The following is a 144179-nucleotide window of genomic DNA, read 5'->3' as shown; positions in this document are numbered from 1 at the left end:
AGCCCTGTTTTTAGCAAATTCTCAGGGTAAATTTCCTATGTTGCTGGCATAGCTTCAAGTGGGCAGATGGTGGGAATGGGCAGATCTCTGGATCAGTAAATTATATTTGTGACTCAGTATTTCAAGTGTTAGTAGGTTTCCAAGAGCCATACTTGAATTCTACATGGCACTACAGAACGTTCCTACATAGTTTCCAAAGGGGCAATTGTTTGCTCAATTAAAATAATTACAATAGTCTCTTTGGACTGAAGATGAGTCAGTTAAAGTAATTTTAGGAGAGAAGAGAAAAAAAAACTATTTACCAAACCTCTAAAATACAGCTTCCCTTAATAATAAAAGGACTGCAAGAGGCATCTCAAACAGGAATTCAGCCTGTCATGGGATGTTCCACTCACCACTGGTCTGGCACCTCCTCCTGCTGCTCACCCTAGGGAGTAGTTCTCAAGGCAGACCCCTGATCACGGTTTGCACGCCATTGTTCGGTCTCTCACAGGTCTGCAACTCCCCTGTCTTCAGGACCCACAGCAGCGCCTTCATGACTTAACCTTCCAGCTAGGTCACTCAGCCTTCCCCCTTCCAGGGTACAGTCCATCAGCAGTCTGCCCAGTGATTGCCTCATTTCTATGCCACAAAGCTGGTAGGGGAACTCAGGCTTGCCCTCTATGCTGGGTTCCAGTCCAGAGACCTCCACTCAGCAGTTCTGGGCTTCCTCTCTCTACTCCTTCCCTAGACTGTCTCTCTCAAGTGAATCAGCTCCAAGAACCCTTCTCCCTCTTCTCAGAGGATGATTACCACCTATCTTCCTATAACCTTTCCCAGCAGCCCCCAGGCCTTCCTACCACTCCCTGAGGAAATTCCTGGCCTTTCCCAGCAACTAACCACTCTCTAACCTGCAACTTAGTTTTATAGGCCCTGCTTGTTTCTGCACAGGTGAGTCTGTTCCTAATCAATCTCCTACACCCCGGCTCCTGCTCCAGGTGCAGCCTGTGGAGTTAACTGGCTAACCCAGCCACCTTAACTCCACTTAGTTCTGTGTAGGGTCAGAATATGTTTATAAGCAGTAGCTTGTACATAAGATCATACAGTGAGGTACAAGTATATGACCACAAATAAGCATTGGAGGGTGAGATCTCTTAAGAAGAAGATGGCTTCTTTTGTTTTTATTTAGCTGTCCTTTGTTTCCTTAAAATGTATGTGGTTATCCTAATCCATAAATGGCTCTCAAACAACTCCATTCTGTTCTGCTGCCTGGCTTCAATTCTAAGAGGCATACTACGTCCAAACCAAGACAGCTGGAAATTATTAAAATGTCATGTTTCAAGCTGACTAACTGCCTACTTGTCTACTTATTAGAAACTAGATGATAGAGCAAAATTATTGGCATTTCAATACTCAGGCTTCTGTCAAGAGGTTTCTAAAACAGACTGGAAGAAACTACTGCATGGGTTAGAGTGTGTAATTTTCATTCAATAAAAATAATTTCCTTTCTAAAGTGAGGAATTCCTAGTTCTCAGATTAGCATCTGAGTGCTTCTTTGGAAGATCTGTTCATTATGCCTTAGAACCAGGTCACCAAGACTTCAACGGTGACACAATTCGTTAAGAAGGATTCTTTGCCTGCTCAAGTTTCAGCATATGCTGAAAGGAAATACATTTTACTTAATATGTATTTGCCAAGCCCTGAGGAAGGTCAAATAGTGAGTGTCCAGATGAACTGAAAATGCAACCTGCTTTACTCTGTATGTCAAAAAGTATTCATTAACTATTTATGGAGAGTTATACATAGTATATCTTGGCAAGATGGTGCAGCATTTTGGTGTGGTGTTCCTTCTCCTTCTATAGGAAGGAAAGATGGGTGCTGAAATTACAGTTTATAAAGTTGAACCAGCTGCAAGGAATTCTGGGTTCTAAGATCACTGAACAATGTCTTATTACACCAAGGATAATTGGGAAAATGTGAACTTTCAATCTGGTTTGTACAAACTGTTTTATGGTCTGTGACAGCTAGCTAATGTGCAGGACAAGTGTGAGCAGAATGCCCTGATGCAGCAGACCCTGTTCTGGAAGCTCTTAAAACACACGCTTAAACCCTGCTTAATTTTATGCATGTGCTTTGCTGAATAGGGATGGACTTAAACATGTGCTTAAATGCTTTGTTGAATTGGAGCCTATAAGAAACAGAATAAGAGAGAATTGCAGTTTATTATCAGTCTTGCCCTAAATTTATGTACCATATACATAAAGAAGTGGTAAAAAGAAAAGGAGTACTTGTGGCACCTTAGAGACTAACCAATTTATTTGAGCATGAGCTTTCGTGAGCTACAGAAGTGAGCTGTAGCTCACGAAAGCTCATGCTCAAATAAATTGGTTAGTCTCTAAGGTGCCACAAGTACTCCTTCTCTTTTTGCGAATACAGACTAACACGGCTGTTACTCTGAAACCTGTCATAAAGAAGTGGTAATGTGTTTTGGACAAGGGGTGGACACTTTAACAATGAGATGATTCTGATCAGCATGATCACTGTCCCAATCCCTCCTTTTTTACTGGTCTGGATTTGGAGCTTCCTGACTGTAGTCCTGCCAACCCCATGTGTTCAGCAAGTGAGGCTCCCAAAAAGCATGCAATTGGCTAAAGAGTGAGTTTTAAAAAATGGGTTCTTTTTATTTGCCTTCTGCCTTTTAAGTTTTATGGGTGCACTTAGATCACGCCTTCTAACTTTTCTCTACAACCATGAAGGATAGAATTTTCTTAAATGAAAGCTGAGTTTGTATTCCTAATCACCTGGCTGTAGGAGCTGCAGCTTTCAGAGAAACACCATCTATTGAGTTAGAATAAAATCTCAAGGGCTGGTAACAATGCTCCTCAAACTGGAATGGAGTAGGCTTGAAAGGAAGATGGTAAAGCCCCGCTCTTCCTCTTCAGGAACTCTCCCCTTTGCCTTCCATTGCCTCCTCTTTATATTTCAGTTCTCATGAGCCTCTACTTACCCCCTGTCAAGGTTAATTCTCCACTCTGGCACTTCGAGTGCAGAAGGTGCAGGCCCGCAAGGATTCTAAAAATTAATACTTGCCACTCCAGGCTTGTCTTAAACTCCCACGGTTACAGCTTTTCTCTGACCTTGGATTGGTAGATGCTGCCACTACCCAAGTGCAGAACCCCTTTGAGAGCCCAGAAAGGCACACTTGAGAATGCCTTCCTGTGGGGTACCCTCAAGCCTTTTCACACCCCACTCCAGGGAAGAGCTGAGAAAAAAAGAAAAAGGAAATCAGCTGTTGCCACCAGCTAATTAAACAACATGTGCACAAACCTCTTAAGACACAAATTCTGTTCTTTAAAAAAGGTAAATTTTATTAATAAAATGTAAGAAAGAAAATACATCTGGGAACTCACGCTATTGCTAGATTTTAAAAGAGCAACTACAAGAATTAAGCACCAAGAATAGCTTTCTTGAGGTACAGCTTGAAGGTTACAAGCAAAACAAAAGCACCTGGGGTTAGTACAGAGGAATCCACAAGCCATAACGAAATAAAAGGGATAAATCTAATCGCATCTTCCTAGACATTTCCTGATCTACTTACATATCTGGGGTTTTAAACGAGAAGTTTCTAGGTATGATACTGATGATTTTTTCATACCTGGCCCAAGCTTCTTACAGCATAGCTCTGCCCTGTCCACCTCTCCCCAGGAGAACAACAGTCAGACAAAAGGGGATCTTGTTTTAATTTTAAAAAGTTCGAGCCTTCCCATTGGCTCTTTTGGCCAGGTGCCCACTCACTTCCTTTTACCTATGCATAGCAGTGAGACTTTTTAACCCTTTACAGGTAGAGCAATTAGAGAACAGCTACTAAGACGGATTTTATAGCTACTGGCTGGCTGGGTGTCCATAAAAGGGAGCTATCCCCCCGCTTTCATTTATCACTCCCCCACAGAGAAGGGTTTATATGTACATCCTATCACAAGCTTTATAGTGTATATCTTTTTAATCCCTCAACTAAATCATCCCAAAACACTAAAAGGCATCTCTCCTCAGTCAGGCAAAAAAATCAGGGCTTATCCTTAAACACCAAATGTTATGGCTACACTGCACTTGAATAGCTGTGGCTGACCTGTGGCAGCTGACTCAGGCTTCAGGGCTGAAAATCTGTGGTGTACACATTCAGGTTCGGGCTGGAACCCAGACTCCAGCTCAAGCCTGAATGTCTGAACTGCAGTTTAACAGCCCTGGAGCCCAAGCCAGAGTCAGTTGATACAGGCCATCCCTAGGTGTTTAACTGCAGTATAGACATACCCTAACTGTATAATCTTAAATTGTTACAGTGCTAATGCATCGTTGCTTTGCTGGAATGCGTTCAATGGTGGTGGAATAGGTTCTTCACTCTGTATATGTCTCAGCTGTAAGTCTTTGATTCTAGCACAAAACCAAATGATTAGCTGGGATGAACGTCTATCCTTCTCCCGGGCTTGTGCTGCAGAGGAGGTGCATGGCCTGGAAAGAGTATGAAGGGGAATTCAAGTCTCCCATGTTCCTCAGAACCAAGTTTTGACACAGTCCACTCCCTAAGAGTTTCAAAATAGGGCTTAAATGGTGCATACGGCTGCTGCTGGCCTTCTGAACAGGGATGAATTCCTCCCCCCATCCAAAGCATAATATCTGTGTGTTGGGGAGGAGGGAAGACCAAGGATATGGACAGAAGTTCCACAACATGTTATTCCTTCTATACCCTGCAGTAGGAAGCCACCTACAGCTTGCTCTTTAGAGTTGGGTGGGCATTATTTACTCAAGTCAGTCTTAGCTGCTTCGGCCGACAATGGTAAAAATCTAAGTGCCAAAGAATGCCTAATACTGCTATCAAAGGCTTCAGGTTTTGACTAACCTCCGCCTAGCCCTATTGATGTGATGACAGTTATAGAAGCAGTGAAGCCAAGCAAATCCATAAACTGTCCACCTGCTTAGCACTCTGCTCAGTACTGGACTGCGAGTGGCAGCCTGGTGCGGGGGGAGCGGGAATACGGGGTAGAAAGATGGAAGTAGTATTAGAAAACAGTTTTTGGAGCCGCAAGTTTGACTTTGAACAGAGACTGCAGGTGAAATCCAGGCCTCATTGAAGTCACTGGGAATTTTGCCATTGACTTTAATAGGGCCAGAAATTCATTCTGCAAGTTGGATCATGAACATTAAAGCAGCATGAGATTTGTATCCAAATGCAAAAAGGACTCCATTTTTTCTTTTTTTCATGAACCTGAAAATGGACCCATTCTCACTTAAATGTAGCTAATCTTCAATTGCTATTTGAGGGGAAAAGCCATTTCCCATGGGAAATAAGCTACTTTCCAACAAATATTGGCTTCTTGTTTTTGGAATGAAGAGAGTTTTGAATCTGAAAACATTTGAAAATCCTTGTGCATGTTTTAGAATGACAGCCACCTTGCTGAAATTACAAACTGAGTCCATTATGAGGCACTGTGGCATGACACAAAAGGCAGTCACAATTTCTTAATGTGACCAAAAATTGTAAGCTTTCACCGGGGTCATTAAACCTCAAAAGTTTGAGGAAGCTAGGGTGCTTGGGTTCTATCAAATTAAGGAACTTAGAGGCCCAGATCGCCAGAGTATCTAAGATCCTCACAACACCTCTGAGGTAGGGAAGTGCTATTATCCTATTTTACAAATGGGGAATGGAGGCACAGAGAGATTAAGTGACTTGGCCAGAGTCGCACAGGAAATATGAGGCAGAGCGGGAACTGGACCCAGGTCTCCCATGGGCCAGACTGGGACCAGAACCATTAGCTCTACCTCTCGAGGATGTGATGATCAGTTCAAGTGTCTCCAAGGCCTTGTAGCAATAAGGTCTTGGTAGGATGTAAGCACAATTCGGTAACTAGTGACAGTGCCATGCAAGATGATTAGGAGGGTCCAAAGGGAATCTCATCAAATGCTTCCCAGCTGGAAGGATGGTAGCTGGGACAGTATGTTGGAAAGCAGAGGCAATTTAGGGATCTCTCTGTCATCTGTCTTAGAAAATGAAAAGGTCATCCCAATTATCATGGTATCCAGAACCCAAATAGCCTTTGAGCTCCATTCAGAAACATATAGAACCCAGCCCCTATGCAAAAAAAAACAAAACAAAATGAAAAATACTCCCTAGAATTTGGGAAGATTCTGATGCCACAAGACAAGTTGGCCACACACAAGTGACTACAAATATATACATTTTCAATTTTTTCACCTAATAAGTGAAATTGTTGAGGATTCCTTTTCATTCAGGCTCACACAGGTTAACTTACTGCATAATCATAACTGGTGGTAGGAGATGTGGTGGCTCGTGGTCAAAATTTGAGATGGGCACTCTGTAACCTCTTCTCTGACTATACATTCATTCAGGGTCCAATTCAGGAAAACATTCCTGTTCAGGACAGCACTTAAGCATATGCTTAACTTTAGGGATATGTGGTCTGAAATAGGGGTGGACTGAAGCACATGTTTAAAAACTTTCTTGAAAAGAGCAAGTCACAAGCACTTTTCAGGGGTCCCTTTGTCCTCTGCTGTGGCTTCGGGGTGTTAAATGGACTAGGGGCACTGCCTCCTGTTTTAAAGATCTTTGATGGAATGTAGGCTACGCATCTGGGCTAGTGCAGCCACGGGTCCCTGCATGGATCCTGCACGAAATATCAGAGCCCATGGCCTTTCAGGTAACACCCATGAACGAAGTATATATTGGGAGCAAAAGTACATTTATTTTACTTGGACTTGTGTTTGAACACCAGCACAGCCCTGATAGCAAGCCCAAACTGGGAAATGACAGAACCACCTCAAGATGTGAGAGGTTGTCAGTTCTTTGCTATTACAAGTTTAGGGCCAGATTCTGCCACCCTTACTCTCATGCTAATCCACTGATTGCAGTGGGACTATTTTTGGAGTACGACACAACCCAACTAAAGGTAACATCTGACCCTAAGAATGCACAGCCTTCAGGAGAGGAACCTTGTCTTTGCATCACATACAGCACACTATTGGCATTTAGGGCATAATAATGACAGCAACATTTAGTCTTTTGTGGGATATTTCAGCTGAAACCAGAAAATTGCAGAGGATCAACAATGAACAAGAATACATTTTTAAAAGTTAACCAAATGTTAATGAACCTCAGGGGGAAACAAAATGTGTTTGGGGATTAGTTCAAAGGATTGGAAAATTGTCAGGACAGTTTACTTTATTTAAACTACTTATTGTCTTTGTCTCCCCCTGTGAGAAAGAGTGGACTCACAGCTGGTGTGCCACTTTATGGTTAGATGTGGCATAGGAGGCTTTCCCCATCTGACAGCCACTCCAGTTCTAACGTGGTCACTCTTCCTGTAACTTACTTGGCCCTCTGGCCACCCCTTTTGGGGTAACAAAGCCCAACACATAGAAGGCCAAGTGTCCTCACAAAAGGTCTTCAGTCCTAATTTTGGGATTCATTGTCTTTACATCCTTCTCTCGGGGCTCTGTCATCCCTATTCCCTTCTCAGGGGCTTCATGTCACCATGCCAGTGGCTTGTAGGGAACCCAGGCCCTCCCACTACTCTGGGTTCCAGCCCAAGAACCCTATAACTGACAGCCAAAGCCTGCTCTGTCAGACTCCTTGCTGCTCCCTCCCTGGACTTCTTCCTATCATGGCTTCTTTTTGTGGCCTTTGCCCCATCACCTCTCCAGGTTCACCCTTCTCTCAGGTCCAGGACTCACAGGCCCGCCACTGGAATCTGTCACAAAACAACACACTAAAAAGTACAAACATAAACTCAACTTCCACTCTCCTCAGGCTGCACTTTTCATTCCTCTTAAATTTTCCCTGTTCTATTCCGTGGTTGAATGCCTCCCAGGACTTTCTTCCAAGAAGTCCAATCCCTGCCTTTCTTTCAGGGTATATTACCAGAGCTTATTCCAGCCCAGCAGCTGCTCTATGTCTCTCCTGACTACTTACCAGCCTTCTCTAACAAGAATCCCAAGGTTTACGCTCCTCCTAGGCTTCCTACTTCACCTGTCTAGTCTCCCTACTCTGTAATCCCAGACTCTTTCTGCTTCAGACTTTCTTTCTTTATACTAACCACACACAGGGACTCATCTTTAATTGGGCCAAGTGTAACCAGCTGGATTGATTGGACTTGCAGGCACACATTAACCCTTTCAGAGCCTGTGTGGGAGAAATACCCCATCACAGCACAATTTCTGATTTGGAAGCCAGATTCAGCCAGGCTTTTATTCAGAAGTATTTGATTTCAAAATATTTCTCATTTAGTCCTAGGTATTGTATGTTACTGAAATAAAAGGCATGTTTCTCTCCCAGATGTATCTAAAGGTGGAGCAAGTGATTTCATACGACTATGTTTTGTGGGCAAGAGGGACTGGAGAAATTCATGACAGCGCCAGATTATTATATTATTTCTTATGAATGGTATTTTTTTAAAAGGCTCTCCTGACACTTCACACACGAATGGCTGGCTAGCAACTGGCATCTGGTGACTCAGACTTGTCCTTCTAGGTCACTAGGTCAAATGTAGCTTCACTCAGTCTGAGGGATCTCAGGAGCTAATGTAAAATGTGCTGGCAGTCTTAATGTGATTCGTAGCACACAGCTATCCACTTCATAGTTAATCCTAATACCCGTCTTTTACTGGCAGCCTCAACAAAGAGGCCCAGAGCATAGCGCCTTAACTGTCTTCTCTGCCCTTAAAGTGAGCCCTACTGATCAGGGAAGATGTGTGTGGGTGGCAACATATGGAACATCTTTCAGTGGTGCTGCAGTTGCTTTACCTTCCTGGGAATAAATGAGGGATATCAGCTTCTCTCACTGTCTGTTCGGCACCATCATAAATTCACGCTTGTCTTGACCCTTATGACTGTGTTCTTTCTGGAGGCACAGCACATTCATTATATTTGCTCCACTTACTTACCTCTCTGCTGTGCCACTCATCTGTGATCTAATTCCACTACCCATGAAGTCAATGGGAATTTCACCATTGGCTTCAAGGGAAACACTATCGGGCTATGGGAGTATAGAGTTACTGTCTTGGAAATTGTAACTGTAGAGTTCTGTTGCTTTTAATTCACACAAGATGAATATCTTTAAAGGAACAGGCTTGAATGAATGAGGTAACTTAACACAAGTCAGTGATATGATCCAAACCCTCAGCAAGATTAATTCAGTGACATTCAAGCGATAACTCTTGACTGTCCTTTAGTATTCAAAGGAAGAGAACAATGCCATAAACATTAATGGACCTCTTTTTCATAAAATGGATGGTGTTTCAGCATATTCCAAAAGGTTTTATAATGTTTCCTTCGAAGATAAGGGAGGAAAACAGCTTCAAAATGTTTCATTTAAACACAATTAAAATCAAACCCCATTGTACAGTCAGGGTTCCCAAAATCTTTACATAAGTTTGCCAGCCATTCAATCCAAAGATCCCTTTTGTATTAGATTGTGTTTTGGTTGGTTCCGAGGGGATGCACCAGAATAAAAAGGCCGGTGATGATATGGATTTGAAAGCATCATAAGTAACTTTTGACTATACATCAGTGCCACTTTACTGATAATGCGGGATTTGCTATTTACCACTGGTATTTGGGAAAGCAGTTATGTGATGTGAAATGATCTACCTCTGTAGAGCATTCATTCTGTTAAGCTACAATCCCAGGATAAAAAAGTAGGTGTACTGCACAACATGACATTTTGATATATTCTTAAGAGTTAGTAAAGGATTTAGCATCAAAAGCAGCACTTCTGCCAGGGCAGATTAAAAAATATGGATGACATTTGTAATAGTGACTGGTCACTCTCAGAAAGTTGCAGAGTTCAGATATGAACACAACAGTTCAAATATTTATCTGAAGCTTACTCAAAAACTAAATGCTCTTGGGTCTAGCAAAATTACTCTGGAGATCTTATAAAAAACGGTTTCTTCTGAGACTTCTAGTACTTCACATTTCCTGTTGTATTAGAAATAGCATGAGAAAAGTCGTTAGGGCACAATCCAAAACCCAGTGAAATTAACAGGGGTCTTTCCATTGACTTTAATTATCTTTGGATCCAGGCCTTTTATTACAGTATTTCCGTACTTCCAGTTCAGGATTTAGTGAGAACCAGGAACTGAAATGACATAAAATGGGAAGCTGGGCGAGTGGCTAACCAATAATCTTCAAACGTCAGAAGGGTTCTGGGTTGACAAACTGAACTGAACCTCCATTTACTGGTCATCTGGCCAGGTTTCTTCTTACCTCCTTTTTATAACTAACTTCTTTATCTGGTCACTTTTCCCCTAGCTTTAACATGACAAACACATTTAAACCATTTTGTACCAAACTAAAAACATCTTTTAATGTCATTGACTGAATTTTCAAACCTGTGTACCTACAGTTAGGCTCCAACAGCTGCATTTAGGCACCTAAATGAAAGGGGTTGTTTTTTTTTTTTTAAAGTGCCAAGCACCTTCAGTTCGAGTTAATTTCTATGGGATATGTAGAAATCAGGCCACTTTCATTAGGTGCCTAAATATGGATTTAGGAGCCTAACTTTAGGCACACCAGTTTGAATTTTTAACATAACCCAATGTGAGAGAAAGTGTATACCCCTAAGGAATAAGTAAGAACAGTCGTTTTACGTCAGAAGTTCATTGACTCTGAAAAGAATGATATCCATCAAGAAAACTAATAGAACTGCTCTGCTGGTCTTCCTGAGAAAAGTCATCATTCAGATGCTAATATAAATTCATTGAGTTGAAGGATATAGATGTGTTATCTGTAACAATATTTATTCATTTTCTTCCTGTCAATAATGACTGATCATTTCCTTTGCATGCTGTAACTAGAATTGGACTGCATCATTTTTTCTTATATACTTCCCAGAAGTTCAGGCATAGTTTTTCAGTTATACCAGCAGAGCTGTTACAGAATTCATAGTACTAATGCTTCTATAAGACATTATAAGCAGCAGCAGTCATATGAGGTTTTCTTTTTCTTTTTTTAAAGCCAGCAATAGGATTCATATCCAAGGGACTCTCCTGGACCAAAATTAAACATCTAGCAAATCATCTGGCACCATGAAATAGTTCAAAGGAAAGGCTCCATAGCTTTTACATATACATATTAAGTAGTTTAATACTGTAGAAAGGAGAAGACAGACAAGTTTCCCCCATTGGCCTTTCTGAAATTGCACTTTGGGGCCACTTTAAGCAGAACCTTTACCTATACTCATACATTTCAAGTTCCAGCATTCTCTGTTGCCTATGCAATGATGCTAGAGTCTCAGTAAAGTGTTTTGAGCACAACAAAAACTTTATTGACAGATGAACAGTCCCACAGCCCCTGGGAGAAGCAGAAACTTTTATGACAGGTTTCAGAGTAGCAGCCGTGTTAGTCTGTAGGCGCAAAAAGAACAGGAGTACTTGTGGCACCTTAGAGACTAACAAATTTATTAGAGTATAACCTTTCATGGGCTACAGCCCACTTCATCAGATGCATAGAATGGAACATATAGCAAGAAGAGAGAGAGAGAGAGATACACACATACAGAGAACATGAAAAGGTAGAAGTAGCCATACCAACTTTTATGTAGCGGGGGGAAGGGCAGGCCTGCTAGTTGGTTTGACCTCTCTTTCCAGGTCCTGAGCAGTTTTCCCTGTGACTCGGAAGGAGGAGCATCTTATCGGTGGGTGCAATCCTGTCTGCACCCAGTGGACAGTCAGATTAGTGAGTCCAGGCTGGTTGGAAAACAGCTGTCAGTACGGATGCAGCCCTGATCTCAGCTTGCTGGACAGGGGTTCCTGTACCGAGAATGGGCTCCCCCAGGGGAAGTAGTGTCTTGGGGGATCAGGAGGCAGATGGTGGTCCCCCAGAAGTATCGCCACAAGCTACGGTACCTGGCCCATGACATCCCCCTCTCAGGGCACCAGGGAATCCGGCGCACCAGGCAGAGGTTGCTACAGAACTTTTACTGGTCTGAGGTCTTTACCACTGTCCTGCAGTATTGCTGATCCTGCAACCCCTGTCGGAGGGTGGGGAAGGCCCGGGACAAGGAGAAAGTGGCTTTGAAACCTTTGCCCATCATAGAGGAACCTTTCCAGAAGGTGGCCATGGACATAGTGGGACCTCTCAGCAAGACGACCCGGTCAGGGAAGAAATACATTCTGGTGGTGGTAGATTTCGCCACCCGCTACCCCGAGACAGTGCCCTTAGCTTCCATTGAAGCAGACACCGTGGCAGATGTGCTCCTGACCATTTTCAGCTGAGTGGGGTTCCCCAAGGAAGTCTTGACAGACCAAGGATCCAACTTCATGTCGGCCTTGCTCCGGTGCTTTTGGGAGAAATGTGGGTTCCGGCACAACTGGGCCTCAGTTTATCACCCCCAATCCAATGGGCTGGTGGAGAGGTTCAATGGGACGCTAAAGATGATGCTGAAAACCTTTATGAACCAGCACCCACAGGACTGGGATAAGTACTTACCTCACCTGCTGTTCGCGTACAGGGAGGTACCCCAGGAGTCTACTGGATTTTCGCCTTTCGAACTGTTATATGGAAGGAGGGTAAGGGGCCCCCTGGACCTGATGAGAGACGAACGGGAGGGAAAGGCAACTCCCGATGGAGAGTCAGTGGTGGAGTATGTCCTGATCTTCCAAGAGAGACTTGCTGAACTCATGTGCCTGGCCAGGGAGAATCTGGCTAGAGCCCAGAAGAAGCAGAAGGTCTGGTCTGACCGCACAGCGCGGGCCCGTGCCTATGCCACTGGGGATCAGGTGATGGTTCTCATCCCCGTGAGAAAGAACAAACTACAGGCCACCTGGGAAGGCCCTTTCAAGGTTGTCAAGCAGCTAAATGAGATAAACTATGTGGTGAAGCTGTCGAACCAGGCGCACCACCGCCGGGTGTACCATGTGAATATGATGAAGCCATATTATGCCAGGGGGAATATGGTGTTGGCCGTGTGTGGACATTGGGAGGAGCAGGGAAATGACCCTTTAGTATATCTATTCCCTGGGACCAGAGCTGGTTCCCCCCCTGGAAACAATTCCCCTCTTGGATCAGCTAACCCCTGCCCAGCAAGCTGAGATCAGAGGGGTGCTGCATCCATACCGACAGCTGTTTTCCAACCAGCCTGGACGCATTAATCTGACTGTCCACCGGGTGCAGACAGGATCGCACCCGCCGATAAGATGCTCCCCGTTCCGAGTCACAGGGAAAACTGCTCAGGACCTGGAAAGAGAGGTCAGGGACATGCTGGCTTTGGGGGTGATCTAGCCATCTGCCAGCCCTTGGGCCTCGCTGGTGGTGCTGGTCGCCAAAAAGGACAGGTTGATCCGGTTCTGTGTGGACTATCGGAAACTCAATGCCATCACTGTATCTGATGCCTACCCTATGCCCAGACCTGATGAGCTCCTAGACAAATTGAGAGGAGCTCGATACCTTACCACCATGGATCTTACAAAGGGATACTGGCAAGTGCTGCTGGATGCAGATGCCCAGCTGAAATCGGCCTTTATCACCCCTCTGGGGCTCTATGAGTTCCTGACCCTGCCTTTCGGCCTCAAGAGAGCACCAGCCACCTTCCAGCGCCTGGTGGATCAGCTACTGAGGGGGATGGAGAGTTTTGCCATGGCGTATATTGATGACATCTGTGTCTTTAGCCAGACCTGGGAGGACCATGTGTCCCAGGTTAGACAAGTGCTGGACTGACTCCAGGAGGCTGGGCTGACCATAAAAGCTGAGAAGTGCAAGGTGGGGATGGCTGAAGTATCTTGCCTGGGCCATCGGGTGGGGAGTGGCCGCCTAAAGCCGGAACCAGCTAAGGTGGAGGTGATCAGAGACTGGCCCGCTCCCCACACCAGAAAGCAGGTCCAAGCCTTTATTGGGTTGGCAGGATACTATTGAAGGTTTGTGCCCCGCTTTAGCGCCATAGCCGCCCCCATCACTGAGCTATACAAGAAGGGGAAGCCAGACAAGGTGGTCTGGACCGAGCAGTGCCAGGAGGCTTTCCAGGTGCTGAAGGAGGCTCTGGTCAGTGGCCCAGTTCTGGCAAACCCAGACTTTGACAAGCCCTTTATGGTGTTCACCGGCGCCTCAGACTGGGACTGGGGGCGGTGTTAATGCAGGAGGATGAAAAGGGGGAGAGACACCCCATCGTGGACCTGAGCAGGAAGTTGCTACACCGGGAGCAGAACTACGCGGCCATTGAGAAGGAATGCCTGGCCATAGTGCGGGCCCTTAAGAAACTAGAGCCATATCTCTTTGGGTGACACTTCACCGTGTACACCGACCACTCTCCCCTGACCTGGCTACACCAGATGAAAGGAGCCAACGCCAAACTCCTGAGGTGGAGCCTACTCCTGCAGGATTATGACATGGATGTGGTCCATGTGAAGGGAAGTGCCAACATGATAGTGGATGCGTTGTCCTGGAGAGGGGGCCCTGAACTTCCCCAGGTCACTGGTCAGAGTGACCCCGCTCAGTTCAGTCTCGAAGGGGGGAGAGATGTGATGCAGCAGGGAGGGGGAGTGTTGACCTGGGAATGTGGCAGGGGAGTTTCATTGGGGATGAGATACCTGAGAGCCTGTAAACTGAGCCAGGAAGGGAAGGGGGAAGGTAACACCTCTTCCCAGGAAACTGGACAAAGGCTGCAGGAGAGAGCCTGCTGGGGGGTTTTTGGTTTCAGTTTTGTGCTGGGTGGTGGAACGCAGGGAACCCCAGAGCTGGAGTCTAAGTTCCCTGCCCCCCAGAAGGACTTAACTGAGGGGTCCTGGTTGTACCCACAAGCTCTGTTTTAAACTGTGTTCCTATTGTCCAATAAACCTTCCATTTTACTGGCTGGCTGAGAGTCACGGTGAATCCCAGGAAGAGGGGTGCAGGGCCCGAACTCCCCCACACTCCGTGACAACTGGTGGGAGCTGTGGGATATCGTGACCTTCCTTCCCACTGGCTGTGCTGTTATTCACCATTCAACAGCCTATTAAAATAACTGAATGTCAAGCTTGACTGCTATGTTTAACAGTAATGCATCCGATGAAGTGAGCTGTATACTCAAATACATTGGTTAGTAGCTAAGGTGCCACAAGTACTCCTTTTCTTTTTGCGAATACAGACTAACACGGCGGCTACTCAGAAACCAGTAAAATTATCATTATCAGTAGATCTGTTGCAGAAATAACCAGGAATCCCAGTAATTACTATTGCTGTCAGCCGTACAGGTCCCAATTATTTAAGCTGGTCAGGAATTTTTCCGTGAATTCCCCCCCACTCCTTTGGAAAATACTTATTCATCAAACCCAAAACTATTTGCAGGGAAGGATTGGTTTCAACAAATCTAACAATTAAAAAAAAATACAAAGAATGACTTTTTCAATACAAAGTTTCACTTTTCAGCTTAAAATAATTTATAGTTATTTAGATTGAAAGTAAAAATAAGAGTCAAAATCAGGATTTAGGCACTCATTCCCGCAGTCCTGACTCAGGATGAGAAAAATTTTGATATCTTGAAAATTCTTATGGGACAGGTAAACCCATGAAGGGGGAACAGACATGTGTCATGTTCTGTCCTCAGTGGTTTCTTCTATAGATTTTCCCCCGTAGTTTGAAAGTTTTATTTCTGATTAAGGGAAAGCAAAAAGAAGAAAGAAGTAAAATCTCCATGTGAGATCACAGTGTGAGCCTCCTCTGTAAAATGTTGCATCACATCTGCCTCTCAAAATGGCAGCTGATCCTCTGCAGCCAGATGGACTCCTTACAAATGTTAAGATATGCTTAATGGTTGTATTTGCTTCCCATTCCACATTGGCAATCCCACTATTTGAAGAGGTCAGAGGCACTGGGGGCTACTGAGGACATAAAGCCAGTGCAGAACCTGGTCTCTCATAATTCCTAGGGAATGCACAGTGCCGGAGGACTGGCCTTACAGCCTCTTCCATGGGGGAAGCCAACAACCTCTGCCCTCCTCCCATGCAAAGATCAGATATAAAACTACACTAGGAAAACCTTATGGAGATTTCCTACTCCTGAGCCACTGCCTACATGAAAATTGGGCCCATTGTTATCTACCTAAGAAAGTCATTACAAGACTATCGTGCCTATTGAAATCCTAAAATGATTAATACTGCAGGTCACATTGTAGGAAATATCTATACATGGCTAAATACCGTTCAATAGCCATTAAATCTAGTCTATAATGAAAGATGGGGAAGGAGAATTAAACATCAGTTTCTCTCTCAAGAGAAATGGGAAACGTTATAGTAAAATATTAGAGATATGTGTCGGTCTCTTTTCTTACCTTTCTTTCAGAACAAGATTATGAACAGGTTTTATTAGACCCCTGAATGTTTCTTCAAGGCTGGGCTAATGAATCAAAGCAAATGCTGGAGAGGTCAGCAGCAGCATGTCAACCTCTCTCCCATTCTGTTCTCCTGTCATAAATTAGAAAGTGATTGGAATATAGTATGCAAATTTCAAAGGCTGTATGTCTTGGGTCAGCGTGGTCCTGAAATGATAAAATATAATTCTATCTGGGGCTATCTGAAAGAAATACATGACACCTACATTTTGCTCATGTTGAAATCAATGGAAGATTTGCTACTGTCTTTAATGGGAGTGTTTTCACTTTAAATCTCACTGTTGACCACATTAGTTATACTCCCAGATAGAATATTAGTGTGTGGAGAGTTCTCTGGGTCTTTCTCATGCCAGCAATGCCATGCATGTAAGTTTCTGTATGCTAGATGAGGTATTGTGATTTGTTAATATTTTTATTAACTACTACGTACAGTGTATTTTTAAATTTTAGCATGTGCTCAAGTCTATCCTTATTCACCTAAGTGTCTAAGCCGGTGTCTAAAATTAAGCACATGCTTAAATCCCATGGAAGTCAATGGAAGCTAATGAGGGGTTTGCAGGTAGTAGGGCCCTGATTCAGTTAGGGCTGTCGGATAAAACGTTGGCCTTATTGCAGACAAAACTACCATTCAAATTAATGGGAGGGTTGTCTTCAATCAGGCTGCAGTACCTCAGGGCCCTCAGGCTCTGTATCTTCATTTAATGCTGAAGAAAGAGTACAAGCAGATAAAATATATTCGAGTTATGTTTTTCCCCACAAAACATGGTTAAGATATATGGTTAAGTGCTCTTAACAAGCAGGGGCAGCAGGTTTGTATAATTTTTGGTGGTGCCCAGAACGGGTCCAAGTCCCGCTGCCCCGCCCCCACCCCGGTCTTTCATTATAGACTAGATCTAATGACTATTGAATGGTATTTAGTCACGTATAGCTATTTCCTACAATGTGACCTGCAGTATTAATCATTTTAGGATTTCAATTATCAGACACTTTGGGGGTGGGAGGGGCTCAGGGCTAGAGCAGAGGGTTGGGGTGTGGGGGTGAGGGCTCTGTGGCTGGACAGGGATGGGGATGAGGAGTTTGGGGTGCAGACAAGGTGGGGCCAGAAAGGCGGACTCCCCCCCATCCCTCTCCCCACCAGCAGCAACGAGCTCCGGGGGAGGGGACCCCTCTCCTCCACAGCAGCACACTCACCTCGCACCATGGTCACTGCACATGATCCTACGGTGCCTCTGAGGTCCACGAAGCTCCCTCGCCTCCCCTGTGGTGGGTGTGGGGCAGGGGGTACCATCACGTGTGTGCCTCCTCCCTTGCTGCTGCCCCTCACTGTAGCCTCACTGGAGGTCGAGGATGGGGCTGCCCATTTCCCAGCATCAGGCAGGAGCGGTGACAGCGGGCGGGGGGCCCCCTGTGCTGGTGGAGGTTCCTGCCGGAAAAGGAAGGGTCTGTCCGTCTGAGGCATAAGGGCATGGTCAGGGTCAGCCTGGCTCAGCCTGCCCTGGCACTAGTGGTTGGGGGGCGCTAGGACCTTGTGGTGGCAGTTGATGCTGGGAGCTGGCAGAGCGGAATGCAGCGCGGAGGTGCAGGGGACAGCCGCCAGCTGCCCAGGGCGCAGGCAGGGATGCTCGGGGCTGGCATGCGGGGGTGGCAAGCAGGGATGGGTGAAAGACCTGGCCCTCAATATTGCTGGAGCATGGGCACCACAGGCCCATATAACTTGCTGCCCCTGTTAACGAGGGCTTTTCTGGCTGCTCTTATTCCATCCATAGACTTCCCACTGAGAAGGGGGGCGGGGGAGAGAGAGAGAAAGAAAGAGACTTTCTATGTGGATATTTGCATTCTATTGAACCATTCATCCAGCTATCAGCCTCAACTCCCATTTCTTTATATTGTACTGGAAAAGACAATGCCACTGTTTAAACCAATTTCATTAACACAGGTAATTTTACTACAGCTGATCACAACAATGCTACCATTGTGTGGAGACAAATGGGATGGTTCTAAAGGCAAAAAATCTGAAGACTATTACTCTTGACTTTGAAAACTTCACTTGATATTGAAATAGATAAAGCAACATTAATTCAGTTTGAAGTTAAGCACTCTGTTCCATTAAAATGGCACTGATTTGCTTCTGATATAAAATGAACCACCAAAGACATTGATAAAAAAAAAAAAAAAGCTTTACAAAGGGATATACAACTGATCATCAATTACAGCAAAAGGATTAAGGTGTAACTTGAAAGGAATTTTAGAACCATTGGCAGTTGACAGTATTACATTAACAAACACAATATTAGCTAGCAGTCAGGTTTCTCCTTGATTATTGTGAATAGGTCTGGGGGCAAGGGGAGGAGAGATAGATATCTTCATTTATCTGCAGACCGTGGCCCAAAGAAAGTGCAACCAAGCCTTTCCAGCTCACCTTGACTGTCTCCTTGGCAGAGAGAATGTTTTTAGTCCATTGGATTTTGAACAACTTCAGAGACCAAATGGGTAACACTTTAGAACTGTATTTAAAGTTCAGGAGAAACTTTAGAACTGTATGTAGAGTTCAGGAGAACTGAGTGAAAATTCAAGGCCCAGACTGTAAAATCCTTATTCCCAAAATTAGTTCCATTGCCTTCAATAAGTCTACATGTGTAACTACTCACCAAAGGGAGTAAAGTGGCTGCAGTGATGTCCCAAATGTTGCCTTGATATCTGTGAATAGTCTCCTAGCAAGACAATATTTTTAAAATTTATTTGTATATAGAATTCTTGAAATATTTTTGGCTTATAATTATAGGTCAGAGGTCTCATTTGCAACAGTTTATTGCAAATATTTTCTATTTAGTATTGGAAAATTGAACTGTAACTAAATACCTTGGTTACGTGGTATGTCTCTGTTCCCTGACTGGACAATCTTAGCTCAGAATCAGGTTTTCATCACGATTACAAGTTTGAAATTTAGACCCTGATCCTGCAAATGCTTATGCCCCTGCTTACCGTTCCTCATGAGACCAATCCTATTGAAATCAATTATTTTGCAGGGAAATTGAAATTGAGGCCTTAATCTCCCTGTATATTTTGCAACACTTGTTTTAACTTAAAAAGAAAAGGAGGACTTGTGGCACCTTAGAGACTAACAAATGTATCTGAGCGTAAGCTTTCGTGAGCTACGGTTCACTTCATTGGATGCATTCAGTTTTGTTAGTCTCTATGGTGCCACAAGTCCTCCTTTTCTTTTTGCGGATACAGACTAACACGGCTACTACTCTGAAACCTGTTTTAACTTAGTTGTTTCTGTGAACACTTCTGCCACAAAACTTGTTTACTAGAATATTTATGGAAATCAAACACAGACACTCAAAGCAAATTCATAACAAAATTGTAACGAATATTCACTGAATTTTTTTTTCCAGAATTTGCCCATCTTTATAGTTTGATTTTTGCTGAAAACACTATCTAGGGGATTATTTAAATTTTCTTTATTTTATTTCAGTTACCAATCCAGATATTTATAGGTTTTGACATTTTGAATAATTATCCCACCAGGTATCTACCTTTTCCCTGAAACAGCAAACTAGTGTTAAGGGAGAGAGCGTATACCAAATGAAATAATTATATTCAGAATGTTAAAATGATTGAACATCTGAACTGTCTTGAGAGTTTAGAGAAAAGGGTGGTACACTTTAACAAATAGTTTCTTTTAGAGCTGATCAAAAAGCAGCAATTGTTTTTGTGGGAATTTTTTTTTTTTAAATTGTTTTTAGTTTCCTGCAAAAACAAATTCGTTTTTCAGTTAATATTTTTCAGTTTTCTATTTCTAAAATCTGTGGTGGAAATCATTTTTAATTTAAAAAATGGAAGATCTCAAATGGAACAATTTTTCAGCAAAACTTTAAATTTTTTAAATACAGGGCATTTTCCATTTGAAAAAAAATGTTTATGGAAGATATTTTTACTAGCTCTCTCTCTCTCTCTCTCTCTTCTTCTTGAAGAATGGAAAAGTGATCTGTTAATCACACTGGTACAGGGTAGAAATGGAGCATTGCTTATATAGATTTCCTAGACTCGTAAACTAAGGATTAATTTAGATTTCAGCGGGAGCTTTGGGAGCTCAAGGCATCTCGGGATCAGTCCCTAAAAGAGGAACCAAATTGGCAGGTACCCACGTAGTGGTTCACTCACATGGGTAGCTATCAACTAGCAGTTTGTGAGGCAGTTCCACACAGTCATGACCAGGCAAATCTCCACTGCAGTACAGTACATAATGTGCTTGAGTTTGTAACTATTGAATCTTTAGAAGGCTGGGAGTGTCATCTACAAATCAAACACTTTATTTGTCCAGTCAGCCCAGTTAGATACTTTTATCATTTCAGGGAATCCCTGGGAGAAAGGAATATTTATGTACGGTGAAAGTACATTAGTAGATACAACACCACCTTTTCCAGCTCATACAGTATTGATGGCCTCAGTGATCTGAGTACCCAGCATGAGAATTTACAGTGGCTTGTGATATGCAAGAGCCAATAAGAAACAATGGCTTGCAGTCCCAGTGAAGCATGCAAACACACTCTAAGGGCAATGGGGGTGTTTTGTGTTCACAGTATCATCAATGGGTGTCCAGGAGATACAGCTTTTAATTAATTTGGTTTAGCTTTAGAGTTCTTTATTAAGCTTGGGCTTTTATATGACTTCCAAAAGAAGTTCAGGAATTTTCCTTGCAAGCCTCATTGGTACACCTGCTGAAAGAGCAGACTACACTCATGTCTTTATATATATATATATATATATATATATATATATATATATATATATATATATATATATATATATATATATATATATATATATATATATATAAGAGCTCTGTTGCAAGTTTGAATCATGGTTTGTGTGGTCACCAAGGATCACTTCTTTTATTTATATCGTGCTTCTGGTGTGCATGATTCTTTACACATGATAAGTTTTCTGACCCAAATAACTTTTACAATCTTAATTATCTCTCTTTTTTTAAATGTGAAAGTTGTTTAAAGAAAACCTTTTTCAGATGGGTTTGTAACAGAGGAAACACTGGTGGAAGAATTAATCAATAAGGCAATTTTTCTTAAAAATGCAAGAAGCATACTGGGTTTCCAAAATACCAGCTGGCTAGAGTTACCGAAAATGCACTGAAGCAAAGTCTTCATACAACTAGAATAAGGAAACAGCACGTGCACCATTGCTGGGATCAGAAAAATGGAGATTTAAAAAGTACCTCCATGCGTTTTCCAGAAAACATACTACCCTCAGGGTGTATGAAAATATGCTTCTAAATTCTTACATGTGGCACTTGAGTATTCAAAATATATGTCCATATACTACTCAGGACCAAATCCTTCATGCTGATAAGTGTGGCTACTCCTGAGGTATTCTTTGTAGAAGGCCACTTTTGTGCCATTCCTGAGGCTCCCCAGTCATCTCCACAGGACTACTCATGTCCTGCTCACACTTAGTCATCCCAATGCACAGGGTCGGGCCACACCATTTTGGCACCTGAGGTGGGGAGCTCAAATGACTGATGCCCCTCGCTTGGGCCAAAACTTTAAAAGGTCTCAATTCTGCCTTTTTCCTGTTCTACTCTTCCCGTGGTACTGCTCTGCTACCTACCCCAATAAAGGAGAACTAACAACTTAAAATTTTTGAACAAGGCATTTTAAGTAGCACTTAACTTTCAAACGCCTGAACAGCAAATGTAACTTTTCTTGTCTGCATAGTAAACACTGGCATTTTTATCTGTTTGAATAATCAAAGTGGTGCTTTCCGTGCCTTCTTGGTTGAAAAGATTTGAACTGCTTCCTGCTGAAGGTCAACAGTCTGGGCCAGCTCATGCTCTACTGAGATGGTTGCAAGGCCGACCAGCCTCTCCTGTATCGTTGTGGAGTGTAGATGTGCTTTTATTAACTTCAGCTTAAAGAAGCTGCGTTCTCCACTGGCAACTGTTACAGGAAGTGTTAGAAGTATGCACAGAACAACAAAAGCATTTGGAAAGAGGGTGGTCATCTTCTTTGTGCATATATATTCCAGAACAGTCTTTGGAGTTGATCCTGCTGAAATGTATCTTGAAAGGGCTTTCAGGTCATCACCTAAATCACTCGCATCAATATCGCGCATGTCATCATGGATCAACACTGTCTCTAGTGCCCTTCATTGCTGGTGTAGGTCTTCTTCAAGTATTGTGAGAAGTTTTGGAATATCATACAGCATCCCAAGTATACTGCTGTGTTCCTTGAGCTTCATGAAACATTCTTCAGCTGACTGTATTGCACGATCTAGCACCTGGTTAAAGAATTCAACTTTGAATTGTTGTTTGGGGTCTCTTATGGGATTATCCTGTGCCTCGTAATCAAAATGTCATCTTCTCTGGTGACTCTTGTATTCTTGAATGGGTGGGAAAATAGCTTCAGTGTGAAGTTCCTCGCCAATTTCTGTGCACTCTTCAGAACATTTTAAAATCCCTCATCTGACCGGTAAGACTGTAGGTATGACTTTGCTTTGTCCAGTTGTTCCATTGCTCCAGATATATCAAGGTCAACACCTTGGAGTCTCTTGCTTACAACATTTATTTCAAACAGTATGTCATGCCACAACACTAAGCCACACAGAAATTTGAAGTTATGTATGTTTCTGGTGATTCCATTTCCCTCTGCCACTGTTCTCCCATGAACAGTTCCTGTCATAGCATTATCCTCCATAATGGCAACTATGGCATCATCTATCTTCCCAATTTGGTGTTTTATAGGCTTTATCGCCTCCACTCAACTTTCCCATCATGTGGCACTCAGTGGTTTCATTGTCAGAGAGAATGTTCCCAGATGTTGCTTCAAAATTTGCATCGATAAGTCGATGCAGAGAAAAATACATAGATGCTTCGAATTACATTAAAAAAAATTCAGCAGCCTCACTAGAAGCTGATGCTGCATCACTGACCACCAAGTTCAATGAATGAGAACTGCATGGGACAAAAAAAGCTCGAGAGTTTAACTCTTGGATCCATGTCTGCACTCCTCTGTTCTTTTCTCTCATGTTGGCACCATTATCATAGCCCTGACCTCTCATGTCAGCTATCACAATTCCTGTATCTTCCAGCTTTTTAAGAAGCACATTTGTCATGCCAACTCCTGTAGTATCATCAATGTCAATAAATTCTACAGAATGTTCTCTGACAGTCACCATTGCAGGGACATTTTCACTAGGCTCTGTTGTTACAAAACGCACCATTAAAGTCATTCGTTCCATATGGCTGATGTCAGGTATGCAATCCAGAATAACAGAGTAATATCTTCCTGACTTCAAATCTGCCACAATCTTCTGTTTGACTTTTGTTGCCAGTAACTGTATGATCTCATTTTGAATGTTTTTTTCAAGGTAGTGGTGTGTTTACATTTCTTGGGTGGTGACTCTTCTTAGATGCTCCTGGAGTACAGCATCAAACTCAGCCATCAGCTCCACAATTTTAAGGATGTTTCCATTGTTTGGCACATACAGCTGATCTGAAGTGCCACGCAGTGCTAGGTTTTGGGTAGCAAGCATTCTCACAATGGCAATGAGCCTTGTCAGAACATTTTGCCAATAAAGAGACCCTAATGCAATCTTCTCTTAATGCTGATCATTTATGGTGGCCTTCAACCTTAGTCTCATCTTGAGCTCTTTCCACCTATGGAATGCTCTCTGGTGATTTGCTGCCTTCTCATGACATGCCAGGTTTCTAGCCAGATTTTTCCAGTCCTTTGTTCCTGTAGAACCCAATGTGGCTGGAAGAGTTTGCAACAAAAACAGTATGCAGAATTCTGGGGTTTTGAGTACATAAGCCATGGCCTCGCCACTTTGTCAGCATTGGGGATTTCACACCAGTAATGTGTTGGATTGAAATGTCTATTTTCATTGTCTTTGGAGAACATGAACCTTTTCACTTGCTGTGTCCTATGCAGTACAAGGAAGTCCCTCAGGCTCCTGCTCAAGTGGGTCCAGAACCCCGGATCATCTAGACTTAAGAAACTAAACTCAGCAGCAGCTCTTTCTTGTTCCTCCACCACACTCTTCTCTGATCTACACTTTTCTTCAGGAATGTGCATGGGTACATCCATTTGAGATGAAGATATGGATGCTGCAGTAGCTGCCTGGTCACCTGCACTCTGACTAACTGGAAGATCAGGCATCTCCTCACCACTCACATCCACACTCGGGCCGGAAGACTCACTGTGAACATTTGTGTCTGTATCTCAGGAGAGCTCCTTCCTGCTTAGATAGAAAAGCTTCCTTTGCTTGCTTTCTTTTCTTAATGCTGCCCCAGAAGGTTGTTTTCTTCTTTCACTCATGACTGCTGTTCTGGGCCAGCTAGAGTGGCTCTCAACACTCAATTGAAGGGGACAAATAAGCAGGCTGGTAGCAGGGCCTGAGTGAGGGAAGATATCAGTGTCTTAAGGGCCTAACTGGCTCCTACTACTTCAGTTGACTGCCTGTTCTCCTCAGGTGGGTTCAGGGAAGCAGCAGGAAACAGGAAGCTCCCTGAAAAGCTGGTGTTAATCGTCCAGGCTCCTGGGGGCACTAGAGAGGTAAATAAGAGGCTCCTCCTCCTCTCTCTCCCTGCAGCTCCTGCTGCTTTCTGTTATTCCCTCTCAGCTTTTATCCTGCCTGCCTGTTATGTCTCTTGTGCCATCCTTCCTCCAGCACAGCACTCCACCATCTCTGTGCATCTAGAGCAGAGAGAATACATATGCACCAGCAGCAGACACAATTTTCTACACTCTGGGTCCTAGTGGTGCCCCCTCACAGTCTGGCACCTGAGGCGGCCACCTCAGTTCACCTCATGGTAAGGCCAGCCCTGCCAATGCACCCACTGCCTGCTACTGGTATAATGAACAATGCAGCGAGTATGTTAGTGCTCAGCCCCAAACACTTTGCTCCCTGGATGGGCAACTCCACAGGACCAGATGTGTCCGTTCACCCTCCCCCTCTGCCCTCAATGCCACTGAATGTTCCTTTCTCACATGCAGATCTGTGAAGTCTGGGAACAGTAGGGGTAAATGCTGCCACAGAGGCACCTAAGACCCTTGCATTCAGTAAGGACAAGAGATCTGCAAATGGAGAGCTTCCACCATTTGCACAGATCAAGGGAACACAATCTGAGCCAAACGAGTACAACAGAGCCATTTCTTATGAAGCTGTTTTTCCACCATAGAAAAATTGCTTGTAATCCATATTTAATATATAATAACTAAACCTATAATTCAAGGATGTAACCTTAACTTAAAACTACTGGAAGAAATTCCAAGAGAGCAAAACACCACCAGCAACTAGTTCCAGCCTAGCAGAAAATTTGCATTGGCACACACCAAAAGGTAAATACACACACTGCAGGGGTAATCACTAGCACTAAACAAATATTGGTAGAGGCGGTTTCAGAGTACTTGCACTGCAATAAATTAGCTACAGAAATCAATTATGCATCATTATCATCAAGAAATCTAAAATATACCCAAGGAACAAGGATCAGTCCAGGAAATACAAGCCACTGCTCAAATGGAAATACCTCCTGCAATTGACAGCACAGCCAGGGGCACGTTAGTACTTCAGTTCACTAACATGAGCCTGTGGGAATCTTAAAGAAGAGACATAACAAAAACAAAACGTAAATCTTCAGAAACCTGTGAAAAAATAGGCTACAGCTTGTAAATGATGCAGATTAATTTTATATATATCTATATCTTATATAAAAGAGAAAGAAAATTGCTCCCAGGATGAGAGATAACACTTTTCACCCTAGAGCAAATCTGTGCTGTGGCTTTATAAACACTGGAAGACAAGAATTTATGAGTTAGACTTCAAACCACTGTGGTGCACACAGGCACCACTATAAGATAACAATATAAATAGCCTTGTGTGTGTTTAAAGCAAATTGTGTATCCGTGTCTTCTGAAAGACAAGGGGGATTGTGCATACTCAAGGGGGTGGATCCTTAGCTAGTATAAATCTGGATAGCTTCAGTATAGTCAATGGAGCTATCATGATTCACACCTGTGGAGGTTCTGGTTCATGGAGCTCAACAAAGTCTGTTGAAATTAATGCAGAGTCTCACATGGTCTCAATGGACTCTGGGTCCAGCCCAGATTCAGTAAATATGAACACCATATATAGTCCATCTGTTTTACCAAAAATATTTAAATAGACATCTCTCTGAGGCAGGGATAGTCTTTTACTCAGTGTTTGTTCAGTACGATGCTGCCCTGATACTAAATGGGGTTTTGAGGTGCTTCTTTGATGCAAAGATTCAATAATTTTTAAATACTCTTAAACTGTATATTAATTCCATTGTAATACCTAAAGCAGAGATGATACACTGGAAGTGAGCATCCAAATACCTTAGGTGGGTTTCAAAATCTTATCCCTGTAGTAGGTTTGTTTGGGGTGTTTTTGCTTTCCCATACAAAAGCCAATTCCATTAAGCTGGCAAAATCTGTACACAGCCTTAGTATTGAGACAAAAATCAAAAATTCCAGATGTAACAGGCATTCCAGAAAGCAAAGGTAATGAATGCATTGGAGATTCTTTCTAAAGAATATGCATAAATACTTGTGAACCTATATAGTGCATTTTTATTGCTATGATAGGGATATAAAGGAAAGTCAGATTCATTGAAGAATGAAAATGTTTTCCTTATTACTGAACTTTGTGTCCCTCTCAAAGTGGACTTACCATAATACGTCTTGCATTCAATTCCAGAGGCCATATTAACAGGAAGCCTTATAATGGAATTCCGCAACATGCAGCTCCCTTGACTCAACACTAGCTACCCCAGAAAAAATAAATCACAACTAAGATTTGCAGGTCACTGCTATAATATCATAAACCTGGACAAACAGGAAATTGAAACCATCACCACCTCAAAAGACTGTAGAGAAATGGACAGAACCAAACAACACTGAATGTAGAGGAAGCAAGGCGGGGCTTGGAATCTGAATGCAGATCCTGGCAAGAATCTGGTTTCAGAGTAGCAGCCATGTTAGTCTGTATCCGCAAAAAGAACAGGAGTACTTGTGGCACCTTAGAGACTAACAAATTTATTAGAGCATAAGCTTTCGTGGGCTACAGCCCACTTCATCGGATGCATAGAATGGAACATATAGTAAGATATGTATATATATATTTATATATATACACACATGTAGATAAATTGGAAGTTACCATACAAACTATGAGAGGCTAATTAGTTAAGATGAGCTATTATCAGCAGGAGAAAAAAAAAACTTTTGTAGTGATAATCAAGATGGCCTATTTAGACAGTTGACAAGAAGGTGTGAGGACACTTAACTTAGGGAAATAGATTCAATATGTGTAATGACCCAGCCACTCCCACTCTCTATTCAAACCCAAGTTAATGGTATCTAGTGTGCATATTAATTCAAGCTGAGCAGTTTCTCATTGGAGTCTGTTTTTGAAGCTTTTCTGTTGCAAAATTGCCACCCTTAAATCTTTTACTGAGTGGCCAGAGAGATTGAAGTGTTCTCCTACCGGTTTTTGAATGTTATGATTCCTGATGTCAGATTTGTGTCCATTTATTCTTTTGCGTAGAGACTGTCCAGTTTGGCCAATATACATGGCAGAGGGGCATTGCTGGCACATTATGGCATATATCACATTTGTAGATGTGCAGGTGAACGGGCCCCTGATGGCATGGCTAATGTGATTAGGTCCTATGATGGTGTCACTTGAATAAATATGTGGATAGAGTTGGCATTGGACTTTGTGCAGCTTGGAATCTCTGTTGGGCTAAGCCAACGTCCCTGGACTTCGGGAGTTTGAAATGCAGTTCTGAATGTTGTGGCTCAGGCTCCACTTGCATTTTAAGCATTGTGATTTGGGGAAGACAGCAATCTTCTGAGTTTCCTCCAAGGACTTCAAAAATATAGTAATTAAAAAAAAAACAATGGGATAAACACATTGTCTCATTGTTTTAATTCTCCCTTTTCTAAATTACTTTCCCCCATTCTGTACCTCCCACTCACTAGTTACCTTTTCATAGTCCATTTGTTTTCTGGAAGGCAGCAACAAGCATTTGTTAGCTCAGAAAATGTCTCTACTCTTGTATTTCCCCCACTACCCTCCAGTGTATTAGCAGCAGCTGCACATCTTTACCTAGGAAAGCTTCTGTTCTTTTTAATTTCTGTCTACTATGATGTCCTTTTGTTTTCTTTGAAATTTATCTTCAGTTAAGTTGCACTGTATTTTATTTCCAATACTTTTGGTTATATATTGTCAAGTTTTACTCTGCAGTTCTCTATGAGTTGGCTGGATGTTTTTCATTTCTTCTGTGGGGCTGTGGAAAAAAAGCAATTCCTTTATTTGAGAATCCTGACATTTATTAACATAATAAAACTCTCAAGATGAAATTGCGGTTTTCCAGCTAGTAATTTCATTTGCAGGAGAACTTACAAGGAATTTATTTTAAAGCCAGGTAAAACCTAAAATATGAGACATGCATGGAATGCAGACCCAAAAAAGTAGGAAATATATCATGAATTGAAAACTGTTTGGTTTTCTCATACATATTAATTAGGACAGGACAGGTAGGCTAAAGATCCAAACTTTCAAGTTTTCTTGTCCTATATCCAAAAATGTAGACAGTTCCTGGGAAATGTATAATTTAGAAAAGAATAATTTTGTTATTGCCAACATCTTATGAATATGAATTCTTTATACAGAACAAGGCAGCTTCAACTTTATGTACACAAATATTCTCATAATTGTAGATGCTGAATACTACAGGGAGGTAAACCTGAAAAGAATTGGAAAACAATGTGTCCTACTTTCAGCATACATAATAACATTTTATCTGAGGATCTGAAAACAGTTTACAAAAGTGGAGGAGTCTGTATTATTATCCCCTTTTTCCAGGATGGTAAATTGAAGCACAAAGACTCAGTGACTTGCAAGAGTTCCACTGTTGAGCCAATGGCCAAGTTCTGAAGACAACCCAGACCTCTTGACTCCCAGTCACCCATTCAAACTGCTAGGTCACACTGCTTCCCAAGATATCAGCTGCTTAAAAGACTATCCTAATTTTCCAAACATATTTGGTGAAGAAATCTTAGTTGCATTCACATCAGAGTACCCTATGATGAGAATGGCTGATCCAGAAAGTGAACAATACACTCAGTGAGCCCTGATTATAATTTAGACTGAACCCTAACTTCTTAGACAACCTTTTGAGGTAATACAGAAACCTGAGCCAATGTGACCAATGCAAATCACATAGAAACGGTCCAACTAAATTTCCCTCTGTGGAAAGCTAACTGAAATTCTTCCTCATAAATCACAAACACAGATAGATGTAATCTCACAAAAAGCTAACGTTAACAAATGGAAAATATCCTATATGATATTGCAAGACATGTCTGAATTTTCTGATTTCAACAAGGATGGGAAGAGGCAATAATGAGGAAAGCTGCTGTCATTATGAAGAGCATTTATTATTTGTGTAACACCATAAGTGTTGGTGGTGCTTAACAAACATGTAAAGACAAGGTCCCTTCCCCTGAAGATCAGCTTACAGTCTAATTCTGAAAGATACAATACACAGGATACCCATTCAAGGGCACAAACAAATGGAGTCACCCTCTCAGGAGGAAGGGATTCAACAATAAGAAAAAGGTTCTAAGGGGATGTGGGAGAGTGGCACATATGAATTGTGAGGCTGTTCCAAGCATGAGAATATCATGAATTTAGGCACAAAGCTGAAAGTGAGAGAGAGGTACAAAGGTTGGAGTTAAGAGGGAAGAATTTCAAGGAACAGGCAAAGGAAATGAGATGTGAGATGTAGCTGCGGGCAAAGTCCCTCATTATTCAAAATGGGCCCTAAGTATCTGAAAAGGATGGAGAAACTACTCACTTAAGGAGTCACAAGGCCATTTCAATTACATCCCTCCACTGAGAATGACTCATATCAAATACATTATGCTATATGTTGTAAACAAACCTTCAGCATGGCCAGACAATTCTGAAATGATGCCATCCCGGGGAAGGGAGGAATAGGATCTGAGGAACTGAAAGGGGAAACATCTGTATACCCCAACTGAGTCCAACTGCCAGCTCCTTGCAAAGGGACCTGAAAGCAAACCAGGAGGCCAGTGAGAGTTCTTTAAAACTCTTCTTCTTTATACTTCATAACTTGTCTAATGGAATGATCTCCAACTTATCAATCTACTAAGTCTAAGCAGCTACCCTAAGTTACTCACTTCGGTATACCTGTTCCTTTATATGTGTTCTGATATTTAGTATGTTGCTGTAACAAATGCTTTAAAGCTCTCTGCCTCATATGTAAAAGTGAACAGGCATGATATCTAATAAATACTTCATGCCTTATACATGGATCTATCTAACTCCTCGGCTAGCAGAACTGGTAAGGGAGTGTCTGGAACTATAAAAAAGCGAAGCCAGGAAACTGCAAGATGTGGCTTGGGCATCATTGAAAGTAGAGAAATGTCAGGGATTGGCTAAAGTTTTGGGTGAAGATTCAGGTCACTTCATATTTTATCCAGAGTGATTTCCCCATCCTTAATTCATTCATTACTTCAAGTTTCAAAATTACATTCCCAACATAAAATGATTTGTGAAAGTTTTAAATCTTGTAGGTGTTTTTTTTTCCCTGTTGGAAACAGTGATTAGCTACATGGTGCCGAATAATTGACCATCTTCTATAAAATAGGTGAAAGGCTTTCCATTGCCACTGGACCCATAAAGTCTTTAATAGTGCACAGGGTCTTGTGGGGACTGTCTGCTCTGAGGGAAACTTCACTTTATAGGCCTGAATTTGAAAGTAAACAATAAGATATCACAAATTACACAAGTTTTTAAAGTCCATTTGCAAAACTGCAAGACTGACTGATGAGATTGTCATTGGAAACTAGCAAACTCGATGTCAGAGGAAAGAACCTAATTCAACATATTAGTATTTCATACAATGTCTTATGAATGCATAGAGTAGTTCACCTTCCTTCTTAAAGTCATGTCAGTTAGCATTTTCAACCCTGGACAATAGTTGAAAAATTAAAATAACCTTGAGTGTCAATGCCAGTTGACCACATCTCTTAGAAGGACCACTGGGGATTGTCTTCACCTGTAGTCAGTCAGTATTCTCCCATCTTTAAACTCTTGGTGACATAAATAATTACCACAAATCAGGTATCAAACGGTTGCTTCTAGGACCTTTTAGTGGTGGTAGTTTGCTGTTCAAACAGCTAGTGACTGAAGATTTGATAACTAACATACTATTTTAACTATCCATAGGATTTTCATTCTAGTCCTAAAGACTGAAAACAGTCATTCAAATAAAGAACTGTAGTCAGGTGGGTTCTTCCTCTGTCCACATGGTTCCAGTAGTAACTCTCCACCTGAGGATGTGATAATTTCTTCCTGAAAAGATAAAAGGACATTTACAGTATCATTCAAAAGTACTTCAGCCTTCTCCTGTCCCCTCGAGAAACAAAACCACGGCAAAAAAGAAGATCCCCACCCAATTCAAGTAAGGACCAACCCTTTGGTGAGATGAGAAACTGGCTGCTGTTGTCCAACTACACATCTTAAAAAATGATTATCTGCAATTCTAAGTCGACACACAAATGTGCACCTGATAAAACGTACACTGGGATACCAGCAGCTCCTCCTCTCTCTTCAAGGTGTGGAGCTGCCCATACAAAAACCAGCTATTTCTTTACCTCTCCTTTATACAGGGACTGATATTCCCTATTCCACACAGTCAGGGGAAAGGATCATGCTAGTTCCACATCCTTCTTAGTGCTCCGCATAATCTGTGCCACCCTCTGATAACTGTATGCCAATATAAAAAGAATGGAATAAAAAACTAAACCATTTTCCATTGTTAGCGTAGAGACTGTTATTCATTATATAAACTGGCACTTTAGAATACAGTAAAAATTGAGTGGGAAAATAAGAGTTGCATAAATCAAGGGAATTCCGTTTTGTTACTCATTAAAAATGACTGAAACAATTTAATTAGTCTATTAAAATGATTTAGGGATTAGATATGGGGCAAAACCATAGATCAGAACATCCCAAAGTTAGGAATGCAGCTGAATCCAAATTTAGATCCAAGTTATTGGGCTGGGATTTTCAAAGGTGCCCAATTCTCAATTAAACTCAATGGGAATTTGAGTGCCTAACTCCTTTAGGCCCCATTGAAAATCCCAGTCTTGGTCCATACCCAATCACTATGTTGGGTTGAAAACAAGTATGGAAATTTCCTATCCAAATGGAAACATTGTGGGAAAGTTATGGGCAAGCAGAGACAGGGGTTTAGTAGGGAAAGCCACTCTCAACTTAATTATAATGTTTGCTGCTTTCAACACTATATTTCTATGCAAAAATAAACCCTACTGGTTGTAAAAACTCATATAAACATTAGACTGACTGGTGCCACGTGATCTTTTGTGGCTGTAAAGTTGGGTAGTAGTTACCTGACCTGACAATCTCCCAACATCCACATTAACCAGTGTCTCCAAATAAAGACCAGAATGAGGCAAAGAAGAGGAAAGAGGGTCAAGCTCTGTACTACTGTCATTTCCTAGCCCCTTTAGTGCTGGTGGCTGGCTCTGAATTCTTACAGCTTTTGCTGCGGTCTTTGGGATCACAGTAAACTTTGGGCTCTGAAGATAAATGAATCCACCTGCAGTTCATCTTAACCATGACAAAAGACCAGGAACCTTCCTGAAGGAGTTTCATCTAAAACAGAACTGGGGCAGGATCTGGAAGAGATTATGGTAATTTTCATTGTGCTGCTTTCACATCCTCTGGCATTGTGTCGCTGGCCATTAAAAGGCTGTGGAGGAATTGAGAGTGCACTTCAGAGGTAAGGGCAGACAGAAAAGTTTCAGAGACGATGATATGGAAGACAGGAACTGACACTCAGGAGCAAACTGACCAGTTTTACATATGTCCACTAAGCCAGGCAATTAAAAGAGAACTGGGTGGTCACTTTAGAGGAAGAGCAGCTTCTCTAATCAGCCTGTCATAACCACACCTGTCAATTTTATCATCGGGGATGCCCCCCAGGAATATTTTTTCCTTAATGTCTGGCCTTAATAGACATTTTGCTTCTGACAGGTGCCCTTGTTCTCTTTGCTGACGGATGGGCTGTCTTGTGTGGTTATTGCCTATGATGGGCAAGGAGAAAATAAGGGAAATACAGGAACTTTTGTCAGACTTGAGTGCCCCCAAAAAGAGGAGGAGACATCACGGCTGCCAGAACTCCTGCCTGAGGGACTGAGTTCCTTGTTTTAGTGCCAGCTGTGCAACTGTAGATGCACTCTTCTATCCCTGGCCAGGAGTCTCCTGAGAGTCCCTCTCCAATATACCGATCTAGGTGCTGCTTGTTTCTGCAGGAGACAGTACAAAGAGACGCATTGACTTTGAAAAAGACAGCCAGCATGAAGGCTTCTTCAAATATATAAAATAAAATAGAGGTGTCTAGGCTCAGCTTTCCTTCTGCTTATCATGTGGGGTTTGTGTTGTACGTATAACGGGCTAGATCCACAGCATAGGCAGCACTATGCCACCTTTCTACCGCCCCGTCCCCTCCCCCCGAACTGAAGTTAGAACCATCTATGGCTGCTCTACCTTGTGCCAGGGGATAATGGTCTCGAGGAGTTGTTCCTCTAGCCAGGATCACTGGAGCACATTGCACTCTGGCCCCACCCCTCTTTGGAGTGGACAAAGAAGGTGTGAGGCAGGCTCACATTTCTCCTATGCTACTTAAATTCTCAGCTGCTGCATTAAGGCAGTTTTAAGACCTCTTCTTGTGCCATTTCTTGAGAGAGGCCAGGAATCTGTCCCAAGCTATTTATGTAGAATATTACACTCTGCTCTGACTCCATGGTCTGTTTCTTACTTGCAGTGTAAATTCCTTCAAGCAGGAACTGTCATGTTTTACGGTGCCCTCATGTGTAGGCCCAACTTCTCATCTCCATTAAACTGATGTAAATCTAGTAAATTATTGCAGATTTACCCCAGTGTCACAGAGAAGAATTTCCCCTCTGTTGCTCAGTATAATAAGTAATAACAAGAGGTTCACTGGGGGAAGGAATAGAGTGTGCGTATGTGTGGAGCAAGCCTGCAGAGGTGCTACAAACTGAAGTTCATGGCACCTCAAGAAAGAGAGAAGTGGGAAGGGAAATTGGGAGCAGAGAAGAGGGGAAATTAGGGGAAGAAAAGGAAAGCTCCTTACATGTTGTCTGGGGAGAAATGGGATATGGAAATAATCAGAGGAGAAAAAGTCCACTGGAATGAGAGTGAAACAAAGATGAGACAAAACAGGAGAGAAGGAAAAGTGAAGGAAATTCTATAGAAGAAGGGAACAATATGGGTGAGGATAAAGAGAAAAACAGAAGAAAAATTGATGGACAGAGACACATGAGAAAGTAAAAATAACCTTTCCCATCAAAAACTGTGCTGCTTTTTAGTCACAGACTGGCCCGTAGGAAGCACAACTTCCAGAAGAGCCAGTTCCTGGCCATGTAGAGTTGTCAAAGGCTCATGGTAAACTTAACTAAATTAAAAGCCCTTTTCTTGTAATATTTCCAACCAAATTTTGCAGACCAAAGAAGTTTAGAAAGTGTTAGCTCTGCCAGTCCCTATTAATGCATCTTTTGGTCCTTCAAAGCAGGCAGTGCATACAAAGCTGGTTAGAATGGGACACAAATGGATACTGAAGATTTTGAAACTGGAAAAAAAAATCCACTGGTTCACTTCAGCAGAGAAACAAAACTCCAGGTGTATGAAGTTTAATTTGTACATTCTGACTAGAGCCAATGTACACTTGTTTAGCTTTTCACTATGGTTATTTCTACTTTCTAGGTTGGTTTCAAATTACATGGTTCCTCTTTAATTTATTAATCTGCTGAGTTCAGTGATTGATCTTTCCACAAGAAGTGATACCTTGTGAAAATCAATAAGATCCGTGAGTGTCGCATGCCGGTTGGGATCCACGCCCAAGAAACTGTAGAAATCCCCCGAAGCATCCACCAAAAAGTGTTTGAACCCACTCTGTTGGCGATAAGACAAGGCGTAGCCCCAGATTTTCTCACTGACCCGCACCAGGAATGCTCCTTCAGACTTGTTCATTAGCAGCTCTTCTGCCTCCTGGCGGCTAATAATACCTGCCAAGAAGAAAGAGGCCACAGTCATCACATAATGGGCCCTGAAGAACATAGTAATTAAAATGAAATAGATGTGCATTAAAGGGGGAGATGAAGCTGAAACGGGCAAGGCCTCTCAAGTGTTCAAGCACTTACAGTGGAATGTGATTGTGCTAGGAGGTTACAGCTCAGGGGACTCAGTAATTATTACCTGTCTTTGATGGAATTCTGCATGCTTAATTTGTTACTTATGTGATTATTAATCATTATTTCCACCTGTTTTACCACATCCCCACTGTCCTCACAGTTCTCCTAAAGATGTGCACAAATACAACCCCTAGAGAAATGAATTAAATAGAAAAGGTCATTTAGTCTCCGGATTCAGTATCTACATTCTAAGCCACTGAAAGAAAGGCAATATCAGAATAGATAGAGCACCAGAATGTCCAGGGGTTGCAGTTTCTGTATCATGGGTACTCAGGGGCTATTGGCCATTATAATTATACTTTTCGTCAGGTAATATAGTACCTCTGATCTGATCATCTCAAAATGTTTTGCAGTTAATAATTAAGGCAATCTTCAATCTAGCAGAGAAAGGTATAATGTGATCCAGTGGCTGGAAGTTGAAGCTAGACAAATTCAGACTGGAAATAAGGTGTAAATTTTTAACAGTGAGAGTAATTAACCATTGGAACAATTTACCCAGGGTCATAGTGGATTGTCCACCACTGACCATTTTTAAATCAAGATGGGAGGTTCTTCTAAAAAATCTGCTTTAGAAATTATTTGGGGGAAGTTCTATGGCCTGTGTTATATAGGAGGTCAGACTGGATTATCACAATGGCCCCTTCTTGTCTTGGAATCTCTGACTGTACAAAACACCACTTCCAGACTCCTGAAGGGTTGCAATGCCCTTCAGGAGACAGGGAGAAAGATTGTGTCCCCGGAGATGCAATCTCCCTGGGGCTGCTTGGTATGCATGAGAGTTACACGCTGCACCATTCAGTAGCATTATGCAGACTGCTCAACTTTATGTGGTGGCTCATTCCAAAGGCCAATATGGAGAGGAATGAGGTTATATCTTTGTCTTCTCCCCCTCCCTTATTGAGCAACTGGCTCACAGCTAGGAGAAGTTTCTTTGCTAGCTAATGACCACTAACTTACTTAGCAGATTCAAGAAAGATCAAAGCTTGGATTTTCAAAACCATTTGGGGGATCAGATTAAAGTTAATGGAAAATAAAAGTGTCCAAATCTCCCTGGTAGCTTTGAAAATCTCACCCCAAACGAGGAAGTTCTGGAAATATTTTGTTTCTTTTAGTTTAGAAAGACCTTAACTTTCTTTAGAGGACAAGAGTCATATGTTATCTCAATCAGGGACCCAAAATTGACATTGTTGAGAGTTCTGAATGTAGACAGAGAGTAATATAGAACCCTAAAATACCCAATGAAAGGTACAGTCAGAAACATCCACATAACTGGGCTATGCCCTGTCGTAATAACTGGGCCTACAAATTTACTCTAATTGTGAGCTCAACTATGAAAAGTTGAATGAAGGCTCATAAACTGTCATAATAACCTATAATAAATGTTGATGAGAAAAGGTGCAAAAAGGAGACAGAAAGACTGAGTTAGTCCAACCAAAACTCAAGGACTGTGTTAAGAATATGCCTGGTAAACAAGAGAAGTGTGGGATCAGAAATTAGTGAACCAAAATTGATGTGTTGGTAATCAGGCCTAATTGGTGCACAAAATAATAAGAGGATGGGCTATTCCCCCCATCACTCCCTTTGAGGTACCTCAAAGAGAGACTCTTTTGGGAAAATCTAATGGAGTGTGATGCTGGCTGACTGAAAAGTGAGAGGAGGGGAAAAAGCGAGCTTCACCTTCATGACTTCCAGCCCTACCATCTCCTGGGACTCTAGACCTTCCTCATTCTAATCTTGAAAGATTTTCTGACCAGAGAGAGGCAGCCAAATGACATTGCCACTTCCACCAGCTTTGGCTAGATCCCAAATGCCACCTGGGATGTGAGACTTCATCCCCATACTTCACCCCAGGCATCCTTTTCCTTCCCTGACTTATTTCTTCTCTTTCCTATCTCTCTTCTTTTTCCTTCTGTCTTACAAGTCTGTCTTAGCAGTTCAAGATTGCATATTTTGCAACACTGCTTGATCCTGGGATCAGAGAGAGCAACTCAATGAAATGCCCTAAACTGCCCGATGGTGGCATGAATTTGCCAGGTCTCAGAGTGGCTAATAAGACCAAGTGCCATGCCTGTGTGTTTTCCAGCAGTGAGGTTGCAAGTAAGAGTCAACACCAGAGACAGAACCTGCATTTTTTTAAATCTTTGCTGTTCTTTTCTTCCCCCTTTTTGTGTACATATGTCTGGTTTTGTCTTCTAGAAAACAGGATCAGATTTTAACAACAGCTCCAGCCCATCTCTACTAACTTCTCTTGTTTTTTTTAAATCAATTCTGGATAAGCATATGACAAAAGTAGTAAATTAATGTTCGTAGATAGTGCAACTCACTTCTTTGCAAATAGTATTCTAAACTTGCTCTAATCAACATATGATAAGTCTATCAAATTATAGTCTATAGCTATGGCTACATTATGAGCTATGGGCATGATGCCAAATCATGGAGACATACTTGTGCTAATTTTCATCAACCTACAATGTACTTGGGGTAGAACAGAGAGTAGCAGCACAGGCCAGCCATGCCGAATACATGCCCACAGGATTCAGCCAAGTTTTTACTTGGCAGAGCTAACCCATTCTGCAACTCGCCTCTGCTTGAGCTACGTTGGCTACACCACTTCTTTTGGCACACTATTGTAAGGACCAAGGTGTAGGCAGTTAAGTCTAGTGGTCAAATCCTGAGTCAGGATTCCAGCCAAGAGTTGAATCCCAAGTCAGGAGTCAAGCCAGGGGCCAAGTTTGAGTCAGGGATAAGGTGGAGGAGCAGGGATCTGGAGCAGGGCAGGAAAGCAGGAACCTGGAGTGGAGGAGGATCTGGGATAAGGAGGGTAGGAACGAGCTGGAAGGCAGGAAGACAAAGCACAGGATTCAGGGGACTAAGTGACAGCCAAGCAGGAATCCACCTACATGCTCAGATGACTTCCTTTGACTCTTTCTGGGCTTAAGTAGTACATCCAAGACAGTCGGTAGGGCCAGACATCTCCCCCAGTAAGGAGCTTTGTAGGAGCATTAGGTGAGCTAGAGCTCTTCTAGTTCTCTTCTCCACGGGTTACAGGGAGCTACTAGGTGGTGGCCACAGTCCGAGCATTGCCTGGGGCGCTATGGGCGCAGGTTCAAGACCGAACTCTCACAGCTGGTATGATGAAAGCTAGCTCAAGTATGTCTACACAAGTTGGAAATCACTATGATGATTAGGCAGCCATGTCATACAATGCATTCGAATGGGTATAGTCCCAAGCTTACAGTTTAATGGGGATAAAAGATTCTGCATTTCTTTTACAGAATCCCACAAACACTTCGAGCACTCAATGGCATCCAATGGTTCAAATCCACACTTCTTGTGTAAATTTGTTATACTTTAGTGTATTAATAACTGTGATCTGAGGAACAAATTTCAATTTATGGTAGGTGAGAGTATACCTTCTGAAATCAAAGCAGAAGTGTCTCATGGTAGATTCCCTATATACACAGGCCCAGATTCGGCACTTAAGGAGAGGCAGTGCATGTAGGACCCTGAACTAAAAGAAGCGGTTAGAGGCAAAAAGGCATCCTTTAAAAATTGGACAACAAATCCTACTGAGGAAAATAGAAAGGAGCATAAACTCTGGCAAGTTAAGTGTAAAGGTATAATTAGGCAGGCCAAAACAGAATGTGAAGAACAACTAGCAAGAGACACAAAAACTAACAGCAAAAAAAAAATGTAAGTATGTCAGAAAGCAGGAAGTCTGCCAAACAATTACTGGATGACTGAGGTGCTAAAGGAGCACTCAAGGAAGATAAGGCTGTTGCAGAGAAGCTAAATAAATTCTTTGCATCCAGCTTCACTGCAGAGGATGTGAGGGAAGATTCCCAAACCTGAGCCACTCTTTTTTGGTGACAAATATGAGGAACTGTCTCAGACTGAGGTGTCATTAGAGAAGGTTTTGAAACAAATTGATAAACCGAACAGTAATAAGTCACTGGGATCAGACGGTATTCACCCAAGAGTTCTGCAGGAACTCAGATGTGAAATTGCAGAACTACTAACTGTGCTAAGTAACCTATTTCTTAAATCAGCCTCTGTACCAAATGACTGGAGGATAATTAATGTAACAGTGATTTTTTTAAAAAGGCTCCAGAGGCAACCCTGGTAAATACAGGCCAGTAAGCCTAACTTCAGTACTAGGCAAACTGGTTGAAACTATAGTAAAGAATAGAATTATCAGGCACATCGGTGAGTAAAATTTGTTTGGGAAGAGTCACTATAGCTTGTGTAAAGGGAAATCATGCCTCACCAATCATTTAAAATTCTTTGAGGGGGGTCCACAAACATGTAGACAAGGGTAATCCAATGGATATAGTGTACTTGGACTTTCAGAAAACCTTTGACAAGGTCCATCACCATAGGCTCTTAAGCAAAGTAAGCTGTCATGTGATAAGAGGGCCTCCTCTCATGGATCAGTAATTGGTTAAAAGACAGGAAACGAAGGGTAGGAATAAATGGTCAGTTTTCACAGTGAAGAGAGGTGAATAGCAGCATCCCCCAAGGATCTGTATGGGCACCAGTGCTGTTCAACATATTCAAAAATGATCTGGAAAAAAGGGGTAAATAGTGAGGTGTCAAAGTTTGCAGATGATACAAAACTACAAGACAGTTAAGTCCAAAGCAGCCTATGAAGAGTTACAAAGAGATCTCACTAAACTGGGTGACTGGGCAACAAAATGGTAGATGAAATTCAATACTGATAAATGCAAAGTAATGCACATTGGAAAACACAATCCAAACTCTACATACAAAATGGTGAGGTCTAAATTAGCTGTTATCACTCAAAAGATTTTGGTGTCATTGTGGATAGTTCTCTGAAAACATCCACTCAAAGTGCTGTGACAGTCAAAAACACTAACAGAATGTTAGGAACCATTAGGAAGGCATAGATAAGACAGAAAATATCAAAATGATACTATATAAATCCATGGTATGCCCACACCTTAAATACTGCGTGCAGTTCTGGTTGCTCCATCTCAAAAAGATATATTAGAATTGGAAAATGTACAGAGAAGGGTATGGACCAGTTGCTATATGAGAAAATATTAAAAAGACTGAGATTGTTCAGCTTGGCAAAGAGACGACTAAGCAGGGGGACATGATAAAGGTCTAAAAAATCATGAATGGTGTGAAGAAAGTAAGTGTTATTTATGCCTTTGCATGACACAAGAACCAGAGGTCACCCAATTAAATTAATATGCAGCAGGTTTAAAACAAATAAAAGGGAGTACTTCTTCACACAACACACAGTCAACCTGTGAAATTCATTGCCAGGGGATGTTGTGAAGGTCAAAAGTATAACTGGGTTCAAAAAGGAATTAGATAAATTCACGGAGCATAGGTCTATCGAGGGCTATTGGCCAAGATGGTCAGGGATGCATTAGGGATGTCCCTAATGCTCTGACTGCCAGATACTGGGACTAGATGACAGGGGATGGATCACTTGGTAATTGCCCTGTTCTGTTCATTCCCTCTGAAGCATCTGGCATTGACCACTGTTAGAAGACAGGATATGGGGCTAGATAGACCATTGGTCTGACCCAGTATGGCCATTTTTATGTTCTTATGACTAAGACTCAGAAAACCTGGGATCTATTCCCAGCTCTCCCACCAACCTGCTGTGTGACCTTAGACAAGTCATTTCACCTCTTTTTTTCCTTCACCTTTTGCCTATTTAGATGGCATGCTCTTTGGGGGCAGGGACAATCTCTTCTTGTGTTGGTACTTTGCTTAACCCAATGGGGCCCCATTCTAAGTGGGCCTAGTAGACTTTACTCTAGTACGTCATAATAGTAAGCACATGTTTAAGTGCTTGGCTAAATGAGGACTACAATATGGGAACAGTAGCCTCCTTTCTGGAAAGCACTGTATTCTCTTATCACTAAACATGCAAACCAGGCAGACAAATGCATCTGTTTAGAAATGACATGCAAATGATCAGCCTAACAAGTCAATTAGTCCATTTCACAAAATCAAAAGAATGTTGTTAGGGAGGAAAAGAGAAGTGTTCAGATCTGAATTGTTAAAAATTACTCTCGTTGAACAGTTCAAAGGAAGAATAGTGCCACTATGGATCCATGTGACATATATTATGTGAAACTACATCATTAAATCCTAATATAAGATGCTATGTGCCAAGAATGACACAGAAACTAGTTCTGAAGTCAAACTACTTGTTGAGGCAAAGATCCAATCCTCAGTCATATTGCCCTAATTTGAATATAGAAACAAAAGATTTAATAGTGATTAGAGCCTGGTTCTCTTATAAACAATACTTACCTCTACTAGAAAATACACAGGTAAGGTACTCTTACAACAATCTCATAGTGCATATGTTGCATCTCCTTCCAAGGGCTGGCCTACTGATGGACAAAAGCCTACTTCTGCTACCACATAAAGGAGTTACTCCATTAATTCAAGTGGTCAAGGTCTGTGCTGAGATGCTACAATTCCCAGGTTTAAATCCTGCTGATGACACAAGTGTGTGGCAGGGGAGGTTGTGATTACACTCTTTCTTCTTATAGTGACAGAACTGTCCTGGGGCCCTTCTTGGGAGTAACAGGAAGTGTGCAATCCAATAGCTTTACAGCAGGGGAATAAAAGAAGAGAAGGACATACATAATTTGGAGAACACTGAGCTGAGGATATTTCAGGGTCTGAATGACCATCACAATCAGGCATACACCACCAAACATGTTTAATCTCAGTTCATTTAATTCAAAATAATCTGTTCACCTGCTCCCAACTCCCACAGTTAAAACACTGCAGGCTTTCACACAACACTATCTTCCTTGCCAGAGCTTGCTTTTCTTCTCAGGCATCAGAGCTGGCTGGCAGGTTAGAAATGCTACATTGCTCATGGCCAAGTTGTTTTTGTTTTAATTCTCTTTTTTCCTAAAGATGGTGTAATAAATGATCAGCCAGCTGCATTCTTCACTTTCTCTCTCCTGATACTGTTAATGGCTCCTGGGAACATCATCTCCTTTTTTCCCTCTCCCCAATTTTATTTTATTTTTCTACAGTTCAGTTGTTCAGCGGGTGGTAATTAAAGCAATGAAAATTTCCCTCCACCCTTTCAAAATGTTATACTATTCTCATGGCAACAAAAAAAAGAGTGGCACCACTTGCTCTTGAGATGGCTGTTGAGAAATAAACAACATCTGTGAAAACCCTGCATGAACATTAAAATGATTGCAACTAAAGTCAAGAAACTTTGGTTTCCCAAGGCTCTGGTAAGAGGTGTAGACTCACCAATGCTTTTATTTGTGTTTATTACAATATTAATTAGAAATATTATCTGGAAAAGAAACCTCCGATGCTTTGAAAGTTATTTTCTTTCTCTCTAATTCCTGTTAATCTCTTTAAAAAAAATAGGACCAGACCCTCAACAGCACAGCTCCATTAACAGCAAGCTACTGCAAAGCTATGCTGATTTTATACCAGGGGAGGATGTAGCCTCTAGTATCAAAATCAGTAATAATTTCAAATAAGATCAGCTTTTTCCAATGAGATCATTTAAAATAACAACATTACTATTAAACTCAGGACTAGTTCATTCATTTTAACTCTTCAGGCAATGCAACACATAATGGTATACAGGGATATCAGCTCCTTACCAAACTGAATCTAGAGCAAACTCACTTAATCACCTCCATACATCTGCCACCTGCTATGTCAGTTAATAAGTGTCAGTGAATACATATGCTGCTGTCTGATGTGGTTCAGGCTGCATCAGAACTATTGGCCATGATCTTCAGTCCTCACTCCATCAGGAGTCCTACTAAAGAGAAAGGACTGCAGGATTTTATCTAATACTTCTTGAATATGTAAAAACCCTATGAAGTGCAATATGGACAAATGGCTTGATTTTACACAGACATACAGGCACCCATAATTTATAGGTACAAATATCTGCATGGACACTTTAAACATTCTAGCACCTGAGTGCACAGAAGCGTTAAATATTTCTGTGCAACTGTCTATAGATGTAGGCTGAAAATTTGGTTTGAAAACTCTAGTTATCTCTAATGGTAGAAAAGCAAGTGATACATAATCATCTGATCCATTACTGATTAAGGACTGACTTTTTAAATGCAGTGGTCTATGTTGGTGTGATACTTCCAGTAATTTACAGAAGATAGAAGTATCTTAAAGATTTTCATTGTAATTTTGTCATTTTGAATGTTGCCTGTTATTTGAAAAGAAGAGAATTGTAATATTTAGAGTACACTGGAATCCTGTAACAACAGAAGGGCCCATTACAAATTTAGTGGGTACAGCTCAAAATCTTGACACAGCCACTGAGTTTCTAATGGCTCCCACTCGATAGTAATGAGAGGAATTATATGAAATACTATGGAGTAGGATTCCAATTGCATGCTGGAGGGTTTCCTTCCTTTTTTGCATAATTGTTTAAAATAGAGCAGATGTACTACATAAAGACATTTAATATAATATTAGAAAAGATATGAATTTAAACTAGAAAAGCCAAGAAATTTAAGCAGTAAAACAAGAGGATAAAGCAGTAAAGCAAGACTGGATGGTCTAAAACAACTGTTCTATCTTTAACTCTATGACTTTATCATCAATTTGTATCTTGACTAGATTGCTGTGCAAATAGTGTGCACAGTGCATCTAATACACCACATGAACCACAACAGAGGCATAATGGCAACACATGAAAGACAGAGTGAGACTTATGAACATGTTGGCTGTCGTGTATTTGTAAACCTCTTATTGTATTGTTATTGTAATTTTTTAAAAAAATGTATAGCAAGAATTTGACTGGAATTAGAGGCACACTATTGCAGGGAGTTAACCAGAATTATTTTGCTTTTCAACGGTGTAATTTACAACAAAATATTAGACAGACTTGTGTGAGATCAGGCTGAACACAGCCAAAAAGTATTCAGGTGCATTCCTCAGAATAAAACTTATTTACTTTGCTGATGTTTGCCGCTCCTTTTTCATTAGCTTATCCACAAAGCTGTATTTGCTGCAAGTAAAAGTATCATGAATACTAGCATGAATAAATATTATTTAGAATATTCATGCTGGAAGTGCTTTCATGGCCATTATGAAAAGTTTTCTATTACTTGCACAATTGATTTGTTGAACTCACAGATAATGAATAGAAAATAGACTTTTCATAGAATCATAGAACTGGAAGGGACCTTGAGAGGTCATCTAGTTCAGTCCCCTGCACTCAAGGCAGGACTAAGTATTATCTGAACCATCCCTGACAGGTGTTTGTCCAACCTGATCTTTAAAATCCCCAGTGATGGAGATTCTACAACCTCCCTAGGTAATTTATTCCAGTGCTTAACCACTCTGACAGTTAGGAATTTTTTGGGTAGCCAACTCCCCTTGACTTTTCTTTCATTACATTCAATATAAAATGTACTTTATCTGAATCTAGGCCCCAATTTAGCCAGGCTAAACTAAGCACATTGTTTAGTTCTTACTGATATCTGCATGCAGTTAAAATGGAACATGTGGTCAAGTGCTTTGCTGAATCAAGGCCTAATTTCAAAGTATAAATCACATGCCAAGAAACTGATTCAAAAAGGACGCAAAAGTGCAGCTCTTCTTTGAATTTGTGAGAAAACTGGAACTTTCAGTGTTGTTAAAAAAACTAAATTATTGTTTTGAACAGGGTTGCCAGGCGTCTGGTTTTCAATGGGAACACCTGGTTGAAAATGGACCCTGGCAGCTCTGGTCAGCACTGCTGACCGGGCCGTTAAGAGTCCAGTTGGCTGCCTGCAGCAGGGCAGGCAGGGTACCTGCCTGGCTCCGCGCGGCTTCCAGGAAGCGGCTGGCATGTCCCTCTGGCTCCTAGGTTGAGGAACGGCCAGGGGGGATCCGTGCGCTGCCCCTGCCCTGAGTGCCAGCGCCACAGCTCCCACTATCCAGGAACCTTGGCCAATGGGAGCAGCCAGGGTGGTGCAGGCAGGCAGGGGCGATGTGCAGAGGCACCTGACTGCGCCTCCACCTAGGAGCCAGAGGGAGATTTTGCCACTTCTGGGAGCTGCCTGAGGTAAGCCCGCATGTCTCATCCTCTATCCCAGCCCGAGCCCCCTTCTGCATCCGAAACTCCCTCCCAGAGCCCGCACCCCCTCTCACATCCCAACCCCTTGCCCCAGCCCGGAGCCCCCTCCTGCACCCTGAACTCTTCATTTCTGGCCCCACCCCAGAGCCTGCACCCCTATCCCAGATTCCATACCTCCTCCCACACCCCAACCCCCTTCCCCAGCCTGGAACCCCCTCTTGCACTCTGAACCACTCATTTCTGGCCCCACTCTGGAGCCCACACTCCCAGCCCAGAGCCCATACTCCTCCCACACCCCAAGATGGAGCCCTCCACCCACCTTGCCATCCCCTGTCCCAGCCCAGTGTAAATAAGAGGGAGCGAAGGTGGGGGGAGAGTGAGCGATGGAGGGAGGGGTGATGAAGTCAGTGGGGGCAGCACCTCAGAGAAGGGGCAGAGCTTGGCCTCAGGGAAGGGGTGGGGTGGGGGTGTTCAGTTTTCTGCAAATAGAAAGTTGGCAACCTTAGTTATGAATCATGTTTACCACAGAAGTGCCTGCAGGGGTCCATTGTGCTAGGCACTGTACAAACACACAGCGATAGACACAGAACTTACCTTACTCTCATTGGGAAAGTACCGCTTTCCCATGTATTCAAATGGAAGCTGCACATTCTGAGGCCCACACTACACCATCTGACTGGTGGGAAGCATCAGTAAGACGGCAACTTCCATTGGGAAACCATCTGATGTTCAAGAGGTAGTGATACTCTGACAAATATTTTTTTTAAAAGTTCTGAAAATCTATTTTCCAAGCTACACACACTTTGGCCTACCCAAAGCAAATAATTCAATTGAAGCCACTGCGGACTGGTGCAGATGCATTTGTAAGAACTTTATTTAGCAAGTATTCATGTTTTTATCTAAAGCATTATAAAAAATTGCTGCAGTTTTTTTTTAATTAATGTGAGGGTTGGAGAGGCTTCCCCTCCAGGAAGCAACACAACACAAAAAGCAAAGATAAAGGGGGAAAGCGCCCTATATTAATATTCAGAGCAACAGACTAATAGCCCTCTCCCTTTCATGAAGCTAAAAATGATAGAGTAATCAAATGCCAAAAAAAAATATAACCCTAATACATGGGAATATCATAAAAATCACCAGTGTATTTTAATATGCAACAGTAAAAGGGAAATACGATCCAGTACTTGAGTCTGCAGTGAGCGTTAAAAGGGAATACAAAATCGTAAAGCAAACTGTGATTGTATCAAAGTTAAAGCACTAAATTCTACCACCAGGTTAAAATGCAGCAATGGAAGAATGTAGTCATCACACCACAAAGTGTAAAGATTAAAAAATAACCCAATAAAACCTTTATCTGCTTAAACTCCCTTCTTTCTGTTCTGAGGCACTGTCAACATGTAAGCACCACACATTGTTTCCTCTTTGGATTAAACTAAAAGGTCTTCACAAAAATGGCACAAATATTCCCTCTCCCCAGGTTACCTGCAACCTATGTTGGAATTATGTGATCCATGTCTCCCAGGTTTGAGCCTTAGGTGTTCAAGGAGCTCCATACCTCCCAAGAGGAGAGGTCAGGCTGGATGAAGTTCCCTTTCTCGCTAGTTAGAATGACTGAAGTGCAATACTGCATGCAATGTCATACAGAAAATGCAAGAGCAGACAGATGTGCTGGAGGAGTTCAAAACCATGGAATGGAATGGAAAAAAAAATCAATACCTGGTTAGTACAATGAATAGTAGGAGTTGGGAAATCCCAATGGATATTTTTGAACCCAGAATGAAGGAGAGTGCACATTTTGGAGTAAAAAAGCAGTATAGGAAAAACCTAAAGCTGCTGAGCCAGCATTTGCAAGTAATGCTCACAATTTGTAGGTCTCACAGCAAGGCAGAAGGGAATGGTGAAACAAATACTGAAATTGCCCAAGAGTTGGCATGAGCATTAATCTCCTGCATAACAAATATTTGTAGGGAAGGTGGTTAGTAGCCAGCTCCCCCAGCCAGAAACATAAGAAATATGAAGGGAGAGGGAAGTGAAGGTTGCTGGATGACTGCTCTTTCTAGTGTGAGAATCATACCAACTGCCATTCTATGTTCCTATGAGGAAAAGCTTCCACAATATGAGACATTGAGGCCACACCAGAAGGTGCAGTGCTCCTCAATTTCACATATCAGGAGACTATGTCACTAAGTAGGCCCTTGGTTAGCTGATAGGAACTGTGTGTCCTTTCTGAGCAGAACTGTCTAGGAAGCATTTGTAGGATCCCAGCCTTAAAGTCTGCCACTCTATTATAACGGCAATATTTTTATTTTAAAACTTTTTTTTTTACTGTGCACTATTTTTCTTGAATAGGTGAAAGAACAAATAGTGAAAGAAGAGATCAATATCACAGCGTATAAATAGTCATGGCTGGTAGATAACAATAGCTCTGCCTCTGCCATTGCAAAGTGGAAGCAATACAGAATGAAAAGCAAAGCAAAAGTAAATGAAATACAGGTGGTAATGGAAACAAAACTGCTGCAGCAGTTAACCATCAGTAGGTAATGCAGGCTGAACTCGCATAGGACTAGATTTTTCACCGATCTCTGCATGCCTATTTAGGCACCAAAATAAGTGGAAAGATTTTCAAAAATGCTTAGTACCCAGCATGCTGAGCTCTTTTCAAAATCTGGCCATAAGTGTAAAAATGGAAGCTACGGGCAGCTGAGTTCCTTTGAAAATCTGGTTTCAGGGTAGCAGCCGTGTTCGTCTGTATCCGCAAAAAGAACAGGAGTACTTGTGGCACCTTAGAGACTAACACATTTATTTGAGCATAAGCTTTCGTGAGCTACAGCTCACTTCATCGGATGAAGTGAGCTGTAGCTCACGAAAGCTTATGCTCAAATAAGTTTGTTAGTCTCTAAAGTGCCACAAGTACTCCTGTTCTTTTTGAAAATCTGGTCCCCTCAGGTTGAGACTGCTGAGCCCTTGAAAGCCTAGTCCTGGGTGCTTTCGAAAATCTGGCCCTGAGTCAATAATAAGTAGCAATGCCAGAGACTCTCCCATTGCTGGAACAAAGAAGGAACTTATAGTTGGTAACAAGCTGACAAAGGGAGTTACTGAAATGGAAATGGCAACAAAATCAAAACTCCCAGTTGTACAAAATAGCAATAAGAGAAACAAGTTTGGACATAGGTATCACTGGTGTACACCTAAGGGAATAGAACAATGACCCTTTCGTATTCTGCCACTCTTGTCTGTATACACAACGCTCATTAACAACAATTCTTCAGTTTACAGAGTTCATTTTGGGCAGCATTAGTACTGCAAAGTGGACTTATGCCGGCCAGACAGCCCCCTTGAGAACTCCCTCCTGCTCCAGCTCCATTACCCACTGCTGCTGTCTTGTCTGCTAGAGATCAGCATCAAGGGAAGAAGGGGAGCAGGGATGGTGGGGCAAAGCTTCATTTGTGCCCCATTCCGGGCTGAAGGAAGATAAAGCTGCCACCCTGTAAACTGTTCACCTGAAATTTTAACATAAACCTTGGCTGGACAGCACAGAATCAGGGTTTCATTATCAGCCCCCTGGCAGTCCTCACTCTGCACCGCAGCCTGGCTCTGTACATCACTGTATGGAGAACTAAGCCCAAGAGGAACAGTGTATGTCTAATGGTGAGTATCCCTCCAGACCAAGGTGGCACAGCACTGGGGAGCTTACATGGTGCATAGACCCTGTAATGAGCCTTTCTAGAGGGGAAAATTTCACCCAAGATAAGCAAATGGTATACAAATAGTACAATCCTGATTCTTATTTACACTAAGGTCCCTTTAGACCATTCGGGCAGTGTGAAGGGACCTTATTGTGAGAGAGAATCAGGCTCTGAAAAGACTTTTTATTCTGAATTCCCAAAGACTGAAATTCTTTAAAAATTGTCCAAATCCCATTAAAATTCATTGGGCACCTAACCCCCTTAGAGATATTTGGAAATCCCAGCCTAAATGACTACTGCAGCTAAATAATATATTTTCTATCAGGTTTAATGAGAATTAGGTGTGCTATGCCCCACATTGCTAGCATGGCACATAGTTAATTCCCTAGGCATGCTACTGGAAACATACCTCTTAACTGTCTCTTCAAAGTTCATTCTTTACCTCGACTACCAAATACTGTAAACCTCTTTATATTCACTGTCAAAATATTTAGACTATATTCACTAACAAGCAGTCAGCTCATAAAGGCACTTGCATTACTTATCTGAACACACTGCTGGTATAATGGAGCTATACATTTGTCTGTTACGGTCTTCTCAAAGTATACTGTAGATTGCCCCACTACCTCCCCCCTCAGTTCGGCTTTCAGACAGCATTACACCAGGATAGAAGGAAAGATCTCAAACTATTTCTACTTTATTACTCATTGCCTAAAAGTGAAATACAGGAGGCACAGACAAGATCTTTTGCTTTTTATGTCTCTCGATTTATCCCACATACATATTTCTCAAGTCTTCCACTGGCGATAGACCTCTTTGGTCTGAAATTCCTTCATTATGTCTTTGCTATTTCTCATTCATTTTTGTGTCTTTTCTCTTCTTATCTCAACAGCTTCTCAAAACTAGTTCTTTAAAGTAATTATTAAAGGAAATGTTAGCCTTCCCATTTTCAGTAGTTTCTCAAAGCTTTCAGAAATCACCCAGATTTACTATTGCATGCCCATTCCTTTTATTTACAATCAGATATGAGACATTACCAATGCTAACACACAGGAATGCATGGTTGAATATTGGTCTGGTCAAATGATTCACAGAAAATAATGTATCCAATGAACTTTGGCCTTTTTTAGGTCTGTGGATCATTCAAGAACCAATCCCAATTTGTAAATAAATAAGTAAATAAGTAATTTAGTAAATTAGTAAATATTCACTGAATAGTTTATGAACACAGATTCCAGCTTATGAGATGTTTGCAAACTGTATGTTTGCTATTTGAGGTGTGTGATTGGCTATCTAGGATACATGGTTAGTTTGTTTTTTCTGCCCTCTGGGATGACTGAAACTTTATAAATGGGAGTAAAAAAATAATGAACAGTGAATACTCTTGTTTATGTATGAATATTCTTGATCCCATGCAAATATGGGCATCTGTATGAATAACCACAATTTGCAAAAATGTATGCAGATAGAAACACATTCACAGCTATGGCTACAAACAGCATTAAAAAAAAAGGAACAAATATGCTTTGAAAAAACAGCTGTTCCATAATCCAATAAACAGTCTGCAAACACTATTTTTTTCAGGATATGACCAGTTCTCAATGTCTAGATAAAGAGTGAATTTGTGTTTGTATTATGTGTGGACAAGATATTCAACTATATGGAATAACTGCATATCTAACAGTACATAAACTAGATAGTAAATCCTTACTGTGTCTCCTGTGGCACTGAAATATGCATAAGGGATAAAGAATGCAACTATGAATAAAGCATTAGATCCAGATCCTCAGGTGGTGTGAACAGGCATAACCCAACTGAAATCAACTGTGCTACACTAACTGAGGATCTAGTCCTTAATCTTTTTCCTCCATGGGCTTCATTAAAATGTAGCTGCTAAAAATGACACCCAATTGTAGTTACGAGGTAAGGAGAAGCAAAATGAGTATCAGAATAACAACAATTAGTAATCACTGTGCTCCGATACTCAGTCAGAGAGTTCACTTTATGCCAGCCCAGACCCCTGACCACCAACCAACATGGGTAAAGTCATCTTTCATCGTCTCTTCAACAGCAAAGTCCAGCAATTTGCTCCTTCCACAGCTACCTTCCTGTGTTGATGTCTTCGTATTATTTTCAGTAGACATCTGTTGGGACAAGCCTGAATTTGTTTCTTCTGCTCTCCTCCTTGGGAAACTTATAGTGTCTCTCTAATGCAGCTTTAGAAGCAGTCATAGTAACTCCTCCTTAACATGGAAACAGGACAGGAGCTGCTTCTGACAGGAAAAAAACATGGGCCTCCAACACTTTTAAGTCATTGCTGGGAGTAAGGAACGACAATGGGGTGCAAAAATATTAATTTGTCTCCAAGTTTTGTGACATTTCTGATGTTTACATCATAAAATTTTATATATAAAAGGTTGAAAATGTATCAATGCATAAGGGTCCAATCTTCAGAAGGGCTGAGTACCCATACTTCCCAGTGCCTTCAACAGGAGTTTGGGATGTTCAGCACATCTGCAAACCAGATGCTAAATGACACTCCACATGTATGTCCGCTATTTTGCGACCTGAGATGGATAGGAATGCACCAGAGGACAAGTACAAATATTTGAAGAATCAGGAAGCTTTTCTAAGGATCGATCCTGGTCCACTAATCGGAAAGAAATATACCAGTTCTTGCACACTGATTTTTGGATGCTCCTTTCTGTCTGAAAATGGTCTTTCAAGAAAGAGTTGAGTGGCCAAACCTTGCCCATTTCCTTTTAAGTTTAATGGTCATTATCCTCAGTCCATTCTCCAAACTAAATCATTTGTGTCCTTTACTGTGGGTTTTGCAGTCATCTGAGGAAAAGGGAAGAGAAATTCTCTCTCTCATTTGAATTTCTCAACTTATTATCTTGCATTTAAGTCCTCCTAATTTTGCTACTTTGGAAACTAGAGAGAAAAGCTGTCAGTATGTAAATGAAGTCTAAATCGAGGCAAAATAGGAGAAATCTGATCTCTCTGTGAAAGGCAAGAATGAGAAAGCAAAACCCCTCCTGGGAACTGTTTACTTTCTCATAACTCCAGCCACCATAAATTCTTTTCAGTCCTCCTGCATATGTTAGGCATGGCAAGTTCTGTGAGAAATCTCTTGGCAGGCTGTGTTTTCACTGAACCAGTTTCAAAAATCTTTTTTCCCCTCTCTGGTTTTGTATAAAAAGGTGTGGTAGGGTTCAGAATTGGTTAGACTTAATCTGTATGTGGCCCTCTCTATGACCCCCTTAGCACTGCATCTCCTAATGCTTGGCAAAGGGTAACTCCTCTGAGCCCAAAGCCAACAATGTACAGAGCTCTGAAAGTTGGTGTTGAGACCACTGAATCTGCAGAAATGGGGTTCCAGTGGACCTGACAACAAATAGCACAAGGAGCCATGACTGCTAGACCAATTCCTAGGCTGAGATAGATGCTGAAGGATTATGGAGAGAGACTGTTCTACAGCCACTCACCACAGTCCCTTAGTCAGAGGGATACATTTTCTCCTTCACCTGCTGGGCATATCATTCACATAGGGCCTTGACCCAACAAAGGTAAGCACATGCTTAACTTTAAGCATGTGAAGTCCTGTTGATTTAAAATTAAGCATCTGCTTAAGTGATTTGCAAGATTGGAGCCATAGAACACAATGTTCAAAGTCTGAGGGAGTTCAGACAAACTGTTTCAGCTCTTCATACATTTACATTAGATAAAGTAGACAAACAGTTATTGCTCAGTCAAATACAAGTTCTGTAAGAGCATAGCATGGTGAACAGTCTGTACATGACAGATTAATTTTTTGGATTGGGTCAATTGAAACATTTTGTTTCAGTAATTTCAGTAGTTTTAATAATGTTCATAGTTTCCGTTTTGACATTTTTATATTTTAATCCTCATTTAGTATAAATTAACTAAAATTACTAAATGAAACTTTTCAAACATTTCAAAATGGCAAAATGTGAGTTTTTGACCATTTTAAAATCTGGTGTTGCTCAAACACTTTTTGAATTGGGAGATTAGTCAAAACTGACCTTCTCCTGTAAAGTTTTAGTTTAGATTACTCAGCAAATTTTGAAACCAACAGTAATTTTGAATTACTCACATCCCCTGGGTCAGATATCTGCACAATAGTTCACCAAAGGGTGGTATGTCAGGTCTCTACTGAGAGCCAATAGTCGACCAGTCATCATAATTATTGCAAAATGTATGTACAGACACAGGCGCCAACTTTCCAATGTGCCCAGGGGTGTCAACCCCCGGCTCTGCCCTCTGGTAGAGCTGTGCTGCTAGCCCAGTCTCTCTTCCCTGCTCTGGGTGCCTCCTAGCAGGGCTCAGAAGGAGCAGGAGGGTGCTGGTGCCTTTTCCATGCACATCCCCCACATCCACACTCAGCCTGACTCCCACCCGGGCAGAAATCTGGGGGGCCATGTGACCCTGCATGCCTCTTCCCCTCACACATTGCCTCTTAGAAGGGATCACAGCCAACCTGGTTGTAAAAATCTGCAAAGATTTTGGGTGAGCAATACTTGGTTAGACATGAAAGTATCTTGTTAATTTAAGTCTAGTATCTAGAATGTGTGCATTGATTTTATATGTAACCTTTTCTTTCCAGTTCTTCTTCTTGCTACAATTTGAATCTCTATGCTCTAACTAAACACATAGTTGATGTAACTATACACAAATTTAAGTTCTGTGAGTTAAACAGAGCAATGAGCTGAGGTGTAACTGGTAAGCAGCGGCCTACCATTTCTTGGGAAACAGTGAATACTGCAAGTGTCCGGTGGACCAGGGGCTGGGCACTCCAAGGAGACACTCAGACAGCTCACAGGTTGCTGTATGCCTATCGCTAACCTGACAAATCTGTGTAGAACTAGAGGGGAATGTGTTTCCTGAGGCAAAATTCCTTGTTTGGGGAGCTGACCCACAGCAGGCACAGACAAGATTTTCTCACGCTAAGGGCAGATGGTAACTAGGTGCCTCCCAGCCCTGGTACCCCCAGGAAGTATCACGGGGGACCCACCATTAACACTATTCCACCGGCCCAGTGCCCCTGCACCCTCCTCCCATATCCTGCCCTCCAGCCCCTGTTCCCACATTCCCAGTCCTCTGCTGCCCCCATGCCCTCCCCAGCTTGGCCCAGCTCCTGAGCCTCCTTCTCCCCGCAGCCCTGCCCCCTCTTTCCCCAGGGCCAGGCCGTGATCACTACCAGGCTGCTGACTGTCTGCTTGCTGGGTCCTAACACTTGCTCTATACCGCTACTGGCTGGATCCCACTCCCCATGCCAATTCCTGCTGCCACAGGGAGTGAGAACATCTTACTGCACACCTCTATGGCTTGCCTCATTGTGCAATGAACTGGTCATTTTAAGGGGGGAAAAAATCAAAAGTGCCTAAGTGATTTAAGAGCCAAAGGTCTCTTTTAAAAAATGACTTAGGAACTCCTGTCCCACTTACTGTCAATGATGCTTCTGAGCTATTGGAAGTGGGATTTTGGCTCCTTTGGCACTTATGAAGTATGTACCCACATATCCTCAAGTTTTGGTGTTAGTGCTGCTCCACAGAATGCAATCTGGCTGCCTGTGTGGGTGTTTAAAACTACTAGAGCATTATGGGTGCTACTGTAGTTGTAATAATAATTTTTAGTGGACTTCTCAGATATTTTTCCACAGTCAATAGAAAGGGGAATTTTGTACAACTAATTCCACATAAGGTTGTCTAATTTCACTGAATTAACTGTATACACCTTTTGCTAAAATATTGTTTGTAATAGCTCACTTCTGCAAGCACTTTGCCGTGAATCACAGCCAGTATGCCTATGCTTCCTAAAGCAATAACACCACAAAAGAAACTATCTTGCCTCTTTCCATGGCTATTAACATACCACTGTCACAAAGATGTGCTAAATCACAGTACTGCCAGCACAGGATAACTTAAGACACATCTCACAGTGCCACAGTCACTGGAGGCCACTGTTTTCCTCAGAAAGAGGGGGGATGAGCAAATAATTCATAAAACATAATTAATTGAATTTAACTTTTTTTTCTGTCTGTGGAATATGTGTGAGCAGACTGAAGTTTTTGAATGCATTCATTATGCAAAATTATTCATGAATTTCTTCACAATATTTTATATACATATCACAGTGAACTATTTGTGAAACTATTCACACTTTTAAACTTGGATTGTTTTTAGTTTGTTAGATAAGTCACTTGATATCAATTCTGTTCTCTGATTAGATGCCATATGTAACTAACAAATCAAGAAGTATCCATCAGTGTTCTGCCTTCGCTTAATGCAAGTCCCAGTGACTTGATTCCACTTAAATCAATGGTGTTACATAAGTATAAAACCGACTGAAAAATTGGGCTCACTTAACCTTTTACAATAAGTAAAAAATAATAATGTCAAAACAGAAAAATCTATTGTAAAAACGTTTGCATACCCATATATATAATTAAGGATCTCAGAGGCAGAAGGTAAGTACTTTTGAAAGGCTCTCTTTATATTTAAAGCTTTCTGAAGTGTTGAAGCAAACAGGTATTTAAAGTGTGAGGACAGTTTGTATGTATAGTAAGTACAAGTCAGAAATACTTCACGAAAGTAAGAACATCTCTGGAAAGAAGCCTGGCAGCCTCTACAGTATATTCTGCTGGGGCAGAAACATGCTTATACTCACTATACATGGGAGTTGTTTCACTGCAATTCGTGCTCCAAGTAAGTGAGGTCAAGCACCCAGGGTAGCAGTGGAGGAGGAGATAAGCAAAGGTTGGAAACATTAAACCATACAGAGCTGAGCATGAAATTTAGGGGCTAGCCTAACCAAAAGTAATTAAGGAAGGTGAATGCTACACAACAGAGAGATTCGTTTGCTGACATATTTAGAGCAATATGTAAAACAAGCCACCAATGTTGTGCTTCATTTCACAGCTCTTTGTTAAGTGAGAAAACAGCTACTAATCTAAAACATCCATGCCCTGTTGTGCACCCTGTGTTATTATATATGCCAGTAAAGATAATATCTCATTTGTGATGCAGCCTCATTACATTTTGTGTTCAGATGTCTGCAGCCTTGTTCAAATTAATTAAGCCGTACAGTGGAATGTCTGCCATTTTATTTCCAGATATTCTTATGCCTCAACCTTCCTGAAGAGATTTCTGTCAGTTTTGGCACAAACTTATTTTTATCAGCTTGCCATTTTTCCCTTTAGTGATCTACATACATACATCTAAACATCAAGCCTGCCTTTGAAAGTCAGTCCCAAAAGAAATACTTGCAAAACAACAGGTGCTTCAGCTTGACAAGAAACATAAGTCAAACAAAAATTCTGGCTATGAAGAGAAACTGTACCATTCAAATAAAGCAATATATTATACGAGCTCTAAAAATGCTGACAAGGCTTGACAAATACTTTACAAATGATGTAATCCTTATTAAAGTGCACTGGTTTAAAAATAAAATACTGATGTCTAAAAATGTCCATGATACAATTGTTTAATTTAAGTGTCAGATTTTGTCACTCAGTCACACTGAATTTATTGAGGCTACTCGAGGAGTAAGACACTATTCAAGTGTGAGTAAAAGTGGCCAAGCTTGCCTTTAAATCATTTTGATGTAATAAAAATGGAATATGCAGAAACATATGATGTATTGGTTCAATATTGACCTGTAAAATATTAATCACTACATTTTTGGATACTTGTGTGAGCACACAGGTAGTTAGGTAAGTAATTCATCTATTTGGATGGCTGCAAACACTGGCAATACAAACTCAGACCCTTATATAAATAATGTGCCCTGTCAAACTGGGAGGTACACAACAGGCACCAACAATGCAAGCTTACCCCATGCTAAACCTTATCCCACCACCATTATGCCTCAGCTCTGATATGAAGGAATCACTTCTAGAAATGAACATGTGGTTTAATTTCCAAGGAAATCCTCAATCTCTGTGCTGAGATTGCAATCAGTGGTATGAACTTTGGTAGAGGTAGCTGTTGTGATGTTGACGGTCAGGGGCTGATTCTCTATTGCTCTGTGCCTTGTGTAGTCATTTATCCCAGTGCAAAATGGGTGTAACACACTGCCATTCTAACTGTGTATTATATGCACTTTGCACAAGGCATGTGCAGGGCAATGGAGAATCAGGCCCTTGGCTTATAAAACTGGATAGAGACCACCAACTCACACAGGAGATTAAACAGCCTTCAAATGGAAAGGATAACTTTGAGAGACTTGTCATGTGATCTGGATCTAACATAGAAATGAACAGCTAAGATGTTCCAATATTAATCGTTAGTACAATCCCCCCCACCAATATAGCTTTAAATACTTATGAGACACCTCTTCCCCGCCAGACTCATTAAATGAGGAAAAAAATAATCACACTAATCTATATAATAGGAAGCCACTGGCAGATTTTGTCAAGCCAGAAAACAAGCAGCAAAATGAACAATAAAAAGAAATTTTAATCATCAGTTAATTGTACATGGAGCTAACTGATGCAGATCTTAACTATAAAAAAAAAAACCAAGAAAAAACAAACTGGTTCTACTTATACAATACATTTTATAAGGAGCTCCTGCCTTTGTCACGGAGCATCTCCAGGAACCATTCAATAAAATCAGGAATTAAAAACAACCCACTCAGTCAAGGCTGTGGGAGCAGTAGCATTGCACCTTCCAATATCCATCCCTTGGGACAGAAAAGCATTATGATTCTGTGTTGTAATGTCTATTTCTTGACACTGTGACACTGCATTGAAGCTTGATGGTGCCACATCCTTATTTACTGACCCAAGATCACTGGGAAGATATTGATACCACCTCATCACATATCAATACAACCTTCATTCATAAAAAGGCCCTGTCAGAGGGTAGCTGGCCTTCTGAAGGGGTCAGGGACCCACCCTACCTCTGACAGGCTCCATAAGGGGGAAATGAGGGTGTAATTTACGGGATAACAGCATATCTAAGAACATTTTATTGGAATTAAATTGACCCTTGCTAGAGATGCAAAAGAGAAAAAGGTAATGTGAGACACACCTTTTGGTCCTGCCAAAATTATGTAGCATTGGGACAGATTAGGAGATGCCATTGATAAAGTTCGGAATTTAAAAAACCTTTCAGGCCCCAAATTCTTCATAATAAACTCTGTAGCAGAAACAATACTTTATATATTCCTGTAACTAATAAAAGTTCTTACCATAAAGGCAATAATAATAATAATTTTAAGTTCTATATGAGAATCCGAAAGCACTTCACAAACACTAAGCCTCACTTCTCCACTGGGAAACAGAGAAGTATGGTTTTGCTCTATTTGAGGGCCCATAAGGGATATGAATCAAGGTCTGCTTATACATGAAATCAGAAATAAACTTCTAAGACATAACCTGTAATTAGTGACTAGCATACAGATATGTCAGAAACTTCTGTGAAGTACCATTTTGTACAAATCATACGGGATGGATTTATCAAAAGGCAATGCCATACAGGAAAGGTTTTGCAGTTTTACTAACTGAACTATACAGTATGTTCAGCGTCTTTTGTTTTCTCTTCTCTTCCCATCCCCCAGTGTATTATTTAGAATTGCTTTGTCTTCACCTCAGTATTGATTTGCCAGTCAAAACAAAGGAAATGCTTGAGAGAGATAAATTCACTAGTGCAATGATCTAAACGGTAATATTGCTGGTCCAGTGTTGGACACTGAAATGTCTAAAGGTCAATTGGATAGCATGGTAGTAGGCAAAATATTTTATTACAGTCATTGACAAGTCACTAATTGACTAGAGAGGCTGATGTTATCCATTTTGTGTCCTTATTGCTTTGAGTTTATCTTGATTTGTACTGAATTGTACCCAAGTTGTTTTAAAAGAAAGTTACAATTTACTTGAAAATAATGAAATATAGGTCCAAATTCTCAGCTGCATCCAATCGGAGCTGGGCTCAGCAGCTAGGGGGAAGCCCCAAGTAACCAGTGGTAGCTTTCTGATTCTGTAATCCTTGCTACACCAGAGCTGGCTAAAATCAGAGCAGCTTGGGGGCTTACTTTAATCTATACCAGTTGGATAATAAGGGGAGGTCCATCACCGGGGGGCAACAGTAAGTTATACCTGCCCCCTGGCCCTGCCATTCTCCTAGGCCCCCACATCATAGCAGCCATCCTATGCTTATCAGGGAGAACTGGCTGCTTTCAGGCAGCCCAAAGAGTATGTCTATAATGCGATAAAAAACCTGTGACATTGAGTCTGAGAGCCAGAATCAGCCAGCTTGGGCTCATGGGGCTTGGGTGCAGGGCTATAAAATTGCCGTGTAGACATATGGGCTCAGGCTTGAGCCTGGGCTCTGGGACCCTTGGGCTCCAGCCAAGCCTGAACATCTACATTACAATTTTATAGCCCCATGAGCCTGAGTGAGCTGACCCAGGCACTGAGACTTGGTGCTGTGGGGTTTTTATCACAGTGCGGACACAGCCAGAGTGGCTAGGTTGCAGCAGAAGATCCAGCCCACAATTTATAGTTAAACTGGCACATGAAAGCAGAGGGAATCTGTTGAATAAGACACACAGCACAGTGACCGCTGGATGGCTAGCACAACTTGCACTGCACCCATCACAACTACTTGTGATTAAGTGGGAAGAAAACGCCATGTGTCAGCCATTAAAGGCAAAGATTTTATTCGAGCCACATCCTAGCTTGTCAAAAAGTGATGGCTTGGCAATGGCTGATGCACGTATTTCCAAACGTTAGAAATGAAATATCCTAACTGTGCTTTGCGGGAGGGAGTTATGATACAAGAGATTGTTTTAAAGAATCTAAAAGGTAAGCCATTTAACAGTAAGGATCTTCAAAGAAAAAATACACCCTCCCCCCCAAAATATACGCTTTATAAAGAAATGAATGTTTCCTGAAAGATGACAGACTTTACAATTACACAGACATGTCCATGGTGGACTTCAAAAACCGCCTAGGCTAATAATTTACATTGAACATCACATCTGAAAGATCATCAACAAACTGCCAGGATACCATCCCTTCTGCATACTCAGCGATGACTGGTCTCAGAGTAGCAGCCGTGTTAGTCTGTATCCGCAAAAAGAACAGGAGGACTTGTGGTACCTTAGAGATTAACAAATTTATTTGAGCATAAGCTTTCGTGAGCTGAAACTCACTTCATCGGATGCACAAAAGCTTATGCTCAAATAAATCTGTTAGTCTCTAAGGTGCCACAAGTCCTCCTTTTCTTTCAGTGATGATTGTCACTGTAAATCACTGTCTGGAGAGCTCGCTGAGTGTAAGGAGACAGATAAATGCCACAGTTAACATGGACCCCAGAATCCTAATTTTATAAGGGGACTCATAATAGTTAACTAGGAAGAAAACATATTATGATTTTTGTTTTCCATATATTTCCACAGGTGAAAAATGTTTGTTTGCTTTGGTCAAAATGTAATTTATATTATTACTTTGTCTGCACTATACACTTAAAATATGGGTGCACACATTTACCGTGTACAATACTAGCCTGATCTAAAGTCCTTTCCATTGTTTTCGCTGGCTTTGGATCAGACTTTATATGCATAGTATAAAATATAAATAAATTTGTCATATTGTACATGGATTTTTTCCCCTCTGTTCAAACTAATAGAAATTCCAAATAGATTTTTAAAAACACTTTGATGATGTGGTTTTTGGTAACTACCTTAGAACATATCTAAGGAATTTGAGCTACTAATTTTTCTTCTAAAGCACTTGGCTAGACTATGAAGTTTGTAATTAAAATTATTGCTTGTCTACTTGCTTAAAACATACTGATAGACTTATTTTTGTTTACCGAGTCCTAGACCGAGGTTTGACTTTAAGCACTCGTGAAAGTGACAATGGGACACTGTAGCACTAGCATAAGTCAATCAAGAGTGCTGGTAGGCACAGATCCTACTGAGTGCCTATTTGAGAGAGTAATTTTGGCTTAGCAAGATTCGAAAGCCATCATTCCACAGGAGCAGTGAGACTGATAGCTGCACAGCTTTTGCTTGGCAGCTGGATCAATAGGGCTGTCATCACAATGCTTTGCAGAATAAGGGGAAGGGGCCAGTCAGAAGACCACCTGCAAGAAAGCTGACTACAGTCTCTGGGCTTTGATTTTACTATAATATTTGCTGTGCTTTAAATGGGAAATATGCAAAGAAGTATAACTATTTTGGGGTTAAATACTGATTGTCCAGTTACATTTTATATTGAGTCCCTTTGTAAATAGCTTATAAAGAATTAGTAGATGATTAGTGTGATAAGGATGTAATAGATGTGTATGTGCATATCAAGAGCAGGTATTCTAGTTGTTTAGAAGCAACTATTTTTGTTTTGGTTTGTTTTAGTCTAAAAATGGCACCCCCTGTAATACTACATGTCTAAATAAATGACCCTGTTGTAATGTACTGATTAGTTTGCACACATATTATCTCCAAACATGACAGCAGAACATATATAGTCAGATTCAAATTACTTTTGTTCTTTTTTCTTTTAGTTTTGCTTAATGTAAAAAAAAAAAAGGGGGGGGGAAGGGATCCAGTGCAGGAGCATACCATTACCAAGGGAAAATAATAGTCTGATGCCACCTAAACCTTGGAATGACACGGATTAGTTTAAAACAAAACAAACAAAAAAAAAACCTTCCTATACTAAGGCAGTTCATACTTAGTGCACCTAACCTGTTTGTCTCCTAAACTTTGAACACACCCCGCCAGGCAAACATCTCTCTAAATCTGTGGTTACATTTGTATAATCACTTATTTTTAGCATCCAATATCTGTTCAGTAATCTCTTTCTAACCACCATCTACTTCTTTGGGTCTCAGTGAAACAGAAAACAAGGAAGATTAGCTGTTGTGAAGGGACAGGGAAGCCTGTTTTCACATTAGCAATTAGCCTATTCACATTAATTATTCAGTTACCTCACTCTCTCATTTCAGAGCAATAGCTCAGCTGCTCTTTTGTGCTTCCTCTCTCCCTGCTGCATGCCACAGCTCCTGTTACCTCACTTTGAAACTCTGCTCTCCTATAAGAGGGACCATGGGTCTAAAACATTTCTTCTGTTTGCCAAGAACTTCTCTATGCTGACACTTCTCAACTGTAACAGCACTAGAAAAACTATCTTAAAGCCTTCCAAAGGACTGGTCAACTAAAACAATTATTGAGAGCTAAGTAGAGTGACATACTGCCAGAAGTTCTCTTTTCTGAGAGCCAATCAAAAACACCTCTGGTTTCCAGAGTGAGAAGTTGAGAACTGAATCAGAGTTGATCAAGTTGTCAGGTTTTCTTGTCATATGTTACTGGAAACTAACCAGGCTTGAAACACCCATCATCAGCTACTGATAGCACTCAAGATTTAGCACATATTCACCGCACACTGTGCTGTCCTTGAAAAATACTGTCTGTATGAGCTGGTACCTCATATTTGAGTTAGATGACTGGGATTGATACGGTGATGCTAAAACTGTAGGCCATCTCCCAGTGAATACAGAGCTGGAATCACATCACTATCATTATATAGTGAATCCACAAATACATAACCTTGCAGGGGCATAGTGTCTCTTTTAAAGATACTCAACATAATATTCTCATGCTTGGGGATTACCACTTCAAGGGTTCAATAGAAAAAATTAGTGGTCCCCAGGAATTGCCCTGTCAATACCTCCACCAAAGACTAGTCAGATACATTTTCCCAGACTGACATGTCCCATTTCTGTGTACAGCAGTCCCTTTATAATATCTGGGGGGGTTATTCACCATGCCCTACCATGGTGAGATGTATATTCATTCCTATGTTCTGGATTCAACAATGATGAAAAGTGCTGGATTGTCAGTCCTGAAGTGCCCTGTTTATCTATGGAAAAGGGACAATATAAGGCAACAGCAGTGCATTCTTCCCCATCAATCCATGACAATACACTTCAAGCTGTTCAAGAGGGAGCCCCCAGAGGGACAAGAGAGTGATTAAGTCTCCAGACTGATTCAATCCGTGGTCTGTGCTCTAAGATTGCCAACAAGGGTGCCATTTAGTACTAATTGCAATAATGATTTTTGGGACATAGATAGGTCCACTTGGAACCAGATTATGACACTGAACAACCATCCCCCCAGTAGGGTGTGTCCCATTCACAGAGACCTGATCCAACAAGTCCCTGGGAAAGATGCCTATTGATTTCAATAGGCTTTGGATAGGGCCCTATCTCCCTTTTTTCATCACATGCTCCTTAACTCCATTTCTATGTAAACAAGTTGAGGATCCATCCCTCTGTATTCTCAAAAGAGCAAATCAAACAGGAAAAAAGCAGATGAAGTAACAGATAGGAAAATAGATAATTCACGTTAAAAAATGCCATATCCCCACTAGGGTTTACTTCATCTCATCCTAACATGTTCTGTTACCTATTAAGTCCCCCTAACCCCCGCTAGAGAACCAGAAATTGTGTTTTGTGAACAAACAAGCATACTGTATTTATTGCTGCATAAGGTCTTGATCAAATCAAACAGCTAAAATACTTGTGACCCTGAGAAAATGCTCATTTCAATAGAAGCTACAAGAAATCTTGCTGTTGCATCCTATCCCTGTGGCAGGGTTATTCTAAAAACAAGACACAAACACTCAAAAATGTTAGACATCCCATACTGAAGTAGTTCAGTCTGCAGAACCATCCTGTCTACTTACATCTGTCAGCGTTTCTTCCCACAAACAACATGGGAGAAGAAAGCCATGAGAAGGAATTCTTGATCTGAAATCAGAGGGAACACCATACTTTTGGGCTACGTTGTCTCTTCACCGACTCTCAGGACCTAAAGAAGATTCCCTTTCAAACACCTATTGACTGGACAGCTTGTTAAACTCAGCTCCTTCACTAATGGCATGTAATAGATATAAGACAAAAATGGTGTTGATAATAGTAATGACTAGGACATGTCCTTTCTACACTTGTGAGCTTGTCCATTGGCCTAATGTAGGTAGATCTGAATTACCCATCGAGGACTTCCAGATCTTAACTAAGGATGGGATCATTTTAGACTCTGGTTCTTGTTTCCTACATGACACTTGAATGATTTGAGAAAATCTTCTATATTCAGGAGTCAAACTATGCATGAGCCAAAATGTAGGGTCTGAGAGTTTGCCACAACTGAACTTTCCCAGAAATAACAAGTGACAAGCCAATTTTCATAGGAAAAGAGCTGCATGCCTAAGGGGAGTTTAAACAGAAGGAAGGAAAGAACAAGACAACACTGCAGACGAAGGGCAAAGTATTAGTATATAGTGATGGAGCAAGGCCAGATGGCTACACGAAAGTAGTGAGAAACAGGTATGTTAGCTCCAGGCTAAACAAAACCCTGTTACCATGGTAATCAACTGGCAGTTGCTCCAGGTTAATCAACACACCTGGGGCAAATTAAGATCCTTCTAGAAAGCAGTGGAGACAGCTAGGTTGATGAAGCCAATCAAGAGCTGGCTGGAACTAGTTAAAAGTCTCCCAGTTAGTCATGGGTCAGGAGCTGTAGGAGGAAGCCATCCTGCTGGAGAAACTGGGTAGCACAAATCCTATCAGGCTCAAGGAAGGAGGCCCTGAGGTAAGGGTGATGTCGAAGTTGAGGAAGTGGGGAGCTGCTGTGGGAAAGTGGCCCAGGGAATCGTACTCAGCCTGTTTCAGAAAGTCAGCTACCAACAGCTGCTACTATTAGGGTCCCTGAGCTGGAGCCCACAGTAGAGGGTGGGCCCAGGCTCCCCCTTTCTCCCCCACTCTCTCTGATAAATCACAGGGTCTGTGAGACAACAGAAACTGTGCGAGGAAGGGTTGCTTCTTCCTACCTCCCTTGCTGGCTTATGATGAAAATGGTTCAGTAGTCTGTGACCCTTGCCTCTAGAGAGATCAGGGCTATGTGGAGGGTTACAGTGAAACTCTGAGGCTAGTGTAATCCACCTGGAAGCGTGGGACCCACTGAGACAAGGTCAGAGCTTTGTCACAACTGGTGTTAACGGTGAAATCCATTGTTCACAGTACAAGCCATCAGGAACAGTATCCCCGATAATGTCACAGCAAACCTGGTGGCTGAACTTTGTGACTTTGTCCTCACCCATAACTATTTCACATTTGGGGACAATGTATACTTTCAAGTCAGTGGCATTGCTATGGGTACCCACGTGGCCCCACAGTATGCCAACATTTTTATGGCTGACTTAGGACAACGCTTCCTCAGCTCTCGTCCCCTAATGCCTCTACTCTACTTGCACTACATTGTGACATCTTCATCATCTGGACCCATAGAAAAGAAGCCCTTGAGGAATTCCACCATGATTTCAACAATTTCCATCCCACCATCAACCTCATTCTGGACCAGTCCACACAAAAGAGATCCACTTCCTGGACACTGCAGTGCTAATAAGTGATGGTCACATAACCACCACCCTATATACCCTATATACACCACCCTATATACCACATATACCACCCAACTGACAGCTATACTTACCTACATGCTCCAGCTTTCATCCAGACCACACCACATGATCCATTGTCTACAGCCAAGCTCTGTGATACAACCACATTTGTTCCAACCCCTCAGACAGAGACAAACACCTACAAGATCTTTATCAAGAGTTCTTACAACTACAGTACCCACTTGTTGAAGTGAAAAAATGGATTGACAGAGCCAGAACAGTACCCAGAAGTCACCTACTACAGGACAGGCCCAACAAAGAAAGTAACAGAACGCCACTAGCCGTCACCTTCAGCCCCAAACTAAAACCTCTCCAGCGCATCATCAAGGATCTACAACCTATCCTGAAGGACGATCCCTCACTCTCACAGATCTTGGGAGACAGGCCAGTCCTTGCTTACAGACAGCCCCCCAACCTGAAGCAAATACTCACCAGCAACCACACACCACACAACAAAAACACTAACTCAGGAACCTATCCTTGCAACAAAGCCCACTGCCAACTCTGTCCACACATCTATTCAGGAGACACCACCATAGGACCTAATCACATCAGCCACACTATCAGAGGCTCATTCACCTGCACATCTACCAATGTGATATATGCCATCATGTGCCAGCAATGCCCCTCTTCCATGTACATTGGCCAAACCAGATAGTCTCTACTCAAAAGAATAAATGGACACAAATCAGACATCAAGAATTATAACATTCAAAAACCAGTCAAAGAACACTTCAATCTCCCTGGTCACTTGATTACAGACCTAAAAGTCAAAATATTACAACAAAAAAACTTCAAAAACAGACTCCAATGAGAGATTGCTGAATTGGAATTAATTTGCAAACTGGACACCATTAAATTAGGCTTGAATAAAGACTGGGAGTGGATGGGTCATTACACAAAGTAAAACTATTTCCCCTTGCTTATTCTGCCCCCCCCCATCCCCACCCCACTGTTACTCTCACCTTCTTGTCAACTGCTAGAAATGGGCCATCCTGATTATCAATACAAAAGTTTTTTTCTCCTGCTGATAATAGCTTACCTTAATTGATCACTCTCGTTATAGCGTGTATGGCAACACCCATTTTTTAATGTTCTCTGTGTATATATATATCTTCCTACTGTATTTTCCACTGCATGCTTCTGATGAAGTGGGTTTTAGCCCACGAAAGCGTATGCTCAAATAAATTTGTTAGTCTCTAGGGTGCCACAAGTATCCTCATTATTTTTGCTGATACAGACTAACACGGCTACCACTCTGAAACATTGTTCACAGTGTGGCAGAAGAAAAAGAGGTTTAAAAAAAGGAGTGCACTGTGGTTTGGGGTTTTTGTTTTGTACCACAGTGGAGGAGGTGGTGAGAGCTCTGGTGCAAGCCACGGTGCCCCAACAGGAGGCCTCCCAGGTTCAGGCGATGGCGCAACAGAAGCCTATGCAGCTACTGCAGGAAACCAACCAATTTTTGGTGAGCCAGGCAACCCAAGATCAAGCCCTCCTGTGAGAGGTAGTGGACCAGCTGAAGATCTTCACCACCCAGGCCCGGCGGTCCAACAGGACATGAACCCTGAGGGCCACTGGTTGTCTGACAAAGATGACAACAGAAGATGACATAGAGGCATATATCCTCTCATTAGAGAGGACTGCTCAGCGTGAGGTGTGGCCCCAGGAGCAGTGGACCAGCATTCTCACACCCTTTTTGTGCAAAGGTGCCCAGAAGGCCTACTTTGATCTACCTGCCGAGGATGCTGCTGACTATCCCCAGCTGAAGACAGAGATCCTAGCCCGATCAGGGATGATGGCAGCAATATGGACCCAGAGGTTTCATGAGTGGAAATACCAGGAGAACAAACCTCTGAGATCCCAGCTATTTGACCTCATACACCTTGTGCAGAAGTGGTTACGGCCCGAGGTATGCAGTCCGGAGGAGATTTTGGAGACTTTGGTCATGGACCATCACATGCAGGAACTGCCGCCAGATCTCCGCAAATGGGTAGGCCAGAACGATCCATCCACCTGTCACGAAATGATCACGCTGATAGAAAGACGGATGACTGTGAGAGAACTGACCGATTTCCCACGGAAGGCCCCTTGTGAAGCAAGCACCTCACCCCAACCCTGGAAGATTGGGTGGCCAAACCCCCGGGGAGCCCTAGGTGGTCGAAGAGGGCGGCTGAAAACCAGCTAGGAACCCAGAAGGAAGGGAATGGCCTGAGGGGGGGAACCCTGAGACTAAACCCCCTAACCCACGTGATAGGGGAGTGACTGGAAGCAATTATAGACGTTATGCATGTGGGGAGTGGAGACACATAGCAGCACAGTGTCCCAGCACTGAGAAGCCTATGCAATGTAACTTGGGGGATTGGGAGGTTCCATGCTCCCTTATCCACCTCGCAGGGGTCGCAGTAGCCCCGCATAACTACACCAGGCTGGTGAGAATAAACGGGGTGGAGACTACAGCACTTGTGGACTCTGGGAGTGCTATCACCCTCATATCGGGTAAGCTGGTAAAAAGTAGCCAGCTGCTACAGGCCAAACAAGTAGCAGTGACATGCGTATATGGGGCCATAAGCTATTACCCCACCATCTCAGTAGAGATAGAGATTCAGGGGAACCCCATTGAGGTGACAGTAGGCATAGTTCCTAAACTCCCATATCCCATAGTCATTGGGAGGGACTATCCAGGGTTTGATAATTTACTTCTCCTGGAAAGGCTGGAGGCAGGAGGGGACAGTGAGGGCAATGACTTGTCACCGTGGGAATGTCAACCCCCGATGTTTTCTGAGATTTCTCAGGATCTGTTCCCTGCTCCCAGAAAGACCCGGAAGACCAAAAGAGAGGAAGGCCTTGGGAACCCAGATCCTGACCCAGGGCCAGAGGACCTCCCTAGTAGGCAGATAGACATGGACAGCAGACAGAGAAACTTTGACTGTGGAAGGTGAGCCAGAGGCTAGCCCCAGCTGTGACAGCGGTGAGCCGCTGGAAGAAGAAGAAGCCGGCCCCTGGAAGCTCAGGCAGGTTAGTCCTGGAGGAGAAACTTTCGGATGGGACCAAGCAGAGGACCCCAGATATAACAACACCAGGAGAAAGGTGGCTGAGATAGACAGGATACCTGTGGATGGGAAGGTCTACGGCCTGAGACCTTACTTTATAGTGAAGAAAGATCTCCTGTACTGGGTTGTGCAAATGCAGGAGCAAGAGATACAGCAACTTCTGGTGCCACGAAAGCACCAAAAATCCATATTGAGCCTTGCCCACAGTCACCTTTTTGGAGGACACCTAGGGGTAGAGAAAACCCAGGCATGGATCCTGCGGAGGTTCTTCTAGCCAGGAGTACACAAAGATGTCCAGCGGTACTGCACCTCCTGTCTGGAGTGTCAGCTGCATAGCCCTTGCCCACACTTGAAGGCCCCTTTGGTACCTCTTCCAATAATAGAGATAATTTTTGAACAAATAGCCATAGATCTGGTAGGGCCCCTAGAGAAGACAGCATGGGCCACCAACATGTACTAGTTGTCCTGGACTATGCAACCCAGTACCCGGAAGCCGTCCCCCTATGCAACACGGCTTCCAAGACAATAGCTAAGGAGTTAGTGCAGATCTTTGCCGAGGTTGGGCTACTCAAGGAGATATTGACTGATCAAGCTGATGAAAGATCTCTGTTCTTTGCTCCACGTACAAGCCCTACGGACTTCTGTATACCACCCTCAAACCAATGGCCAAGAGCAGGAAAGTGGTAAACTGGGATGAGAAAGATTGGGATACCCTCTGCCTTACCTCATGTTTGCCATCCGGGCGGTCCCACAAGCCTCCATGGGCTTCTCTCCATTCAAACTACTATACGGGCGCCACCCCCAGGGCATATTGGATATAGCCAGAGAAGACAGGAAGAGGAGCCAAATCCCGGAAGGAACACAGTCGAGTATGTACTGCAGATAAGAGATCGTATAGCCAGAGTTACGCCCATTGTATGGGAACACTTGGAGAAAGCACAGGAGACCCATTACAACCACCAAGCAAAGGTTTGACGGTTCCAGCCTGGAGACTGGGTGATGGCACTCGTGCCCACAGCAGAGAGTAAACTTTTGGCCCAGCGGCAGAGACTCCTAAGAAGTGATCGAAGTGGTGGGGGAGGTGAATTATAAGGTGTGGCAGCCAGGCTGCTGGAAACTGGAGCAAATTTACCACATCAATCTAAAACCTTGGCACAACTGAGAGGCATGCTTAGTCACCCAGGAGGCCCTTCCCCATATACTGAAAACTACAAAACATACAATTATTGCATTAACTAACTCTTAGAGAGATCCCATGTCAAATATCTGTATCTACAGGCCCATCTTTCATCTGCATTACTGCTCATAAAAAATGGAAATGTATAATATTTACGAGCTAGCCACTTCTTTCTTTTTGTTTGAAGCACCAAGCCATTGAAAATAGCAGCTAGCTGATGTGTTCTAAAATATTTAAGTAAGAACTTATGTATAGTGAGAAAGATTTGGAACCACAACCTGGAGACAGACAAGAGCTGACAATAATTGTATTTCTTCATTTTTTGCTTGTAACAGATGATTAGTTGAGATATGATTCTCCATATGTACATTTAACTTATTTATGCCTTGATAAGCAGGGAGTGAGGGAGGCTCACCTGTCAAAGAGCTCTCAAGGAAAGTGAGGGATTCTCTAAAAACACAACCCCATAATAAGAAACGACAATTGGGGTCAAACAAAGGTCAGGCCCACCACACCTACTATAATGCTCTAATTCCTAACATTCAGAGGAAAAGAGTATTATGACTTGGATCTAAAATACATTCAAGCTCATAAATAGAAGTTTTTGTGTCAGCTATGCTTTATACTAATAGCCAGAATGTTTGGTTCCCACCTGTATAATTACAGCAAGTATAAACTGTGTCTGTAATGCAAGATGAAAATGAGATTTGCATGTGTGCACGTTTAACCCATACACCTTTGGGGTGTGGTGTTCTGTCCCATCTAGTGGCACTGAGACGACTTAGAGAGAGAGAAAGAGAGAGAGAGAGAGATTAATGAGTTTGCTCTACAGCCTTAGCTAACAGCAAATTGGCTTTTCACTCATGCTGTAGAGGCTCATGTACTAAACTCCAGAGGTCCCAGGTTCGATCCTGCCAGCCAACGACCGAGGTCTGTCAGTGTTACACATACATCTGTCCCAAATGTTATTCAAGATCTCCATTTAAGCAGTTCAGGCTCTGATAATGCTGAGAAATAGGAGGACAACTGGTAAGTGTCACAAATTGGACTACAAAACAGAGGAAAAGAAAATGGGGAAGAATAGTCTCTCTATGATAAAGATAATGGATAGACATTACTTGTCAGTCAGAAACGCATTTTATACCAACCTCTGTAAGGAAGGTGAACAAGATTATTCCCGACTAGCGATGTGATTGAGAGTGCCTATTGTGTTTCTTTAAAAAAAAAAAAAGATATTTTGTAACCCACCACTTCAACCCAGAACGTCCTTCAGGCTCAATTATATGAAAGAATAAAGATAACTCAATTACCATGAAACCAGGGCGCAACAGCACAGGTGTTCCTCTCAAACCCAGCACGTCGTGGAAGCTGCTCCTCCTTGAACCAATGAATGAGGATTTCTCTGGAATTGGGTCTAGAAGGACGCTCCCAAGCTTTCCTACATTTAAAATACAAACAACGGGAGATATACGTCATGCAGCTGTAGTACAAAAAATAACTCGCACCATGATCATAGAGTAGGGGAAACAGAGGCTAATCACTAGAGTTCACTGGGAATATTTTCCTTCGCACAGCAAAAAAAAAAAAAATTTTAACAAAAACAACTGTTTTTCCCCCCACTTATCAATTTTTTTGGATTTCATTGAATAACCAGATTTCTTTTGGGTAGGGAAGGTGCGGATTTGTTTTCTCATAAAAATCCAAACATTTTCGACAAAAGAAATTCCATCACTAAAACGTCAGTTTTGTCCAATACCCATTTTCTGTCAATAAGATTTAATGGAAAATGTTCAACCTACTCTATTATTCACTCCGATTTCTTTTAATTTTTCATAGACAAGAGATTATTATTTGCAGGCAGAAAACCTTACTTTTTACCTTTTGTGTGAATCCCCTGCAAGTTAAGCCAGATTCAGCCATTGTGACTGGCATGCCTTGACCACAGGAAAACATGGAGAGAAAACATTTCTCTGCAATGTCACTCTGAGGTGCCTTTCCTTCCCCCTACTTCTACTACTGCTCCACAGGTCTTATGTCCCTACTTATGCATCTTGTAAGTCCTCCGTTTCTGTTTAGCTCACTGCATTTTTCTAGCTCTCGCACCTTGTGCTCTACCTACAATGGAGCTATAATTTAATGATCCATATTTGCAGGCAACCTTTGGCTGCTGATTTCAACAGCAGCAGAATTAGGCCTTTAGCGTAAATGGCAGAACACCTAAAGCTGACCCCAAGGAGTCTCAGTTCAAGTGGCAAGACAGAGACCTAAGTCAGAATATCAATCGGATATGCTCTAAGGCTTGGTCTACGCTACAAGGTTTTACCAGTTTTCCCTTCTGTTGGCACATCCTTGCACACATCCATTCTCAGTTTTGAGTCCTGCCAGCAAAACCCATTCAAGCTAAACCACCTCCCCAAATGGCATAAATCCTGTACCAGCACCATTTCGTCAGTATAATGCCTGTGTGGATGCTGCATTACCTGTACCGGTACAAATTGTCCTCCGGCAAAAGAACTGCAAGGCCCCTGGTCCCACAGCAGTGACTGCTTTTCTCAAATTTTTGAACTCTGCTGCCTAGGGGAAGCTTCCCCACCTCTTAAAATCCCCAATATGTTTGGAAATTCCTCTCATCCTACTAGCCTACCTTTGGTATACTAGAATTCAGGTATTATTCCAGGTAAAGCTATAGCTAAAAAAAGCTCAGGTAAACCTCATGCTGCTTCCTGTCCAGGAAAGAATTCCTGGATTTCATCAGCCTGTGAGAGTAGAGGGGCTGTACAAGCCCAGATGTGGAACTGCAGCAGAAATAAAGACGTTTATTTGGATATTGCGAAGGCCAGAGGTACAACAGGGACAATTAGCACTGTCTGGCAACGAGAGAAGAACTGCATCAGTCCTACCCAAAGACAAAGCAGGGGACAAAAAATCTGGTGCTATCCTCAAGGGCTGCCACTACTATGTGGAGCTAGATGCCATACTGAGTGGTGACCCCATCACCGCCCCACAAATGACAATGGACACCTCGCAACATCTGGAGGAAGGGACCACACAACTGCAACATGAAAGTCAGCTTGTTTAGGAGGGGGATGTGGATGTTGCAGAGCCCACAGAGGGTCAAGAGCTCTTCCACACTCAACTGAGCCTGACCCACTTGAACCAAAAGATGGAACCCAGTGAGGAAGGGGAAGGGAACTCCAGTAGATGAAATATACTGCTGCCCATTTATGCATGCTTTCTTCTCAGGGCCCCAAAACTTCCCCCTTCTGGATTCCTCTTTCCCACCCTCTGAAAATGGCCTCTGAACTCGTGAAGGCAGAGATCAAAGGAACTATCTTTTATAACATCTGGTGTATTTTAAGAGCATGCAACTTGCACAATTAGATAAATCTTTGCTGAAAGAACAAAATAAGCAACCAAAAATTATTCCCAAATACCTATTTTTGTAGGCAGAAAAAAAGTAAAATAAAAACAATGCAAACACAGAAATATATGCAAACCAATACCAGAGTATTCAAATTAAATACATGGAAAAGATGCTCTGACATTATGATAACAGAGAGATTACAGTGCTATCCATACAGAGAAGAAAGCAACTACACATGAAGGCAGCGTGTTAATTCCCCAGATATTGCTGCTTTTAAAGATTTTGTATGGGTCGCCTAGACAGTTTACCCACTCCTGGACCCAAAAGTCCAGAGCTCACTTCTCTCTGATTCTGTTTAAGAGCAGAAGATAAACAGGACTCCAAACAGCCTTTTGGGAACTGTTTGAGCATGAATTAAAAGGGCTGGTTTTATAGCAATTTTCTGCCTAGGGCCAAATCATGAAATTTCTCCCAGTCGATTTCTACACAACTACAGTAGACAAAGTAAGCATGGTAGAGGCAGAAGGAAAAAAAAACAACCACACAGATAGAGACAAACGATGATTAGTAAAAGGAACAAAATGCTTCAACACACAGAGAAAATCAGCAGGGAAAAATAGACAGGAAAGAAGGACGAGGGGAGGAAATAAAAACCGAGACAAGCTATTCAAAGAACATAGAAGGCGAAAGAAATAGAGATCACAGAGAGAAATAACATCATTTCACTGTGACTTTAGGTAGCCCTGAACTGAAGAGGCAGTGCACAAATTTGCACCAGCCCAGGATTAACCTCTGGAAGCACTGTGACTCACACTCAAGCCCTCTAGAGATACTGTGCTAACCCCCTTTCTCCTGCACACACGTACAAAGTAGATGTTATTCCTAAGCATGCAGATCCAAGATCAGGGTAGCCTGTACAAGGGTTTAAGGAGAGTTCTTACTCCCCTGATTCCCTTCAGCAGGTATATAGTCTGAGTCACAATCTAGTCATACACAATGACAAAAAGATACCTTAAAAGATACGAAAAACAAACAATACCGATTTTTAAACATAGATGTGACTTGGAGATGGATAAACACCGTTGGACAAGGGCTGGATAAGGATACAAACTTATTTCAGGTCTTCTCAGCCCTACTTGTAAGTAATTCACACCAAAAAACACCCAGTTCTGTAGTAAATAATTCCATTTAGAAAGCTGAGAACTTCAGGCTGAATTATAAAGGAAAGTGTGGGCCCCTTAATGAATGAGGGAAGCAACCTAGTGACAGAGGATGTGGAAAAAGCTAATGTACTCAATGCTTTTTTTGCCTCTGTCAAGGTTCCTCCCCCACTCTGAACTCTAGAGTACAGATGTGGGGACCTGCATGAAAAACCTCCTAAGCTTATCTTTACCAGCTTAGGTCAAAACTTCCCCAAGGTACAAAATATTACACCCGTTATCCTTGGACTGGCCGCTACCACCACCAAACTAATACTGGTTACTGGGGAAGAGCTGTTTGGACGCGTCCTTCCCCCCAAAATACTTCCCAAAACCTTGCACCCCACTTCCTGGACAAGGTTTGGTAAAAAGCCTCACCAATTTGCCTAGGTGACTACAGACCCAGACCCTTGGATCTTAAGAACAATGAACAATCCTCCCAACACTTGCACCCCCCCTTTCCTGGGAAATGTTGGATAAAAAGCCTCACCAATTTGTATAGGTGACCACAGACCCAAACCCTTGGATCTGAGAACAATGAAAAAGCATTCAGTGTTTTACAAGAAGACTTTTAATAAAAAATAGAAGTAAATAGAAATAAAGAAATCCCCCCTGTAAAATCAGGATGGTAGATATCTTACAGGGTAATTAGATTCAAAAACATAGAGAACCCCTCTAGGCAAAACCTTAAGTTACAAAAAAGATACACAGACAGAAATAGTTATTCTATTCAGCACAATTCTTTTCTCAGCCATTTAAAGAAATCATAATCTAACACGTACCTAGCTAGATTACTTACTAAAAGTTGTAAGGCTCCATTCCTGGTCTATCCCTGGCAGAAACCAGCATACAGACAGACACAGACCCTTTGTTTTTCTCCCTCCTCCCAGCTTTTGAAAGTATCTTGTCTCCTCATTGGTCATTTTGGTCAGGTGCCAGCGAGGTTACCTTTAGCTTCTTAACCCTTTACAGGTGAGAGGAGCTTTCCCCTGGCCAGGAGGGATTTCAAAGGGGTTTACCCTTCCCTTTATATTTATGACAGCCTCTGTCTTCACTAACAAGGTCAGCTCCCAGACTGCTGCGCTGGGCATCACAACATGGGGAATAGATGGCCAGCCCTCTGTGAAGAAAGAGGTGGTTAGGGACTATTTAGAAAAGCTGGACGTGCACAAGTCCATGGGGCTGGACGAGTTGCATCCAAGAGTGCTAAAGGAATTGGCGGCTGTGATTGCAGAGCCATTATCTTTGAAAACTCGTGGCGAACGGGGGAAGTCCCGGATGACTGGAAAAAGGCTAATGTAGTGCCAATCTTTAAAAAAGGGAAGGAGGAGGATCCTGGGAACTACAGGCCAGTCAGCTTCACCTCAGTCCCTGGAAAAATCATGGAGCAGGTCCTCAAAGAATCAATCCTGAAGCACTTACATGAGAGGAAAGTGATCAGGAACAGTCAGCATGGATTCACCAAGGGAAGGTCATGCCTGACTAATCTAATCGCCTTCTATGATGAGATTACTGGTTCTGTGGATGAAGAGAAAGCAGTGCATGTATTGTTTCTTGACTTTAGCAAAGCTTTTGACACGGTCTCCCACAGTATTCTTGTCAGCAAGTTAAAGAAGTATGGGCTGGATGAATGCACTATAAGGTGGGTAGAAAGTTGGCTAGATTGTCGGGCTCAACGGGTAGTGATCAATGGCTCCATGTCTAGTTGGCAGCCGGTGTCAAGTGGAGTGCCCCAGGGGTCGGTTTTGTTCAATATCTTCATAAATGATCTGGAGGATGGTGTGGATTGCACTCTCAGCGAATTTGCGGATGATACTAAACTGGGAGGAGTGGTAGATACGCTGGAGGGCAGGGATAGGATACAGAGGGACCTGACAAATTGGAGGATTGGGCCAAAAGAAATCTGATGAGGTTCAATAAGGATAAGTGCAGGGTCCTGCACTTAGGACGGAAGAACCCAATGCACAGCTACAGACTAGGGACCGAATGGCTAGGCAGCAGTTCTGCGGAAAAGGACCTAGGGGTGACAGTGGACGAGAAGCTGGATATGAGTCAGCAGTGTGCCCTTGTTGCCAAGAAGGCCAATGGCATTTTGGGATGTATAAGTAGGGGCTTAGCGAGCAGATCGAGGGACGTGATCATCCCCCTCTATTCTACATTGGTGAGACCTCATCTGGAGTACTGTGTCCAGTTTTGGGCCCCACACTACAAGAAGGATGTGGATAAATTGGAGAGAGTCCAGCGAAGGGCAACAAAAATGATTAGGGGTCTGGAACACATGACTTATGAGAAGAGGCTGGGGGAACTGGGATTGTTTAGTCTGCAGAAGAGAAGAATGAGGGGGGATTTGATAGCTGCTTTCAACTACCTGAGATGTGGTTCCAGAGAGGATAGTTCTAGACTATTCTCAGTGATAGATGAGGACAGGACAAGGAGTAATGGTCTCAAGTTGCAGTGGGGGAGGTTTAGGTTGGATATTAGGAAAAACTTTTTCACTAGGAGGGTGGTGAAACACTGGAATGCGTTGCCTAGGGAGGTGGTAGAATCTCCTTCCTTAGAAGTTTTTGAGGTCAGGCTTGACAAAGCCTTGGCTGGGATGATTTAATTGGGGATTGGTCCTGCTCTGAGCAGGGGTTGGACTAGATGACCTCCTGAGGTCCCTTCCAACCCTGATATTCTATGATTCTATAGCCACTAGTTTTCAAAATTTACTATCTTTATTAGTGTGTTTATTACTTTATTTCAGAGAAGACACTTTGATGTAAGTGGTTTGAGAAAATAAAAATGAGAAGATTGTTTTGACAAGAGGCTTGATTGCAAGTGTAGCAATCCCACCACATTTCAGACAGAACAATTTTGATTCCTCAAACTGGAAATTTCAACAACCCATCTGCAGTGGGTTTCCATATCTCACATAAACAAGACAAAGAGATTGCTTGTCAAAACAGAACATAAACCCCAAGCAGGAAGGGACTGAAGTCCTTTTGGTGCTGCTGAGCTGCCAGACATCATAAGCACATTGACTGGTAATTGCAAGACTTGGCAGTAAAAAGGAAAATAAAAGTTGAATTACTCTTTCTTCCCTGAATGTGCATTTTTTTTTACTTTACCACCTTGCCCAGTTCTTGTTATCTTGTTCATCTTACCAAGCCTAATTAATAATGTCAGATGGCAACATATAAACCCACAAGGAGCAATTGATAAATTTCAGAGCAGATGGGATGCAGTGTTGGATTGTTTTTCACTTCTGGAATCCACGGAATTTACGAAAGAGAAAGATGAAGGATCAATAGGTAAAAAACTCAGAAGACCCTTAATTTTGCCATAAGAAAACTCAAAACTACTGAAATTAGGAGTTGTCACCTCTGTAAAATGTGTCAAAGAGCTCTTGAGCAGCAGTTATTTCTAGGCTGCAGGACTAAGGTTTGCTTGAGAATTTGTTTGATTCTCTATCCCAGCCTTGCATTCCTATCAAATCATTGACTTTTTAAAGACCCATCTTTTTGTAGATGCTACAAGGTCCTTTTAAAAACAAACACCATTTAATTGACATTATGCACTCAGTGCATATTGATCTTTTTAAAACATCCCCTTTCTATTCAGGGTCAAGAGCAACACTGTAGAGAATCTCAAATAAAACAAAATAAAATAAAAAATAAAATAAAAGAAGCACTTATTAAAATGGAGGTGGAAAGCACATGAATGGAGGATCAATTTTTTGAGCCACCTACAATAAGAACAAACCTGGCTGGTGTAGTGAGCGTCATTAGTGGGCTAGGATTGTTGCTATTCAGCTTTATCACTGGTTCATTATTCAGGCTGGTCCCCTTGAACAGGTTACTCAAGCCAGCCACTTTTCCTTTCTGGATGGCTCGTAAGGATTGTCGTCGATATTCATCCCGGGCCCTGCGTGCTTTGTGGCTCCTTTCCTCATCTGCAACCTTTGAGCGGCGCACTGGGTGGGGAAGAAAGAGTCATTTGTGTTTTAGACATATATATATGGCTCTTTACCCTTTTCTTTATAGAACAATTATCTACATTCATTCCTCTCTATTACCTGATTTTAAAAATATTCAGATTCCAACACACAAAATGCCATCAAAGGATTGAATAATGGTTTGGCTAATGTCCTTTGCAGTTGTGTAAGATAAAGGAAATCTAAACTCTTATTTCAGGTCTTAAATTCACCACCGCCAGGGCTGGGCAGGAATTAATGCTCTTAATTCCAAAACTACATAGTATATTAGGCATGTGTCACGGAATCACCGGGCCAATTCTCTGGAACTACTCCATACAAAGCCAGTCAGGACTCTGGTGTAGCATGCCTCATCTCTCTGAGCATACTGTCTCCAGAGCAATAACCTTACACAACTTTGACCTTCCTGGGTCTGACCTCGGAGCATTCAGCATCCCCTTCCACACCATGTGCTTCCCGCAGCAAGTCTGCCCAGGTGGGACTACTGGAGAAGCCAGAGGGCCCTGCACCCCAACACCTCAGCCAGTAGTGACTCTCAACCAGCGTGTAAAACAGACGGGTTTATTAGTTGACTGGAACATAGCATAGAACAGAGCTTGCTATCACAGAAATCAGTGACTTTCAGCCAAGTCCATCTTGGGGACTCCTGGGCCAGACAGCCTAGACTCCCCCTCTTCCAGTCCCCTCCACAAGCAGACTGCCAAGCTAACAGCGATCCGACCTCCGACACCCCCCCACCCCGTTGCTCCTCCTCCTTCTCTTTGTCCTGCTTCCCAGGCAAAAGGTGTCACCTGATCGCGCCTCCCTCCTGGGTCTCAGGTTGCATAGGTGCGGACAGCTGGGCAACCTCACCTGCTCCAAGTGCCTCAGCAAAAAAATCACAGACCCAATTCCCACCACCAAAATATTGGTGCAGTACACTGGGAAATGGAGGTACACACAGTATTAATATAGGACCGTAAGACTCACATGCAACAAACATAAAAAGATGAATAAAACCCCACTTCGTCACAGCATGTCATAGGGATGCATGCCTCTGAGGCATCAGGTATGGACCCACAGTTGGGGAAAGCTTGCCAGACTTGGACACTAAGACACAAGTGGTCCAATCTCACTTCTTTTGAGAATGGGTAGAATACAGGTTAATAGCAATAAACCATTACAGGGCATGCATTTGATGCCTGCTTGGGCTGCATTATGAGACACTCAGTCTTTGGCTTCATGACTTCAGCCACCAATGCCCTGTTCAAGCAAAACACTGAAGCACATGCTTAATTTCAGCATATGACCAGCTGGATTCAATGGGATTATTCACCTGGTTAAACACACGATTAAGTGCTTTGTTGGATCAGAGCTCAACGGCATACTGTGAGAACTAATGCTCTTAGATTACGGCTCCTTAAATTAAAATATTCCTTAGAAGAATATAAAAATAATTTCTTGGATATATGCAGGGTATCTTTCCACTATGGAAAACAGTTCTTAGGAGAAGGATCACCAAGAACACTAGGCTAAAGTTTATGAACACCCTTTCCCTACCGTTTTGAGTATATTAATATTTTTCTTTTTTAAAAATAAGTTCCCTGGGCTACTTTGATCACTTCTCCAGTCCCAAGTGCTACGCTGCCCTTTCACCATCTGTGTGAGTCCCAGCTGCCAGTCACTTTCAACACACTTGGTGATAAAAACTAAATTTGGAATAAAGAATGCTTCCAATTGTGGGGTTTTTGTTTGGCTGTTTTTCCTCTGTCTCACTCCCCCACCCCACTTTTTAAAAATAGAAAATGGGTTAAAAGTGACAGAATGGACATTGGGCACCTTGTGCTTTGGAAAAGCAGTATAAAATGTGAGTCTCAACAACTCAAGAACCAAGCTCTGTAAGTAGGGATTGTAAGGGTATGTCTACACTGCATTGTACACCCGGATCTGTGGCACGTGGGCTTGTGGACTTGGTATTTCCAAGCCTACGCCTGAGCATCCACCCAACATTGTAAAACTTGATTTACTATTGCTGGACCCGGGTCTCATAGCCATGCTATTGCATCCATATTGCACTATGCAGACCTTCTGACCTGGGTCTAGCAGCTTGATCTGCACTCACACTGCAAAATGACAGGGCTTGGACCACAGTTTCAGTGGGACTCAGGTTCTGACCCACCACCCATGAGCAGGGCCCTAGGACCTGGGTTCTGAGTGCTTATTGATCTGGGTCAGACTGATTTACATGAGGACAGACAGAGAGGTTGTGCTCAAACTGGAGTCAGACCTGGGCTTTGCAGGCAGTATAAACATACCCTAACAGAGTCCTATTCTCTGTGGATTGTCACAGAGGGGACATGTAACCAGAGCAGAATGAACAACAGATTTTTTTAATTCAGTGGCAATTTTGAAGTAAAAAAAAATTCATTTCCAGGTTGAATAAAGTGTTTCGTTTCAGCAAAATCTAAACTTTTGGCTTCAATGTCTACCATTTTAATAGGTTGTGAATTTTAAAACAATATCGACATTTTGAAACAAAAGTTTGTCTCAGATAAAAAACTGAAATGTTTCATTTTGAAAATGTCTAAACGTTTAGATTCTTTCTGATCGTCTCCCTCAAAATGAACAACTCAGCACAACCGACAAGTTCACAAAATGATTTAGTGTTGCTGAATCTGCATTTTTCACTGAAAAAAAAGGTGGGCCGCACTAGCATATAAAATAGGCATATCCATAATCTGGAATGATGAGGCTGCTATCCTTGACTGAGCCACCAGAGGTGAGACATCCATGAGTGGAGCCTCCTAGGCACTCTTCATTTCGAATTTGTGTATTCAAAAAGGTCAGAGTTAAGAATTTCACAGCTGTTTCATCACCATTCAACTACTGGGATAGTCCCATAAAGCAGAAGCTATTACCACCATCACTAGTGTGAGGTTAAATCAGTTACCTGCCCAAGATGAGAATGTTTCCAAAAATTATGAGAGCCTAGAAACAAAAGGGTATAATGGAAATGTTTTTGTTACCTTAACAATAGAGGATATTAACTGTGTCCACTATAAATCTAAATATTTTTATTCTTATCACACCTTTCTCTCATAGGTTTCAGAGTAGCAGCCGTGTTAGTCTGTATTCGCAAAAAGGAAAGGAGTACTTGTGGCACCTTAGAGACAAACAAATTTATTTGAGCATAAGTAGCCCACGAAAGCTTATGCTCAAATAAATTTGTTAGTCTCTAAGGTGCCACAAGTACTCCTTTCCTTTCTCTCATAGTACTTTTCAGTGGGTGCTAGTCCTATTGTCCGCAATATATCGTTCACTTACTCTTAAGAAAAAGTGTTCTCCCATCAAAAGAATAGAGGAGCAATACCCTTTCTGCCACTGCAATGCACAGTATACATATATTTGTTCTAACTCCAAGAGCCCTCTTCTAAGCCAGGGTACTCATGGCAGGATTGATAATTGCTACTGGAGGCAATAGCTTGATTCTTCAATATTTGTTTCGCTGGATGTTAAGGGTTTGTTTTGAACTGGAATAATTTGCCTGCCTAAAGATATTTATGTCTCAAAAAACATCAAAATGGGGCTCGAGGCACTAAAAAAAAAGTGAGTTGATAAATGAATACTCACTGTGCAGTTCTTAGTGCATACAAGATTTTTGAAAAGCAAGGAAGGCTCTGAATGTGTAGTACATAGTTGTGTATGCACCACATACACTGCTTCTCTCCCTCCTCAGTGATACCTGTGACTGGCAATGCATGCATGCAGGTATTCTGCTAGACAGCCACATTTCATGAGGCTGCTTGTATGCTTCTGGTTTTCACTCTTGAGGTGAAATAAGCATAAGTATATATTGATTTATGTGAATTATCGAAACACTCAGTTGAGCCAGGAAATAATAAAAGAAAGAGCAGACCTTACAAGAAAATCTATAAGCAAACAAGGGACTAACAAATGTCCACAAACTTTGGAGCTTTAGTAACATCAAAGGCTAAGGGGTGTGCTAGAGTGGAAGCAAATAAAGAGATTGGATTTAATAATTGGATTCTTTTTCTAAGAATCCGGTTTCAGTTTGGTGTTTTTATCTATACACTTGGTAGAATTACAGTTTGGGTAAATACGTTGGGTCTACCTAAAAATTCACCCTGAATTTTCAGCTGGGTGGAGTACTGAACTACTGCATACTGTGGAAAACAGAGAAACAGTTTTCACTGTTCACCTTACAGGTGAAGTGATTCTTATATGTAATTTGAGTGGGTCAATGGTATTACCTGGAAAGATTTTATGTTTTATCTTTAAGAATATGAGGCACATAACCCTGTTTGCTCTAAATATGGTCATTGTCTTTGTAACAATGCCATCAGCAGCAATGAAGATAAGTCTTAAGTGCAATGCTGCATGGTAAGTAAATAATGTTAGAGAACAGTCATCATTTGTCACAGCTGTATCACAGCCAGAACCAGAGTTCTGAATACAGTAAAGAATCTTGAGTTCTCTAGGATCCACTGGTATAGATATATTGGACTTCCCTGGATAGCCTGCCTATATCTAAGAAGGGGGAGAATGGCAAGAAAAAAAAGCAAAAGCACCTACATACTCCATTTCACTCAGCCATTGACAAGTACTTCAACAGAGACATGGTTAGGTGTCTACAATCTGTGCTTTGGTTAATGCTTGTGTATTGGTAGGGGCCAGTAACCTAAACTACATTTTCCTGTTCAATATAAAGATATTGTGACACTTTTACCATGTAGGGAGTCGCCCTGTGTATGAAGAGTGGCATTCTTAGGAACGGTGTAACATTAACATTCACAAGTCTTTTCCAGAGTAACTTTGGTCTCTGACTAACAACCCTTCCTCCCTCTTATATTTTATCACATATATACATAGTGATACCTGGGCTGAATTGTGTCTTTTTGCGTTTTACAATTGTCCTCACTACAGATTCCTTTACAGAAGTAACAGAAAAACCATACAATAATACATACGGGCTTGCAGGGCCTCTTACTGAACATTCTGTCAGTAAGAAAAGAGCACAGTTTTCCCTGTCTCACTTCTCAGAGTAAGACAGGATTTAAGCCTCCCAACACCCACAGATTCCTGAAAAAGCTGACGGAGGCTCTATATTTTTATAATGGCTGCAGGAGCTGTGCTGTCATGTTGTCCCCAGCTTCCACTGACCTCCCTCTAGAAAATCCACCGAGGGGGAGTGGGAACTCATAGGAGTTAACAATCCAAGGTCAGTGGCATTAAATTTATTCCTGGAATACCCAGGGCCGGTGAGGGGAAATGAAAGGGTGGGGAGAGGCCATCCATGGTCCCCTCTCCGTAGCTAGCTCACTCAAGGCAGTCAGCAGGATCATGCAAGTCATGCGGTTGGTCCTCATCTTGCTGTGCCTTTCTGTGCACTCAGAATGCAACTCACGGAAGCATAAGGGTGCATTTGGCCCTGTATCTCTAATACTTCTTGTTTCCTTGTCCTTGCCACAAGGCTGGGTAACTAAATCCTTATTCTCAGTGCCCTACCTCACTATGTCTCTTCTCCAGCTCTTTATGCTGATGCTGGGGTCAAGACCAGCACAGATATTGTCATGCTGAGTGCCTATACAGGCAGCAGCTACAATCTCTGCACTACTTGTTATTTTTCAGAACACATTGTAGCCTTCCATCTCCTATCCTGTCAATAAGAAGGCAGAAGGAGCTTGGACGTCTGGTATTATTCATTGTATGAATGAATTATTTTTCCTGTTTGACTGCCTGAAGATACTCTGTGCTACAGGTTGTGTATTTTTAACGCCTCACTGCCACTGGGCATAAAATCATCCAAGGTCAGACTAAAGGATCTCTTCTGGCCTTACACTCTATGAATCGCAAGCATAGGTTGGCCTCTCTCTAAGTATTCACCTGGTCCTGTGAAGATGCACACACGCCATCAGTGCACCCCATTGTGTTATGGTGCAATTTGTGCAGGGCTTTTCTCCTCCAGTACCCCCGCAGGCCATCTGTCTTCATACACCATTCAGCCTTCCAGCTGAGAAACAGGCAGCCCAGATCCCTTCCAAGGTAACAAAATGCCCAACTGTACATCCAAATAAATATCTAAACCAAAAATTAGTCCACCCCTCTTGGACTGCATGAAGCCCTCTGCTTTTTAGCCCCTACTCCTGAGCCCTACAGAGCTTCTCGGATGCAGCTTTCTCCCAGCAGGTTTTCCCTACTGCCTCCCCTCCTTGGGAACTCTGGCAGCTTCCCTTAGGGATCTTCCTGCTACTTACAGGCCTTCTCTCAGCCCCCATGCCATAGCCAGCTGGCTCCTTCTGTGACTCTTCCAGCCTACCCTCCCCAGGCCCTTCCCAGAGAGACAACTCCCCTTGTTTGTCTCTTCTGGGTCTCCTCCTAGCCTGAGCTCTGTTTAAATAATCCTCCGTCTGATCTGCTGCAGCTGGCTTCAGACATTATAATTACATCTCCATCACACACAGCTGGAAGATAGCTGTCTGGCTAAAGGTAAGGCTGAGCATAGCTTGCCTTACAGGGCCTGCCAGCCTGTGACAGACCCTTATCACATAGTACCTGAGCCCCTCTCCATTATTAATGGATGTTATCCTATCTTCCCTGTGAAGCAGGGAAATATTATCCCTATTTTACAAATTGGGAACTGAGGCAACAGTGTAGATTTGCTAAGGTCACACACGAACCTGTGGCTGAGCCAGGAATTAAACCCCCACCTCAGGAGTCTGAGTCCAAGTTCACCACCCTGTCCTCATCCTTCCTATTAGGTTATAGTATTGCCAGAAGCAAGGGAGGGCACATTCTCCTTCAACTCAGGTGTGATGGACCAGTGAGAAGAATCTGCTCTAGGATTACCATATTTCAAGTTCCCAAACAAAGGACACTGCTGAGGGATGGTGGGGAAGGAGTTGGGTAGCTGGAAGGGAATGTGTGTACTGGGAAGGTGTATTTGGAGGGGGTACAGTTGGGAGAATCTGGAGGGGGTATTTGGAGGGAGTTGGAGGGGGTACCTGCAGCCTCACACTCAAGGTGGGGAGCAGTATCATGTTTCCTGTCACAGTGGCAGGACAGCTAGCGCAGGCCAGGGACACAGTGCCAGCCCATCAGTCAGTCCTCCCTGAAGGCCTCTCCCCCATCGCAGGGTGGGGAGTTGGGACTTGGCCCTGTCACCCCTCCTAGTCAGGCTCTGAGGCCCTGCAGCGGGCCACGCCAGGATGGGTGAGATCCAGCAGTCAGGGCCGCCCCTAGGGGGGTGTGGTGACCAGGACATAGGCTCCGAGTTTCTAATCTGCTGTGGGGGACTCCCCCTGGCTCTGCCCAGGATGCTCCCCTACTCCTCCCCTTCTTCCAAGGCTCCACCCCGCCCCTTCCCACCCCTGCTCCACCTCTCCCCCCCCCCTCCCCCAAGCACACTTCACCCGCCCTCCCTCCTCTCCCCTCCCCCCAGCATCTCCGGACACCCCAAAACATCTAATCTGTGGCAGGTACTGAGGGGGGGGCACACTGATTAGGGGGAGGGGGACGTTCTGGTAGGGGGGTTCCTCTTCGCCCCCTCCCCCCATCCACCTGCTGCTTGCCTCCACATTCGCCTCATCGCCCCGCTCACCCCGCCTTCCACCTTACCTCCCTGCTCACGGTGCCCCCCAGAGCGGATGGGTTGGCTTTGCCAGCAGTTGTGGATGCAGGGGAAGGACCAATCGGAATGTGGAGACGGCTTTTTCTGAGCTGCATCATCTGCTCCGCAAAAATCCCCAACATTTCCTCTTATTTGAAAAATCCACCCAACGGAGGGCAGAGGATCAAAAAAAAAAAAAAAAGGTCATGTCCAGGAAAACCCAGTGAGCTGTAGCTCACAAAAGCTAATGCTCGAAAAAATTTGTTAGTCTCTAAGGTGCCACAAGTCCTCCTTTTCATTTTGCAGATACAGACTAACACGGCTGCTACTCTGAAACTAATCTACACAGTTTGTAAGAGTGAGACCAACCAGCCTGGAACCTTGGAACAGCGGAGCTTCTGAATCTGGGCTGAGATTTGATTTGGCCTTAGTTATTCTGGATCACTTTACCAGTCCCTACACTTTTCTAAACATGCCAAAGTTATCTTTTTACTGAAAGTAGAGTACTGCCTTTTATATTTCCATGTAGACTCAGGAAAATCCCTCTTTGCAGTTCTGACAGGATTCTAACTCTAGATCTTTTAATACAGATGTGGATTAATTCATGTAGTGCTGGGACTGAATGAGTCACATCATTTGCGAAAGATTAGGAGCTCTCCATTTTTTATGGTCTATTTTGTGCTTTTGAAGCACTATGACTCACAGCTGGAGCAGGGTGAATTCTACAAAAAATGTGCCATGAATATGCATCCCAATTTTAAAAGCTTTTGCTTCAGCTGTGCCCTCGTTAATAATTCTTAGTCTGTAGCTTGTTTACGAGTAGTTCATAATGACTATTTAATATTCAAATTCAAAATTCAACATTTTGAGTGCACGTATAAGTCACATGGTATGTTTCTGTTCCCCTGTTGGAAATTGACTTCCCATAAATATTCTGCAGTATGGCTCCTGGTCAACAATCTGCTTATGTTAAAGCTGTAAAGCTATTCAACAAAACACTCTGAGGCCCACTGAAATCAACGAGCCTCAAGCACATACTTCAAATTAAGCATGTGCTTAAATGCGTTGCTGAATAGGAGCCTATTTGCTTAAAAATCATTCTTTTAGCAAAAATTCCTGCCAATAAAAGCGTTCACTTGAATTTTTATGGAAAGCAAACACAAAGAAGGTGTGTTCACACAATCTAAGCAAATTCCTTTAAAAATTCAAACAAAAATGTACAGACTTTTTGCAGTAGTCACTCCGCTCTCATTAATAATACTGTTCACATTGGAGATCATAGAGTCATAGAATCATAGAATATCAGGGTTGGAAGGGACCTCAGGAGGTCATCTAGTCCAACCCCCTGCTCAAAGCAGGACCAATCCCCAACTAAAACATCCCAGCCAGGGCTTTGTCAAGCCTGACCTTAAAAACTTCTAAGGAAGGAGATTCTACCACCTCCCTAGGCAACGCATTCCAGTGTTTCACCACCTTCCTAGTGAAAAAGTTTTTCCTAATAGCCAACCTAAACCTCCCCCACTGCAACTTGAGACCATTACTCCTTGTCCTGTCCTCTTCTACCACTGAGAATAGTCTAGAACCATCCTCTCTGGAAGCACCTCTCAAGTAGTTGAAAGCAGCTATCAAATCCCCCCTCATTCTTCTCTTCTGCAGACTAAACAATCCCAGTTCTCTCAGCCTCTCCTCATAAGTCATGTGTTCCAGACCCCTAATTATTTTTGTTGCCCTTCGCTGGACTCTTTCCAATTTATCCACATCCTTCTTGTAGTGTGGGGCCCAAAACTGGACACAGTACTCCAGATGAGGCCTCACCAATGCCGAATAGAGGGGGACGATCACGTCCCTCGATCTGCTCACTATGCCCCTACTTATACATCCCAAAATGCCATTGGCCTTCTTGGCAACAAGGGCACACATATGATTCTATGATACTATGATTCTATGTTAGAGTTGGGATAATAAACGGAGCGATGGTGTTCTCTAAATAAATGGATTCAGTTCTCAGATAAATGGAACTGGTCAAACAGTGTTTGATTAACATAGTACTCAGTAAATTTTGCTGTTTTCCATCAAATAATCTATTCCACGAATATATTTTTGTAGTATTCAATCCCACTTATAGGGATTAAACAATTTTTCCAGTGGTATTTTACAAGCCCTTTGTTTGCAACTTTGCAACAAGCACAGATCACTATAGAGACTGGAACATACTACTACTCATGAATGCTTTGAGAATCTATTACATGGATTTTAACGTGGTTAGAAAAAAAGTTAGGCCATGTATAGATAGATACTCATCTCCCAGACTAACTCCACTTCTTCTCAGTCTCATACTATTATTAGCCATTACAAGCACACTGAAATATGGACTTCTTGGTTCACTCTTTTCCACTAATCTTATTCACATTATTCCATTAATACACTATTCTGCTAATACAAGTATAGAAGGGTATAAGTGTATCAACTCACAACTATCTCTCCAAGACATTCCTATCATATGTCCATCATGTGAAATCTAAATGTATAATGACATTTACAATGTCATTTTTTTACAGTGGCAATTACTCAAGATATTCCACACTAGATATTTAGTTATTAAAAAGCACTAAAAATATGTATTTCAATTAACTATAGCAAAGTGACATTACAGAAGTTCTAAGGGCTTTTATTGTTATTTGGCATAATCAAGTGAACTGAAGTGAACAGAAACTAAAATTAGCAACCCTTAGTCTATGCCTATTGCTTTGGCAATAAACAGCTGAGAAATAATGTGATGATGAGAGATGAATCCTCATTCCTTTCTAAATTCCATCTACTAAATAAATTAGTGGTGTCATCAATATCATTGCTACATTTGCCCTCCACAACAGATGCACTAGCGCTGCTGCTCCTCTTCAGCTGTGACCCCTGCTGCTGCTGAGTGCAGGGGGCTGACTTCAAGAAGATAAGACAGGATGGAACCTGGCCTAGCTCCTAATGCGTAATGCGGCTTCAACAGCAGGTGCAGAATGGCAAAGATGCTAATGCTGCATCTGACAGTGCCTCCTTTGCGTAGGCATGTGCTTATTTATTTATTTAGTATTTAGGACAGAGGCCAAACACAGTTATTGCAAGCCTAACAATACTGTAAACTTTTGCCACAATGTTGCAATGGGGAGCCTAAAGCCTGAACAGAAAGAACCATCTCAAAAGTGGAGAGAGGCATTCAGGAACAAATTTTGAATTTGAAGGGATGGTGGCATTACACTCCTTTAGATTTCCTTAGACCTACTTTCACGTATGCATTCTAAATGCTTCTGTTAGTTACTTTTCTTGCTACGCTCCCCTCTTCCAGCCCTCCCCATGTGAGTTACACTAACTTAGACCTGTTTAGACTCAGTGGACCTGACTTTCCTATCAACAACAGAAGGAGCAACCTCATTGACTTTAACGGACTTACACCAGCATGAAACTGGTGTGTGAGGTAAATCAAGCCCAGTGGGACAAACTTAGAAGTGAAGTGAGAGGTATGGGTGTAAGATACTCATTAGCATGTGGCTGTGATGCTAAGTAAGTTGAAGAGAGTCTATGGAGGACTAGAGGGCATCCAAGTTTGTGAGCATACAGTTTCAGGATAAGAGAAGACAGTGCAAGTTACACTAATTTAGACTCCCTCTAAAGACTTGCCTGTGCTACAAAAATAAGCTCTTGCAGACAATGTGCATCAGAAAATGATGCAATCAAAGCAGTGTTGATTGGCCACAATTTAAGTGCAGACTAGGAAAACCTGTGTTCAGAACCATTTTGGAAACCCTGGCTGGAACCTGCTTCCTTTTTTACCCTGTTCCTCAATTTTCCCTCTTCTCCTACCATAGTCCCTATACTGCAGCATTCATTCATTTTATTATTTTAAAAACAGAACAAATTCAACACAGTAAAATTTGTAGTATTTTGTTTTGTTGCCAATTTCTATATGCAATATTTTTCTTTTGACACTAGTCTGTAAATTTCCCCTGTTTCTGTATTCACCATCTGAGTGGGCTGCTGAAATACCAACCTCTAGGCCAGACTGTCATAGGGTTGCCAAGCATCTGGTTTTCGAACAGAACCCCCAGTTGAAAAGGGACCCTGGCGACTCCACTCAGCCCCATTGACCAGGCCACTAAACGTATGGTTGGCCACAGCACCAGCAGGGCAGGCAGACTCCGTGCAGCTCCCGGGAAGTGGCAGGCATATCCAGCTGACTACTAGGGGGAGAGATGGCTGGAGGGGTGGCCAGGGTGGCTCCGCATGCTGCCCCAGGCACCACCACAAGCCCTGGCTCCACAGCTCCCATTGGCCAGAAACCACAGTCAATCAGAGCTGCAGGGGTGGTGGTGCCTGCCGACGGGGGTGAGGCATGCAGAGTCCCCAGGCTGCCCTTCCACATAGGAGCCAGAGGGATATTTTTCCGCTTCCTGGGAGCTGCCTGAGGTCAGTGTCGCCTGAAGCCCACACCCCAAGACCCCTTCAGTGTCCCAACCCCCTCCCCCAGCTCAGAACCCCCTCCCGCACCCAAACTCCCTCCCAGAGCCCGCAACCCAACCCTCTGCCCCAGCCCTGAGCCCCCTCCCACACTCTGAACCTCTGGGTCCCAGCCTGGAGCCCCCTCCTGCACCCAAACCCCCTAATACCTTGCCTCACCCCAGAGCCTGCATCCCCAGCTGGAACCCTCACACCCTCCTGTACCCCCAACCCCCTGCCCCAGCCCAGTGAAAATGAGCAAGTGAGCGAGGGTGGGGGACAGCAAGCAAGGAAGGGAGGGGAGATGGAGTGGGGGCGGGGCCTTGGAGAAGGGGCGGGGCAAGAGTGTTTGCTTTTCTGCAGTTAGAAAGTTGGCAACCCTAGACTGTCAGTTGGTGTAAACTGAAATAGTCCTGTTCATTCAAAAGTGAAATGCTCTCTCCCCTGCTCCTCACCAAATCCCTTAGAGACCTGGAGTACAAAAGGATATCTTTTACCTTTTCAAATGAACAGAATCCTGGATTTAAATAATTTAACAGGGAATTTTTTTTTATTGAAAATTTAATCTATAGAGTATTTATTCTGTCAAAATAGATGGCAGCCAGCTACCATATTGGATAATGCCAGCAGTGTATCTTAAATATAAAATTAATTTTCTACCTAAAAACTTAGTCTCTCATGAATGGCAGGAAACAGGACTTTGGTAATCAGTCTTCAAGAACTCCTGCAGTGAATGAATAAAACTACAAACAAAAAAACAAAAAAATGCACCACATATTTTGAGGTATTTTTTACTGTTATTGGTTTTCCTTTACTCTTAACATATATAAATTAGCAATACTACAGCATACTACCTCTGTAGCTTTACTTTCCCTACTTCATGAGTTACTTAATTATCTCAGACAACACTTAGCTTTGACCCAGATAAAGGTCACTTTCAGTGCTTACTTTATTTATCTTTATTATACACAATTAGCTCAATGTCGCTGTTTGAGTTCAAACCTTCTAAATATTTCTTCCTCTTTTTGTGTTGAGTAATCAAATCAATGTAGGTGAGCGGGTATAAAGTACATTCTTCCCTCAATACAAATGTGTAATTCTTCTCATTAACGGAAAGGTCACACATTTAAAGGGGAACAGTATATCTCAGAGTTATTACTATATAATAGAGACAGCTAACCATATTTTATTCCCTGTAACCTGTTAAGACCGCCCTTATACAAAACTACTGGGAACCTTATATACAGTACGTACAGTCACATATAGGTTGTGTCCTCTACATGGCTATAGCTGAACACAAGCTACTCTTGTGTTTCTAAATTTTTGTCAGTCACACTGATGATATTTATAAAAGATTTCAGTGTCTAGGAACCAAGCTGAAAAATGTTGATATTATAGCAACGTCATAAAGATCTATTCTAGTATTTAAAACAATCCTTTGAAGTCAATGGAAATTTGCCAGAGTAAGGACATCAGGGTTTTGCCCTACTAGCTGGTACGAAATTCTTAAAATAGCCATATTAGAATAAATACCCAGACAACAACAACTTTTGTCTATTCAAAGCTGAATCCTCTAGTATAAGATGTTCAAATACAGATGGCCAGAATTTTTTTTCCATCAGACATTACAAAAAATTCAAATTGTTTTCTATGGTGCTATCTGCAGGAGGTAGCTTCCACTGCAGAAAATGAATGATGATGCAACCTTTTGCAGAAAGAAACATGAAATTGGCAAAGTGACTGAAATTTGCAACGTAAGGACAAATTGGCTGCTTGCAGCAAAATTGTGTGCAATTTTGTACTGCGCAAGGTAGAAAAATCACTAATGCATTTTTTTACTTGAGGCATTTTGGAAAGCTAGATGTAGAATCTACCTCTTAAAAGACAAGTCTGTCTAGAAAGAAATGCTTCTTTCCGTGGTTGTTTAAAGAGCAGCTTCCCCTCTCACATTACTGTTTCTTGTGGGTTCTATGGTTCCAAGTGGTACTTTACACATGCTTAGCTAAGATTTGTGCATATTTCATATTCATTCATCGATTAAGTTTACTCACACTGTTCTTTCCACTCCTCATCCTCATGTTCATTATGTTGGCTGTGCTGTTGAGCTTGCTTGAGGCTCAAGTACAACTCTTTTGCTCTAAGTTCCTCCTGCTGTCGTATCTGTTCTTCACCTCTTTGCCTCTCTTCTTCCTCTCTTTTCTTAAAAAAAAAGGAAAAGGAAAAAAAATCATTAGAGAGTAAGTATAGTCCTGTCATTAGTTCAATTTCCTCTTCCTTCATACACTTCCTGTGTGACCTTTGGCAAATCATTTAGTCTCTTTGTGACTCACTTCCCCAACTATATAATGGGGATAACAACATTTCTTACCTACCAGGGGTTATTGAGAGAATAAATACATGAAAAATTGTGAGTGCCCTCATACTACAGTAATGGGGAACACAGAAGCAGCTACGATAGCTAGATCTTCTGATGTTTATACTGAACGCTTGCTGTGTCATGTGACACCTCTACCAATGACACGCTACAAGTTGTATATCTGCAAGCTGTGCTATTGTTTCCATACCATGTGCATCCCCACTGGTGACACAGCTTTAATCCCAAAGATAAGTTATTTGTTCTATTGTAGGATCAGCAGAATTCATTAAACCTGCTATAATCCCTTCACTTATTTTCTTGGTTTCAGATCCTGAACAAAATACAGTACCAGTATGGCATGACTGTCAAAGAGACCATATTTTCTAGTCTCCGGTTTCCTGATGGCACTCCCCTCTCCATTGTGCAGAGCAAGCTTTGATACAGAAGAGAATTGATCCCACAGACTTCAATACAATTGCTCACTCATACAACAGGAGTCCATTCCAATAGGAAAAGCGGACAAGGGACATCCCAGCAATTTGTGTTATAATGAAACAAGTGATATTTCCTTTGGGGGCAATACAAACATTTCAACAAGCACTTTGTCACAACTCATTCAGCAGTTCATCCTACATCACTAAAATGGACCCATACCAAATATGGGTTATTCTAGAATTTTAATACTAGCAAATGTGCATGGGTAATAGGATATCAGGGTGAGTAAAATCCAGTGATTTCTTTCTAAGTGTTTACATTGGATTTTTTCATTTAAATTAGGCTTTTCATAATTTCCTTTAATGGACTGTGCTTGTTCAAGGCTTACGGATGGAATTTTCAAAAGGGCTCTGTGTTGATCTAACTCTGCTCCTTCTAGATGGGATTTTCACAATTAATTTCAATGGGAGCAGAACTAGGCCAACATGGAGTCCTTTTGAAAAATTACAGCCTAAAATGAATGTACGACCACCTGTCCCAAGTGCTAAACTCACTAAAACTCACTGAAGCCATTTAAATAGATGGAACATAATCTGTTACATCTGATCAACATGTTCTGACATGGCACATGAGGAGAAATACTTGGGGAATAGTCTAACTTTTCTACTGATCTGTTTTTGTTCTGTTTGGAGTGGAGAAGGGAAGTGATTTTTGGATGAGATTGTGTGTTTTTAAGATATGTTCGTACACTCTGAACTTTGTTTGAAAATATTTATTTGAAAGATATCGCTTATAAATCTGAAAATAAAAACAATTAATTGTATATCTAGACAATTTTCATCACAGCAGGACACATGACATAACCAGAACAATCCACAGCCTATTAATTAAAAACTATACATATATACAAGTGAATGGAAAGATGTTAGAGTTGGGATAATAAACGGAGCGATGGAGTTCTCTAAAACTCAGAGCTTCCATGTCCATACTCCGCCCATCCCCATTGCAGATGCAGAGTTCCCATGCTGAGATATTAGTTTAGCAACTTGGAAGTCTCTCATCCAACCCAACTTGGCTTACCATAGCTTGTGTGAGAAATCCAACAGGATCCCAGATCAAGTCGGACTAACTGCCCTCATGCTAGGTATTTGTTACTCATCATGATCATCTTCTGATGCCTGTGGCTTATTCTCAGTAGTTATTTTTAAATACCTTTCCTGCCAGCAAATTTCAGTGTTTGCAGTTTGCTATTGTCCCTTCATGTGCTAAAACCTGAAGGAGATGTCTAAGGCAGAAAACACTGCAAGGTTCCCTTCATGGGGCTACGTGCAAATTGTTTCATCAGGTGAGTGGAAGGGAGAGGTTACCTAAGAGAATGAGCCATACATTTTGTCAGAACACATGCTGAGCAATCTTGAGAAGACAGAGCTGCTACGCTTCTGTATCTCAGACCTATCTTGAGTAGGCCAGTTTGCACCACTAAAAGGGGACCATTTTCATTATTTATTTGTATTTTGGTAGTGCCATGGAGCTTTAGTATTAATTTGCTCCATTAATTTCTTCAAAGCATTTTATTGAAAATAACCATGTTTCTTTTCAATGGAAATTCAGATACTGTCCACTGAGTCACAAATGGTGCAGTAATAAATTGCTTTAGATCACAGGGCTCATTACATGTTAAGCCTTTGCTACTTTTAGTACACTATATTAGATGAAGGAAAAAGGTGAAGTTATTTGTTTTGCACAGGAGTGTCAGAAACCAAAGCCACCCTCCAGCCCAGCTCAGCCACATAGTGCTGGAATCCTAGTGACTATGTGCTGCATGTTTGGCCCCACTTCAACCCAACAGTAAAATATAGTGCATTGCATGATATTATACTGCCACAAGGAGAAAAAAATCAGATGATTTATTTAAATGGACTTAGCTATAGAAACTAAAAGAGCCCAATACGACATGTGAAATGTCCTTCAGATTATCCTATTATGGTATCAGCTGGAGGCCTCAGTCAGGTTTAGAGCTCCATTGGGCTACACACTGTACTACCATAAAGGTAGAGGTGGTCCCTGCCATGAAAAGTTTATTGTGTTGAGAGTAGGGAATATGTAGAAATGCAGAAAAGCAAGATTCAGATCTTAGTCACACTGGTGAAATTTGATAGCAACTCCATTTAAGTAAATGGATTTACTCTGAATGTGTATCAATTTAACTGTGATTCCTGGTTGGAATGTGGGATTGGGATACTGGACTTCCTGCTTCAGCTCCTGAATTTAGCACTGATTTGCTGTGTGGGTTTTGATAAGCGTCCAATACTACAAACATGAACATGCTTAATTTTATACCTGAGAGCAGGCCTAGTCAATGCTCAGTGGTACTATTCACATGGATAAAAGATAAGAGAAATGTCTGCAAGATCTGGGCTGAAGTTGTCTTAGTCATAGTTTTGTCACCTCTGTCATAATTTAAACATCTGATCCTTGGTTGAAAGGTGCTATACAAGTGCAAGGTGTTATTTATTCATTCATCCACCATTCCACAAATACAATTTTTGTTACGGTAATATCCTGAAAAAAAGAAGAGCTATTCACACATCTAATCTGGTTTCTAAGAAGCCTGCCTGTCCTATATTTTCTCCTTTCAGGCAGGAGAGAGTCAGGAAAACAGCTGTTGCAGCCATTCCATAAGTGTTGGTCTCACAGCGACAGGTCATTGCACGGCTTGCCACCCATAAGAAGAGTAGCAGCTGACTGGAGGGGGCTTCCATTTGGACATGTAAAACAACCTTGTTTCCAGTTGTTGTCACTTTGGATGGGCTATTACCAGCAGGAGAGTGAGTTTGTGTGTGGGGGGGTGGAGGGTGAGAAAACCTGGATTTGTGCTGGAAATGGCCCAACTTGATGATCACTTTAGATAAGCTATTACCAGCAGGACAGTGGGGTGGGAGGAGGTATTGTTTTATGATCTCTGTATGTATATAAAGTCTCCTGCAGTTTCCACGGTATGCATCCGATGAAGTGAGCTGTAGCTCACGAAAGCTCATGCTCAAATAAATTGGTTAGTCTCTAAGGTGCCACAAGTACTCCTTTTCTTTTTGCGAATACAGACTAACACGGCTGTTACTCTGAAACTTGTTTCCAGGGATTACATTGTTTTCCTACCCCAGAGCAACTTTTGTTACTCACTTCCTTTGCCACCTTATAAATTGTTTGTGAGTCGGGGAGTATTTTTGCCACTAAGATCTGAGGAACTGATTTTTATTTTTTTTTTTAAAAGGAGACTCTTCAAAGCAAGCAGTATTTGTGTGTCATTTGTGACCTTTAAGATCTCAGTGAGGGTCAGAAGAAGTCGTAGAGAGCAGGGCTGCTTGGTTGTTCTGAGCTATGGAGCACACTAAAAAGGTATACTTAAGGAAAAATGACTTATTAGAAAGGATGGAGAAACAACAGTATTCGTTTGTCAAGCGTGAATAAACACGGCCAGGTGTCTTGGGTTTCTCAGGCATGGTTTGTGTAGTGGTAGAGCTCTGTCAGCTGGCTGACTAAGTGTTTATGTCCATTGACATTTCAAAGTGATTGAAAAAAGTAAGCAATTTACTAACTGAAAGCAATTATCTTCAGGGGATGGAAAAGTGGAGCAGATACAAGTCTCTACCTTCTGCAACAACTCAGGTACTTTTCCAGATGGTCTGAAAACTTTTAATGGGCCAGATTCTCAGGTGGTGTAAGTGAAGGCATCCCCATTGCTGTCTGTAGTAGAAAGAGAGCCTGAAATATAAGACCTTGTATCAGAAGCCTGTTGTGAGGAGTAAGGCCTGAACTAAAGTAGTGATAAAGCTTTGCTGATGTAAAGCGAAGAAGCAAAGTGAGCAGAAGTCAGGCTCTGCCTGTTTGCAAGCTCACAGAGTCTGGCAAGAGCAGGGCTGATATTGCAGAAACACAACTTCCTATGAGGTGCTAGGCACAGAGCACTCTCACAAACACATTCCAGAAGGGTGGCATCAGAACACAACACCTTGATACCAACACATTCCCTAAAGATAACAGGAACACTCTGACCCATCCTAAAAATAAGGTCAGAATGACATTGTGATGGATAGAGATGTACAAGGTGATGGTGGTACTGGCTATGTCAGAGGGTGTCAAATAACAACATCGAAGAGCAGTACGTAACTTATTTCCATTGATGTATAAAAGGGAGTCTCAGAGGGAGCGTCCTTGGCAAACCTAGGGGGGAACAGAAAGTCCCCCCATTCACTGAGCTGTGTCCGTTGTAATGGGCATACAGGTATTAGTGGTCCTGTAGAGTCTTTGGGATACTAGGACCATGCCTCATTGACAATAAACCTGGCTGGGTGCCTTCGTACCTTAACGGATCTTGTGGTCATCGGGCAGTTTGCTCAAGGTCTGCTGTGACAACTGTCTGCACAGAGCTGGGGCAGCACACAGGGAGAACACAGACAAACATCTAGCAACATCTGACAACACTGTCAACGGAGCCATACCAACTGAGGATCTATCCCTTTATTTCTAAAGGCTTGTTGTTCATAATGAACCAAAACTGAAGTCCTCCCCCCTGAAATAATGGATGTTAATAATGATGTGCCTATGAAGCACATAACAGCACCAAACACACCACATATAGGAACAAGAAATAGACTGCTCCTAGAACCCCTTAAAAAAGGAAAGTTCTATACTATAGGTGACACTATTAAGCTTACCATAGGCACAGCTGGCCTTACCATGAGGAGAACTGAGGTGGCCGCCTCAGGTGCCAGACTGGGGGAGGGGTGCCACTAGGACCCAGAGTGTAGAAAATTGTGTCCGCTGCTGGTGCATATGTATTCTCTCTGCTCTAGATGCACAGAGATGGTGGAGTGCTGTGCTGGAGGAAGGAGGGCACAAGAGAAATAACAGGCAGGCAGGAGAAAAGCTGAGAGGGAATAACAGAAAGCAGCAGGAGCTGCAGGGAGAGAGAGGAGGAGAAGCCTTTTATGTACCTTTCTAGCACCCCCAGGAGCCTGGACTGATTAACACCAGCTTCTCAGGGAGCTTCCTGTTTCCTGCTGCTTCCCTGAACCCACTTGAGGAGAACAGGCAGTAACTGAAGTAGTAGGAGCCAGTTAGGCCCTTAAGAGCTGATATCTTCCCTCACTCAGGCCCTGCTACCAGCCTGCTTATTTGTCCCCTTCAACTGAGTGTTGAGAGCCACTCTAGCTGGCCCAGAACAGCAGTCATGAGTGAAAGAAGAAAACACCCCTCTGGGGAAGCATTCAGAAAAAGAAAGCAAGCCAAGGAAGCTTTTCTATCTAAGCAGGAAGGAGCTCTCCTGAGATACATTGTTAGTTCTCCTTTATTGAGGTAGATGGCAGAGCAGTACCATGAGAGGAGTAGAACAGGAAGAAGGCAGAATTGAGACCTTTCGAAGTTTTGGCCCAAGCAAGGGGGCGTCCTTTGAGCTCCCCGCCTCAGGTGCCAAAATGTTGTGGGCCAGCCCACATAGGTATTAATCTTACTTATAATATCTGTATCCCATGTTATAAGATAGTATTTAAGGCTCTGTCTACACTACAAATTACACTGGTATAACTTATGTCTCCTCCCACTGAATTATGCTCATAATTATTTCCAGCTTTGGAAAATTGGCTTTTTAAAAATCACCAAGGAAAAAAAAAGTGTTATGTAACTGGCTGGGACTACGAGAGAGCTCTCCCATCTGCTTAACATCTTCTGACTCTATGAGAGTCAGTAGCTATGCTGCTGCCAACACTAGTGCTTCGGTAAACATAGTTTACATCGCTCAGGAGCATGGATCTTTCCATTAATAACATAAAGTGGACATAGCCTAAGTGTTGATTGCTTCCCTCATGCCCACGAAGAGGGGACATGCACAAGAACTCATCACATCACAGCTTGAATGCTGGATGAAAGCCACAACAATTCCCATTGAGAAGACACTTATCACTATGCTGCTTGGGATTTGGAGAGGGTAATATTTCTAAGCATAAGCAAGGTATCCCCAATCTGCTTAGTTTGGGTTAGCTCTAAAAGGCACAGCAGCTTTTATTACATTTTGGAACCTAAGACTGTAACTCATTTTTGTGGGTATGTTTACCAGTTTTAACCTTGTAAAGAACTCATTTCTTTTTCTTAGTTAATAAATTTGTAGTTAGTTTATTACAGGATTGCCTACAAACCTTGTCTTCGGTGTGGGATATGAGGTGCAACTGACCTGGGGTAAGTGACTGGTCCTTTGGGACAGGGACTAACTTGAATATCTCATTCAAAAATTTTAAGTAACACTTAACTTTCAAATGCCTGAACAGCAAATGTAACTTTTCTTGTCTGCATAGTAAACACAGACATTTTTAGCTGTTTGAATAATCAAAGTGGTGCTTTCTGTACCTTCTTGGTTGCAAAGATTTGAATTGCTTCCTGCTGAAGGTCCACAGTCTGGGCCAGTTCATGCTCTATTGAGATGGTTGCAAGGCCGACCAGCCTCTCCTGTGTCGTTGTGGAGCGTAGATGTGTTTTTATTAACTTCAGCTTGGAGAAGCTGCGTTCTCCACTGGCAACTGTTACAGGAAGTGTTAGAAGTATGCACAGAGCAACAAAAGCATTTGGAAAGAGGGTGGTCATCTTCTTTGTGCACCTATATTCCAGAACAGGCTTTGGAGTTGATCCTGCTGAAATGTATCTTGAAAGGGCTTTCAGGTCATCACCTAAATCACTCGCATCAATATCGCGCATGTCATCATGGATCAACACTGTCTCTAGTGCTCTGCAATGCTGGTGTAGGTCTTCTTCAAGTATAGTGAGGAGTTTTGGAATATCATACAGCATCCCAAATATACTGCTGTGTTCCTTGAGCTGCATGAAACGTTCTTCAACTGACTGTACTGCACAATCTAGCACCTGGTTAAAGAATTCAACTTTGAATTGTTGATTGGGGTCTCTTATGGGATTATCTCGTGCCTCATAATCAAAATGTCGTCTTCTTCAGTGTGCGGGGATAAAAGCAAATGAAGCAGGATTGCTTATGCAGATGTGCCAGTTACACATGGCCTACTGTTTTAATTACACGTGGTATAAATTCTCTAGTGCAGACAGACAGTCTCTGTGTCAACAAAGTTGGTGCTCCAGCATGGTGTTCTGGTGCACTGAGATTCTGCCCTACCCTAAAGAGGATCTCAGTTTTATAGCTCATGACCATGTTTGGTTATGAAAGATCCTATGGCACCTTTGTTAGGAATTTACTTGCATTGGGATTTAGCTAAGAAGCAGGGTTATCATATTTTGCCTACCTATATTCCCCACAAGTTTCACTGGAGACAGTAGTTTGCTTCATGTTCTAAATGGTGGGGTAGTGTTCATATGAACTGTTTACAGTTGCTAGAATCACAGGGTTAGCAGGGACCACAAGGGCCAAAATGCAGGATTTGTTGTGTATAAACTATCCAAGATAGACGGCTGTCCAACCTCCTTTTGAAAACCTCCAGTGAAGGGGCTTCTACAACCTTCTGAGGAAGTCTGTTCCATATTATAAGGCCAGATCATGAGCTTTAAATCATCAGATTTACAGCAGCTGAAAATCTAGCCTGCTGTGTTTCACCCAAGAAGTGGCTACATATCACTGGTGATAGTTATCCTTGTACTGGGATGCCTTCAGCATGTAAGAAGCTATATGAAATGTAAGTTATTCTTTTCATTAGTGGCTCAGATGTGTCCTGTAAATCTACTTGCTTGTGGAAAATATCAGACCTAGATGCTACTTCTTGGCAAATATCCTAAATAAAGACAACCAGTTAGCACAACCACTATTGGGCTAAATGAGGAAAATATTACTTTTCTAACAATCAAATATCAAAAACTTTCACAAATATAGGATAGGGATACCTTCAGTGCAATTGCCCAGTAGAAATTAGACAGCTCACTAACTTTTGTCACAGCTAAAAAGGCAGTTGGATGAAAAAGGCAGTTGTCTTCCTTAAAGAACAAAAAAGCCACTAAGATTTTCCTCTCTTTGTGCTCAGAACTATTAGGTAGGTATTACTAAATTACTGAAATTAAGAGATAGCACACCAAACTCATCCCTAGTGAACCCACTGAGTTCAACAGAGTTACAACATGGATAAGCTTGATTGCATGCCCCACCTACAAGTTACTTGTCATATGCAAACACTCACTATAACTTTATACCATTGGCTACAGAGGTTATAAGCAAGATCAATACATGCAGCATCCTACAAACATTTTATAAAGTCTAAACACACACTGATCAACTTAACATCTAATGTCTATTTTGATGATGATAACACACAGGTAAACAAGACTGGTTTCCAGCTGTGCCTTTATAAGTGTTCAGTGAGGCCTGGAGCCTTGGCATGAGCTAGCACCTGGTCTGCCAGCATCACACCTACATATGATAATGACTGGGTATAGAGCTTAATGCTGCAGGCACTGAGCACTCTGGCCTGATCCAGCAAAGCCCCTAAGCATGTGCTTAACTTTAAAAAAGTGAGTAGTCCACATTACATCAGTGGGACCCCCTCACATGCTTCAAGGTAAGTGTAAGTTTAAGTGCTTCACTGGATCAGGTCAGAGAGCGTTTAACGCCTTACAGTATTGCACCCATAGTGACTACCATGAATAGTGACATACAGTTCAATGAGACTACTCATTGCTAAACTCTGCAGCTGGTAGTCAGTATCTGCAAAATCATGCCCATAGTGTGTCAGGCCTGATTCAGGAAAGAACTTAGGCACATGCTTACATCTCATTGACTTCAATGGGATTTAAGCACATGCCTTGCCCTAAATGCTGTCCAGGAAAGCATCTCTACTCAGAATGGGAGCCTTAATTAACTTTCTCTTCTTCCCTGAATAATTTTGGTTTCAATCACTAGTTATGGCTTGTCTTTACAAACAGCTAGTGAGCAGTGACCTGAGGTGTAAGTCTACCTTGTACTAGCATGCCACAGACTAACTGGCCATGCGGACTCTGCTGCTACACACTAGAAAGTCCCTCGTGTGCTCTGATCTACTCCTGTTTCAAAGCGGAGTAAATCAAAGCTCATTAGGGAACTTTTAGCACCCAGCCCCAGACTTGTATGGACTTATATACAGACAAGCCCTGAGTTGTTCAGCAGCGATCCAAGTATGACGATCTCACAGAATACCTAGCTCTTCAGCGTCAAACTTATCCGGTAAATTTTAAAGTCCCACCACCTACCTGTTTTTAAATGCTTTTTAAAAAACGTTGAAATTTTTTGTTAATATGCACTTCATTTTGCAAACATTTCATAACAAAAAAAACAGTCTAGCTTTGCAGTCAGCTGTGTGAATATTCTTCCTGGCAGGCACCTCAATGGTAATGAACTATCTGCATGACAATTTAAGATTTCCTTGTGGAATGGGGAGCAGATGACATCATTAAAAGAATCATACCACTGTTATTTCTAAAGTGTAGCTGAAGAATTCTGCTCTCACCTGGATGGCCGAAAATCACATCTTTCATTTGGGCCAATGTGCTTGTTATTCAACTTTCTTCAAGAACAAAAACAGCAGCAGCAACTGATCACAGTTTAAAAATAAAAAAGTGCCCATGCTCTCATAGCTGTGTGAATTAGCATAAGATTAACGCCAGTAATAGGCTCGCTTATTTGTCCATTGCAAAAAGGTGCATAAAAGAGTAGCTGTCCTTAAGTTGCAGAAATAAAGAAGTCAACACTTAGACTCTGGCATCATAAATTAAATGCATCTCTGCTTAAGCAGCACCAAGAAAGGCCAGATTAGTATTGGCAAAAGGAAAACAGGGATCATCACTCACTGTGATAAGTGAAAATCTGATTTATCTAGTCCAGCCAACTTTAGAGTCCCATGATATGCCAAGAGGAATAAAAGCTGAAAAGGGGGAATTGTGATGCAAGATGTTTGAAATTAAACACATCAGCAAAACGGACCGCAAACTTTAATTTCCCAAATCAAAATGCTTCACAATGATGGAACTTTAATGGCATTCGGGTTTTTATTCCCCTTTTCAGAGACTGTTTTAAATATGGTCTGGTCATCATCACAGAAGGATGATTAATGAGGTGTTAAATATTTTAAACTTGTTAAAGTGGGCTTGTTAACCAATCTGCATCTCATTCCATCCCCTGAATCATTCATGAAAGGCACATTTCTTCAGGATTTCACTGATTACAGTCAAACATGAATAGATTATTAACCAATTCACCTTTTTCATTGCAGCCTGGGTTTTTTCTAATTTGTTTCTTGTAGTTAGAGGTAAGTAAAGCAATATTTTTTAATGCTAAATGCCTCTTTCCTATTTTTCAGTTTTATTATTGCTGAATGGACTTATTGTAAATATTGAATTTGGTGGTTGCAAAAGGAATAAATGGAGTGGAAGTTAAGATCTGGACATGCCAGAGAACATAAAGCTTAACAACTGACCAGGATTGCCATCTGGTGAGGCTGTAGAGTCTTTTAAGTGTCTTTATTGTTTATAAGCAAACCTACAAAACTAGACATAAATGTTACTCTTAAAAGAAAATCAGATTAGGGATTGATGAGATGCTTTATAAACGTCTAGGGAGCAAAGATTTTTTATATTACAAGGTGCCGATCCTGCAATCAGATCCATGCAGACCGTACACTGTGCCAATGCAGAGCTCACTGAAGTTAATTCACCTGCCACTGTTAGCAAGGTGCACACCTGACTGCAAGATTGGGGCCTCAAGTTAATAGAGCAACATGCTGTAATTTATTGTTGGTGCTAGTAGCACCTACAATAAGCAACTACTACAAAAGCATTTTCATCCATAACCTCATGTCTTCACAAACTGAAGTATTCACCTTTGGGACTGAACATTTTCTTTTGAAGTAGGCTTCTGGTTTCAAGTAATTTTGCTTTGTTTAATTTTCAACAAAATCCCTTCAGATGTTTTTGAGTTATGGGACAGTTAAAAAAAAAAAAAAACAAGAACACTTTTTCCACTGTATGTCAAAGGCAACAGGGGCAAGTTCTGGCCCTAGTTACTCCAGTGTAAGTCCTGCAGTGCTTCCAGCCTCACAGCATGCTGCACAATTTGTGTTACGGACTGTGGGATACCCTCCAGCTCCCAGAAGAATTGTGGGAGCAAGAGCCAATTGCTTCACTGACTTCAGATTTACATCAATTTAAGTGAGGGCAGAATCTGGCACTATTACTTTAAATTTGTACCAAAAGCTTCTAATAGAATAATTAATTTTCCCTAAACACATGTAGTTATGTTGACTGACGAGTGAAGCTGTCACGAGGCTACTTGTTACCCTGCTTTGCAATGGCCCTCTGATATATAAGAGCAGCACTAAGTTTGAAGAGCTTCATTCCATTATATCTGAACAAAGTGCAATGCTATTCTAGAAGCTGCCAGTGTAGTTTGAGTGGCAACTTGTGATGTGGGCAAGGCCGTATGGGTCTTAGTTCAATAGGGCTTTGCTTTCTGAGATGCAGAGGTGGAGCTGCAAAGAGTTATTCCGCTTACAGTACATGCTTTAATAAAGCCACCTGAAAGTTAGTTTCATTATCAAACATTGGCATAAGATCCAAGGGCCCAATTCTCTCCTCTTTCAAGTTAAGTGCAGGTGTAAATTCAAGTTAATTACACCAAAATTATCAGTGACCTGTGCAAAAGACAGGCTACAGGATATGTTCTTGCCATGCTCCACATACCCACTAGCAGCTCCCTCACCCAACACTACACAAGCTGACCAGCTAAAATTAAAAGGAGTACTTGTGGCACCTTAGAGACTAATCAATTTATTTGAGCATGAGCTTTCGTGAGCTACAGCTCACTTCATCGGATGCATACCGTGGAAACTGCAGGAGACTTTATATACATACAGAGATCATAAAACAATACCTCCTCCCACCCCACTGTCCTGCTGGTAATAGCTTATCTAAAGTGATCATCAAGTTGGGCCATTTCCAGCACTAATCCAGGTTTTCTCACCCTCTGCCCCCCCCCCGCCCCACACACACAAACTCACTCTCCTGCTGGTAATAGCCCATCCAAAGTGACCACTCTCTTCACAATGTGTTTGATAATCAAGGTGGGCCATTTCCTGCATAAATCCAGGTTCTCTCACTCCCTCACCCCCCTCCAAAAACCACACACACAAACTCACTCTCCTGCTGGTAATAGCTTATCCAAAGTGGCCACTCTCCCTACAATGTGCATGATAATCAAGGTGGGCCATTTCCAGCACAAATTTCCCCAAATTCCACAATATGGATTTGTGCTGGAAATGGCCCAACTTGATCACTTTAGATAAGCTATTACCAGCAGGAGAGTGAGTTTGTGTGTGTATGGGGGTGGGGGGGTGAGAAAACCTGGATTTGTGCCAGAAATGGCCCACCTTGATTATCATGTACATTGTAGGGAGAGTGGTCACTTTGAATAAGCTATTACCAGCAGGAGAGTGAGTTTGTGTGTGTGTTTTTTGGAGGGGGGTGAGGGAGTGAGAGAACCTGGATTTATGCAGGAAATGGCCCACCTTGATTATCAAACACATTGTGAAGAGAGTGGTCACTTTGGATGGGCTATTACCAGCAGGAGAGTGAGTTTGTGGGGGAGGAGAGGCGCGGAGGGTGAGAAAACCTACCAGCAGGACAGTGGGGTGGGAGGAGGTATTGTTTCATGGTCTCTGTGTGTATATAATGTCTTCTGCAGTTTCCATGGTATGCATCCGATGAAGTGAGCTGTAGCTCACGAAAGCTCATGCTCAAATAAATTTGTTAGTCTCTAAGGTGCCACAAGTCCTCCTTTTCTTTTTGCGAATACAGACTAACACGGCTGTTACTCTGAAACCAGCTAAAATTAGTGATCTCATAGAGGAGTCTTGGTGGAACATGTGATGTAAAGGACCATAACTGATAAGAAAAATCACTGCATGAGTTAAAGCTGAATGTTTCAGCCCTAGGACCCACATTGAGTAGCATGGTGAGGAGCATTAACTCTCTCAATAGTTCCTACACACTAATGGAGATGGAACCTGTAGACAGTCCCAGGGAGGGGGAATAGCATAAGTAAGGTGTCAATGCTAAGGGGAGATGAGACCCATGTGTCAGGCAGCTGCTGTATGCAGATCTCCTGAAATCCAAAGGGTTACCTTGTGGATCCTCAAGCAGACCATATTACCTGCCAGTCCTGTACCACCACTATACACACTTTTGCCTATCTCCAAAATGAATGAATGGGGTGAATTTATCTGCAGGCAAAAGCCAGGTATATTTTCAACCAAGTCCTTCTCTACCATGTTTACTTATGAATAAGTGAGGATGTAACTCTTTTTCATGAGAAATGGGATCAAAGAAAAAAAAACTACATTAAATAAATACAAAATAGGAGATAAAGACTAAAACCTCATGTATGCTTAAAAATTAGATCAACCTAGCTTTGTTGCTCAGGGCTGTGAAAAATTTCATGCCCAAAGCACTGTAGTTAGGATAAGCTAATTCTCAGTGTAGTCACAGCTGCATCAATGGAAGAATTCTTCTCTTGACCTAACTACAGTCGCTCAGAGAGATGTATTAACTTGAACAGAAAACCCCCTTGCATTGCTGAGTCTACACTATCGCATTGTAGTAGCATAGGTGCAATGCAGATGTGCCCTAAGAATTAAACAACCATTAAGAACTGACCACATGGAAGATGTTATAGAAAATTACAACTAAAATTAGTCAAATGGCCTTCACCCATGAGAATCAATTGCAATTTTCCCATTAATTTAATTGGAGCAGGATCAGCTCCTCATTATATTAAAGAAAAAAATAGTGAAAACATTTTGAGATTACATACATACATCAACTACTTATCAAATATTAACAGAATGTTTAACAAATTTTAACATCTTCAAAAAAAGTTATGCAAATATGTTTTCCCCCTCCTATTATTATTTATTATTATAATTCATCCAGCATCTATAACCAATTCCGTAAATTTGTTAGCTGAATAACCTATGCAATCACTGTTGTGACATTTGTGAATGTGATAATGGAACATGTTTAAAGTTATTCACCCAGCTGTTCTAATGAATACAATGGTGCTATTTATACATTCCAGTAGAAAAAGATTGTAATGCTTACAGATGATAGGAGTTGTGAATTTACATGGGGAAAAATGAATATAAAGGCGAAAGATGATTGCATGCAAACCTTTAATTCCTCCTGAATTTTTTCCTCCATCAGTTTGGCTTTTCGATCTTCTGTTTCTATTTTCCATTTTTCTGCCACTATTTTGGCTTTCTCCTTAGCCATAGCATCCCGGAATTTCTTTGTAATTTCAGCCTCTTTTTGCTTCCTTCAGAAAAGAATTTGAAAAAAAACAAAACAAAGTTAGAGACTGCTCTTTAGGAAGCGAGAAGAAACGATTATTGAGTAAACAAGCCTAGATCCTTATTACTATCAGTGATACTAACTGGTTCATGTAAGAGTCTAGGAAAATATACATGGAAAAAAGAATTTAAAATGTATTTAACAAGTGAAGTACAATAAGCCTAATTCCAAGCACACACCCAGGGGACAGACATTTTCAGTCTTGGAAAGTGACTAAAAATAGCACCTTCTAAAAATCAAAAATTTGTTCATTGGATGTCTTTGGTTCAGACCATAGCTATTTCCTTTTCTAATGAAAACCAGATATTTCTTGTCAGCAATGCAAAGCCAAAGCAGCAATGGGACAGTGATCTGAAATCCATTCTGCCTCACACATCAACAAAGCTATCTGCTAAATTCCAGTGGCAAAATCTTTATTACTGGTGACAATGTAAAAGGCCAAGCACAGATTGATGTCTGAATCCCAAGTGAAATATACAGCATCCACATTCAGAAGCAGCCTATTTTGACTTTAACTAAGAATATCTAATAAAAAGAATAAATATGAAATGACACCACATTGTCCAATCCCTGTTCAGAGCATTACCACAGAGTGTGATCTACCTGGGGCCTCATCTCTCAATGCCATTGGGCATCAACACACCCTCTGACCAATTCCAAAGCTGTCATAGGCTCCATTAGAAATACAGTTAATGACACTTTCCTGAGTCAATTATACTAACATGCAAATAAGCCACTCAGCAATAGGCTTTATGTGCCAAACTTCAGTCAGAAATTTTTATCCCTGACTACAGCAGCTATTTCTGATTTATCATCCAAAAGCAGATTGCAAACTAAAAAACAACCTAACTGAGCAGGTAAATAGTTTAGATCATGATCAGACCCAGCCTAATCTCAATATCACTCCTACTGGTTTGAAAGGGGCATTTTTCACTAAAGAATTCTAAATAAATTTTAAAATATGGATTTTTTTATTCCAGTTTTTCCAATAGTTGTGTCAGTGTGTGAAATGGGCCATCAATTCAGAGTCATAAAACCTCACCATAGTTCTTCTGCTTCCTTCTGTGCTTGCTGCCTGGCTCGTTCTGCTATTAGTTCCTCAGAAATCTGTTCATATGGCTTGTCACCTGGGGAGTCTCCCATAATCCAGACCCAGATCTCACCATCACTCCCATGAAGCCACTGCACATGTTTGTCATTACCTGTAACAGCCACCAAAACAAACATGGAAAGCACTTATTAAGCAACTTGCTCAGGTTCAGAAACAAATATAGGTGAAACTGTGCTAGAAAGTTAAATCCAAAAAGTAAAGGAGAGCTAAAAGGTAGGACTGAGCCCTCATACTTTGCATGCTCTACTTAGACTAAGTATTATGCGGCAGGGATAGCATTTTGTACAATGCTCAGTTTGTGCCTCTAGATGCTAATGTAATAGAAATAATCACAAAAATCACTGTGAGATTTGTTGTAGCATGTTGCAGAGCATGATGGCGGCTTTCCTGACAGAACTGCGATGATAAATAGCAGTGGGCTGCGCGCATTATACCTGGCTTTCAACAGTGCTATCAATCTGATACATCTGTGAGAGCAAATAAAAGGTACAACAATATTTTTAATGGGGTTAAACAGGCATCATCCTGATTAGTATCCTAGCACCTAATTAGCATGGTAGCTGGGAGAAGTCAAATCTCACTGCTGTTCTGAGACTCTTGCTGCTTGTTTGTGAATTTAGCAGGTTCAGAGCACAAAATAGACCCCTTTGGAGTGTGCATACTCTTTTTGTGTTACTTTAGGTTTCCTTCGTCTCTGGCCTATTGATATATTTCTCATAGGCACAACTTTTCCCCATTAATACACAGCCATATAATCAAAATCTTCATCTCTAGAGGATGTCTTCAGAAATTGCTCTCTTTTTTCAAAGCTGTAGGTCTCTTCGAGCCCCACAGGCACCACATATTAAACTCACTCAAACAGATCAGTATAATTTATCAGTTGGTGCAGCACTAATAATGATACACACATCCATCTATCAGGCTGAAAGACTATAGCATAATCTACCAATTTGACAATTTTATACATCAGCAATAGTTGGACAGCCCCTTCACAGCATGTCCCATTTTAAGCCAATTCAGCTTGAACACCATATGCCTTTAGTTTATTTTTTTCTTTAGAACAAGCAAAACAGCTTTTTCACTTCTAGAGGTAAAATTTAGACTGTAGGCAGAAATGCCTCCCCTGCAAATCTGCCCCCAAACCAACATCAGTAATACTCCTCATAAAGCTGGAGATGGGTTTCGATGTGCAATCTGATCAGAAAGCTTTGTAGTTTCTCACAGAGCAGCATCCAAAAAGACAATGTGATGAGTGGGCAGCAAAAGAAATAAGTAACTCAGAAAGTCTGACACTGTGAAGATGGAATTCTTGCCTCAAAGTATTTGCAGCCTGTAAGTCAAGTTAAGAGAAGGCTCTAGTCGTTTAGACCCCAAAATAAGATCAATTCTAAGACCAATAGAGGAAAGCTCAGCCAATGGTGAGGCACTGACTTAGGACTGGGTTCAATTTTTTGTTCTACGACAGCCTCTCCTGTGTGACCCTGGCCAAGTCACTTTAACCCCTATTTAACAGATGGGGAACAGAGTCAGAGATTAAGTTCTTTCTAACTTCACAACACTCTTGTGAGGTAAACTACATTAGAGACAGTGAGGAGGTGCTCAGATACTACAGAGGAGCCATGTAACTACTTAAGAGCTGAACAGGGATTCTAGAAGTGAAATTTCCTTCACTACTTTACCTGCACAGGCTGAGTTTGCCTGCTTTGGCAATCAAGAACAGTTGCCTGTAAGGTATGGTTATAGTTCAAAAAATTAAATTATATTTTTTTAATTTTGTTTTGAGATTTCCCATCAATTAGGACACTTTTCCTGGGGGGGACTGTTTTCAACAAAACCCCGTTTTGTCAAATGCGAATTTTTCAGTTGAAATTTTTCAACCAGAGAAAAAGAGTCCCTAACTAAAAGAGCTTAAAATCTAAATTGACACAATAGAGAATTATTGAAATGGGGAGTACAGTTGTGGATCTAAGGCACAGAGAGATTGAATGACTGTTCATATAGGAATTCTGGGGCAGAATCAGGAATTCAACTCAAAGTCTGAGTCCCAGTCTAGTACCTTAACCACAAAGTAAACCCACCCTTCATCTGCCACAAGAGGAGGTGGGGGAACTCTATCGCTTAATGCATATAAATTAGACTTGACAGCACACTTGAAACAAATGTACTATTAGAAACAAACCTACATGAGAAGGGAAGAGGACTGGATAACTTATTGGTCTATATTCCATCTCTGGTATTTAAACTCTATGATTTAAACAAAGTTAGTCCTCTATCAGGCAACCGTGCTTATCATAGCACCCCAAAAAAAGCTGTAAAGCAAAATTATGTCTACTGATATACAGTTCTCTACTTGCAGCAGATCTGTGAAGGAGTATCATGGAGTTTAGCCCTCCCTCTTCTGCAAGATCTAAACTGCTCACAGGGTGGTGAATTTTTTCTTAGCAGCTCTTGGCATAGCACACCAGCATCCAAAATTTACAACCCCAAAGGGTAACTTTCCAGAAGATACAAGGCTACACATAATATGCATGGAAATATACACACCCACACACACGCTGATCATCACAGACATACAGAATCATGTCATTTTGGATGATAGTATTTGCTTGTGCTTATACAGTAGCTTGTGTGATAGATTATCAGAACTTGTTTCTGGCTTGAGTTCACAGCAAGGAAAACATAAAACAATCTCTAATGACAATGCTGCCAATCTAATAAAATTATTTTTCACACACACACAGTGAGAGCTAGCAGACAGCCATTGTGTGCTTTTTAGATTACTGTTGGCTGCACTTGGCCTTCAAACTGTTCTTTGGGTATCCCTATGGTAGATGAGGGATAATATTATGGCTGAGTAGTAATAGAAGTTTCCATATTTCCTATCTGTCTCCTTAAAAGAAAATCATAAGCACCATTTGAAAAGGGTTGGGGAGGGGGCAACTTGATTTGCAATGAAAGAGATATCTGGTTTAAATTTTAAGCCAGCTATAATATTCACACAGCAAATAAGATTTAGCATGCACTGAAATATATGAAAAATAATAGTCTTACACTGTCTCTAGTAAGTAGGGCAGGTGGGCAGAAGCATAGTTTTCTTTTTATAGGAGTTCTGGTTTATAATCTGGATTCATTTGCATATGTGCTGCTAATTAAAAGCAGTTTAAAACAGAGTTGATGAAATATTGCTGGAATCAGCTTCCTTTATACAGGCTCATTTATCATTGTTTTAACAATTATGGCATCCCTGACAATTCCCATTTGTTATCTATCTCCAGTTTTTGTGAGGGACCTAAGCCAAAGTCCATTTAGAGCCCGCTTTGGTGTCAAGTCTCCCAGCTATGCTGTTACTCAGGAGCCACAGGCCACATGCTGTGCCTAGCAAAGAAAGCAGGAGTGTGCGGGTAATCCTGCTGCCATTATATTACATGGAGTACAACAAACTAATTAAAATTATAGTTTTAAACTCTTAGCACACGACTGATTTAGAATCCCAGACACATGAAATGATATTTAAACTCTGCCTAATAACCTTTTAAAACAAAGCCCTCTGTTTCCATTGATAAAGTCTAATTTCTTTGTGGTTTGGCTTCCACCCACCAGTCCTACCCTGGATGGCTGCAGATGTCCCACAACAGCAAAATAACTCGCCCTCTTTTGACATTGGGAAGCCTTGTGTTCATAAAACCACTCTTTGGCCCTCATCTCTGCGTAAAGTATTTGTTTTCTTTTTCCCCCTCTCTCGGCTACAGTTACTGTGAGGAAGCTAAATTCTCCTGAAACCTATTCGGCATTTGAAATGTATCAGCATTCAGCTCTCTGGCATAGGGCTGATCAGCCTGATTTCCCTTTGTAGTTTCAAGACATACTGTAGCTTCTGGGGGATTGTTTTTGTTCCTTCTGAATTTAGATACCTGATATACTTTGAAGCACAATCTGCGTTTTGCATACGATTTAATCACAAGCTTTCACACTCTGTTCAGAACTAATGACTTTTACATCTTCTTCAAAGGTTTCTGCTTGGATTTCAAAAATCTGCAGGGTAAATGCTATTCCATTCTGAGTTTCACTGGTTGCAGTCCTGCCCAGCACACACATGGAATAGGGTGTTAGGATAGAAATAAAGATGCAGGGAGTGGTGGGTTGGACTCAATCCCTTATATACCCACCCCTCCAAATTCATTACACAAGCTATGAACTGAAGTGTACTTGGGTAGGACAATAAAGATTCTCCAAGGATACCTCTGCAACAAAGCCTGGGGTGTGAAAGACAGTTCCTGTAGATGTACGCACTCTAGCTGCACTGTAGCTTGCTAAAATGAAAGTGAGGATGTGGCACAGAGACCCATTGGCAAAAGGTTCCCTGTTCTTTGTAAACAGCTCTCACCTCAGATCTGATAAACTCACTACACCAAACCCATATCTTGCAGGGTATTTATCCATAATGGATATCACATGAGGGATCTCCAGAAAGCTCATAACCTGTCAAGACTCAATCATTGCTAGATGTATGTACATGTATTATTTAAGAAATAATATCAAATATATTGAAAGGAAGCCTTATGGACTTGGAGTAGAATTTAATCACCAGAAAGGGGTCTGCCCTTGTTGATGACCCATTCAAGAAAGAGAGCATGATCACTCTTCCTAATCAGACAGTGAGGTAATGCAAGGCTCAGTTGACTAGTCCTTGCTCCCTCCCAAAACTATCCATGGAAAACCATCAGATGCTCCATGAAACAATCAATACTTCTTGGATTTGAAAGGAGAACATTACAACAGACAGAGCTTCACTTCGGCCACAGATAGAAACAAAAGGCTGTTTTCAGCATAACACAGAGAAGGGAGAAGCAGTCTGGATCCATTCACTAGTGGAAACCCAGGACACAAATGTTCATGAAAGCCCCTCTGCCCCCAATGGTTCTTGTGAAACCAACCAGCTCTGCAAGACACTGAACTTTGGGGAGGGAAACCCACTTTATTAGCTAGGGAAGAGAACTATTGGTAAGCGTAGTCCCAAATTCACATTTATTTTAGTATTATAGCCATTTATTTCTGCCACTTTCATTTCTAGTAAAATTTTTATTCTTCCTTAGATAAGCCTACTTATGTTACACTGAGTGCTCACAAGGGTTGTGTAGTTTACAGGCCCAATGGTTTAAGGTAAAACTGGTAAATTGGAGTACGCTGCACCAGTGTCAGGGACTTGGAGACTGGGGTGTGCCTATAGTTAAATAGCAAGGTAAAGTGAGGAGAAGAGTGCTTGAGTAGCTGAAGGGTTGGTGGTATCAAGGAGCTGATACCCAGCTACCACAAGAAAGAATCCCTCTTGCTGCAAGCAAGGAGGTAGGGGGAGGGGAAAACCAAGTTGACTCACAATCCAGGTTGCCCTGAGAACCATGACAGGTACACTGTGGCATAGGCTGCATGAGTATGTATGTACCCAGGGAGGTCAGGTGGGCTTAAACAGCCAGCACTGAAGCCCATTGTAATAGGGCATAGCAGCCCCTCTTTAGTCCTGCCTCTGCTCCAAAAACCACTCCAAGACCTTCTGGCTCAGCAGTCACCAGTGAAGTTTATTTGTATAGTGCCATGCCGTTCTCACCACATACAGCTTGGGGGATTCTAGCCTTGAGAACTCCTTAGCCTCAGGACCCAGGAGGGCCACACTCCCTTCCCTTCTGTTGTCCCTCTGGGCCTGTATATAGCTCCAGGCTAATCAGGCTGGCAGCTGTTTCTCCTTTGCCAATCAGGCACAGGTTCCCCTAACCAGCCCCAATTTACCTCCTTTAATTGAAGCTGGAGTGACAGAGGGCTGGCTCAGCCATTCCTGCTGAGCACCCTGTCACACCCATTCTTGCTTCTATTTTTAGCAAGCTAGCTGGAGTACAGCTAACACTGTTACATTTACATGAGCTGCCACTCACACCCCAGGCTACATGCTTCTTTTGGCAGTATATAGATGTAAGCAGAGTCAGGATGAGCTCCACCCTGACATCTGGGGGTGAGTTGTAGCAAGTTGTGGAAAAGAACTTCAGGGGTCGATCTCATTTGCATAGGCACACCCACCCCACCTAGCATGAGCCCATAGCTGCCCAAATGGTCACTTTGGCTGCTGTGGGATCCCCAGTTTCTCTGTTATTGGGGCAAGAAGAAGAAACTGTTATTATCCTGATTATGTGACTCAAGGACAGTGGAACTGTATTTGGCCTTTTGTTATGATGGAGGGACTCGCCATCAACAAAGTAGCACTCGCTAGACAAGGGACAGGGGTTCCAAAACTCAGTGAATTAAGAGAGGCTGGGGACAGGTATTAATACCTGGTGGTATGGGCCCCCTGGTGAGGGCCTTACATAGTGATTGCACTTCCTTCTCTCTCTGCTGTGAAATATCGGAGGTAATTTTGATTCTATTAGAAGTCTAGTTACGGGCTGCTAAGCTGAATTCACTTTGGGTCTATGGTCTACTAGCACTGAGGCTTCTCTACTACAAGCTGAGATCACTGAGTGTTGTGTTAAGTAGGGGGGGCCCTGAAGATACATTGTAGAGTAGTTTGTGGGCCGGCTGGAGTGGCTCATGGGATGGCTGGCAGGGCAGAGCAGCTGGTGGAGTGGAGCGGAGCAGAGCAGAGACCCACGGGGAGGTGGGGCAATTGGCTTCGGACCATGTAAGGTGCCCCTTAACCCCTCATCTCCACCCAGGTTGGGAGGTAAAACTCTGCAGATAAACTTTTGAACTCTGACGCTGCACTGACCAGGGACAGAGACTTTTGGGTTGTGGGACTTTGGGTGACTTTTGTGTTGCTGGAATCAAGAACCAAAGGGAAAGAACATGCTCCAATTTGCTTGGGGTGGGTTTTTGCTCATGGGTTGTGTTATGAATCCTGTTGGTGGTGGTTCCCCTACATAATGCCACGTTGTTTCTCTCTGTTATTAAAAGGCTTTTGCTACACTCGGACTCTGTGCTTGTGAGCGGGCAAGTATTGCCTCTTAGAGGCGCCCAGCGGGGGTGGTATATATTTGTCCCAGGTCACTGGGTGGGGGCTTGAGCCAGTTTTGCATTGTGTTATTGGAAGGGAAGCCCTAGATACTGAACCCGGCCCTTGTTGCTGCCAACTCTGACGGGCAGAAGGGTTACATACATACATGCATAGCCCCCCTTTGCATGGGTATGGATAGCAATGAAGATGGTGGCCCATGGCTTAGGCGAGTAAAGTCACCCCTGAAGGGTGTGGGTATGTACACCAGAGTACATACCCTATGTACACCAGAGTACATACCCTGTGTACGCACCCTTTACTAAAGGGGCCTCCGAACTTTATTGGCAGTGTTCCAGTTGGGAAGATCCTGTGTGCGGCAATCTAGCCTTAGAGACTACAACTCCCATGAGGCCTTGGGGAAGAGTGAGAGACCTGCTCTTCCAGGCAGTGCAGGAGAGAGGCAGTGGGCTCCATTTTGGGAAAAGGAGTGAGATGGCTGGTGTGGAGCTCTGCCCATACCAGAAGCTGCTGCTAGGAAGCCTCAGAGGCTGTTGGGGGATTCACTGGAACCAGGGCAGAGACTATTGCTGTGCCTAGAGCTGACTGGGCCCATGGTGAAGGAAGTGTGAGTAACCCCCCCACACACACACACACTGTTGTTAGGGAAAGTACTTGCAAGGAAAGGGGCACAGCAGGGAGTCTGAGGATTTATGTACACTACAAAATTAAATTGACTTTAATTTGACCTCGAGCCCCCAAATTAATGAAGTCAATTGTGCATGGCCACACCCTGCTCATTGTCTGAGTGCATCCTTACTAGCAGTGCCTGCATTGATGCAAAGCAGTGCATTGTGGGTAGCTATCCCAAAGTGCAACTTGCTGCAGTGCATTTTGGGAAGTTTGTGCAGTGCCTTGTGGGAACAAAACATTGTCTCAGGGGAGAATAGGAACATTCTGTTGGCATCCCATGATGCGCTGTGCTCCCTCCCATCAACGGCAAACCCCCGTGGTTTTCACGCCTTAAAACCACCGTGCATACACCATAACCCCAGAAGCATGGAGCCTGCTCAGCTGTGCACTCTTGCTGTGAGCATCTCAAACACCTCGCGCCTTCTCCTGCAATATTTCCAGAGCCAAAGTAGGGTCTGCCACACAGAACATAGCAATGTCCTGTAAGCAGCCCTGCTGCAAGCCATTTAAAAAAAAGACAATTCACAGTTACTGATGGCAGTCACAGAGCAGCTGCACTCTGTTGAGCACTGCTTCTGGTCCTGTGAAATAAGCACTGACTGGTGGGACCACGTCATTTTCCAGGTATGGGATGATGAGCAGTGGCTTTAGAATGTGGAAGGCCACCTTCCAGGAATTTTGTGCAGAGCTTTCCCCTCCCCTGCACTTCAGCAACACAAAAAGGAGAGCTGCTGTGACAATGGAGAAGTGAGTGGCAATCACTATTTGGAAGCATGCAACACCAGACAATTACTGGTCAGTGGGGAATCAATTTTGAGTAGGTAAATTAACTGTGGGAGTGGTTGTGCTCCAAGTGTGCAGGGCCATTAATTGACTTCTGCTATGAAGGGTAGTGAGTCTGAGAAATGTGCAGGACATAGTGGATGGTTTTGCTGCGATGGGATTTCCTAATTGTGGTGGGGCGATAGATGGAAAGCATATCTCCATGTTGGCACCGGGCCACCTTGCTAAAGCATACATAAACCAAAAGGGATACTTTTCAATGGTGTTGCAAGCACTGGTGGATCACAGGGGTCATTCACCAACATAAATGTAGGGTGGTTGGGAAAAGTTCATGACACACACATCTTTAGGAACTTGGGTCTGTTCAGAAAGGTGCAATCCAGGACTTTCTTTCAAGACCACAAAATTAATATTGACAATGTTGAGATGCCTAGAGTTATCCTGGGGGACCCAGCCTACCCCTTGCTCCTATGGTTCATGAAGCCATACACCGGCCAACTGGACAGCAATAAGGAACGGTTCAACTAAAGGCTCAGCAAGAGCAGAATGGTGATTGAATGTGCCATTGGTCATTTGAAAGAGTGCTGGAGAAGTTGAATAACAAGGTTGGGGCTTAGTGAGGAGAACATCCCCATGGTTATAACTGCCTGTTCCATAATATCTGTGGGGGAAAAAAGGGAGAATATTTTCTGCAGGGGTGGGCAGTTGAAACAGATAGTGTGGCAGCCATTTTCGAGCAGCCAGACAGCAGGGCAATAAGAAGTGCACAGCAAGGGGCACTGCATATCCCCAAGGCTCTGAAAACCCATTTCAGTAATGAGTCACAGTAATGTGAACTGCTTGTCTGCATTGTGCTTTCCCAGACCTTCACCTGGCTTGTATCACTATCCCTGTAAAGTCAACCCGCATCCCGAAGACCACTGCTTCTACTCAATAAAGAAGATTTATTTCTCAAATCCATTTACTTTTTTAAAAAAAACAAAATCTAAGGGAGGGAGAATGGAAAGAAAAGGTAACCTTAGGGAAAAGGGGCTGTAAAGTTGGAACGGGAGAAACATTTTCAACTGTGTAACATAAGACTGCATTCCAGACCATTAAAGGTCTGTGAATGGGCACCTTCTGTGGCTTGTACCCTCCCCACACCCATCCCCGTTAAGTGAAAGGGATAAGGGACTTTTCGCCCATGCCTAATAGAACATTTGTGGGAGGATTCTGTGCGGCTAGCTGTCCACCGGGTTCTGCAGAGGGAGTCTATCTTCCTGCTTCTGTTCCTGCAGTTCAACCAGCTGCCCAAACATGTCTGCTTGGTCCCTCATAATCTGAAGCATCTCATCCTGCACCGTACGCTCTTGCTCATTGGAAGCTTTCCTGCTCTCCATGTCCATGTCAAACTTCTCGGACAGTGAAAACCTCCACGCTCTCAGCTCTGCATCAGTTGTCCCGAAGGCATTCATTATCTCGGTGAACATGTCCTCTCTTCTCCTCCTAATCACCAAAAGGATGCTTTCAGGTATTGATGACCCACCAAAGGACACATTTCCAGCTGTCAGTTGGGGAAAAATAAAGGAGCCATTGTACGTGAATAAAACATTTCCAGAGCAAGGCCATTTTCATAAAATACCTTATGAAAGGTATTACATTACATTAGGTGCAAGCAAGGTGCAACAACAATCAGAATCCATAACCGTTCACTGTGCTGTTTTGCTGCTCCATGGTGAGTAGGCCCCTCCAGGTCATGGGTGACTGCACTTTTAATGAAGTTTATGGCAGGCTCATGTCGGGAGCACAGGTAACTAGTTGAAGAATGGCCCTTCCCCATAGCACCACGGGAAGCTGTTTACGAAGGGGGCGGAGGAGGGAATGTTTTTACTCCCAAATTGCAGAATCTCTCATGTGGGGCCCCAGTTACTTATCAGCCACTTTAAACTACTTGCTGACCCATGCCAAGCATAGTAAAGGCACATTAGTGGCCGCGTGGTTTGGCAATCTGGAATGTGGGGAGCTGGGAGGGTCTACATGCCCTCCCCCCCCCCAATGTAAGAACACTTTTAAATGAGAAATTCCCCCATTTCCCCTAGGCGGCCCTATGTGATATCAGTCTCCTGAGGGTAAGAGAGGCGGAAAGAAAGGAGATGCTGCAAACATCTGGGAATAGACCTAGTCCTTATGCTGCTATGCTGTGTACTGCAATGATGCCAGCAGAATTAATTCAGGAGTTGCGTGGGAAAGTGTCCTACCATGGTGGAAGAAATAAGACTGCCCTGCCCAGAACCTTCTGCAAAGGATTGCAGAGTACCTCCATGAAAGTTTCCTAGTGATATCCATGGAGGATTCCCAGGCTATCCCAGTCCACCGAAACAGTCTTTTCTGGGGGCCACCTCTGCATAGCTAGAGTGGCCTCTTGTAAGCAGAGAGCCACAGCACCTCGCTTTTTCTTCCCAGTAAACATGCAATACCACTGAATGTGTGTGCCCGCTAAAGTTTAACTGGACTTTCATTTTAACTGTATTCTCACCAGAGGTGCCTTCCCTGGCATCACAGGCAGCCACCATGATGTTCTGCGACCCACAGGGCTCCAGGGTTAAAAATATTTCCTGGCTCTTGGGGAGAATGGATCCACTGCTTGCCAGTTTTCCCATTATCCTCCTCCATATAATCCTCCTTGTTGTCTCTAGACACACACACCCCTGTGAGATGTCCACATTGCTTGTGGGGGTGCTGGTAGGCTCACCCCTTGAGAATTGCATGTAGCTCGTTGTAGAACCAGCATGTGTGGGGTTCAGCACCAGAATGACTGTTTGCCTCTGTTGCCTTCTGGTATGTTTGGTGAAGTTTTTATTTTCACACGGCACTGCTGTCTCCCCCTCGTGTAGCCCTTCTCCCCCATTGCACGAGCAATCTTTGCATAGAGGTCAGTGTTTCTTCTGCTGGATCGGAACTCTGTCCGCACAGACTCTTCTCCCCACACAACAATGAGATCCACCACTTCCTGCACAGGCCAGGCTGGAGTGTGTTAGGGGTGTGTAGCCTCCATGATCAGCTGTGCTCAAGCTGGCATGCTCCCAGTGCTGATCAAACGAAAAATGGGAATTCAAAACTTCCCAGGGCTTAGCAAGGGAGGGGCTATTTCCTGTGTACCTGGGTGCAGTGCAGCAGAGTTGAGAATGGTCTCTGGAGCGGTCACAGATGAGCTTTGTGGGACATCCATCACCTGGAGGCCAATTAAGTTGAATTACACAATGCTGCGTCTGCACTAACTCGCAGTCGGCTCATGAAAATCAAACTAAGGACTATGCCTCTCCCAGAGGTGGATTACAGAAGTTGACATCAGAGGTGACTTAAGTCAATGTAAAGGACCTGATAGTGTGGACAGATACATTAACAGGTCAACTTAAGGCAGCTTACATCGACCTAAGGTTTAGACCAGGCCTTGTCTGAGGCAAGGCAGGGTGATCTTCCCCTTGAACCAGGACCCAGAGCTGCAGACATTTGGTGGGGCCAACTCCAATCGTCAGGGGTTGTGCAACTTATTGCCTTGGCTGGACTGATACACAGAACCAACAGATTGCTCTCTCCAGTGTCACATCTTCAAGCATGCCCACACAAGCAAGTATCTAGGACTCTGAAATCCAGAGAAGTGTACACTCTGAGCTGGAGTAAATGGTGGCAGTGTAAATGCCAGTTAGATGAGTTTCATTTATTCCTGTGTACTATATTTGTTAATTGATTTTATTCAGCTGCCCCTGTGGAATTAAATTAGTAGTGACATTTAATCTTAGTCTGCTCTACCCTGTTTCTTTAACTTGTTAAGTAAAGGTGTTAACTAACTTAATTTAAGCATATTGGATGTATACTATTTATAACTAGTATTTTTGAGTTAGATCCCATGCCACAGATTATTATTAGAATAGGTCTATTCCTGGAGGTTCCCCGGAGATGCCATTGAGTGGGTACAGGAGCCCGCTAGGTGGAGGCACTACCAATTTTAAATTCCTTTGGGAGTAAAGGGACTGCATCAGAGGAGTAGACAGGATTCCCACCTATCCATCACCACTACTGGGATCCCCAGGATCCCCTTTAATGTCAACATCATCAGGTGCCCAGGCACACAGGTGAGTGTTGCCTGCTCCCAAGTAACCCAGGAAGGAAAGGGGGGGGGGGGTTACACCTACATGGCTCTCTACTTACCCAAGGTATGCCTCCCTACCTACACTGCTAAAAGTAACAGTGTAGTGTCCTGCTGCTGGAGTCCTTCCCCCACAGCATGGAAAGGCTCCTGCTACAGGAAAAGCCTCTGACAGCTCCCTGCTACTGAATCCTTTCCCCACTGCCAGAGCCTGTCACTGACACATATAGCTACATGCCACAACATGGCTGCAGCCTGCTCTGTGCTTAGGCATGTAGCTACACATATTCTACCTGCCTCCATTGGTGGGGTGTAGCATAGATGTAGCCTCAAGTGCTCTAATCTATTGGCACCGTGTAATGTTTTGTTTAATAGCGTGGGTTTAATCTATAGACCACAACTCAAAGTATTTATTCCAGTTGGAGAAAGAAAGAGACAGAAAGACAGATAGAAAAAGAGATACTCAGCTTCCACAAAGAACTGCAACACAGCTGATAAGCATTTTTCTTAACTGCTTATACATTCAGATTAACAGAGCTAGCAACACCATCTGCCATAGCATCATCTGACAACTTCCAATAACATTATAAACACAACTGAATAGGCATGGTTTGTCCACAAAGGTTGGGAAGATGCAAGTGGAACACAGAGAATGAGTAAAGAATTCTTACTTTTCGTTTCCTTGCTTATTTTAATCAAGTAAATATGGGGTTCCTATATTTTCACAAATCTGTCCAAGAGTGAAAGTATTTTTGCTAGCCAGGTTGTTTTTCATTCTCTTAGTCCTGTGCCATACTAGGGCTTATAACTAGCCCTGAGCAGATCTACATTATTAGACTTTGGTTTTTTGGATATGAAACAAGGAATTCAGTGAATATTATTCACCCACCTCTACGTATAAGTGTGTTTCTAACATGGGGTGGGGGGGAAAATAGCTCATGCATCTCAAGACAGACAACAAAATGTGATCTGTAATTGAAGGCTTTATTACAATACTTGTGCACAAGGGGACAGAATTGAAGTTGTACATGCAACTGAATTAAATTCAATGTGAACCAATTTGGCCATTTACCACTGGAAGGTGCCATGTACCTTAGTGACTCCAGAGCTGCCTTTTTTTGTTTTATGGCCAATAAATATCAGTACTCTTTGAAGGACACAACTAAGTTTTCCCCTCAGACACATGCAACATGGTCTTAACATAACATAACGGCCATATGGCATCAGACCAACAGTTAGTCTAGCCCAGTGGCCAATGCCAGACACGCCAAAGGGAATGAAAAGAACAGGGCAACTAGCAAGTGATCCATCCCCTGTTGTCCAACTCCCAGCATTAAGCAGTCAAAAGCTTAGTTAGAGACATCCTTAGCTGTACACTTTCCTAACTTAGTGAAAAAAGCTAGGTCAAAATACAGCATAAACTGAATTTACAAGTCATCATTTGGCCAAATTAAAAAATAAATTCACCAGCACATTCATAGATGGTAGGGAGATTTCCTCTACCAACTCTGAACTTGTTGGCCCTACCGTTTTGTTATAATAGGAAGAGTTTATAGTTTTTCTACTGTTCTTGTTTTTAAAATTGGCCGAACTATTTCCCCCTAAGCTTTAACAACTAAAGAAAATGAGAAGACACATACATCCACCCACACTCCCAATACACAATCATCTTTCTTTGTACCAAGCCTATGTAGCTCCCTCTCCCAAAGCATGGCTCAAGCCTCCTCCTACTAATCAGAGTGGCTTCTCCCCGCTCCTCACATGTGTTGGGTCCTGGGTTGTGATGCCTGGTGCCTCCACCTAAGGTGATTCTTCCTTGTGCCTGGGATACAAGGGGTGCTGTCCCTTCTTAAAATTAGTGGTATTAGCTATTTTTCCCCCAAGGAGTATAACCCAGTATTCAAGAAATGGAATACAATACAAACCCCAGCAAATGAAATGTCACACCCAAAAACAATAGTATACAAAGGGGGACTTTAGAGCCTTTTCTTTTTCCTGTCCCCAGTAGAGAAGGAAAGGGTGAAGCATAACTAAAAAGCTAACAACAAATTCCCCACCTCCCAATATTCATAAGTAAACCCCTGTCCCCAGCTTGCTCCCTGGCACTTTCCCAGGAAGATGGATTGCTGAGGAGGAGTCTAGAGATGAGTATAGCAACACTGCAAACATTCACTGGCTTGAAAAAAAACCCATAACAGACTCCCTTAGAGAGTTTTCACCAATGGGTGGGACAGAGTCCTTTCCTGGCCTCCTGGTCTAGAGTCCTGTGGAGGTATTGGCTGGCTTTAGGTAGCTGGCACCAGGTTGGTTTTCTGACCACTGGTGCCTGCAGAGCTGGAGCTACCTGACCCAGGTGTTAGACCCCACAGCAGTTCTAAAAGTCTCCTTTTGTGGAAATTGTGAGCTAAGCAGAGACTCCCTGGGCTGTACACCTATGCTTTTGCCTCCCAAACTCAGAAGAGGCAAAAGTGAAACTAAACCAAGACCCTTTCTAAATGGGTCAGGCTGTCCCCTCCCACTGGTGTTTGTGTGCAAGTGAGAAAGCGTGTTAACAGTTCTGACTCATCACTGGGCCAGCAAACTATCTGTATAAATCACCTCACCAGAAGCCTGCAAAAGTCAATAGGAAGGAGTTTCCCTCTATTCTGTCCCAGCCCAGGTTCTAAGCAGGCTGGGAAATGCTCTCCAGAGGCTCTCGAGCCATTACTGTTGCAGCTCTTGTAGGCTCAGTCTGGCATCTCAGGAGCTGGCAAACTCTAAAGGGGGAAATACACCTAGAAAATATTGTCAGCAACATTCACTTTTAGACAGACAGTTCTGAGTGACTGCGGGTGATATAGAAACACTTTTGCAACAAGAATTTCAGTGGTTGCTTCTGTTAAAATACACAGCTCAATTATCTGATTGCAATATTCTTGTGAAAAAACAGCCATGCAATAAGTTATGGAGCCACTGGGATAAATTCCATTTGTCTTCCACACCTGCACTGACCATTAATCCATCTCTGCCAAGATTACATTCCAAAGCTTGGCGCAGCTTCAAACACATGCTTTTTTAAAAATCAATTTGAGAGAGAAAAAATTCTAACTCCCATTCAGTGTTTGCAGTTTTGCTTCCTTTTTAAAAAAGGAGGGAATTTAAATGCATTGTATTAATACATCAATGGGAATTATTGTGTCTCAGCACCTCTGAGCATCAGATCTTTATAGCTCAGATTTTTCTGCTGTGTCCTGATCATGCAGTGAACTCAATCCTTTATTTATGGAATTACTGCCTGTTACCATGGAAATAATTATGCTGTGGTATATCCCTGCAGGATGAAATAAGAGGAGGTGGAGTGTTTGCTCCTTTACTGTCAAATAGGTATAGAATGCACACAAAAAGGCAAAAAAAGGGGTGAGGAAGGTTGTTCACATGCTACATTTTCATGTTTTCCACACTACAAATATACTCCCTTAAGGAAACACAAAAAAGTGCATAGTATTTTTAATTTGGTCTCCAACATGACTCAGACATCTTACTCGCCCTCTGGCTATGGTTCATTGTAATATCACTTTCATATTAGATACACATACTTTCTACTGGGAGATTATATCCAGGATTTACACAGGCATATTGTCCACCTGTAACACCTGTGCTTTAGAAAGCCCATCCACTATACTTGGAACTGTCTGTACAAATCATTTAAGAATATTTGAAAGTACAAAGTGGAATGTTTTGAATTCATCCATGTCAAGTATTATCCAGTTGATCCTTCACTTTCATCTTCTTAAAAGAAAAAACAAACCAATGCAGTTTCTGGTGCCAGTTCCACCCTTCTTTGAAGGTGAGCAGATGTTACCCTATGGAAAATGAATGACAGAAGGAGGCAGTTTGTGACTTGGAGCCATCAGAAGGTATCAAAGATCTTACCTATCCTATTTGATGCCAGATAATGTACACTAACAAACAGAACTTCTCTGTACCTCCCAACCCCTAGAATCCCTGTGTAACAAAATGCAGTCCCTTTCAGGCCATAAATAGTCTGTCATTTATGTAAGAAAAGGAGAGATTGGGGAGAAATATTGAATTTGCTTTGGTAAATACCATTCTGTGCTTTGCTGCAGTATTGTTCTCTTTCCACATCAAGTATTCATGAGCTTACAGACAGTTACAGCCTCATCTTGTTTCCAGAGGGTTAATAGCCAGACTGTTCACATTTATAAGAAAGCCTGCCTGCACATTGCAGTGTCCAGTTAGTCCTAGCAACAGACTGCAGCAAACAGAGACACAGGTACATAGCAATTTCCATAAACATAACCGTGGTTCATCTAGTGCAAAATCCTGTTTGACAGCAGCCAGTGTCAGATGCTTCAGAGAAGGGGACAACTGAGGATTCCCCAGATGTAGGAGAATCCTCTGGTGGAATAAAAGCAGCATAGTTGTTGGGTCGCCCTCAAAGTATGATAGAATTATAATTATGTAGTAGAAATAAAGATAGACAAAAGAGTATATAGGTATTGTAAAAAGGTATAAACATCAGTTCCATGCTGTTGAATTTCACTCTGTAACAAATGCAAGGCCAAAGTGCTAATTATTTCAGGCCGGTACAGGACAAAGTCTGTGCTGGAAAGTGATAAGAACTTTGAGGAAACAATGCTGTTATTTAAAACACCCTGATGCTCTTCCCCCACGAGGGCCCCTGGTCATGCCTATGTAAATCTTGGTATCCAAAGAGGGAAAAATAGATAGTGGGATAAAACTTGTTAAATAAATCAAGAGTCAGAGATTGTGTTGTCATTGTGTTGTAAAAGAATGAATGATAAGTGCATGGAATTGAGAGCCTGAAGCAGGGAAATAATTGGTTAGTAAATGGTGCCAGCCTAATCCTAAGAATTTCAACCTGGATATCGATGGGCTGAAGACTATGCAAAGTGGAGATAACTGGATGACCCCCGGAGGGCAACTGGAATCCATCCAAAAACGCATCAAGGAAGAACAAGATGATAACACCTAGCCATCATGGAGCTGTCATGGATGTACCACCTGCTGGTTGATGGTCATCTCAGTTGCTTCATCATGCTGAATTTACAATTTCCATAGACTCGTATTGAACCGGAGACATAAAAATTGGATCCAGGGACTGTGTTCTTTGAGTCTAGTTCTACGACCACCCTCCAGGAGCATCGGATGCACATCTGACAACAACTCGGCTCCACTCTTATGTCCTGGCCAGTGACTGGGCACGAGCAACATCTAGGCTGGTAACTATAACAACCTTTATGTAGAACCTGTGTGTGAATGTCTGTGTGTGAATGGATCTATATAGAAATTGCATATAGGAATATTTTGTTGTATTTACAATAAATGTGGCAATTTGCCTTGTCCCTCTTACAAGATCCTGTTGGTATCATTTTTATTAGTGTAACATAGTTGGCACTAGGTCACTCCCACTCTGTGCTGTGGACATGTTGGGAAGGAAGGGTTGAGACCAAGGAGCGCAGCATTTTGGCTGATCCAGCTGACACATATCTAGGTTCTAGTGGAGGCTATTATGGATCCTGGTGACCCCAGGATCAGAGAAGCAAAAAGATAGTTTAAAAAGCCTCTGTTTAATTCCTCCGACCCACAGCTGCACTGAGATAATGTCTCCAAAGTACAAAAATTCATAATATCACATGCTGGTAAATATCCAAGGATACATTTATCCCATGAATGGCAGCCAACCTTTTGGGGTTAAAGGCTAGATTTAAACTTCCAGCTCTAGAAATGCCTTATGTTAAATGCATGACAAATACCCAGCAATCACTGAACATCAATTAGCAACCCAATAATTCAGTAGTACTGTGAAATCCAATGGGATTATTTCTTACTAATGCAAGTGTGACCTCAACAGGTTTTGTTTTTGGCATTGCTGAAGATAGCTGAATTTTATTTCTTGTGTGTTTTGCAACAAGTTAGTATCTATGGCATGCATGTATTAAATACATGCTAAGACATTTTGGTTTAGTTCAAGATAGGAGTTAGGTTCAGACAAGGGTTTGAATTTAAGGATGAATAAGTGTGCAGGTTAAAATCTTACTGCAGCAAAATCTCAAACTAGTCTCATGAGATTTCAACCCCTTATTATGGAAATCTAAGGGCTGATCCAACTTCCATTGAAGCCAAAGGAAATCTTGCCATTGACTTCAATGCGTGTTGGATCAAGTTCCTATTGAGAAATCTCAACTGGAAATTGAAATAGTTCTCAGCTGATTTTGGTTCTGAATGCTGCTAAAAATTTTTAAAGGGGCTCTGGTCTGATCTTGAATTCAAAGCAGTTGCCTTATGGGTAGATCAGATCTTAGATCATTACATTTATGATGTCTAGTTGGCAGCCGGTATCAAGTGGAGTGCCCCAAGGGTCGGTCCTGGGGCCGGTTTTGTTCAATATCTTCATAAATGATCTGGAGGATGGTGTGGATTGCACTCTCAGCAAATTTGCGGATGATACTAAACTGGGAGGAGTGGTAGATACGCTGGAGGGCAGGGATAGGATACAGAAGGACCTAGACAAATTGGAGGATTGGGCCAAAAGAAATCTGATGAGATTCAATAAGGATAAGTGCAGGGTCCTGCACTTAGGACGGAAGAACCCAATGCACAGCTACAGACTAGGGACCGAATGGCTAGGCAGCAGTTCTGCGGAAAAGGACCTAGGGGTGACAGTGGACGAGAAGCTGGATATGAGTCAGCAGTGTGCCCTTGTTGCCAAGAAGGCCAATAGCATTTTGGGATGTATAAGTAGGGGCATAGCGAGCAGATCGAGGGACGTGATCTTTCCCCTCTATTCGACATTGGTGAGGCCTCATCTGGAGTACTGTGTCCAGTTTTGGGCCCCACACTACAAGAAGGATGTGGATAAATTGGAAAGAGTCCAGCGAAGGGCAACAAAAATGATTAGGGGTCTGGAACACATGACTTATGAGGAGAGGCTGAGGGAGCTGGGATTGTTTAGCCTGCAGAAGAGAAGAATGAGGGGGGATTTGATAGCTGCTTTCAACTACCTGAAAGGGGGTTCCAAAGAGGATGGCTCTAGACTGTTCTCAATGGTAGCAGATGACAGAACGAGGAGTAATGGTCTCAAGTTGCAGTGGGGGAGGTTTAGATTGGATATTAGGAAAAACTTTTTCACTAAGAGGGTGGTGAAACACTGGAATGCGTTACCTAGGGAGGTGGTAGAATCTCCTTCCTTAGAGGTTTTTAAGGTCAGGCTTGACAAAGCCCTGGCTGGGATGATTTAACTGGGAATTGGTCCTGCTTCAAGCAGGGGGTTGGTTTAGATGACCTTCTGGGGTCCCTTCCAACCCTGATATTCTATGATTCTATGACACTTTCAAGCCCCTTTACACTTCCAAGGCAGCCAAAGTATATAAAGCAGCCTTACTAAGCGGAAAAAACACACACAAAAAACCCAAAACAGGCTCTTCAGCTAGGATCCTCAAAGATGTTTAGGCGCCTGGCCCCCGGGGAAGTCAATGGGAGTTAGGTGCATACAGACAAATGAGAGTTCAGTGCATAATATAGTGTCCAAGGTATTTTCTATAGCAGAGGTGGGCAAACTATGGCCCGTGGGCCACATCTGGCCCACGGGACTCTCCTGCCCAGCCCCTAAGCTCCTGGCCCTGGAGGCTAGCCCCCAGCCCCTCCCCTGCTGTTCCCCTCCCCCGCAGCCTCAGCTTGCTCTGCCACCGGCGCAATGCTCTGGGCTGCGAGCTCCTGGGGCTGTGCCACGGCAGAGCCTGGCCTGACCTGGTGCTCTGTGCTGCGTGGTGGCTGTAGCACCCCCAGCCACCGGTGCGTCAGGCAGCACAGTAAGGGGGTATGGAGAGGGGGGTGGAGGGGGTTGGATAGAGGGCAGGGGAGTCCAGGGTGGTGGTTAGAGGGCAGGAGTGTGGATGGGGTCAGGACAAGAACAGGGGGTTGAATGGAGGGAGGGGTCCCAAGGGGGTAGTCAGGAATGAGAGGAGGGGTTGGATGGGGCAGTGGGGGACAGGGAGCGCGGGGGGGTGCAGATAAGAGGTGGGGACCGGGCCATGACCCCATCCCCTAACCAGCCCTCCATACAATTTCCGAAACCCGATGTGGCCCTCAGGCCAAAAAGTTTGCCCACCCCTGTTCTATAGCAACCATGGGGAAGTAGAAGGGAGAACAGCTGACACTTTCTTGCACACACAGTTATGATGTTGTATCCTCCAACTACCAGCTTGCAATACTAGGGATTTGTTTACCATGAAGTGCTTTCATCCAGTGACTTTCTAACATTAATAGCCTTTAGATAAAGGAGTTATTTCCAGCCATACTGTAATAAGCCCAGCTAATCTATTCCCAGCTATGCTAGTTAAGGATAAGAGAATAGTAATGCAGCTGTACAAACCATTCTTGACTGAACCTCATGAATTGTAGCTCACAACAAATAAATGTCAGAATAAAGTAGCAGCAAACCAATATTCTCTCCTCTCCCAAAAGCTTCAGCTGCTGAATTCAAGAGTTTTTGAAATCTCATTGCTGGTATTCAGACAGCACCAAGTCTACATCGAAAGTGGCAGGGTCCTTCACTTAGTCCCAATTCAGACAAGATGGTTAAAGGACTGCTGCCTAATCAAATAAATATGTTTCTGTGCAAATGGCAAAGCTGTCAGTCAACCTGAGCAAAGCCCAAAGGGATCTTGAAGTTTCAAGGTGACTTCCTTTAGTGCTATTAGCACTCAACAAAAAGGAAACCTGGCACTGTACGCTTTGTGTATTGCAATGGAAGGAAATATGCTCCTGCAAGAACCACCCTAGGAAGAGTTTGTAAATAAATTGGATCCAGAACATTAACCTCTCAGAAATTGGCTACATTCTTATTAGAAGACATCTTACTAGAAGTCTCTGCCATCCACTCACCTAATAAAATACATATTATATCGAATTATACATATAAATAAATGTGAACTAGTTCATTAATGTAGTGCCCGTGAAAGGAAAGGACTAATACTGCTGACCTGTGTCATGCACAGTTGTGACTAGCATAGTGCAAGCTTCAGTCACACAGTTAGACCATCGCAATCCTGCACTGTAATATGTGCCCTGATATTGCAGTCTTGCTACTTCCTTGAGCAAGAACTGCTAATAGGGAAGTCAGAGTATTAGAGTAGTCCTGTTACAACTACTAGAGATTACTAATAGAATATAATCTCCTCCAGCCCTACAGAAAATCCTAGAACATTCATTAGAAAGCACATAAGACTATTAAACCACTCAGTCAGCTTGCTTGACGGCCTGAGCATTGTAACCCCCTTTAAAAACATAATTTAACAGAACATCCAGTTGACTTTGTCCATTGTACAAAGTGGAGATCAGATGGCCTAATCTGCATTCAACACCACGCTAAAACCTTAAGAAAAAGCCACACTGATTCTCTAACAAATTCAACATAGTTTGTTGTTTAAAAGCTATAACTCAGCCATTTTCCTTACACCTGTGGATGTTTTCAGAGATAAATCATTTCTTATTCCTTGATATATGAATGTATTTCTCTTTTGTAATCATGGTTCCTAGATGTGGATACAGTTTCTTTCAGGCTTTGAGTGAACTGCATAAAACCTGCGTTTCTTAGTTGGTGATTTGATATCATACAAGAAAATTTGGACAACCTTGAGAAGTACAGCAACAGCAATGGGATGAAATCTAATAGTGAAAAGTCATGAACTTCAGGATTAACCACAAGAATGTTTACTATAAGCTGGGGACATATCAGTTGGAAACAGAAGAGGAGAAAGACCTGAGTGTATTGGTCAATCACAGGAGGATGATGAGTTGCCAAAGTGATGCAACCATGAAAAAGTCTAATGCAATCCTAGGATGCATCAGGTGAGGTATTTCCAGTACAGGTAATGAAGCATTATTACCATTATTCAAGGCATTGGTAAGACCTTATTTGGAATTACTTCATGCAATTCTGATCTCCCATGGTTAAGAAAGATGAATTCAAACTGGAATAGGTGCCAAGAAGGGCTACTAGGATGATCAGAGGAATAGAGAACCTACCTTACGAGAAGAGACTTAAAGAGCTTGACTTGTTTCAACCAATCAAACTAAGGCTGCAGGGGGATACAATTGCTCTCTAGAAAAATAGGTCTGTAGCAAAGCAATGACTCACCAGTGTGGCACCTCCTGCTGGTTATCTCAGGAATTAGCTCTCCAGAATATGGAGCACCTCCTCCTGGCTGCTGTCTCACCTGTCACTGGCCCCCGTGTCCCTCCCAGACCCCGGTGCCCCTTTACCTCAGGGTTCTGCCCCCAGCAGTAACCCACAATCTGGGTCCCCCCTCCCAGGGGAACCCTCAACCCTCTATCCCTACCTTGCCTCAGTGGCTACTGCCAGTCATCATCTAGCCCCCACTCACTGGGGCAGACTGCAATGGCCACTCATCATTGGCAAGGGATTAGGACCTACTGCCTTTGCCTATCCTCAGGCTTTCCCTCTGCAGCCCCTGTACCTTCTGGGCTCTTAACAAGGCCTGCAGCCTAGGGGTTTACCAGGCTGGAGCTCCCCAGCTCCCTTTGCCCTTCCCCAGCACTGTACCCCTTCAGGTACCTTCTCTCAGGTGGCTAACCCTTCTCCCTCTAAGGCTAGAATGAGATTTCCCCCCAGCTTCTGGCTCACAGCCCTTTTATAGGGCCAGCTGTGGCATTACTGGGCATGGCCCCAGCTGTGGTTGCTTCCCCAATCAGCCTAGCTTGGCCGCTTTTAACCCCTGCCTGCAGGAGTGGGGCAGCTGCTCCATTACACACCCTCCCCCTTAAGACTGCTCACCGGGGGGGTGTCTCTATCTCCCCAGCTTCCCTCTTAGCTGGGCCCGCAGGAGGTCTCTCTCTTGCTGCAGGCTCTCTCTTCTCTGGAGCAGCCTGCTTCCCTCCTGAAGGGTTTAGGTGCCCACTGTAGCCTGCTCAGCTCCCATGTGGGTTTCCCTTGATGTTTAGATCTCCACTGTGGCCTGTCTCACCCCCGCGTGGATTCCCTTCTTGATCTGGGGCCCCTCTGTCCCAGATCCTCTCCCTTCTGGGGCCTTGGTCTTTACGACCCCCTCCTTTGGGGCAGTTTCAGACCCAGCCCGATCTTTCGGCCTCCCTCTCTTTCTCTGGGGGCAAGACAATCTTACCTGGCCCCCCATGCGGCACAGGAAGCACATCCAGTGCCTTCCTTTGGCCACCTCAGGACTAGCCTGGGCCCTGGTGAGTCCTGTAGGAGCACTCCCTCTTCCTGTTCCCAGGCTCCCCACAGGCCCAACAAGTTTGGAGCCCCCATGTTGACTTCACAGGGGGAACTCTGGCCGCTCCCCATTTCCCCAAGTGGAGCCTCTTTTATCCATTCTGGTAGGAGCACTCCTGCTTATAGTGTCCCGGTCACCCACAGGCAAAACAGTTTTTAGGCCCTGGCACCAGCCTCCAGACCCAGATGCCTGGCCCCCGATGAGGTCCATGTGCCCTCCCCCGCAGCAGCTGAAGCAGTCCCCTTTGCTGCTCGGGGAGCCGGGCCACTCAGGCCCTCCAGTAGTAGTCCTCCGTTTTCTCCAGCCTTCTCCTTCTCAACTCTCAGATCTGGGCAATAGTCCACACTCCTTGCCCTGCCCCTTGTATCAGGGGTGACTGTCTATGCCCACATTCTCCCCCACGTGTAGCGAAGCGATGACTCACCGGTGTGGTGCCTCCTGCTGGTCGTCTTGGGAATTAGCTCTCCAGCATACGGAGCGCCTCCTCCTGGCTGGTGTCTCGCCTGCCCCAGTTGTGGCTACTTCCCCAATCAGCCTACCTTGGCCGCTTTTAATCCCTGCCTGCAGGAGTGGGGCAGCCACCCCACTACAGGATCAGAGCGATAAACATCAGAGAGGGAGGGAGTTATTTAAGTTAAGGGCCAATGTTGGCAAAAGAACAAATGGCTATAAACTGGTCTTCAATAAGTTTAGACTTGAAATTACATAAAGATTTCTAACCACAGGGGAGCGAAGCTCTGGAACAGGTTTCCAGAGGAGTAGTAGGGGCAAAAAAACAAAAAACAAAACACCACCTTATCTTATTTTAAGACTGCGCTTGATAAGTTTATGGAGGGGATGGTATGAAGAGGTTGCCTACAATAGCATATGGCCCATCTGCAACTGCTATTAGCAAATATCTCCAATGGCCAGAGAAGGGACACTAGGTGGGGAGGGCTCTGAATTATTACAGTGAATTATTTCCCAAGTGTCTGGTTGGCTTAGTTTAGAAGGTACAAGCTCACAGTCACTAAGAGCACCTCCTGGAGAACTGCTTTCTGTACCGGCACTGACTAATAGGCCCAAACTTGTTTGTTCTACAATCTCTTACAACATTCCAGCCCAAAAAGGTAAGGCTGCTAGCTAAGGCTAGCTTGTGTTTATATATTTCATCTTCCCCTCCCTTCCCCCACCATTAGACAGTTATCAAGAAACAGAGTTCCTAAATAACAATCCAAATTGTAGAAAACTGCCAGGATTAGCTTCTGTATTGGTAATATAGCTAAAAATACTAACAGAAAGCATAGAAACGTAGGCCTGGAAGGGATCTTGATAAATCATCTAGTCCAGTTCTCCAAACTGAGGCAGACCTAAGTATTATCTAGACCATCCCTGACAGAAATTCGTCTAACTAACTGTTCTTAAAAACTTTGAATAATGGAGATGCCTCAACCTCCCAGGGTATTTATTTCAGACCATTTCTCCAGTTGATCAAGATCATTTTGAATTCTAATTCAAAGTTGCTTACAAATTGATTGTTTGATTATATGCTCCATTATCTTTTTTGGGTACCAAAATTAAACTGACTAGTCTATAATTCCCTGGGTTGTCTTTATTCCCCTTTTTATAGGCAGGTACTATATTTGCCCTTTTCCAGTCCTCTGTGATCTCTCCTGTGCTTTATGAGATCTCAAAGATAATCGCTAATGGCTCACAGATCTCTTCAGCCAGCTCCTTAAGAATTCTAAGCTGTATTTAGGTCAGGCCCTGCCAACTTGAAAATATCTAACTTGCCTAAGTAATTATTAACTTGTTCTTTCCCTATTTTTGCCTCAGATCCTACCCATTTACACTGATGTTCACTGGGTTAGTCCCCCAGTCACTGCTAACCTTTTTGGTGAAAACAAATTAAAAACTGAAACAAAAATACTTCATCCATTTCTATATTTTCTGTTATTGTCTTTCCCTCCTTATTGAGCTATGGACCAACCTTGTCACTGGTCTTCCTCTTGCTTCTACTGTATCTAAAAAGTTTTCTTGTTACCCTTTAGGTCCCTAGCTAGTTTAATCTTGTTTTGTGCCTTGGCCTTTCTAATTTTCTCCCTACGTGCTTTTAATGTGTGTGCAGTGTAAACCTTTGTAATCCTGACTCATGTCAGGCCAAAAGGCCAGGGAATTCAAGACCCATTTCTCACGGCTCTTCTAGGTGTCAAACTAACTACATGGCATCCGAGAAAAGCTAGGGCCTGATTCTCAACTCTGTTACACTGGCTTTATACCAGTATAGTTCCACTGACTTCAAGAGATTAACACTAGCATAAAACCAGTGTCCTGGGATAGAGAATCAGACTTTTGGCAAAGGAAGCAGATGAAGCAACCCAAATTGTTCAGTCTGACAGGGAACTGAAGGAGGTGGTTGTGGCGCTTCCAAGTTTCCTAGAAGCTGATCGAAGAGGAAGAAATCCCCCATACTACTATATAGAGCAGGTCCCAAGTATAGGAATCCTCCTTTACATTCCATTGAGAGCATGAAGAGGACTTCAAATTGCTACACAATGTGATCCAAAGAATTCAATACGTTCCAGAATGTGTGTTGGGAAAGAGTCATACACTCATAGATTTTAAGGCCAGAAAGGACCACTAGATCATCTAGTCTGAGCTCCTGCATAAACACAGACTATAGAATTCCACCCAGTAATTCCTGCATCAGGCCCATCATTTCTGGTTGAACTGCAAGAAGCCAGCTTCTAGGGGAGACCATTGACATTATATTACAGATCTGCATAATAATACTACTTAGCACTTTTTAATCCAAAAATCGCCAAGCATGTCTGTATCATTATCCCCATTTTACAGATGGGGAAAGTGAGGCTCAGAGAAAACGACCTGCCCAAGGTCAACCAGCAGCAAAGCCAGGAATAGAACCCAGGTCTCCAGAGCCCTAGACTCTAGTCTGCATTGCCTCCTAACAGAATCACAGAATATCAGGGCTGGAAGGGACCTCAGGAGGTCATCTAGTCCAACCCCCTGCTCAAAGCAGTACCAATCCCCAACTAAATCAAATAAACCCAATTCATGTGAGTTTGAACAGTTAACAAAGGGACTAGCATATTAAAGGACTACACCCTTACCTATGTCAGCTGACTGAGACAAAAATAGAAAAATGAAACACCCCCCACATTTTCAGAGGAATTTAAGGGAGTTAGGCTCCTACCTCCCATTCAGTCCCATTCCCCTTCCTTCCTTTTGAAAGTCCAGCACTCCTACATGCCTGACATTTATTACAATACTCAAGGAACCAGCAAAACTGGTTGCCCAGTGGAATAAGTCTTGAGCAAAAGGTGAAAGAACATTTTCTGGAAAACCATCAAGATATCTTATGCTGGTGATTTGGGACAAGGAGTGTAAACTGGAGCTGGGTCACTGTGTAGCTTTACTCTGCATATGCATGTGCACATCCATGCACAGACATGATCTGTAGGTTCCTTTTTTGCTTTTCTCCCTCTTTTTTTCTTATTCTTTGTAAATCAGAAAATTAGTTACCTAGAAAATAGTCTCCTGCACTACAATGCTGAATAGGTTTAATATATAATTTATATATGGAAATTTAGATGTCAGCATGACAAATTGTCATATAAATAGTTTTGCCGTTAGATTTTCCTGCATCAGTCTTCCTCAGAGAATGAGTGTAATGCAGATTATCTTGACACTATAATATTGTTTTGGTCTGTGGGTCTGAATTGCATTTATAATATTTTCCTCAGCTACAAATCAAAGTAAACAAGCTTTGTGTGCTATATGAAAGAAGCAGTATGGAGGTGATCTTTTGTAGGAGAAGCCCCTTTACAGTGTGTTTAAGAACGTGATCAGGAGGCAAATAGCAAATTAAGTAAAATAGCATCCTCCAAGCCCTCATGTTAATAACAGTGTAGGGACAATTTTAGCCCATTTGCTGCTAATCCATAGGATATTAGTGTATCTGCACTCCCCACTGGATTTTGCTTTAATAATACCTTTGTACGTTAACATCCTGTCATTTTTAGAGGGCCTGATCCTGCAATTGTTCCAGTGAGTCTACAGGATCAGTTATGAGTAAAGGATACAATCAGGGTAAAGACCCAGCCTGAAAGGTATAAAGCATCCATAGGGATATACTCAGCACCATGCAAGAACAAGCCATAAGCTACTTAAAGCACAAAGTAAGCGCTCGGGTAAGCCCTGAAACCTACACTTATGTCTAGTACCCAGAACCAAGACTTGTACCTCAGTTGTGTCTTAACGTAAGCAGCTCATATATGCTCATCTTGGAATTCTGCAATAGTTAAGCACAGAGCTGGCTAATTAGTGACTGAAGAAAAGACTTATTCTGAGCTTTGGCTTTGTCCAATTAATTGTGAGCCTTAACATATTTTCTGAATCCCTACAATGATGGATAAACCTTCCATACTGGCAAGGGGTGATGGGTTGTGGAGAAAAAGATTGAGCTCAGCCAAAGATCACTGTTCATGCACATTGAAAAAGTTACATGTAACCCACGATCACACCTTTGCACAGAAATGACAATACTGTATCCTTTGTCTTGACACACAAGAACTTTTGGGGGTAAGTCCAGGATTCTGCAATCCTACAGAAGTTTCCATCTAAGGTTACAAACATGAATTCTCTCAACACCCATCCGTTTCTGGAAACCAGACACCCAATCATCATTACGCACTTTTGAAAATTTTGGACAGACAGATTAAAGGCTAGGTTATGACCATCGGCACCCCCCTGAGCAGCAGGTAGTGCTTAAACTGCTCTGCCACAGCAATAGCACTGGGAGGCATTGTGCTTCAGGGCAATAAATGAATGGAAATTTCCTCCCTTGGTTCCGCCTTTTTCAAATAATAAATTACTGCTGGTCTGTCGCAGCAATAGGACTACCCACCCTGGCTGGTTCTCTGGCCAGTGAATGGAGGGCAGAGAGGTGGAGCCAAGTTTCCACCCATTCCCCTGTTCTAGCCACTTGGCAACACTACCCCAAGCGGTCTCTTCCATTTATAGAGTGCCTTACAGTCTACCTTGTTCCTCTATATCACATAGGACCGTCTCAGCCCACGTCCACAAAAGTTTACCTTGCTTGAGTCTCATGGTCCTTTTCAGTGCAGCTTCCTCTCTTTGTTCTTTGTCCTCCCTTTCCCTCCAGCGCCTCAGCTGCTCTTCCCTCATTTTGTAGAACAGGATGTGCTTCTGCTCTTCATTCAGTTCTGCCAGGAGCTCAGGGTCAATGTACATATCACGCAAAATTTGTTGCAGCATGGCGACTCACAAAACCCCCCACAGCACTCACAACAGCCCCCAAAAATCGCACCTGCAACACTCCACAAAGCAACCCAAACCAAGAGAACTCTCCCAACGGCTGCCTGCCTGGGGGAGATTTGCAGTCGTCTTCTTCTGTCCCTCTTTCACATACATGCTCTGCTCCCCTTCTCTAACCGATGACAGAATTCCCTGGGCATCTCACCCACTGAAGACAGCAACAGGTGTCAAGTGAAGAAGGGGAGGGGAGGAATGAAAAGGCAAGGTGAACAATGAGAGACCACTTGCATGAACTTTACTGCAAGGAGATAAAAACAAAAACAAAACCCCACAACAACAACAAAACAGCAGCAAATTCCAGAATGGCCTTGAATAAGCAGAGAAACCTCAGGGCAAAGGGAGGCACAGGTGACAGCACAACTGCTGCTGAGCCGGTTCCCGTTCTGCAGCAGGGCACTCCCCGTGGTGCAGTGTTGTTGGATTCAGAGCGATGTCATGGCTAAAAGTAACAGTTACGCTGGCAGCTCCCTCGGAGAATTGATCTCCAATAAGAGAGGAAACTAGTTTGCACTATATTTCCTAGTCTAATATCCCTAACCAGTCTCAGGAGGGTGTGCCACCCCGATCATCATCGTCATCATCGCCACTCACGTTTACTTAGAGCCAACAGACACGGTGATTCAGCAAACTGACTAAAGAGGATTTAAAGGGAAGAGTAGAGGCAACAGAAGCCAGGAGATTCTTATCACTTTATAAGTAGTGAATAAATATAAACTAGACAAGAAGCAGTTCTCCACAGTTCATGTCGACTTTTTAACCCTCTTGTGTTCATTGGTCCACTTAGACTGGAGAAAGATCCGTTTACTGTTCAAGCAAGTTGCGACTTTTTACTATGTAATGGCATTTCACTGATCTCAATAAAACACTAGTATTTTAGCAATTGGTCCAACAGCAGTTTAATTTTTTTTTTAAAATACAACCAAATTCCAAAGCCAATTTCATTTTGTGTGCGCCCATTTTCTCTGGGGAACTGGTTCATTTTTAGTGGAAATGGGGCCTTTCTTTGAGCAAAACCAAAACACGGCCATTTCTGCATTTGTAGCAAAATGCAAATAAACTCACATTTTGCGCTGTTTCCCGTCACTTTGTGCGTATTTCACAGGCCTCTATTTTAGCACTCGTTGTCAGTCTAAAAACAGGGCTGAATGCACACAGGCTATTGGGAAAGTAGAAACACAGCCTGACTGATTTGAATCAGGCTCCTCAGCAAGCTCTAGCAGCTACAGGAGTAAGTGCAGCTGCTGCTCGCAGCTGAGCAAGACATGACATACAGGCCAAACTGCAGGAATACATGTCAGGCAAGATGCCTTATACTTGGTGGGACTGTCCCTAACACCCCTTGACCTCAGCACTTGGTCCCAACAACCCACTGCTTCCTTCCCCCGTTTGGGGCCACCACATGGGACTGGAGCTCCCCCCACTGACTGTCTCTCTCCTTCCCCTCTAACATTCCCTCCCTCCCCCAGAGAGCTGGGCTGCATTGATAGTCCTCCTCCCTCTCAGGACCGTGTGGTTCTTCCACTTTCTGTGAGAGACAGAGAGGGAGCCCTTGGCCATGTTCCCCAATCACACAGACTCTGCTTCAGAGGCTCACCCCCACTTCCAAGATAATAGGATCTACAACCTATCCTGAAGGATGGCCCATCACTCTCACAGATCTTGGGAGACAGGCCAGTCCTTGCTTACAGACAGCCCCCCAACCTGAAGCAAATACTCACCAGCAACCACACACCACACAACAGAACCACTAACCCAGGAATCTATCCTTGCAACAAAGCCCGTTGCCAACTCTGTCCACATATCTATTCAGGGGACACCATCATAGGACCTAATCACATCAGCCACACTATCAGAGGCTCGTTCACCTGCACATCAACCAATGTGATATATGCCATCATGTGCCAACAATGCCCCTCTGCCATGTACATTGGTCAAACTGGACAGTCTCTACCTAAAAGAATAAATGAATACAAATCAGACGTCAAGAATTATAACATTCAAAAACCAGTCGGAGAACACTTCAATCTCTTTGGTCACTCGATTACAGACCTAAAAGTTGCAATTCTTCAACAAAAAAAACTTCAAAACCAGACTCCAACGAGAGACTGCTGAATTGGAATTAATTTGCAAACTGGATACAATTAACTTAGGTTTGAATAGAGACTGGGAGTGGATGGGTCATTACACAAAGTAAAACTATTTCCCCTTGTTTATTCCCCCCCTCCATCCCCCACTGTTCCTCAGATGTTCTTGGCAACTGCTGGAAAGGTCCACCTTGATTATCACTACAAAAGGTCCCCCCCGCCCTGACCCCGCTCTCCTGCTGGTCACCTTAAGTGATCACTCTCTTGTTACAGTGTGTATGGTAACACCCATTGTTTCATGTTCTCTATGTATATAAATCTCTCCACTGTATTTTCCACTGAATGCATCCGATGAAGTGAGCTGTAGCTCACAAAAGCTTATGCTCAAATAAATTTGTTAGTCTCTAAGGTGCCACAGGTACTCCTTTAGTTTTCTCCTAGTGCCTGCTGATTGAGTTAGTTCTGTATCATGGACTGCTAACATTGAGCTACAATGCTCAAGGTTCAGCCCCAGCTGGTGATGCATGATTGGGGAGGGGGAGGCTGTTACTGCACCTAATAGAATTTTCTTCACTTTTTTCCTTTAAAAAAGGATCTAGGGAATTAATTAAATACAAAAAACTTTGTTAAAAGAACATTGGTTAGGTTGCAAAGTCAAGCACTTGAAAGTTAGGAAATTCCAGATGTATAATTGCCTGTCCAACGTTAATTCTGCCCCATTGTCCTTTGGTATTATGATGAAGTCTTCAATTACGTAGCCACGTACTGTTTTTTCCACGGAACTCCGGCCTTGAAGGACATAGTGTAGGTACTGATATGGCTCACCATTATCATCGTATCTGAACATTTTAAGGTATATTTACCCGCAAAAAACCCCTCTGAAGTAGGAAAGTGCTATTATCCCCATTTTACAGACGGAACTGAGGTATGAGAAACTGAGGCCCAGAGACAGAGTGAGTGAGTTTATTCTGGTTTCTCAAGTCTCAGGCTAGAACCCTACTCACAGGGACCAGCCCTCCTTCATATAAAAGCATAAACACACACTCTTCAATTTAAAAGGAATCTATTGCTTCTGGGTGTCTAATAGCTTGTAATTAAACAGAAAACCACATCTGTACCCTCATTTTTAGAGATGAGCCTGAACAAAACCCAGAATCCAAACAGACTATCTCAAACAGATGGAAGTTTGGATCTGGATACAGATTTGTATCTGAACTTTAGTGTCTATAGCTACCTCTCTCCGGATCAAACCAAAACCCCAAGTCCCAAAGGACCAGAGCTTTGCAGAAGTTTAGAACCACCCGCATGAATTGCAGTTCAGAGCCTCTCTTATGTTGCAGTGTAGGAATTTTGCCTCATAAAACAATGTTTTTTGGGGGAAGGAGTGGGGAGAAAGAAAAATGCAGTTTGGCAAGGAAGCACCTAGAGGGAAAGAGGAATATATTGGCACTTCTTTCTCCTCTGTTACTTGTTCGTGTATTGAAGGAGAAGCCCTGGGAGATTTGGCCTTAGTTTCTCTGTTTTTACTCAATTATATTACAATTATGGCTTCACATTTTGGCACTAACTGAAAGAGACTCACCCTTGCAAAGGCTTCAGGGCAGGTGATTTTGCTGCTGTACCCATTCTTCATCTTTTTTATTTGATTTTATTTTACTTCAAATCCTTATCACAAGCTACCACAATGTGAAAAACAAACTTTGCATCAAGGAGTATGTGCATTTAAGTGTGATAAGGAGAGAGAGGCATCCCTGAGTTGTATAATACATCCAACTGCTGGAAAAGCTCCAGGTATTTTGCAGGAAGATGAACTGAAGTACAAGGCAATATATACACAAGTATTGAGACAACCACTGAGTATTCCTGAAAATGCCAGGTCTCTTGAGTGACCAGTCACACAGTAAGAAAATTGAGTAGTGAAGAGTTGAAACAAATAGTTCATAGCATGAAAATCATTCATCCAAACTATTTGAGAAACAAATGATGAATCAAGAATGGTTTGTTGTTTGGAGTGCGGGGGGGGGGGGGGGTTTGGCAGGGGAGAAGAGGGCAAAAGACTACATTTGTAACAAATACTATTCACAACAAAGTGTTTGATCGGCTCTCTTTTAGCTGCCCCGTCTTAAGATTTGAAGCATACAACACCTTAAAAAATGGGAGGGATGGGAGAGAACAACAGTCCTCCTGAGTATAAGCCAAACAACAGCATCTGACAAAAGTAATGAGACAGTATAAAACTTGTCATTGGTTTTCTTGTCCAGGTAATGACAGCGTACTTTAAGTAGTAGTTCTTCCAGCTCCCTCTTGATGTATTGTTTTCAACTTTCCAACTCTCTCATATGCTTTTACTGCCAGCTGGAACATGGGAACCGGTTGGTTTGTTCTCCGGGGTTGCATGTTTGTTCATGGAAAGGATGGCACAGGGTAACCCAGACGGACTAGTAGGAGGTAGAAGTTGCTTTCACCAGCCTTAGCTTTCTGTTGTTCTGTGACATACCATTGACAATTTCTCCGCCCCGCCCCCCCACCTAGTAGTAGGATCCAGGATACCTATGTGACTGAAATTTTCTATTCTTTTGGGTAACAGTGGAAGTGCTTCTGGATATCCTGATAAAGCCCAACCTACCAGCAAGGGTTTGGATTTGGCTGCAACTCCCAGAAACACAGAACCTTTGAAGAATATGGGCCTGTGAAGTATTTAAGTCCCAGTTTTAGGCTCCAATGCAATTCCCAAAACTCCCACCATAGCCTGTAAGCACCTAACCTCACTCAGTGACTAAATTTTCAGGGTAGAAATTCTCTCGGTGCTTAAGTTTCTACCTCTGAGTACATGCACTGCTGCCTTGCTGTAGGCATGCAGGCACTTATCTCCCACCTGAGCCTTCAAGTGATCCATGAGTCGAGGGAAGATAGGTGTTCAGCCACCTAACCAACACGCAGGGTAGATCCGGCGGGCAAGTGCAAAGGCCGCCTACCAGATTGGGTTCCATTCAGAATTGGGGGAGGGGGTTGTTTGCTGCCCACATTATGATTTTTTGCCTAGTGGTTAGAGCACTCTCCCAGGAAGTGAAAGACCCACGTTCAATCCCTCCCCCTCAGGCATAGGAAGAGGAAAAAAATTGAATAGGGGATCTTCCACCACTCACAAGAGCGCACTAACCCCTGAGCTATGGGGTATTCTGGGGTGGGGCTCCCTCAATCTTTCCTGTTGAAGCTGTTCCACTGTGGATAACCAGAGTAATTGGAGCACGGTACTGGACCCTGAGTCTCCATGTGGGCGCCCTAACGACCAGACTACCAAGTCATTCTCATTCTCTCTCTAGCCCAATGACATTTTGTGGATCCGAACCTTAGTACCTCCTGAGGGCAACTCAGTACTCCAAACCCTATTGGCTTCCATAGGCGTTGACGGGACCCATCCTCCTCTTCCAGGAAGTATTGCAGGAAGAGTGGCTTGTATTACTAGGAATGAAAGAGAGCAGCTTCCTTCCCCACACCAAACTAGCAGTGTTAAGGAATGGGTGATATAACATTAGCCACTGACTGGTCATGTGGCAGGAGTATAAACGTTTGTAACCTTGAGTCAGGACACGTGACTCAGGCCAGGCAGTGAAGTTCAATCTCTTACCAGTGCTCCAGGGTGTCACATTTTTATTATAGCTGTCACAAGCCCTTTCAGAATCACTTCCACTCTTTTTGAAAGAGAATTTGACCCGCACTGCTCCCTCAGGAATGATCCAGTTCCTCCACTGCTAATTTTTCCAGCAAAGACAAGGAGATCTGACAATTAGATTTTAATCGTTCTATCATGTA

At 42.7% G+C, this 144179-nt stretch overlaps 1 protein-coding gene across 2 annotated transcripts; it reads right to left on the bottom strand.

The window, feature by feature from the left end:
* Window positions 1-31684: 31684 nt before the first annotated feature.
* SH2D4B (SH2 domain containing 4B) lies at window positions 31685-138222 on the bottom strand. 2 transcript variants are annotated; one of them, XM_073353288.1, is made up of 12 exons: window positions 138073-138222; window positions 132691-132725; window positions 109026-109187; window positions 107804-107948; window positions 92871-93018; window positions 78556-78707; window positions 77600-77615; window positions 77393-77400; window positions 74303-74343; window positions 71500-71627; window positions 35315-35535; window positions 31685-31777 (listed from the first exon to the last, which is right to left on the bottom strand). In XM_073353288.1, the coding sequence occupies exons 1-12, from the start codon at window positions 138220-138222 to the stop codon at window positions 31685-31687; spliced, it is 1299 nt and encodes a 432-aa protein (XP_073209389.1). The 2 variants fall into 2 exon arrangements, with proteins under 2 accessions (XP_073209389.1, XP_073209388.1); XM_073353287.1 differs by lacking the exon at window positions 132691-132725 and having other exon boundaries at window positions 109026-109185; window positions 138039-138222.
* Window positions 138223-144179: the final 5957 nt, after the last annotated feature.

This window comes from Lepidochelys kempii, chromosome 7 (genome assembly GCF_965140265.1).
Source record: "Lepidochelys kempii isolate rLepKem1 chromosome 7, rLepKem1.hap2, whole genome shotgun sequence".
Lineage (NCBI taxonomy): Eukaryota > Metazoa > Chordata > Testudines > Cheloniidae > Lepidochelys > Lepidochelys kempii.
The sequence above is the reverse complement of the archived record's forward strand: the minus strand, read 5'-3'. Positions and strand labels throughout refer to the sequence as shown.

Excerpts from the sequence above, each read along its gene's own strand:
- SH2D4B (XM_073353288.1), bottom strand. The coding sequence starts at position 138,222 with ATGCTGCAACAAATTTTGCGTGATATGTACATTGACCCTGAGCTCCTG. Across the intron at positions 109,188-132,690 it reads GGCCCCAGATCAAGAAGGGA|AGGTAATGACAAACATGTGC; the intron begins ATCCACGCGGGG and ends GGTGGCTGTTAC. Across the intron at positions 107,949-109,025 it reads AAGGAAGCAGAAGAACTATG|GAAGCAAAAAGAGGCTGAAA; the intron begins GTGAGGTTTTAT and ends TCTTTTCTGAAG.